This window comes from Babylonia areolata, chromosome 18 (assembly GCF_041734735.1).
Source record: "Babylonia areolata isolate BAREFJ2019XMU chromosome 18, ASM4173473v1, whole genome shotgun sequence".
NCBI classification, from domain to species: domain Eukaryota; kingdom Metazoa; phylum Mollusca; class Gastropoda; order Neogastropoda; family Buccinidae; genus Babylonia; species Babylonia areolata.
The window spans coordinates 14,785,478-14,904,538 of record NC_134893.1 but is presented as its reverse complement, the minus strand read 5'-3'; the positions used below and the strand labels follow the sequence as shown (position 1 = coordinate 14,904,538).

General features: G+C 41.2%; 1 protein-coding gene across 1 annotated transcript; it reads left to right on the top strand.

Annotated features, from left to right (window-relative positions):
* Nucleotides 1-20,999: 20,999 nt before the first annotated feature.
* On the top strand, nucleotides 21,000-111,201 carry LOC143292005 (polycystin-1-like). The gene is made up of 43 exons (XM_076602161.1): nucleotides 21,000-21,226; nucleotides 36,798-36,964; nucleotides 44,596-44,721; nucleotides 48,804-49,060; nucleotides 51,357-51,765; nucleotides 52,260-52,436; nucleotides 52,922-53,107; nucleotides 54,924-55,107; nucleotides 57,152-57,210; nucleotides 59,035-59,166; nucleotides 59,644-64,694; nucleotides 66,942-67,149; nucleotides 70,128-70,396; nucleotides 71,586-71,679; nucleotides 72,299-72,365; nucleotides 72,786-73,086; nucleotides 73,681-74,217; nucleotides 74,974-75,273; nucleotides 75,716-75,942; nucleotides 76,468-76,723; nucleotides 77,567-77,762; nucleotides 78,259-78,404; nucleotides 79,750-79,912; nucleotides 81,756-82,090; nucleotides 83,000-83,161; nucleotides 84,276-84,402; nucleotides 85,287-85,358; nucleotides 87,592-87,989; nucleotides 90,146-90,444; nucleotides 90,912-91,084; nucleotides 91,629-91,849; nucleotides 92,837-92,947; nucleotides 93,466-93,725; nucleotides 95,200-95,330; nucleotides 96,987-97,134; nucleotides 97,917-98,042; nucleotides 99,225-99,316; nucleotides 100,313-100,398; nucleotides 100,721-101,011; nucleotides 105,535-105,669; nucleotides 106,173-106,490; nucleotides 107,560-107,763; nucleotides 110,385-111,201. The coding sequence occupies exons 1-43, from the start codon at nucleotides 21,000-21,002 to the stop codon at nucleotides 110,985-110,987; spliced, it is 14,031 nt and encodes a 4,676-aa protein (XP_076458276.1). The 3' UTR covers nucleotides 110,988-111,201.
* Nucleotides 111,202-119,061: the final 7,860 nt, after the last annotated feature.

The following is a 119,061-nucleotide window of genomic DNA, read 5'->3' as shown; positions in this document are numbered from 1 at the left end:
AAACCTAGGATAGGCTGTCACGGTCTGATCTATCTTGAATACGTTACGCAGCCTAGGATAGGCTGTCACGGTCTGATCTATGTTGCTTTTTCCTTTATTTCTTTTATTTTCATATTTGTTGATATCAGTTTTTGTTTAACAAATGTAGTGTAGACTATCTGTCTGCACCCTGTGACGCCTCCTGGAACTGCTGTACATGGAGTATATGTAGGGACGGACCAGAGAACATTGATCATTACAATGTGCAGATTCCTCAGTCACACCAGCAGCCTCTAACACTCCACCTCACAAAGACACTGAAAATACACCGGGTAGATCTGTAACAGGATAGCAAAACAGATATATCCTCGAGCTCAACTGCACGTAGACTGGTACGGACTTAGATTACATTGAAGGCAAAGCGAAAAAAAAGTAAACCATGTAAAATGCTTCGAGTATAATCAGATTGGACCCACCTTTTACGGTTGTCAAGTTGCAGAGGATTTTTTCCCTTCCATACAATAATATTGTGTAATCATTATATCAACTAAGTATACATTTTCCGAGCGAAAAAAAAGTAAACCATGTAAAATGCTTCGATTAATTATGATCAAATTATATATTGGACCCACGTTTTACGACTGTCAGGTTGCAGAGGATTTTTTGTTCTTCCATACAATAATGTTGTGTAATCACTATATCAACTAAGTATACATTTTCCGAGCGAAAAAAGTAAACAATGTAAAATGCTTCGAATAATCATAATCAAATTATATATTGGACCCACGTTATACGGTTGTCAAGTTGTCTTCCACACAATAATAGTGTGCAATCATTATATCAACTAAGTATACATTTTGAATGGCCGAGAGCTAGTCTGATGCCATCTGTTTTCCTTTCTTTTTAGCACAGACATTAATGCCACTTTTGTTGTTGTTCTTCTTTTTTGTTAAAGAATAATTTGAGAAAAAAACAAAGGAGTCATGATCGTATTCTGTTTCAGTCATATTCCTGGTAATATTCGACCCGGCTCAGCCTGAATCATTTTAAGATAGAACGCAGTAAAAAAAGCTAATCAGTCAGGTTTATTTTCTTTCGCTACAGAACACATGTTACTTCCACTCATCTTTCCCACAGTAATACATCTCCTTTGCTGATTATTTATTATCATTCTTCTTCTTCTTCTTCTTCTTCTTCTTCTTCTTCTTCTTATTATTATTATTATTATCATCATTTTTTTTGTACGCTTACAGTTGACTTCATCAAGTTTTTGCGCCTTATAAATATTATTATTATTAGTAGTAGTAGTTCTTTTTTATGTATCTATCTATTATTTATTATTTATTTACTTATTTATTTTTATTTATTTATGTATTTGTTTGTTTTGTTTTGTTATTTCATTTTATTTTATTTTATTATTTTATCTTATTTTTGTTTTTATTTTATTCTATTTATTTATTTTCATTTATTTTATTATTATTTTTATTTTTTATTATTTATTTTTTTTAATTGTTTTTTCACAAAGCATGAGCTAAGCGCGTTGGGTTACGCTGCTGGTCAGGCATCTGCTTGGCAGATGTAGTGTAGCGTATATGGATTTGACCGAACGCAGTGACGCCTCGGATCCTTGAGCCACTGATACTGATACTGATTACACTGTGGCTGACAGTTTAAAGCCGACACTTAAAAACATCTCGGCCCCGTAACTCGTATCCAGCGGCCGGTGACGATTAAACAGTTTACTGTGGCCTAAGGCGATTATTGGCTTTGACCTAACATGACCTGCCCGCTGCACTAAATTGGCGGGGGATTAAAGCAGTCTGCATGGGCTCGCCTTACCTGTCCTGTCAGACTATAGGACCCACTGTGACCCAATGTTACTCAGTCAGCCCAGCGTCACCACCCTATCATACTTTGTCGCTTTCCAACCTAACCACCCATGCAGTCTGATCTGACATGCTGGCAGAGAAGGCTGCATTCGAACGCTATAAAAAAAATATGTATAAATTATATAGATTAACGTGTCTTCGAACCAACAATAACTGCGTGAGTAATCCACGGATTTGTTCATAATTATGGTGATCGACAGGGACGATGACGACAATGTTGTGAATAGGCATTCATCACACACACACACACACACACACACACACACACACACACACACACACACACACACACACACACACACACACACACACACGTACACTCTCTCTCTCTCTCACACTCACACACACACACACACACACACACACACACACACACACACACACACACACACACACACACACACACACACGTACACTCTCTCTCTCTCTCTCTCTCTCTCACACACACACACACACACACACACACACACACACACAGAGAGAGAGAGAGAGAGAGAGAGAGAGAGACAGACAGACAGACAGACAGACAGAATACGTCATTATCTCCAAACAGAACAACAAAAATCCACACGAGATATGAGATAACAAATTTGAAGCAGCCATTACCTTATACTGAGCAATACCAAAATATAAAATTGTTAACACAAAAAAATAACATGTATATGTATGTATATACATATGTGTATGTATGTATGTATGTATATGTGTGTGTGTGTTGTAACTATATATATATATATATATATATATATATATATATATATATATATATATATATATATATATATATATATATGTGTGTGTGTGTGTGTGTGTGTAACTATAATTATATATATATATATATATATATATATGTGTGTGTGTGTGTGTGTGTGTGTGTGTGTGTGTAACTACACACACACACACACACACACACACACACACACACACACACACACACACACACACACACACACATTCTTCTTCTCTCCCCCACGCACCCTCCACTCTCCTCCTCCTTTTCCTTCGTCTTCTTCTTCTTCTCCTCCTCCTCTCATATTTCCAATAACACAAGGCGATTGTCAATATACTGAACATGAAAAGGACGCCTATTATAAAACTGCCTTTCTGCGACAATGCAGCGACAGTTTCGATAGTTATAATCGATCAGCAGCCTTGGGCTACACGTGAAAAGCGGTCTGACCAAACATAATACCATTAATATTGAAACGCGTGGAGGGAAAAGTTCGATCCTTAACATAAATTCGTGTGATGTTCTGTCTCTCAGATTTTCCATGTCCTTGTCTTTGACCACGTTTTCGTACACGTGTAAAAGAAACAAACCAAAAAAAACCCCGTCAAGACATTAAAAAGAATAGGAGAGAAAGAGAGATGGAGAGAGGGGGTGGGAGAGGAGGAGGAGTAGGAGGAGGAGGAAGAAGAAGAAGAAGAAGAAGACGAAAACAACCACAACAATGACGACAACGACAAGGAAAACAACAAGACGAGAACGAAAGGTAGTGAGGGATGGAGGGAAAATATGTTCAAACACAGGGAAAAATAACAGACAGGAGTGACGAAAAAGAAAGGAAGGCAGTAAGGGAAAAAAACAACAACAGACAGACAAATAAATAGACAGACACAAAGAAAGAAAGGGAACGAAAGAAGGAAAGAAAACAAAGAACGAGTGAATGAATGAACGAAAGAATGAATGAATGGCGTTAACAAATCAGTGTCAATCAAACTACTACCTAATGTACTTCTGACGTACCATATCAAACACTGCACATTATACGCATATAGTAAAACAAAACAAACACTTTAACAGGACGGACCGAGTCGCAGTGGTTGGTCTACGATTCTTAATTACAGTTCACCGCGGTGTTGTAATGTATAACAATTAGTTGCCGTCTTCACACATACGACGGAATGGCCTATACTTTGAACTGGCACTCGACGGCTGATTGCGTTAAAACAAAACGGCTTTCCAATCACTCTTGGCTGACATAACACCACCGGTGTGATTTTCCTGCAGACCTCCCACAAAATGGTTACCCACGAGTCGTTTTGGGTTATACCCTAGAAGTATTCTTAGACTCTTTCTGTGGGTAATTGGAAATGTTGCAGAATGACCTTGGGGATGAATCTGAATGCCGGATCCAGAGGAAATCCATCTTTGACCTCCTTGATGATGTGCCACTTATCAATGGTGATATACCACCAGTACACATGCACGAGCGCGCACGTGACACACGCACTCATGCACATACAGGAGATAGCACAATATAACACAACACAACACAACACAAAACAACACCGCACAGCACAGCACAGCACAACACAACACAGCTCAAAACAACAAACGCACGCGCGCGCACACACACACACACACACACACACACACACACACACACACACACACACACACACACACACACACACACACCACAACACCACACCACCCCACCCCACCCCACAACACACCACCCCTCTACACAACACAGCACAGCACCGTCAACACAACACGACACAACGCAACACAACACAATCTTACCATCACCCCACAACCCGAAATTATATTTTATATCCGGCGCGCAAACTTTGAGTGCGGTGCATCGGAACGAGCTCGATCTGTTGCACCGTTTTCATCCATGCCAGCGGGTGCTGTGTGCAACGTATTGATCACAGCAAAGGGGTGCGTGTTTGGCTGCAGTGCCTCTGTGCAACCAAGTGCATCAGTCTGTCACCCATTTAACCGTGAACGGGGTTTCTCGCGTTGAAATGCTGGTTCACAGAGGATGTTCATTCTATCATTTCAGCAGATGTTTCTGTTCAACAGAAAGATAAAGACAAGGTAAGTGTTGTTATTGTTTATCTTCTTTTTAGTTAGTTAGTTATCGAATTTGTAATTAGATTTAACTATTTACACACATACACACAATCGCACTCACTCACTCACACGCACGCACACACACACACACACACACACACACACACACACAATTCAGTATATGACAACATTCACAACCAACATCAGTCACATTTGAATGGGAAAGTGTTAACCACTGTATCGCTTGCTTTAGATAAGCTCGAAGTTAATTAACTAATTCCTGTTCTCTTTCTTTGGGATAAAATCTGACCTACACAGTTCCAAACCAATGGTATATGGATGAACACTGAAAGAACGTATAAGTGTAAAGAAAACTTTGCAAAATAATTGTTTTAAAACAGGACATAAACCCCGAATGTGCTTCGAGCATGCACCACACCGCCATATTTTAGCATGATAGGATATTGAAAAATACACAATGTCAAATCATTTTCATAGTAGATGTTGCAAATAAAATGAATTAAATAAGATAGGTAGGTATATACACTAAAGAACTGAATAAATAAAAAGGTTAAAAAAAAAGATATAAAAAAAAGAAGAAGAAAGTTGTCCAAAATAGGCTACATGAGATCACCTGGGTACCGTGTCCGGAGGGGGGGTGGGGTTGGGGGTGGGGGTGGGGGTACCTAGCTTGACCCGAAGTGTACGTTTGATCTGACGCCCTGAACCAACACTACACTTTTCTCACGATTTTTTTGTTGTTGTTGTTGTTTTTTTGAGTGGTTCCATTCTTTTTTTTCTCTCTCTCTTTTCCCCCTTGCAATGAAGGTTATATTTTCTTATCAACATCATCACCATGACAATTTTCCTGTGACAAGTTGCATATTACACAAACATGGTAATAATTAGCACGGGAATTTTCATCACACACACACACACACACACACACACACACACACAACGCACACACACACACACAACAACAACAACAACCAACCAACCAACCAACCAAAAAGTCCACTTATAATGTGACACCCTGATTACCAACTAGCTGCACACGTTTGACAGTCAGATAACACAGTTCACAGTAGACATCACAGAGCAACAACAACCCCATTGCTACCAAGTTAACATATGGTGAATGACGAAAACTTTTATTCATTTTCTTTCTTTTTTTTTAATCCGAACTGAAGCGTAAATTGTAATTTCTTTCTTTGGATGGCGTGACTGGCTCTTTAGCCTTCCAGCTTTGACACTCGTGGGAAGGGCGTGGGGGTAACTGAGATTAATTCACGCCGGAGCGAGAGAAGCTGGTAATTTGCCTGTTGCGAGGACTTCAAGTGTAGTATTATGTGGGCTGTGAGACCCCGCACCATTGTCAGCTCCTTGCCAAAATGGTCGTGTGACGGGAAGGGGAGAAAGAAGGTTGTGTGTCGGTCATTCGTATTCAGTGGCAGAAAGCTCCCTCTATTCCCTGGCCAGGAACGATCAAGGGTGTATGATTTCTATATAAGCTACACACCTGAAAGGTGTTTCTGCTGTCACAACTGCAGCTTCTGATGGAATATGTGTGGTTGGGCTTTCCCCCCCTAGGATTAACGAGTGGCTTTGTGGTGGACCAAAGAGCTGGACATCATAATCATTAAGGATCCATTGTTTTAGGTAAGATTCATTTTCATTTGTTGCTGTTGTTCTTGTTTCTCTCTCTCTCTCTCTCTCTCTCTCTCTCTCTCTCTCACACACACACACACACACACACACACACACACACACACACACACACACACACACACACACACTCTCTCTCTCTCTCTACCTTCTCCTTTTCCCTTCTTCTTCTGTATCTGTTTCTTCTTCTTCTTCTTCTTCTTCTTCTTCTTCTCGATCTCTTCAGCATTCTTATGCTTTCTTCTTCTTCTCGATCTCTTCAGCATTCTTATGCTTTCTTCGTCTTCTTCTTCTTCTCGATCTCTTCAGCATTTTTATGCTTTCTTCTTCTTCTTCTTCTTCTTCTCGATCTCTTCAGCATTCTTATGCTTTCTTCTTCTTCTTCGTTTCCCCATTATCCTCTGTTACATCAACCTCCTCCTCCTCTTCCTTCTGTTTTTTTTCGTCTTCTTCTCCTCATCTCCTCATCACCACCATCACCCCTTTCCTCCTCCCCCTCATCCTCCATCTTGTACTGTCCTCCCCCATTCTATTGATGGTGGGTTACATTAATACAGTTCTCTTTGTAACACAAATATTGAGACTTCAACACGGCTGCTTGTTTCTTTGGCAATTTTATGAAGGTTTTCATTGTTGGTGATGACTGTAACTGGTGTTCAGCGGTTTATTCTGTTGCGGCAAACACGTGTGTGTATGTGTGTGTGTGTGTGTGTGTGTGTGTGTGTGTGTGTGTGTGTGTGTGTTGTGTGTGTGTGTGTGTGTGTGTTTAATTATTGTTTCTTTTCTACATTTCGTTTTATTTCTTTATCTATTGATTTACCCACCCACCACCTCCTTTTTTGTTTGTTTGTTTACTTTGTTTTTAGACTGATCTGTTTTTGCCTTTTGATTTATTTGTTCATTAATTTGATGACGTATCCATTTATTTGTTTGTGTATCCCTTTTTTTTCCGCCTCTAGGCCTGACTAAGCGCGTTGGGTTACGCTGCTGGTCAGGCTGTGATTCGCAGATGTGGTGTAACGTATATGGATTTTTCCGAACGCTGTGACGCCTCCTCGAGTAACTGAACACACACACACACACACACACACACACACATATATATATATATATATATATATATATATATATAGAGAGAGAGAGAGAGAGAGAGAGAGAGAGAGAGCGAGTCTCCTCCAGCACACAGTAAGAATCCCCCCCTCCCCACTCAACGCCTCCAACCCCCCCACCCCTCTCCCCCATAGCGCAGAATCACTTTCGTTTGTATAGTTGAGCAGTCCTATAGGCCTGGGCACCACGTGGTGAGAGAATGACTTTGAAAACAAAATGGGGCTGGTTATTGATCATGTCGATATGGGTCTGAGCTGGCTGAAAAGACTCGTGTTCATTTGTTGAAAGCTGGTGAAAAATCACCGAGATAATGATTACCATCATCATTGTCGTCATCAAGTTGTTGTTATTATTATTATTATTATTATTATTATTATTATTGTTGTTGTTGTTGTTATCATTATTATCATTATCATTATTATTATTATTATTACTATTCTTGTTGTTGTCATAATTTTAGTCGTAGTGGTAGTAACAGCAGTAGCAGCAACAGCAACAGCAGTAGCAGCAGCAGTAGTAGAAGTAGTAGTAGTTGTTGTCGTTGCCGATTTATTTATTGTTCATTCATCTATCAACCTATCTATCCATCTATCTTTTCATTGTGTTTCAGAGAAAAGTGAACGCCATGCCACTCTTCTGAACAGAGCGCAAAGTTGACAGTGACAGCCTGCCACAGGTCCTGACCCGTGCCCCCTTCCCTGTCCCCGTCAATCCTTCTCACCCTTACCCACCTTCCCGGAGCCATGCCAGCACAACGCACAAAACCCTCCCTTGGACCCCGCTCCCTCGAGCTCCTCTACAGCAAGTATGGCCCCGACAGCCTGCACGATGCATCCGCCTCCACCTCCTCCAAATCGCCCTCCACCACCAAACCCGTCCCCTCCCCTCTCACCTCCTCTCCCTCCTCCCCGCAGATCCAGAACTTCGGGAAGAGTCGCAACAGACGACCACTGCCGCCCGCCCTGAAAGGCTCGGAGCTGGGGGACCTGACGAAGCTGGGGAGCGGGCTGAGCAAGCTGGAGAGAGTGCACCTCCTGCTGGACATGCCTCACGCGAGATACAAGAACCAGCTGAAGAGCGGGAGCCAGCCCAGCTCAGATGGTCCCAACTCCTCCTCGTTGCCCAACGCCGTGTGTTCCGAGTGTTGTCAGGCAAGTGTTCGTCATCACTGTTTTGGACAGGGTCTTTGTGTCCTCTCCTACCCTTTTACAAGTGTTTGTGATCATTGTTCTTAACAACGTCTTATTGTGCCCAATCCTACCATTTTTGTTTTATCTATTTACTTTTAAATCACAATACCTATTCAAACATGAAAATCCATACTTAACAAAATGTCTACAAAATTAATGCAAGTATGTGTGACGAGACAATAGAGAGATTTCTTTTTCTTTCAGGATCTTGTGGTTCCTTTTCTTCCATGTCTTCCGATTCTCTTTGAAGATCTCTTCCAAGATCTATACGTCTTTTTGTTTCGTTGGTCGCTTTTGTGTTGTGCGTTCGATGGGGGACTGTCACGAGGCATTTTTCTTGCAGTCTTAGAATGAATGAGTTCCCTTGTTTCCGGGAAGTTTGTAGCTTTTTGTCTCTGTTCCTCTTGCATACGAGATATGATAGGAAGCGTTGGAGTTTGTGTCCCTGTCTCTCTCGTATGTAATAGGATAGGAAGCACTGAGCAGCACTGGCGTGTAGTTATATACCTGCCTTTGTTGTCTTATATCTTCACTGTGACATCCTGTAATAAGAAAAAAGTCTTGAATTATATCATTTCAATAGGCCTCCAACATCTTTATTTAAAGAACTGTGATATGAAATTTGCATGGCAGCTTCTACGAAGATACTTTTCGAGATTTTTCATTTATTCTGTATGCAGAATCATAACTTATGCAAACGTTATGATGGATCTGGTTGTAATTTCGATTGCGTTGTTTTGTGAAGTCTATGTTCCAACAGGAGTCAGAGGAAATACAAATCTTGGACAATTTTGTGTTGAAACTGAACCTACAAATGAAAGGGGTAACAATGATGATATCAATGATGATATGATATATCCCCTATATCAAGCGCATTTCACGGAAACATATCCATATTCCACGCACTAAACAAAACATAAAGAAACGCAATTACACGCAATTAACAAAACACACACACACAAAACACAATTGAGAGATAACTTTGGTCTGTAGCTGCCGATGTCCACTCAATACCCAGCTGTGCACACCAAACACGTCATGTAACTCCGTCAATGTATTTCTTTTTTTTTTTTCTCGATGAATAAATCAACGTGTGCTGTGCTTTCTCTTTCCTTGGCACACGCCCACACACAGGCCCACGGGTCTCCGAAAAGCCCCTCCAGGCTGAAGGACCTGAAGAGCAAACTACGGCTGGTGGCCCCACGCAGCTTCCCTGACAGGCCAGCCCCCCAGAGCGGCAGTTCCTCAGCACAGCAGTCCAGCCACAGCCAAAACGTGGTGCCTCTGCCTCTGCTGCACATCCGCTTCCAGCGTCAGGACTCGGGGCCCGGGGCCCTGCCGGCTGTGTACGATGCCAGACAGGTGTTGCGGCGCATGCTGTTGCCCCACCACGACAGGTCCATCGCGGCTGACTGGAGCCTCAAGACCACGGGAAGCAGCCAGCCTGCTCCAAGTCGGGAACTGGCAGACTCCATGGACACCTCCTCCCGATTTCTGACGTCCGCTGGCATGCCTCCGTCTTCAGGTCTGGCTGAGCGGCAAGGCACGGCCACCATCAGCACCTACGACGCGGATCGTGTGGACAGTGAACAGTTCGACTACGTGTTTGAACGCTTCAGCACTTTGTCCACGGAATCAGACTCTTCCACGGCGACAGCAACTCCAGAATCCGACACGGCCACGTTCTCTGCACGTGCGCAGCGGCCGTCCACCACGGATACCGTGGTCACGCACCAACGCTTGACTCACAGCCGGTCGTCCAGAAGCCGACCTCTGGCCCCTCTCAGTGCTAGACTTAGAGCCCCGACAAGCAGAGGGTCGTCTCCCCTGTCGCCCCTCACCCCGCAGCGCAGAGCACGTGCGAGCCTGGAGTCGTGGCCTCCCCGCTTCACCGTCATCCCCTCCTGGCCCGCCCTGGACGACCCCTTCCGCTTCCAGTACCTGGGCCACGGCGTGCAGCGGGACATCGTGCGCCGGCTGCACAGGTCCCGGGGCGGCAAGAAGCACGTCCAACACAGCCGCCACGAAGACCCCCCTAAAGCGGAGCTGCCTCCACCTCAGCAAGAGGCGGTGCCTCTGCTGCCCCAGAAGCTGGAGATCGTGGTGCCCACGCACACGGAATGCCACCTATGCAGAACGCACGACTGTGGACACACCACGCCCCGACAGGCCCACACCACGGCACGGTCCACCAGGCCCCCCTCCCTGTCTGCCCTCAGCGGACTGAGCGAGGGCGGGCCAGAACCCCGGAACTGCCTGCCTCCCAAGGGTCCCGTGCCTGCAGACCCTGAGGTCTCCTGGTGCTTAGAGAAGAGGTGTGTGTCTCAGGGTAACGACGTGACGTTCCATGGAACAGGCCACTACACGGCTCAGAGTGTGATGAACTAGTGGAAACAGCGTCGACTGGCAATCAAGAGGTATACAGGGACCTTCGATGTTAACATGGCAAAGTCAAACAATGCTGAATGATCTGAATGATCAGGCCATACGTGATTCGTACCGTGATTCGTACCACTTACGCAGGCATACAATCCCGAGACCTCAAGTGCTCCTGTTTTGATCCGGCGTTTGAGCGCTGTGATAGGATCAGCGCGTTGGGTTTTCGCGAAGGTCAGGCATGATGTGATGTGATCTGTCAGCACGCTCTGACACCTCCATGAAATGAAACTAGTGCTTTGCGCGACCCACCAGATTGCACGCAGATGAATACTTGGGGTAGGCCGAAATGAATTACGATGAGTGTGTTTTTTTGTCTACATTTCTTTCAGTACTATCTCAGTGACATTACCCACGCGAGGCTCAATCTAAATCCTAATCCACACACACACACACACACACACACACACACACACATCTAAAGCCAGGTCCGTCCTATCGCAGTCCCAGCACCAAGCCGTCCATCACGATTTATCATCAGGATACAGCTATTGCTGGGCGAAATCAACTGTATTTTCTCTGTTCACGTCCATGTCTGTGCCGCAGTTCCCTTCTTCTTCTTCGAATGCCCCATGGTCTGATCACCTGAGACTGTTTCTCTCAACCTTCTTCGTTCAGTTTCACTGTCATATTCATGGGCAATGGTTCGGCAATTTCATTCCGCATAGTCACAGCTTTATAACTTTCTGGGCACTGAGCCACCAGGTTACGCTTTGCCAAGGTGGGAAATCCTTTTATGTAAATAAGGGATTGTCGGTAATCTTTGTCAGTGTAATGGTCAGAATCCTGGCAATGGTTTGCCGATACTGTCGAGTTTATCAGCGGTACTTTTCAGCTGAGTCGATTTTATGACGTTCATTACCGTTTGAGTTGCAGGTTCAGATAATTTTCGCTGAGCTACTTGGAGTGAGAAAAAGTTGGATGGTGTAAGTGTCCAATGTAAAGTCCCTTATTTTTGTTGGGGATGTTAATATGTTTCAATGATATCATACAGTATACAGGCTGCATTATTATTCTGATGTTTCAGAGTCCAGCGTAGAAATTTGTATCATCAGTCTATATGTGCGCATCTTGGATTATTTAAATATTTTCTATAACGACAGATTTAATATCTATAGGTCTTAAATGTTAGGCGATGTAACACACACACACACACACACACGATTTTCTTGGAGAAAGAAAAAAAAGAGAAAAAAAAAAGAAAGAAGAATGTGTGCTCCAGTCTTCAGTAACTATCGCAGGTTGTTTGTTTGTATGTTCCTGTAGAACTGTTCTTTTTTGTGTGTATATGTATCCATGAAGGTTCTGGTGGAATAAATCATGATGAATTCTGTTGTTCCCAGTCGGATTACAGCAGACCTGTAGAATATGCATGCGTTCTTGTGAGGGTTTTTCTCCTTTTTTTCTTCCGTTCACGCGCACATCCGGGTGTATGTCAGTGGAGGGATGGGGGGGGGGGGGGGGGGAGAGAGGAGGAGAAGAGGGGATGGCCATCATAATATTGTGTGTGTGTATGTGTGTGTGCGAGTTGTATCAGACAATTTTTAATAGAAACAGGGTATGACTGTGTTTGGGATGCTGAATTCTTCTTAGAGAGGGAATCTTTCTGCAAGAATGTCAACATTGCTTTGAGAGATAGTTTTCAAAATCTATGGAGACATGCTCTAGAGGCGAGTAGTAAATGTTTGCTTTATAGAAATTTCAAAAGTGGATTTGGTAGAGAAAAAATACATGTCAAATGCCTGATAATTACGTTATCAGCTTCTTCAGATTTCGAAGTAGTAATCATAAGCTGGAAATAGAAACAGGGAGACAGACAGGCATACCACGAGAGTTACGACTTTGTAAGGTTTGTAACATGTGTGATTGGGGATGAGTTTCATTTTTATAATGGAATGTCCCAATTATGATCAGTTACGAAATAGATATGTTCCTAATATATAATATTTGTCTCCAAAATCGGTTTATAATTTTTGTAATATGCTCAAAGGGGGCAAAAAAGTAATGTTAGCTGTAAGATGATAATATTTGCAAAGTTGCCGAGCTACACTTTCGGAGTGAAAGACATTTGTGTTTTCTCAACTTTTATGTGAAATTGTTGTGTATTTTATAAATATTTGTTCTGGGCATTAAAAGATTATTTTGCAGTAATCCTCCATACTCCAATAAGAGTGAAAGGATAATTAAAACTTGAAACTTGAAACTTGTGGGTACATGCGCGGGTGTGTCTAATTTTATGTCTTTAGTTTCTGTCTGCGTATATGTGTGTGCGCATGTGCGCTTTGTTACGCTTGAGTGAGTGTGTATATTCATCAGTGTGTGTTCTGTGTTTGTGTGCTCTCGCGCGCGAGTTCATGCAGCATGTTGAACACCGAGGACCCTCTCGTTCCAGCGTTACTGTCACCGTGTTCAGCATGATCGTCACCAGGATGAACTTCACCTCCCTGTCTCAAATCAGTCTCCTAAAAGCCAGATGAACACGGTGTGAAGTCTTGAGCTTGCTGATAGTCCTCGATTTTATTAGCGACTCTCCCAGGGGAGCCACGCGTGACTGTCGGCCACATTCGGTGCCCCACCCCCATCTGATCTCGCTTCCCTTCCTCTCCTGCTTGGCGTCTCCGACGAAAACCCATTTCATGGTGGGAGGTAGACTAAAAGAATCTTGGTAAAAGTCGACACGTGGGATAAAAGAGGCGACGTATCGAGCCACAGGCTCTTCTTCAGGCAAATGAAATGAGTGAGTGACAGACAGAAAGAAACAGAGAGGGAGAGAGTAAAGTTCAGGAAAGAAAAGTGATGAGAAGTCACAGGAAATGACACAAAAAACAAAGAAGGGTGAGTAGAACTGTCAGTGTGAGTGTGTGAAGGAAAGAAAGGACTCTGAAAGGGAAGGGTGAGGGGAAAGGGGAAAAAGTGGGCGGGGAGTGAGAGGGCAGGAGTGAGGGAAGGGGGTGGAAGAGACTGTTAGTGTTTGGGACATATGAGCAGGAAAGTAAAATAATAAAAAGTGGAATTTTTTTAATTTATTAAATTAATTAATTTAAAAAAAAAACCCAACCCATTTCATGATTAGCCACATAAAACCGGAAAAGATAGCTGTCTGACAGACTTGACATGATAGAGAAAGATGATGAATAAGAAGGCCACTGTCTTAATGAATAGAACCCAAACAGACGAATTAATCAGGAAAAATATCAATGCCATTTCAAGCACTACCACGGTACAGAAAGCCAGAACTGCCGTCTGCGATGTCTCAGAGGTCAAACAAAGGTAGGTATAAGTGAATCAAGCCATTCCTGCTTGCTCTAACATTCAACTAGCATACACCACGGACTTACAAGAAAGAAAAAACCCGTGGCATATACAGGTATGCCTAAGTAAGGGGCCGGGAACAGAGAAGGAAATCCAGACTCTCACCCCCACGCCCCTCATAAATAGGGAAGCTATAAGTCCATTTATACCTTCATTCTGAGAACGAGCATTGGATCTACATGCTTGTTATCTTTTATATATGCACACGGCAACAGCGACAGAAATGAAGCAAAACAACAAAATATAGCATTTAATGAAGACTTGACAAGGCCCTTCACAAAACACAGTCTGGAATATTATAATGCACGCAGAACAGACACACGGACGAAAAAGCAAAATCAGACCTCGGTATATAGAATGCACAGAGAGAGAGAGAGAGAGAGAGAGAGAGAGAGAGAGAGAGAGAGAGAGAGAGAGACAGAGAGAGAGACAGAGAGACAGAGAGAGAAATGGATCTCGAATGTTTTATTGACCGTAAAACTAAAAGGAAAAACAACGAGCTTATTTTCACCATGCCCTCATACCCGGCCAACAAATGATAATAGTTTGTTTTTAAGTCACGAAAAACAAAACAATGCAGAAAGACAAACATGAAAAAAAAAAAAAAAAAAAAAAAAGGAGGAGGAGGAGGAGAAGGAAAAAGACAATAGTAAACTAGGGAAAGAAGGATAAAGGAACGAAGAACAAACACCTAGGTCTTTCTGAAATAACAATCCTAACACTTGATAAAAAGGCTGAGAAACAAATCAAGTGATCATTTCAAAAGAACAATTTAGACCAAGATACACACACACACACACACACACACACACACACACACACACACACAATATATATATATATATATAAACTTGAAGAACTGGTAACGAGAGAGAGAGAGAGAGAGAGAGAGAGAGAGAGAGAGAGAGAACAAGAAATAGGTACCGTTACACTTAGTGAGACAAATTCACATACATAATTCGAAACATTGCTGCTTGCGCATCCCCTCCACTGGCTATGGTAAACAACGTGGCACAAACACCAAAGTCGATATCTTTTTTCTATCTAAAGCAATTAACGTGACATAACCACTCTTTATTTTAGAACAATGTTTGGTGCTCTAGCATTTATGTATTTTGTCACAAGTTTTCTTTAGTTTTCATCTCAGTAATCTAGTATTTGAAAATTCAGACTTGGCTGGATTCAAACTCAATGTTTCAGAGTGAGGCATACTTTCGGCCCATTATTTGCCGCAGCGACGTCTTTTACTATGGACTGGAGTCTTCCACGAACTTATACAGAATATATAATTCCGTGGAGTCTTCTCGTCATTAAAGAAATATGTAGAGACAAAACAACTTCATTTTTCAGTCCAACAACAAACACGCATTACAAAATCATTGCCACAAGATATTGTTTCCGCAGGAACAGTGAATACTTTAAAACAATTTTCTTGCCAGGCACTTACAGAATAAAAAAAAAAAAATCAAAAAAAAATCATCTAGATATTTTTTGATTACGTTACTGACAAGCAATGCGCATTCAATGTTGGAAAATGATTATATGTGGGGACTCTCCTTTTCTTCCCCACTTCAAGCGGGCAAAAGGCCTTATCGGGCCTACACGCCTTGATATTAATATGTTACGAAATGATACCTATATGCCAACATTTCATTTACACAGTGTATACTGAGAAATTTCCACCCCGTGTGCGCGGCATAATGATAAAACGAATTCACTTTGTGGTTCCATCCCATGCGAACAAGATTTAACAGTTTTATTAGCAGAATTTCATCCATGCAAAAGAGTGACAGGGAATTCACTGATGACTTTTTAAAACTGGGAGTTTTCAAAGGAAGACAATACTCCAAGAAAGATGCTACAAAGCGAACAAATGAAAAATTGCAGCTGTTTTATTTAGTCTGTGTTCGGCGTGTTCATGGCTGATGCGGCGTGTGAACCTTGTATAAATTAAATCTGGCGGAGTCCATACGTTCCCAGATCAGATTTTCTTCTTGGGATCATTCTCAACATGCGACAGGTAGTACTGGGTTACTAGTTGGTTCTCAGAAGCAGTTAACCTCTCATCTGAACATGAGATGGACTGACAACATTAAACAATGGACACCAGGAAAATCATCTGCAGAGACCCAAGCTTTGACACACAAACGACTAGAATAAGTTCTTCTTTTAGAGGCAGAAGAAGACGCAATGTTGACATACCAATTTTTGCGTAATTTCTCATTAGTAACTTTAACTCTGCTGACATCGTATTGAGTAGCAATGTAAGAGTTATTCCTCTTGTAGCGAATGACCGCTCATACCAGTCCACTTTAGTGATCATGTGATTTATTTCGTTTGCAAGATCTCTATTTAATAGGCATTGATATCAATACGCGCGCGCGCACACACACACACTCACACACACGGTCGTACATATAGACACCAGTCTCCTGGAGCGCACACCCAGTGTTCCGTTGTCACTGTGGATTCAAGTTCACTGAACCGGCTCAGTTGAAGTTGTGGCCCCGCCGGCTGTACAGGGATTACCACAGGATTGTAGACAAGACAAGACACACACACACACATATGCACACGACACACACACACACACACACACACACACACACACACACACACACACACACACACACACACACACACACCTGACACACTGGCACACTCACACTCACACACACACACACACACACACACACACACACACACACACACACACACACCTGGCACACACACGACACTCCGACAGTGGCACACTGGGACGCACGCACACACACACACACACACACACACACACACACACACACACACACACACACACACACACACACACACACACACCGTGACAAACACACACACACACCGTCAGTTGTGACACACTAGTACACCGCACATTTTCTCAGTATACTGTGATACAATACACTCACACAGTCGCATTGCGTGCACACATGCGCACACACTGCCTGCCATGGCACTGGCACGCACGCACCGGCACACAGCATTCACGTATACTCCCATGCATACACAGTAATCAGTTTCTTTTCCCTCCCTCGATTTTTTTTCCTACCCTCATCTTGTATCACTTTTAGTGAAAGGGCTTTAAACTAAAGAAAACACGCGCGCGCGCGCACTGACACACACACACACACACACACACACACACACACACACACACACACACACACCGACACACACACACACACACACACACACACACACACACACACACACACACACACACACACACACTGACACACAGAGACAGACAGACACAATCACTCACACACATAAACGCCTCCCTCCCTACCCACAAAAAAACAATACAAAGTGTTTAAATGATCCCGTTCAAGATCTGGCAGACTGAGGAACATCACTGGAAAATTGATTCAGGATCAGGATCAGGATCAGGATTTGGGGCGTTGTTTTACTCAGGATACAACTTAGCCATTTTTGGCTTTTTATGCCCCTTCAAATTTACTCCTTTACATTGTTGGTCAGGTCGTTGACTGGCTCAGTCATTTTATCCATCAAAGTCATATTTCGCTTTTGTCAATAACTCGTGTTTGTCTATGAGGTTCTTAAAAGTATTTATACAAGGTGCACGTTTGATATTATTTGTTAATTTGTTCCAATAATTTGTTACTCTGTTACTCAAGTGTAAACTTTCTGAGATTTGTTCTGGAATACTGTTTAAATATTTTGTCTGTACTGTTTCTTGTAGTGTCTACCTTTGGAGTACAAAAAAAGCATGCTTTGTTTACATCGTCAAACCCATTCAATATTTTGTACGTCTGTATCAAATCCCCTCTTACTCTTCTTGCTTTAAGTGATGGTAGTTGTAAGTACTTTGATCTTTCTTGATATGAATAATCTTTTATGCTATAGACCAGCTTTGTTGCTCTTCTTTGAGCCCTTTCTATGGCTTGTGACTGCTTTATTTGCGTTGGGTACCATACAGTGTTCCCGGCCTCAGTTTCATATTCTAGGATAGGTCTAACTATAAATGTTTTTTTATAACCGTAAGAAAGTAATCTTATCTATAAATGTAAATGCTCATTTTATTATTCCAATCATTCTGTTCGCTTTGTTTATACTATTTGTTATATGTTTGTCAAATGATAAATTTTTGTCAAATGTGACACATAAGTCTTTTTCCTCATCACATTTTGATTAATCTTATTAAAATTGAATTAATATCAAAGGAAACAGCAATCAAAGCACCTTAAACTGGTGTAAAAACAGATGCATAGACGATCATATTAGCTTGTAACCTTTGCCATTGTGATAAATATCCCCACTTTCAAACACTCCTCACACACTGACAGAGCCAAAGACGTGTGAAAACTCAACGAGATTGAGAGTCTAGCAACTAGTTGGCAATGGGCCAATCCATGGGCCGAAGACAAAAGCGTCTGTAGTTACAGTTAGTTCGTCACTCATTGGCTTGTTCACATTCTCGTCCGAATCACAAGAGTTCCGGAGTGTAAGAACGGCACGAAGGAGTTGTGAAAATGAATTTTGTCACATACTCTTGATGCAAAATACCGTCGATGTTCGGTAATTAAAGCGAGTGTGTGACTGGGGAACGGATATGGAGCCTCACAAAGGCTCGCAGTGCCAAAATGCACCGCGGTGCTGGTGGAATAGAGAGGGCTGCGCGGCACTGCACTTTCGGTACTAGTAGTCAGTGGAGGGTGTTGGGGCCAGTGGGATTATTACATTTCTACAACTCCGGGCTGTCCTGCCAAACCCGCCTTACCTATGGCTCCACGGTCATGGGGGGTGAGCCACTTTTGTTCGTTTGATTCGTGTTCCTGCTTTTGTGTGGTTTTAACCTGTCTCCTGTTGTCATTAGTTGTTTGTTTGTTTTTTAGGGCTAGGGTGGTAGTCTTCTGCGTGTTTGTGTAAGTTCCTGTCTTACAATTTTTACGTATTTTCGTAACCGATCATGTGTAATGTTATTTGCTAATGTAATACCGTTACAAATACGTAAATGGAAATTCATGAACTCTGCATGTTTACAACCGTAAATCATTCAACAATATATCATGTAAATGGCTAGTTCTTAAAGCAAAAATATATGTGAGTTACTGAGTCAAATAATGTTTTAGTGATAATTAGGCCAAAGTACAGGGCTCAAGAGGTCTCTGGATTTTCAGTGATATATATATATTCAAAAATATATGAATAATAGATAGGTAGATAGACAGATAGATAATATATTTTCAATAATTTCCAATACCAATAATATATCATTGTTGTTTATCTGCACTTGTTTTTCTTCACAGTCTAAGATGCAATTCTGCATGGATGATTACACTGGCATTTCCATCTGCACTCCTTATATATATATATATATATATATATATATATATATATAGAGAGAGAGAGAGAGAGAGAGATATATATAAGTTTGTCTTACAATAATAATTGGTTAAGGTGAATTCATGCATGCATCCTTGCAGTAGATTGATAGGTATGCATGAACACTGTGGCTGTAAGGTGGCTGATCAGATTTGATAGCACATATCAGTATGGCAGCTGATCGTAAGTTTGCGGGTTGTCACTTGTGCACTTTATAATTTGACGGATATATATTGCATGTATGTATTTTTAATTGACAGTATAGCTGGCATTGAGTTTACAAAGATCCTTTACACATCTCATTGTGCGCGCGCACACACACACACACACACACACACACACACACACAGATTTATACACATGTACTGCAAAGTTTGTTCAAGATTTCTATACATGTCTCATTTCATTTTTGTTTTGTTTTTTCTTCTTTTATTGATAAAAGTCATAAAGTAATACTTGAAAATATAACTCATGAACTTATATTAAATTGGAACTATTACTTTGTGTTCAGAATATAACTCATGAAAATATTTGAAATTAGAACTAACTATTAGTATTACTGTGTATCTGTTTGACTAGAAATATTCAATTATGTACTGTATAAAGATCTGCTGATAGCAGACATATATAAATGCACTCCTCTCTCCTTCCACATCCCCCCACCCCAAACACACACAGAGGAAAAATATGGTGAGAGAGAGAGAGAGTGGGGGGAGGGTGGTTGAGAGGGGGTCGGGGGAAGGGGTGGGGGTGGGGGGGCACTATGGTTTTAAAGATGTGATTTTATAATAACAGATTAAAAAAAAAACTGTTTCAGACACCATTGGTCCAGCAGTAACGATTCCAACTTGAGAACATGGCACTGTGGACAAAGCCAGACTGAGGAAAGGAAAGGAAGAAAAGAAAAAAACAACAACATCAAAATGAAGAATGTGCAAAGTACAGTGTAACAAGTAAAAGTCCGGTTCCAGAAAATCAGGCTCTGTTTTTAGGAGTGTTTTTTTTTTTTTTTTTTTTTTTTTTTACTTTGGTGATAATTTTTGGTGTGTGTTTTAAAAAAAAAAAACATTTGTGCATTCTTCTCAAGCACATACTAAGGTTTACAGAGAGTGTTGTTATCAAGTATTATCAAGTATTTGCAGCACTGAACAACAGTTGAAGAACAGAGGAGGTGAATGAAACAGGGCAAGAGAGGGGGTGCTAGGCTGCAAGAGTGCTGAGCGGCGCTGTGTTTGAGGAGTCAACTTGATGGCTTCTGCATTTTGCTGTCGTGCCTTACTCCTGCTTCAGCTGCTGCAGTTGTGTTTGGGCCAATACTCATACAACTACTACAACTATGACTATGGGGACTACGGAAACAGCTGGTGCCCTTTCGGCGTCAACGGCTTGTGCGTGTGTGAAAATGACATTGTTGACTGCACGGGGCAGGGGCTGCCATCCATACCCCTGGATCTGCCAGCGACTACAAAACAGCTGTGAGTGGAATTATGGTTTGTTTTTAATGTATGAACAGACCTGATAGAATGTTATAGCATGGAGCATGTATATGCAAAAGCACACACATACACTAATGCGTGCACGCGCACACACATACACACTCACGCACACGCACACACACCGAGAAATACACACACACACACACACACACACACACACACACACACACACACACACACACACACACACACACACACACACACACACACACACATTTGGCTCCATTTACGGCATGGAGAATAACATCAACATAACTCGAAATGTAAAGACATCACACTGTCTCAACAAGATCTGTTGAAAACAACTTGAAAATAGAAAAATTAAACAAACAAAAAGCAAATCCACAACAAAACAAACAACAAAAATTGGACACAAACAAATTAGACACCATCTTTCTTACTTTTTTTCTGTCTGTCTGACTGTTTCATTTTCTCCTCTGTGTGTGTATGTCCCTCTGTGTATGTGTGTGTGTGTGTGTGTGTGTGTATTCCATTCTCTTGGTTTATAAAAATTACCTTAGATGTTATTATTTGGATATAAAAATGATAAACTTATACTGCAGCATGATTTTAAACACACCATAGAAGTGTTTGTTAGTAACTGTGAGATGACTCTTGGTACTGTTGTCACATGACAAAAGCCTCCCTGCCATCAAAATGTATCAGTAACACTAACAGCGTTCTTGTAAGTACTGTCATTGTTGTTGTTTTCACTCAATGATATTAGTGTACAGTATTATGTTTGCTATGGATCTGATGTTGAATTGATACATGTTCGATACAATATCTAATTGAATCATTTTCTTTGTTTCAGCATTCTTAAGAATAACAAGATTACCACCATAAACTTCCAGCCATTGGTTTCCTATAGTTCTCTTGAAGTTCTGTAAGTACTGGTGATACTGACGGGTATACCTTTTTGTTTAGTTTGGTGTCTGTCATTTTGTACACCGCTACATTACAATGCATTACATTGCATTCCACTGCACTGCACTGGGTTGCATGGGATTATCAGAGCTACCTCTCACTTGCTGGTGATGCAGGTGGCTCTGCCAGCTATCAGTAGTTATAGTTGGTATTTTCATCCTCACTTTGAGAGTCTTTCTTTCAGGCACTCCGGGAAACTTAAAGCTGTCTATTATAACATAAATCTATTGACTTTCCAAACAAACAAACAAGGCCTCAGAGTTCTTTAGTTTTAACTACTTGTGGAATAAAAATACCAATTTTAAAGGCAGGTCTCTAAAACAAATGGATTCTCTTTGGCTAACTGAAGAAAGCAGTTTGAGAGAATTTGAGTGATCAAAATTGGATTCCTAAATCATGGTGACAAAGTGAAGCTTTTTTTATTTTTATTTTTTTTTTTTAGAATGGACAGTTTGGAACTTGACTTGCAGTTCAAATGGTTAGAAACATTTCAGAAACAGATATGCTCGACAGAATTTCAGAAAGTGAATTGTGATTCTGGTTTTTAGTTCAAAGGGTGAAGTGTATGCAAAAAAATACAATTCTAGGGAGTAAAATCATGTTTCAGAGCCCTGATCATACTGTGTTTTGGTGTGGTGTGTTGTGGTGTATTGTTTTATTGTGCTGTGTTCTGTTGTGCTGTAATTCTGTATTGTATTGCACTGCATTGCATTATGTCTGTCATATTGTTTAATGCATTTTATTGTTCATAAAATATAATTTTCAATAATTTTTTTTCAACTGAATTTGTACGATTTATATGCGTACATATATATTTTGTTTGTTGTCTTTAGTTTGCTGGTAATGATTAGTTCAGTATCTTTATTTATGTATTTTGTTTTCCTTTATGTACTTTATATATTCATTCATTTATACATGTACATTATTGAAATTTGTTGCAGAGATCTTAGTTCAAACAGTATATCAACGCTTCCAGATGGGATACTGGAGTACCTCCCAGCATTAACCTCAATGTGAGTAGTATTCAGTATTCAGCTCTGTTGAAATGTTTGCCTATAAATCATTGTTCAATTGAACATCTGGCAAAGCTTTTATGTCCCCAATCCACCTCACCCTTCACCCCATTACCCTCCATCTCTCTCCTTTTCTACTGACATGCTTTTGGTGTTCTACACTGCATCATTGCACTATACCTGATCATTTCATGACATGTCTGTGTCACATTGTTTCATAAACTGTCTTGCATCTGTCCCAGTCTCGTTCCTTTTATTTCACATCATCTATCTGTACATTTCAGTTTCATTCTCTATCGCTTGAAATTGTATATGTTCTAGATACTCAACAGTTTTGTTTCACATTTAATGTTTCTGTTATTGTTACTTGTCTTTCTCACACTGTATTTATCTATCTATCTATCTATCTATCTATCTGTCTATCTGTCCGTCTGTCCGTCCATCTGTCTGTCTGTCTATCAGTCAATCTAGCTATGTCACAACATATGTCTATCTCTATCTGTCTATCAGCATATGTCTATCTATAGCTGTCTATCTCTCTGTCTCATGTCAGTTTCTTTCTCTCTGGCTCTCTCACTCTTATTGCTTATGATCATATATATTTATTTTATTTGACATTCATATTTCTGTCATCTTTACGCTTTCTTGCTTGATGTAGTCCACTCATTCATTTCATTTTGATCAGCCATCCATGTTGTCTGTGTGTGTGTGTGTGTGTGTGTGTGTGTGTGTGTGTGTGTGTGTGTGTGTCTGTGTGTCTGTGTGTCTGTGTGAGTGTGTGTGTGTCTGTGTGTGTGTATGTGTTTCTTTGTGTGCATGTGTGCAGAGGGAAGTAATGAGAGAGTTTGGAAGAGTGGGAGGGAGGAGATGGAGAGGGAGAAAGAGAACACTGAACACTGAACACTGAACACTTTAATGTCAATAGCTTTACAGCCCTAATGACATGGGGGTTCATAATACAAATAACAACATGCATCAATAGTAATAATATTGATGAAAACCAAAACCAAAACGAAATCAATCAATCTGTGCAACAAAGTGCAGTTCGACCATCCATTCAAAGTAATGGCATGTAGTGAGAAATAAAAACAAAAACATATATAAATGTATAACATAAATATTTTCCATATGAGAGTGACAACACAGATTTCACTTTTCACAATGAGCAACACCTGATACTATTTTATTATTGTTGAGTTTTTTTTCGTCGCATGTTATTCGCTTCTGCAATATATTTTGCAAGTGACTGTAGTGAAGTTTCCTGATTTAAATTAAGCACTCCAAAAATATCTTCATACTTTGCTGAATTTGTTTTAAATACAACACATTTTTCTCGAATATCGTCATAAGCTTTACAACTAAACAAAAAATGTAACTCATCCTCCCTTGAATGACTGCACATCGGACAAGGGGAGAGTAACGAGGGCTCAGTCTGAAACCACTTTTCATAAGCATTCAAACCAATCGTTCTCGTTCTAAATCTGGCGAGACTTGTTCGGTGCCACTTGTTTGTCACGACTGTGATATATTTTTCTGTTTGAAATATACTTTTAAAACTATAAAACCATCTATATTTCTCAGTGCTTTCCATTTTACAGTGCCAATTCTGTTTATATGAAGCAATTAGCCTATCTTTGAATTCTGAAACAAATCCTTCTACACATCCAACTCCCTGACACATCCACACAATCCCAAATCCATTTACAGTTAATGTCTTCTTTACAAAATATAGCCAGTTTTCCTTCCCTCTCTCATGTTCATTTACTAACATTTCATACGCCTGCTTACATAATCTCGATGTGGGTAGCCTTATTAATTTTAACCAATATTTTATACATTTCACACATGATTTAATGTATAATGGGTATCTACCACTTTCTCCATATAATACAGTATTTGAAGCATGTAATGGAACATTTAAAAAACGTTTAATAGCTAATGTATGTACTTTTTCTAAATCTTTGTTACCAGAAAGTCCCCAAATTTCGGCACTGTATGTTATCATTGGTTCTATTTGAGTATCAAAAAGTTTCCAAAATATATATGAATCTATCGAGCCTAACTTACGTAAACACCTTAAGATTTCTATAACCCCCTTCTTCCCCTTTCTATAAATTTCTGCTACTGTCCTTGTCAAACTCAGCTTAGTTGTAAAAATCATACCAAGATACTTATAAGCATTAGTTACCTTCACTTCATCAGTTCCATAGTGCCATTTTTCATATCTAGATAAGTAACCACCTTTTCTAAACACAACTACATTTGTTTGAGGGAGAAAGAGAGAAAGTGTGTGTGAATTTTATATGTTTGCCATTGTTGTAGAGAAAACGTTCAATTATTATTTGAACTTTTGTTTCGGAAAAGTGAAAGGCATTCAGAAGTAATCCAGTTTACATTTTAGACTACATCAGCCAATAACTTGATGATGATGGTTGCAGTCATGCAATTAAAGAATACATCAGGAAAGGAAATATTAAGGGAATATTATGCCTTCACGGTTTATTTATGGACAAGACAAATATATTTGATACAATATTGAATCATTTGTCAAATTGCAAAAGAAACTGAATACACAAGTCAACTGGACTAAGCAAGGGAAACAGATAAGAAATGTTAAAAAAACACAACATTGAATTTGAAGTGATTACAGCTGAGAAATGTGGCATAAAATGTTGGTTTCAAATAGTATTTTAATGAATATGATTTATAGAGAACAACAGATATAACTTTTGAGAGAATGATTCTAGTGAAAGAGATACCATGTTTGATTATACGTGGTGGTGTTCTTTTACACAAGCATTTTGATGAATTTTTAAAGATAATTTATAGATTCTAAAAGAACATTGTTACTGTGGAAGACTATCATTAGATATTCATTTGATTTTTTTTATGTTGAAGAAAAAACAAAACTATGAATTCTTTTAAGTTATAGAATTCATGTTCAGTGTCTTTTATTCTCAGATGCAGAACCAGTAATACTAATTGAAGACTACAAGCATTTACAAGTGAATTGAAACATTACATACTAACATAGGTACATTATTAGATAATAAATACAAATAAAAGGAAAATGTTATTTCATGACACTTTAGAGAAAATTTAATGGTCTCTTTGTAATGCATTATGCACAGACTACATAACACTTGAATCAATTTACGTTTATACACTCTGCGACTTGATTAACAAATAAGTTTTAACAGCCTGTACAGGAAAAAGCAGCTTGATCCTACGGTTCAATGCTCCAGTCATTATTTGGATCTGATTCAGTTAATTACTTTTCAAAGACCAGTTTCAGCTACAGATGCCATAGAGAAAGGTCAAGGAAACATGTTAAAATATATCTTTCACAAAAAAACAAAACAAAACAACAACAACAACAACAACAACAAAAGAAAAAAAAAAGAAATGAAGCATCTCACTGTTTCTAAAGGCAATGCATAAGATTGATGCACTTCATTAAGATATTGGATCTTGGACAAAGATTCTGCTGTGGTAAACTTGATGTGACCCCTTTGTTTATGGCATACATGTTCCAGTGAAGTTGCAGCAATGACAGCATAATGGATGATGTTTACTGCCAGTGAAATTAATCATTTATTAGGATATTGATGTTTCTTTTCCTCAATTTTTAATACAACATAGACAATTTGAACGAGAAAGTATATATGAAAGGAAAAGGTACAGCATAAATAAAACATAGAAAAAGCGAACAAAAAGGGAAAATGCATATTGACATTAAAATGTAGTATTCTGAGGCAAACTATTGCAAATAGGTAAATGAATCATTTTTAATAAGACACAGAATATAAAAGAAAACATTTAATGTTTATCATGATCAGTTCCACTCAAAATGTGTCAGTTGTATAATGTTTGAAGATTTTGATGTAAAATAATTTACATAAATAAAAATCATTTATTCATTGCAAAAATATATGATAATAATAATAATAATAATGATAATAATAATGAAATTTTAAAGAAAGAAAAATGGTTCATCATGAAGAAGAAAAAAATGATACTATTGATGATGATAACGGTGATGATAATGACAGTGAATAATGATCATCAAAAGTTTTGTGTGACTGTCCCTGTCAGTGCCATTGTCATTTTCTTATTGTTGCATTAAAAATTAATTGAAAACAAATTAGCTCTGTAAATAAGTCCCATGTCAATTTACTTTGTTCTGATCAAGGCTTAATGTGCTGGATGGGTTGCTAGCAGTGCTCAGTAACCCTTTTACTTATGCAAGTGCCAGAAACTGACCGCAGCATAGGCCTGTCGTGCTGGTCTGGAACTTGAAAGCATGCACAGTGTTTTCCAGCCAGCCTTAGTTAATCAAAGATAAACAGAGGAGAGGTCGCACACTGTGTACAGTAAGAAATAACTGTAGTCAATAACTGCCCACCAAGGATTGCTGTGTGACTTGTTCATGAGAGGCAGTGTAAGATGGTTGGCAGGAGACTTTAACCCTTTGAGTACCAGTGTAGCATTTACGCATTGGTCCGGAGTTTTTAGATAAATGCATCATACAGTTCAAGGAGGTCTAAAGTGAAAACAAGATACTAGACACAAGAGTACTTTATTGTCACAGAAACAAATTGTTGACATTTGTTTTTGTTTGTTTTTTAAAGGTGTTTAATCCACAAAACAATTTTGTTTGTTAGCTAGCAAGAATGTGATCTTTTGGTCATGTGACCGGGATTCCATGTCATTGTTTGGTGCCATTTCTGTGTCTGACATTGGTCTTTCATGCCAGAAGGCATGTCATTCATCTGCTATCCAGAAAAAAAAGAACAGCTGGCTCTTGGGGCTGCTGCTGTTAAAAACAGCTGGCAATGTAAAGGTTGACAGGTTTATCAGACACATCATCTTCTAAATCAAAAACAAAAACTTTTGCAAAAAGATTGGTGACAAACAATGGTTGAGTATAATGGAGTATTTATGAATCAGGATGTGACCGCTTCTTCTGGCTCTCATGAAAACTGTGATGTTTGATACTAGAAAATAATGGTAAACATTACCTGTAATTTGTTTGCCCATGAATATTTAGCAAGATAATTTGTTTTGTCCTCATAACCGCACTGTTTGGTGCCTTGAACCATGATGTCATGGTAAGCTATTCTCATTTCTGTCTCCCCATGAATGTTTGGCAAGATAATTCCTGTTGTCCTCAAATACCACATTATCTGGTGCCTTGAACCATGGCAATATGATAAAGTATTCTGTATTCTGTCTCCTTTTGAATGTTGAGCAAGATGATTCCTGTTGTTCCCAGTACAACATTTTTTCATGCCTTGAACCATGGCAATATGATATTCTGTATTCTGTCTCCTTGTGAACATGGAGCAAGGTGAATCCTGTTAACCCCAGTAATTCATTATTTGGTGCCTTGAACCATGGTGATAGAAAGTATTCTTTATTCTGTGTCCTTGTGAACATTGAGCAAGGTGATTCTTGTTGTCCCTAAAACAACACTGTTTGATGGTTGAACCATGGGGATATAAAGTATTCTGTATTCTGTCTCTTTGTGAATGTTGAGCAAGATAATTCCTGTTGTCTCCAATACAACGTTGTTTGGTGCTTTAATGATGGAGTAGTGCTATGTACCCCATTTGTGCATGAATATTTCAGCAAGGTAATTTTTGTTGTTTAAAATACCACACTTTGTAGTTTAAAATACCTCACTGTTTGGTTCCTTGATGATTGTAAAGTATTTGGTGCTGTGTCTGTCCATGAGTATTGAGCGAAATCATTCTTGTTGTCTTATAAACCACCCATTGTGAATTTGTCTCTCTGTGAATATTCAGTGAGATAATCCTTGTTGCCTCAGATAATTTGGTGCTCACTCCCTCCATGAAAAGTGAGTGAAATACTGTTTAGTACCTTGAACCATAATGATAAAGTTATATTCAGTATTCTGTCTCTCACCACAACATTGTGATTGAGCAAGATAATAGTTATTGTCTAAAATAAGACTTTGTTTTATACCTTGATAATGAAGTATTCTGTATTTTATTTCTCCATGGACATTTGGATAGTTTTATATTAATTTTTAGAATTTGTTTTTCATTTCATTACAGTTAGATTAGACGCAAGTAAAATACATACAACATGACAGCAACAGATAGACAAAAGCATAAAAAAGAAAAAAATAGAGAAGCAGTTAACCCTAGAAACATTGTCCTCATTTAACATAAAAAAGTGGATAATTCTTATCTTTTTTAACATCATTCATGTCTGGTACCTTGTCTTCCTAAATAAAGGCATGTCTGTCTCATAAATATACTTGGAAGCAGTTTTGTCTTATTTGTTCAAATTACCTCCAGCAGTGCAAGGGTATGAATGAATAATGCACAGTTTGTGTTCACATGCTTACTTCTAGGGGTATTTCTCTTCCTCTGTCTCTTTTTAATATTTAAGACACACACACACACACACACACACACACACACACACACACACACACACACACACATGCACACATGCACACACACACACAAAGAGAGAGAGAGAGAGAGAGAAATAAAACAAATGAATAACATGGAAATGATGAAGCTGTCCTTTCTCTGCATAAAGTTATCAATAAATAACATTTACTAATGACGTATTTAAGTGGTTCTTGCCATTATCATTTTTTTTTTTTTATGACTGGAAATCTCCCATGAAATACATAGAATACTCTTTTCAAACTGCATTTATACACATCCCCAGGGGAGGAAGGGGGTGGGGTGGGAGGACCTAAATGCCTTAAAGGTCACACAACAGAAATCGGTGAATGGCTGAATTATTACCACTGATCTCTACAGTGAGTGGGGGGGATTTCAAGAGGTTTTTTTTTTTCTTTGAGAGAAATGTTGATACACAGTGACTGGTTTTGTGTTGTTTGCTATTCACACTTCCTGGCTCAGAGCAAGATCTCTGAATTCACTTTCCCCAAGTGTGTTCAGGTTATTCCTCTTGCCAACGAAAGAAGAAATGGAGAACACAATCCAGTCTTAAGAAAAATAAATTCTGTTGATCCCAGTCTCGAACAAGCATTTTTCTTCTTGTCATTGTTGACGATGTTGTTTCTTTGTTTGAAAGCAAATTGTTGAATGATAAAATAACTGACTGCAACCAAAGAATGACTATTTCAAAATATGTACTGTGTGCAGAAAATGAATCCAGGGAGAGAAAAACTGAGGATGAGAACTAATGAGTTTGTTTGATGAGAGAAATGGAATAAGTGCACTTGCTTCTTTACATCTGAGAGAAAGAGAGACAGAGTAGATGTTGGGAAATACAATTTTTTTTAAACATACTAAAAATATGAAGAAATATAGGATAATCATACATATAACTGTGTCATATCGCCCCCATTTATTTCATATGATATGTAGGTTGGTGTCACTGAAGCACTGTTTTTGTCATTGTTAGTTAATTGGAATGTTTTAGGATCTTACTTTGATAAGATTAACCCCCTCACCCCAATTTCCCAATTTCCTGTCATTACTTTGAATGATAATAATAATAATAATAATAGTAATAATACATAGTTTTTCTGTGGCACGATATCCAGCACCAATGCTGCTCAAAGCGCCTTACATCATCCAGTTGACTATAAACATGCCTTAAAAAATATATAAACCGCTATCTGACAATGGAAAACATCCAGTGTGTTCATGTGAATAAAAAAGCACACTTAAGAGATGAATCAGATTATAAAAGCTATGAAGTAAATAATGCTTAGATTAAAACAAAATGCATTTCATAGAACACACACACACACACACACACGCACACGCACACGCACACACACATAGATGTCCCTCCATTACACACACACACACACACACACACACACACACACACACACTGACATTAAATATCAACTGCACTGAAAACAGAATGGCATAAGCATTAAAATATTTATTATTATCTAACATAGAATTCTGCTTGGACATACTAACATGCCTACACACTTACACACGCATACCAGAGCACTGTACCCTCACAAACACATGCACACATGCCCGCATGCATGCACGCATGCACACACACACACACACCCATTAAAAATAACCAGATAGAAAAAATGACCAAAACTACATAAAATACACAATGCATTATAACAGGACAACAAAAATACTAGTACAAAGATACTTGCTAACAAGCATACCTTGGTTTAACCGTTCCACCCAGAACAAAAATGCTTTCGGAAAAAGTAAGTTTTGAGATCTGACTTAAAGGAATGTAGATCAGAGGCATTAAGAGATGAAGGTAGAGAGTTCCACACTTGGGGAACCTGAGCTCTGAAAGACCTATTTCCAGTGCATTTCAGATTAGTCCTTGGAACTTTAAGCAGCTTTTCAGAACTGGATCTTAATGTTCTGTGCGGTTCATAAGTTTCCAGTACAGAGGAGAGATGCAATGGAAGAGACTTGTCAAAATGTTTGAAGGCGAGCGTTGCTAACTTATAGTGAATGCGGGACTCAATTGGAAGCCAGTGTAACCGATTCAGCAGAGGTGTAACATGATCAGATTTCTTTTTGGCGAGAACCAGTCGTGCAGCATTGTTCTGAATTTTCTGTAATCTGTTCATGGAGGAAGATGGTAAACCTGCAAGAGTGGAATTGCAGTAATCGAGTATATCATTCCCCACTCAACTAAGCCCCCTTCTGCCTTTTTTGTCACTATTTTTTTTTTAATTCAGTGTACAAACTATGGTTTGTATTGAATGATTTGTGTGAGTTTTGAGTGAAAAAAGCAAAAGAAACATGTACAAGTTCCTCTGATGTGTGTATGTGTGCATTATGTGTGTATCTGTATACATATTACATGTATATATATATATATATATTACGTGTGTGTGTGTGTGTGTGCGTGTGTGTGTGTTTGTGTGTGTGTGTGTGTGTTTGGAAAGGAGGAAGTTAAAAATAAAATAAAAAAACAACAGCAGCAAAGACACTCAAGTTCTTGGAGTAATTTAGCTGCTGTTCACTTTTGGAAAACAGGGGGGTGGGGGGGAAGAGTGCTATTTGTAAGGCTTTCAGCACATTTACAACAGGAATAGCAGCCTCTTGACAGAGCTTTGGCCATTCCAGCCCTTTCCATTGCTTATGCAAACATTGAGAGGTCTGGCCTGGCCACCACCAGCAGTAAGAAACGACCATGCAGCCCCTGGGGTGCCCGTACAACGCCTGCTTCTCTTATCATGTTGGTATAGCCAGCGCTGGGCACCGCTCCAGCTCAAAGGAAATTGAAAACAGTTTGAATGCCCCCACACATGGGGCATATCTAGGACGGCTGATTTTCACTCCCCTGGCTTGCCAGCCCTTCAATATCTGCCCGTGCGTCATCGCCTGCCTTGCACTGCCAGAGTGTCCATTGTCGGGTAGGAGTGGTACCTGCCAGGGTGGAGGGTGGAAGGCGAGGGGGTGGGTGGTTGGGTGGGTCTCTGACAGTTGGCTGGCCGACGACCAGCTCTGCCGGCTCTCTCTTTGCCCTTTCCTTTTTGTCTTTTCTTTTCTTTTCTTTCTATCCCAGCCCCCTTTGAGGTGGGTGGACTGAGTGCTGTAATCTTATCAAGGTCTTACCAGAGAGATGAATGGCTGTTCAATAGCCGTTATCTGGGAAATGCCTGTCGCACCAAACAGCATGGTCAGATTGCATGGTGATTTTTTTTTTTTTTTTTTTTTTTTTTTTGAATGTCAAAGTCTCTCACACGAACCCTGCCTGACTGACTTTTTTTCTTCTTTTTTGCAAAAGATTTTTTTGTGTGTGTGGTCCTTTGTCTCTTTTCTCAAAGATTTTCTTTTTACCTTTTGTGTGTCTTGCAATATTCCAGTGATTTGCATGAGAGATTCTTGTGTGTGTGTGTGTGTGTGTGTGTGCGCACGCGCGTGTGTGTTTGTGTGTGTGTGTGTGTGTGTGTGTGTGAACTGTTGCACTTAAACTGCTTTCATACATTTTGAACATGATATGATGGATGGTCATGTTGATGGTGGAAGGGAGAGGGGGAGGAGGGAGGTGTGCATGTGTGTGCGTGTGTGTGTGTGTGTGTGTGTGTGAGGGTAGGTAGGTTAGGTTGTCAAAGAATTTGGTGTTAGATTTATCTTCAATGTATAGTTTAATTGCTGTTTAAACATCTTGTAAAATTAATCTGGTATTTGGAAGGATTTCTTTACAGTTGATATGAAATATCTTTGTACTGTACAAGTCCCAAGTTGAAATCTCACTTTTTGCCAATGTATTGAACAGCAGTGGTGAATGCAAATGCAGTTATTTCGCTAATCCTCACCAGTCAGTGCTATGGAAAACAAGCCAGTACAAATTCTTATAATTCTGGTATACAACTGAACATTATAGTACTGCAGCATTTTTGCCTCCAAATGAACGTCAGATGGAGCCAAGTCAATTTTGTCGCCCCCCCCCAAAGAGAAATTCACAATAGGATCATGCGCACATGTTTGGTGGTGGTGGTGGTGGTGGTGGTGATGTGTGTGTGAGAGTGTGTGTGTGTCTGTATGGGTGTTGGTGGGTGTGCATATTTAAAAGGAGAATGAAAGAAACATACATGCTTGATACATATACACACTTAGTATACATATACACACATGCATTTAACATCCATACTTTTAATAGTGACACCTAACCTTTTTTTTCAATCCTGCTCTGGAATGTAAAGAAAAGTCAGAAAAACAAAGAACTGTAACTGTGTAAAAAAAAAAAAAAAAAAAAAAGTATGCACTTTTGTCAAAAACTTGTAATTCAAAGCCAGAGAGACTGAGAGAGAGAGAGAGAGAGAGAGAGAGAGAGAGAGAGGATGAACAAAAGTCTTGTATTTGCTTCAGTACAGCAACGAGTATCACAGAGTAACAAATGTGACTGGTTGTCGTGATCTCAACTGGAACCCAAAGAAACAAAAAAGTGTTTGTGGCTTTTTGTTTGCCCCACCCACCCGCAGTGTAAGTTATAAAGTGCACCTCATGTGGCCCCTTCTGTCCATATGTATTGCTGGGGCTCTTTCAGTGTAAATACCCATATGTGCAGTAATTATCTTTGACATTTTTTTTTGCATCTGACTCAATATGAATTAACTCTCATTGATCCTTACCACCATTTTATAAAAGAATGATTTGTATAATTTTGTTATGTCATTTATTTGCATTCTATTTATTTCATCTATTTTATTTTACTATTATTCTTTAAATTTTTGTTTGTATATTGTAATGAAGTCTGTCAACCAGTTTTTCATACAAGCTTTCAGAAAGAAGAAAAATGTCTTTTCCTTTTTCAGGAACAACAACTTATTTTGATTTGATTTTTTCATTTTTGTTTTTCATTATCCGAGGCAAGATTTTTTTTTTTTTTTTTTTTATGGCAGAAAACAGAGCAAGGCACAAACAACACAGCAGGGGGCAAAGATCAATATATTTTATGCAAAAAAAAAAAAAAAAAAAAAAAAAAAAGGTTTGAGCAGCAGCGCAGGCCAGCTTTAACCAGCCTGGCGTAGTACACACTCTGAGTGTGAATGAATAGAGAGCTGTGAATAGAATGTGTCCTGTTCCAACATAGGCGGTCAGCTCCTGAAAGCCTGCACAAGCATGAAATTGACTGATTGTGTCCCCTGTATGGAGATCATTGACGTCACTGTGAATGGGAACTGTGTCAGTGTGTGCATGCATGGCTGTTGTGTGCAGTCTGGGAGTGGGATGTGTTTTTGTTTTTTTAAATTTTGTTTTGTTTTCTGTTTGTTTGTTGTTTTTGTTTTTGTTTTTGTTTTTATATCTTATATGCTGTCTGTGAGAATGAAAGTTGCAATTGTCTGTTCTCATTTTGTTATGTGTTCTTATGTTTGTTGTTGATTTTGTTATTGTTGTTGGCATTGTTGATTTTTAAGTGTTGCTGGGGTTTGGTTTTGTGTGTGTGTGTGTGAGAAAGAGAGAGAGAGAGAGAGAGAGAGAGAGAGAGAGAGAGAGAGAGAGAGAGAGAGAGTGCCAGCAGCTTCAATCAGACGAAAATGTAGGTCATGCATAAAATCCAACACAGTATTGTATTTGATCAATGTAAAATGAAAGACTAGATTATTGTTCCTGACCAGTCTTTCGTTACTTTAGATTGCTGTCTTTCTTTTCTGTGTTCATTGGCTGCAAGTGCAACTCCCACGTTCACTCATATTTGAGTGGACTTTTACGTGTACGACCATTGATTTAAAAAAAAAAAAAAAATTATCATGCCATATAGGCTACCGTATTCAATTTTCTGGAATGTGCATGCTGTCCACCAGACACTGATATGGATCACATGCTTTTTAGTGTGTGTATTTCATCTCTTGTATGTGTATGCACACAAAGTAGACAAGGCACTGGTAGGTTTGCACATTATCAGACTGAGCTGGTAGACCAGAAAAATCACCACCCGTAATCCACAAGGCATTGATACCAGGAATGAACCCAAGACCCTCAAAGTCCAACAACTAATTTAACTATTTGGCTGATCCATAGATACACTGTCTGGTAATCTCTTAGACCAAGTGGGCCCCACACATTTGGCAACCAGCCTCCTCCACCCCTAGCAGTTGTCTGTTCTTCTGACTGTCTCGTTCAGGGTTAGACTTGTTTTCTCTGACATGTTGTCAGCCCATCTCTTCTTCTATTAATGATATTATGCTTGTTATTTTAGATGTTAAAAATATATTATCTAACAAAACGTCTTGAGTATCGGTTAGTAAATTAATGAGGATGTTATGATAATGAGTATGAGAAATATGTAGTTAGAAATAAAACAAAACAAAAAACAACATCAAAAAACATTCTTCATAGCTGGAAAAATATACTTAGTTCACACATTAAACAATTTTAAGCAAAGCAGATATCTGACAGTGACGTAGCATGCATCAGGGCAGACCATATTAGGCAGGTCCTCGAGGTCTGACCAAAATGCCTTGAGTTTTTGGCGTCCCTGCATGGTCCTTTTCTTGTTGAAAAAAAGAGTATATTCTCTACTCTTTTTACCCTCCTTGATTAGTCAAAAGATTTAATGTAGTGTATATATATATATATATTTCATACTCGTTCACTCACAATTACTAACACATTAGAAACTTTTTGTTGTTGTTGTTGTCATTTTTATTTTGAGGTTTTTACATCATTTAGTCTTTCTCTGTATTTCAGTCTTGTGTGTTACGAGTCATGAAATGGTCCTCATTGTCAGCTGGACTACAAACAACATGAATTGAGTTTTTTTTTTTTTTTTTTTCCAATACACCTATGCTTATTGTCTACTACAGGTGTATTTCTCTGTTCACTCTCAGGTCACCTTTCCAGTGGCCATTGCCTTCTGGTATTGCTGCTGAGAGTAATTTAAAGATTTGTTTTTCCTTGCAACATTTTGGATGATATATTTTTTTCTGTGTGTTTTTCCCCATAGCCACAGCTACTTGCAAGTCTACAACACACATATTGTCTTTCTTCTGTTTTTTCTTCGGTTTTCTTTTTCTTTTTTTTATAATATTTTTTATACCCTTTTTTGTTGTTGTTGTGTATGTGGTTTTTTCTTCATTGGGTCAATTGTTTTTTTTTTTTTTTTTTTTTTAAAGACTAACTTGTGTATGTTTACTGATGTTGCAGAAATCTGGCCAACAACCCCTGGACCTGTGACTGCAACCTGAAATGGCTGAGTATCTGGATGCTGACCACTGCGGCAGACAACAATGTCCAGTTTGTAGATGCCGCCTCCACCAACTGTGTGGAGTGGCCTTCTGTCTCCATGCTCAGTCTGCTGCCTGCCAGCTTCTGTGAGTGGTCTCCCTTTGAGTGTCCACCCCTCTGGAACTGAGATTACTGTAGTTTTTGTAGCTCTGTCTGGGTCTCAGGGGCCACCTGTGGCATGCGTGTGCATGGAAATAGACTCATAGAATAGACTTTCCTAAATGATGATATGTTGGTCTAAATCTGGAAGTAAAAATTCTTTTCCCGACTGGAGAACAGTTTGAAATCAAAACACAGATCAGTTTCTTTCTGTGTGTTGTAAAATATTATGTCAACAGTTTGTAAACTAAAACACACATCTGTGCTTTCTGTTTTTGATAGAATAATGTTAGAGTTTCTTACCTCTCTGTGTGTTCCATGAGTGAGTTGAAAATTTAAACAACCAAATTGTGTGTGTTTCTGTTCTCATATTCTGTCAAAACCAGTGTGAAATTCCTGTAGTTCTGTGTGTGTTAAAACAAGATTGAAACCTATACAAAGTAGAGTAGTTTTAGTTTGATTAAACATGTTTGGAGTGGATAATCAACATTCTCATACACTGTTAATACCAAGTTGAAATTGCTGTAGTTTCTGTTGTGTGTTAAAAAAAAAAAATGTCTGATACCTACACACAGTAGAATAGTTTGTTTGCGAATCTGTTTGATTGAACATGTCTGAAGTTGATAATCAACATGAAACAGTTCAAGAGTTTTCAACTTTAAAATAACACATAGAAGACCCTGCTGTAGGTATACATGTAATCTTTTCTTTTCCCCCACTTTTGTTGGACTCATGACTCACAAAAGCATCAACAATTGTCAAAAGATGACCCTGGAGGAAGGTGGAAGGAGGAAGGTGGCAGAATGGTTAAGACGCTCAGCTGCCAATACAGAGAGTCCGTGAGGGTGTGGGTTCGAATCCCGCTCTCGCCCTTTCTCCTAAGTTTGACTGGAAAATCAAACTGAGCGTCTAGTCTTTCGGATGAGACGACAAACCGAGGTCCCGTGTGCAGCACGCACTTGGCGCACTGAAAAAGAACCCATGGCAACGAGAGTGTTGTCCTCTGGCGAAATTACGTAAAATGAAATCCACTTTCATAGGTACACAAATATGTAAGCATGCACTCAAGGCCTGACTAAGCGCGTTGGGTTATGCTGCTGGTTAGGCATCTGCTCAACAGATGTGGTGTAGCGTGTATGGATTTGTCCGAACGCAGTGACGCCTCCTTGAGAAAGTGAAACTGAAACTGAAACTGAAACTGACCCTGGATGTTGAGGGAGAAAAAAAATCTCTTCCAAAAATCTACACACTCATAAATGTATGTTGTTTAACCTCTTGACTGCTGGATCTTTGGTGAAATGATTGAGATCAATATGGTATGAGTTAGAAGTGCAGTTGATACTTTTTGTGTTCTTATCAATGGTGTCATTGATTGTACTGAAGAAAGGTGGTGTGATCCCTAAAGGAAGAAGTCCAAATATAGGGGTGAGTAACATCTTGACCTGTAGGCTCTGTCTTACCTCAATGACGTGATGGTCCTACGTTGACAAACATACTCGTCTGTAGCAGTCAAGGGATTAAGCACATAGATATACACACAGCTGATTGAATGGAACAAAAAATGTCATGCATTTTCATACAATTATTTCATACACAGTTGAAGTGAAAACTGAAGATAATTTCTAAAGTAAGAAAAAGTTATTCATTGCTGTTCAGATGTATTTGAAGTAAAACAGCAGGGTCAGCTGCAGTGTCTTGAACTTGTTGCTGATATGTACTATAATATTTATAAAAACCCACTTCTTTATGCATTCATGATGTTGTTTTTATTGTAATGTTTAACAGTTACTTGTTATTGATGTGTACGTCTAGACTTTTAACATAGTGAGTGGTTCATTAAATTGCTGTTTTATTCATTGTTATTCATTCAACTAAGTTGTCTCATTTGTCAGTCTGCCATGTTTCATTAGAATCATTGTGTGTGCATGCGTGCGTGCATGTGTGCATGCAAGCATGTGTATGTGCATGTGCGCGTGCGTGTGCGCGTGAGCGTGTGTGTGTGTGTGTGTGGTTTGAGTATTGTTTAATCATACAGGCTACTATTAATTTACGTGACTAAAAACTCATTCACTTTGTTTATTACAATCATTTACTATTTTGTTTTACACAGTTAAAAGATGTTTTGCTGTTGATCATCTTGCTTGAGATTTTCAATTGTGCCATCTAATCTTTCTCCATTTAGGGATTTTGCTGATATGCTAATCCTGTAATTTTTTTTTCCATCTCATTTATATTATAATTCATCACCCATATACTTTTTGATCTTATCATCTAAAAAGCATATCTCTTACTCATTGTGTTAATCAGTCATTTGTTGTTGTTGTTTTATCTAATTTACCCTAATCCTCAAGTAAATTGCCCATCTGTTTTGTTTTTAACATTATATTTAGATACTTTAATAATCAAACTTATTATATATCGATCATTTGTAATTTTTGTTGTTGCTTAATTCATGAGTTGTGATGTTTCTCATGTCATTAGAACAACTCTTCATGCTAACTATCCTAATTCTCCATTGTCTAAGTGTTAAACAGATCAGACCATACTGTGATAAACTCTCCTTTCAAACTGTCCTGTGATGAATATTCTCATAAATATTCTCCTAAACAAATGCAAATTCATGTACATACATTCAGTAAGAAAAAAATAGAAGAGTGTTTTGCATTAAAATGATGATAGCATATTTTGTGGTATGATTTGCCAAGTGAAAGTAATCTTTCATCCAGTCTGTCCAACCCATTTCCCTGTCCTGTTTCACTTCGCTCTCTGTCAGCTTCAGTTTCAGTTCCAGTTTCTCAAGGAGGTGTCACTGAATTCAGACTAAGGGATGCACCACATCTGCTAGGCAGATGCCTGACAGCAGCATGACCCAACGTGCTAGTCAGGCTTTGAGTGCATACATGTATATTTGTGTTCATATCTGAGTGGATTTTTTTTCTGCCAGAGGACAACACTTTTGTTGCCATGGGTTCTTTTTTAGTACGCCGTGTGCATGCTGCATACAGGACCTTGGTTTATCATCTCATCCGAATGACAAGATGCACAATTTAATTTTCCAGTCAAACGTGGGGGAAAGGGCGAAAGCAGGACTTGAACCCAGACCCTCACGGACACTGAATTGGAAGTTGAGGATCTTAACCATTCTGCCACCATCCTTCTCAGCTCTGTCATAGACCTGATTTATCCAAAAGCAGAAGGGATCAACACAGCTGCATTGAAGTAGAGCGGTTGGCCTAGTGGTAACACGCCCAGGTGGAAGGGAAGTGGTCATGGGCTCGAATCCCATATGGGACTGTATATACAGTCTGGGATTTTTACTCCCACTCCACTACACACCTTGAGTGATGGTCTGGGATGAGGTGATGAATTGAGGTCCCAAGTACATCATGCACTTAACATGCATAAAGAAAAGATTTGTGGTGCTGCACTATGGTGCCATGCTCTCCCTTGGGAGAACAGCCAGAACTTCACACTGAGAAATCTGTTGTGACAAAAAACTGCAATTGAGTCCAGTCCAATCCAATCCAATGTAATACAAAACAATGCGCTCGTTATGTGAGCTTCTTACAAGTGATTTATCTGATTTGTAGTGAACTTAGATGCCCAGCAAATTACCATGTGTTCAGCATGGGTTACCAAAATGGTCGACAATTTGTCATGTGACAACCATGATGTCTCATCCAATAGCTCTCACTATTAGACCATTGGGTCAAACAGCAAATAAATTTTGGGTTCAATTCTTGTAACTGAAATTGTCAGGCTACCAGTTTTCTGTTTCAAATAGTTTCAGTGGTATTGTCTTGATTAGTCAGAATTTACTGCTAATTTCGCTTGTAGCTACAAACCATTACTCTTGTCCAAAATAATTTCCTGAGCAAATCTTATCACCACATCTTTTGTTAGTTCAGTGATTCTAATGCCAAAAACACAGTGACAAAAAGACTCCTCTTTATATGGACATGTCATGGTCATCTCCCATAATTTATTATCAATTCATCACTGCCATAATTTTTTTCCTCTCATATTATGTTTCAAAGCATAAACACCACATTAACCTTTTCTGATTTTTTTATATCATGTTTTAATTTTTAATGGATGTGTTGTGTGGCTAAAACTACATGCAGTATTGACTTGAATTAGTGTGTGTGTGATGCTGTGTAGTTTTAGTTTTGGTAGTTTTGTAGTTGATAAAAACAATAATTGTGTACCTCAGATCTTCCTCTACAACAGGAGTACTGATCCAGTGGTGTGGACCTGACTTTTCTCAGTTATAGATGCATAGCTGTTCTTCTATTTCTCATTCATTCTCTTTCTCGGTTTTGTGTGTGTATGTCACATTCTGTGTATTTGTTTGAACATCACAATGTGTGTAATTGTTTAGGTGTATGTGCGCATGTGTCACTGACTTCATGTGTGTTTGCATGTCTGTGTGTGTATTCACGATGTGTGGAAAGGGGAAGACAATCTACACAACAGTAAACAACACCCTCAGATAGGAAAACCAACCAAGAAAAAAGAAAAAAAAAAAAGTTAGAAGTTAAAAGATGCATGGAGTTCAATGAATAGAATTTCAATCATTCAGATTTATTTCATTTTTATTTTATTTTATTTTATTTTTTTTTTGGAATGATATTGTCAAGTTAAAGTGTATTCACCACAACATAAAGAGGAAGAGCAGTTCGGAAGGACACCCCTATCCCACCCCTGTCTTTTGAATTGTACCCACACATAACGGCCACAGCGCTGTTCCTGTTTACTGTCTGCATGCTTGCCCCCTATGAATGGCCATGTGACGACGACCTTTTAATCTCTCCTACATAAGGAGCCTGAGTCTCTTCTGCTTACTTGCCTTTTACAGGATTAGCCCCGGCGGGGGAAGGGATGGTGAACAAATATTAATGTGGGGCGCAGCAGGGAAAAGCGGCTTGAGCTGCACCATGATAAAGGATGAAAGTAATGTGATTGAGATTAAAACCAGGACAAGTGGGGATTAGTACCGGGGATAATGGTTAATGTAATAGGCTAATGGTATGCATTTATGTGCAGGCAGGTACGTTGTTCAGAGAGAGAGAGAGTGTGTGTGTGAGTGTGTAGAGGTGTGTGTCAGTGTGTATGTCTGTGTCTTTGTCTCAGTGTGTATGTGCTGTGTGCTTTTTGCATGTGTGTGTGTGTGTGTGTGAGTAGATTCTGTGTGTGTGAGAGAGAGAGAGAGAGAGAGAGAGAGAGAGAGAGAGAGAGAGAGTAGACTGTGTTTGAGAGTAGACTCTGTGTGTGTGTGTGTGTGTGTATGTGTGTGTGTGTGTGCATGCACGTGTATGTGTGTGCATGTGTGCATATTCAGCAAAGGATTTAAAGAAGAAAGAGAAATTATGAGAAAGACCAACAATAAAAGAAAAGAAAAAGAAAAAGTGGACAGAAAGAGAATAGAAAGACAAAATTGAAAGAAAAGAAAGGCAGGGACAAGTTGGTGCTGTTTGGAGTCAAGAAAAACACAAAGTACCAGCAGGCAGAGAGAAGTACTGAGGGGGGTGGGGGGGAGGGGGGGGGGGGAGTTGGCCAACCAACAGGAATGACAACTCTGCAATATTCACCACACAGAAACTCCAGTGCATCCTGTCATGGCTTTACTTTTCTTTTTCCCGCTGACAGACACAGATATACACACAGACACAGTTCTGTTTGTTTCATTCATATTCTAATTTTCTTTAAGTAGAGATTTGCACATTCTAGGAAAGGAGTTATGTATTGCAGAATCTGGGAGAGGTGTTAACTGTATCAAATCAAATCAAAAATCAAATCAAAAACACTTTATTAATCCACATGGAAATTAAGTTGTGCAATCACAGGCTCATTGTAAACACTGGCATAAAATCATGCGCAACATAAGAAGAGATTAAAACTAGTCAAATAAGAATTCCCAATAGCTGACGGTATACTAACCCCCCCACCCCACCCCCCTCCCCCCCCACACACATACTCATGTTAAGACAATAGGGTATTGCACAACAATATTTACATTAAGACCATAAGGTATTGTACAACAATACATAAATAAAAACATCAAGGGAATAAATCGTATACATAATTAAAATGCACACACACACACACACACACACACACACACACAGAGTATGAAAGCGATGCCCAGAATGCCTTGTTGCAGGAAGACTGTCTAATTCGAGTAAAAGAAGGGTTTGTCCTTAATTGGGTTAGAATGCATCCAGTTGCTTTGGCAGGGTAGCTTGGTCTGGATTTACACAGAGAAATTTACATTTTTATTCTACATAATTCCTACATTAATTGCTTCATCATAAAGACTCAGGGGAACAGGTACAACAGTGGGAAGTAAAACACACACACACACACACACACACACACACACACACATGTCCACATCAAGAGTTGTACGAATAAAATAAAAAGATATCTTTTGATCTAATTTTTTTTTAACTCTGAAATTTCTGTTATGGTATAAAAAAAATTTTTTTTAAAGTATGATAATTATTGACAAATAAATCAGCTTTTTCTATTTAAAAAAAAGACAAAAAAAGACTGAAAACAAAAACATAAAAAAACACACAAGAAATTCTTTGCCAACACCCTTTACATAGATGAAAGCAGCGAATCCCCAATTCTTGTGATTTCATAGTACAGTTGTTGGTGATGATGATGATGATGATCACCATCATCATCACCAAATCATCCAAGTCACTTTCAGTTATACTGGGTTGCTTTAAAAATGTCAAAAAGCATTTCATGTACCTCTAGCTTCAAGATCTTTATGTATATTTAGTTATGTTTATTTGTTTTGTAAATAATAAATGGAAATATAATAACATGTATGAAACAATCAAGCATGGTTCATGTGTTGTTTGATCTTGATAAACTGGCAATTTCCTAGCTGTTTTTTATTTTTATTTTTTAAAAGACAGATTAATGTGGAGCTGCAAACATGGCACTGCTTTTTATTTATTATTATTATCATTATTTTGTTGTTGCTGTTCTCCATACACCCCTCCCAGTGCTTTGGTGCCCAAACCCACACCTCCTCTCTCCCAGTCTCCAGACACCAAAAAGAAAAGCAACAACAAAGGGTTGGGTTGGAGAGTGGGGGTGGGGGTGGCATTATCAGCACATTATTGTCATGTCTGAATGTGAGTGCATTTTCTTGTTTGTTTGTTGTTGTTGTGTTTGTTTGTTGGTTTTTTTTGTTTTTTTTTTGTTTGTTTGTTTGTTTTTTTGTGCATGTTGCTTATATTTGTGTGGATCTTTTTCCCAGAGTTGTTCCCGTTCCTTTTTCCTGTAACCTGTGTGTGTGTGTGTGTGTGTGTGTGTGTGTGTGTGTGTGTGTGTGTGTGTGAGGGCAGTCCAACCCTTCCATATTTAATCTCCTCTTTCATTTGATTAACTCACTTTTACTGAGCAGAATTTCAGAAATCCTGGAACTCGTTGGAGAGAACTCCTCAAAGGATGAAGCCGTTCTCCCTGCTGAAATGGCGACTTTGCAGTGTACTCGTCTAACATGTCAAGACTAATGTGTGTGCCTCTTTTTCCCCTCTGTCTCTCTCTCTCTCTCTCTTCGCCTCCTTGGACCGGCACTTTTGCCGGGGTCTTGTAGTGCCGTGCGCTGCTCCTGTGCGTACCCTGCGCTCTGTGGCCCATACCAGACCCAAGCCCATCCACACCTTCCCTAACTGGAACAGTGTCTGCTCTTTTTGGTTCAATGCTACCGACTGTAGCCAGGGTGAGTGCTCTCCCTTTGTCCTTGTTTAACATGTCTCTCATTGATTTTGTTCAGCTGCAGGCATATGTGGTTAACGTAGTGGTATGGTGTAGAATCACTCACCTGGAGAACTTTTCCACTTCGACAGTGTATGTAGTTTGTAGAGGATAGTTGTTTGGTGATGGGATATTGCCTGTTTCCATCATTATATGAGCTGTGGATTACATCCACTCTAAAGAATTGTTTTTGATATGTGATTAATATAGATTTGTTGTACCATAGTGTTTAAAAGTGGGAAACCATGTCCTTAAATTTGATATTTTAGATCTGGATGTGTGTGTGTGTGTGTCTTAGAAAGGATGTTCAACATTAGCAACAAGAAGAAAACATTCATAAATATATGAATGCTATAATTTTTGTTTCAAAGCAGGATCACGATTATCAAACAAACAGAAGACACCATATGTGTTACTGTTCAAGTAAGTTAAGTTTATTTGCAGTTAGCTCCAGTACATTATGTTTTGACAATAATGTATTCATAAGTTGTCTAACCAAAGAAAATGGGTACAGATACTGTAAGTTTATAGGATAAGTGTTATGTTCTTATAATTGTGATGATTATTATTACATTTTTCTTGTTGTTGAGAAACTGTTTCAGTTTAATATATATATATATATATATATATATATATGTGTGTGTGTGTGTGTGTGTGTGTGTGTGTGTGTGTGTGTGTGTGTGTGTGTGTGTGTACATATATATTTTATTTTAAATAGACAGACAGACAGATGTAGATAAATATATAAAGGCTATGTGATCAGCATATGGTGAGTAAAAAGTTGATGTTGTACTGGAAAATCAGAATGAAGCGCAATTCAGAATCTTTGCTCATAGAGTCACAATACGTTCATTGATATTGACAGTTCTGAGATGTAAAGTCTGTAAGTATTCATACTCACAGTAAATATTTGCTTTTCTTGTTGTTACCCATGCTTTGCATGTGCGCACACGTGTGTGTGTGTGTGTGTGTGTGTGTGTGTGTGTGTGTGTGTGTGTGTGTGTGTGTGTGTGTGTGTGTGACATCAATTGTATTTAAAGTCATTTGCCATGATAACATCCATTTTTCCTCCTCACTTTAAAAAAAAAAGAAAAAAAGTTTTTAGTTGTTGTCTGTTGTATGATGATTATTTTTCCACCCTTTTTTTTTTCTTCCTCAATTGTTGTCTGGAAGTCCATTGTATCAAAGGAAAGTGAGTGGCCTGTGAAGGAGGTGGCTTCGTGCCTAATTCAGGTTGTATAGAGGTCATAGACGGGTGGTGTTGAACTGGCAGATCAAAATCGTTGGATATATCTGCTGGGTGTTGATGAATAGGTGTGAATGTTTGAGAGGGTGTGTGAGGGGGTATATGTCTGTGTGAGGTGGGGTTGGGGGGTTAGACAAAAAGAGAGTATCTGCACCCATGAAGGTGGGTGTATATACACATATGCCACTTTCTCTCGCCTTTCTCACGCAAACATGCATGTATGCACGCATGTGCACAGACACACCACAAATTGATACACACAGACTCAGACACAGACACAGACACACACATGCACACACACACACACACACACACACACACACACACAGAATTGCACACACACACAGAATTGCACACACACACACACACACACACACACACACACACACACACACACACACACACAGCGAGTCTATAATCACTCTATGTGTATAGACATTAAATTGAACTGTGTGCAAATACACACTTTCCCTCATCCTTTATGAGATTTGTCCAGTGCATGTGTAAGTTGTTCTGTGCATTTACAGTATTTATTTCCTATCCAGCAGAATGGATGCAAAAAAAGCAATAATGGCTATGCCATCTCCCTCATAAAATAAAAATTTATTTCTTTTTCTTGTCAGTTCACACACACACACACACACACACACACACACACACACACACACACACAGAGAGAGCTACAGCACACCCCTCAGCCTCACACCCCCACACATTCCTGCACCCACACACATAATGCTTCCAACACCCTCCTCCCCACTGCCCCTCCCCTCCCCCCACACACTCACAAAAACACCCATGCACTCCACAATTACCAGTAAAAGATAGAACTTCAACCTCAGGCTTCAGACCTTCAGGTGACCACAGGGCTCAGCAGAAGGAGGTAGTGGTGTGTGTTATCAGAGCCAGTACTGGGTTTCCTCTGCCAGTTTACTTCTCCCACACCCCCACACCCCCTCTTTTCCTCTCCTTCTTCTTCTCCTTTTCTTTCCCCCTTTCTTTCCAAACCAGATCAATTAGGGCTGTGAAAACACTGTGCCCATATCTGGGGGCTTAGGTTCTGTTTACTCACTGCCACACCAAGATTGGCGGGATTTTTTTTTGGAATGTGACCAAACTGAGTTAGATAAGGTGATTTGGTGGGGATGGTTGGTCTGAGAGGGGACAGGAGACAGGGGAGGGAGGGACCACAGGGTCAGTTCTGGCTCGATCTAGGTTCCGTAGACATTTTTGTCTCAGCTTGGTCATTTTGCCTGTTTCTTCTCGTTTTTTGTCATGGTCATTTATTAATATCCTTTGGTGTTTTTTTTGTTTTTTTTTCATGTTCATTAAGAGCTTTTTCTCTCTTTTTTTTTCTAAAGAATTATTTTCTCCAGTGTCTCAAAAACTCCTACGTCTTCCTTAAGGTCTCAGAGTGTTAAACAGTCCAAGCAATGTGTACTTAATCTATCTGGGTTTATTTGTAATGATTTATAGAAACCACTTTTTTTTATGCAAACAAATGCAGTCATGCACATACACACACGCACATTTACAGACGCACAAACACACACACACACACACACACACACACACACTGGTAAACGTTTATGTTATTGTGGTGTTATGTGCTCCCTTTGGAAGAATATCCTTTATTTATGTGTAATGCTTAAATGATTAACCAATAACTGTGATAATGTGAAACTTATCAATGATTCAGATATTTGTTAAAATGGCACAGATGATGCTTTTGTCTTTAGCCAGTGTATTTAATGATACTGTTGTGTTCCGATACAAATTATGTAATATGAATGTGTACCATTGAGGAAAAAAAAATAGAGCAATGAAATTATTGAATAATTTCTTGAGGAAGAAATGAGGTGTGTGTGTGTGTGTGTGTGTGTGTGTGGAGAGAGAGAGAGAGAGAGAGAGAGAGAGAGATGTTAAAAAATGTGAAATGCAGTCTACAAATCTAGTCAGTACATAAAAAAGTAAAATACAGTCACAAATCCAGTGAGTACATGTTTTCAGAAATTGTGAGAAAACATGCTGAAATCTTATTCTGTGCATTTGTTTTTGAGATGTGGTTTTGTATTAAATGAATTTTCTTGATTTTGTGTGATAGTCATAAAATTTTGAGAAGACATGCTCCCAAAAATTATTATGTGTATTTGATTTTTAGTCTGAATAATTTTGTATTGCAAATATCTTTCTTGTTTTAGAAATAGACTGCACTGGATTGTGCTATATTTTTAATGGGCTATATTCTCTGCGCTGTGAAGGCACTTAAAAAAATAAATAACTTGGAGGATTTTTTCCCTTTAAGATATCTTACATTTATTGTCATAACTTGTCTGCACGTGGAAAAAAAAACAACAGCAATTTTGTTTCCTTGTTTTGTTTATTTAACTGTGTGATGAGTTGATGGTTTTTCTGTTGTTGTTTTTCTGAATTCTGCTTCATTTTTTTGTCTCAAAATGTTTAATTTTGAGTATGGCTTTTGTAATAGTTGTTTAATGTTGTGTTAAAAGTTTTTTCATGATTTGTTTGATTTTCATATTTTTAAAAAGTGCACTGCATTTTTTTATATACACTGGAATTGCTATGGTTTTATTTTGTGCTCACTTTTTTCCCCATGATTTGTTTTGATTTTCACATTCTTTAGGCATATTTCCAAGTTTTTAAGCAATCCTTTTATAATGGATTTGCAGCGGTTAAAATCAGCTGTTTTTTTATATTCTTTAGACATATTTCACAGTTTTTAATCACTTTTTTACATATTAGATTTGCAGCAGTTAAAACAGCTGTTCTGTTACACGTAGGTCCCTCCGAAGCAGGGGCTTGTGTGCTGAGCGTGGACACGCTGGATGTATCGGTGGTCCAATTCTCCACCTTCACCACTCAGACGGACGCCTTGACCTGTCGGGACTACTGTTTCTCCCTCAACTCCAGCTACCATGCCTTTGAGAACACCACCTTCCATTGCCTGTGCGGGGAGAGCCTGGGTTCAAACACATGCTCCGACTGCAACAGTGCTACCCTGTCTTCCACTGTTGTTACAATGTGCCAGTTTATGCGGGTCAGTTACAGACAGAGTCATGGAGTGCTTTTCGCTTATGCTGTGTCTTACTCTTCTAAGAATAGCTCTCATTTTAAATTGGCAGACAGTTTGTTTGATTTTTGTTGTTTGTCTTCATGTACATCTTGAAATGAAAAAGTGTTGTTCTTTTTTACCTTTTCAAAATATGTACCACACTTCAGACCTATGCATATCACATTTTTTCACAGAGAAAATACAGATAATCAGGGTGAACGTGCAATACTGGTTTTAATCTTCTTATGCAATATTGATTTTCTAAACATGTACAATTTGACATGTAAATATGTGTGTCATTGTATTGAATAGTAAACATGTCATCAAAGTATTATTCAAGGCATATGTTGGAAGCATAACGTTTAGCCAAGACACAGTGGCTGAAAACGAGCCTCAACATTAATAAACAAATATTTCAGGCTGCTAACAAAGCTGTGAACAATTAAGTACATGCTGCTAAAACTGCATATTATAATGCCAAAATTGCTGCATGTGCCACCTCCAAAATGTTGTATTCAATCACCAACAAACTCCTTTGCAAATCCGACCCCTCTCCCCTTCCCCACCCTCCCAGCTTCCACAAGCACTTTCAGATTTCTTCACCAGTAAGATCCTGGACCTCTGTTAGACTCTTGACTCTCATTCTGTCGCCTCCTCAGTCTTTCCTGACCCACCTTTCTTTGGCATCCCCCCTCACTTCCTTCCAGCCTGTCTCTGTTGACACTGTCAAGAGAATTATCGGACAGTCAAGCATTAACACATGCGAAGTTGACCCTCTTCCCGCTTCCTTCCTCATCCACTGCCTTGACACACTTCTTCCACACATCACTGCTGTTATCAACAACTCTCCAGTAACAGTAACTTAAATTACCCATTTCAGTCTGCTTACCACACTGGTCATAGCACTTAGACAGCCCTTCTCCAAATTGCCAACAATTTATTAACTTGTCTTGACAACAACGAAATCTCCATTCTCTCCCTCCTTGATCTTTCAGCTGCCTTTGATACTGTTGATCATCAGATTTTCCTCAACCGTCTGAATCGCACTTTTGGAATCTGTGATCTTGCTCTCTCATGGTTCCATTCTTATCTGTCTGACCAGTCCAAAGTTGTTTCTGTTTGCGGTCTTTCATCCTCCCCTTCCGATGTACAGTTTGGTGTGCCACAAGGCTCCATGCTTGGGCCCATTCTGTTTGTTCTCTATACACAACTTATTTCCACCATTGTGAATCATCATTAGTTGTCCCATCATAGCTTTTCTGATGACAACCAGCTGTATCTGTTGGGACCTCTGTCTCTCCTTCCCTCTCTCATTGACTCTACTCAGGCCTGCATCTCCGATCTGAAGACATGGATGACTGAAAACAAGCTTAAATTAATTGAGGATAAAACTGAAATCATGATTATCACCCCAGAAAGACTTTGCCACTCAGTCTCTCTTCCTTCCTCAGTCTCCCTCAGTGGCACCAACATTCCTCTTCCCTCTTCCGTGTGTAATTTTGGTGTCATACTTGATCAGTCTCTTTCCTATCAGCAGCATGTTGCAAATATATGCAAACTGTGTTACTTTGAAATTCGCAGAATTGCATCCATTCATCATCTCCTGACTGAAGATGCAACCAAAACTCTCCTCTGTGTCTTTGTGCTGTCCCACCTGGATTATTGTAATTCCCTACTTGTTGGTTCACCCAGCTACCTCATTGCTAGGCTTCAGAAAGTCCAGAACTATGCTGCTTGTCTTGTCTTTCATTCCTTTAATTTGATCACGTCTCTCCTTTTTAATGATGATTGATGTCTTGTGTTCAGTTTTTCCATTTGATACATATGTGTTCTATTTGTAAATGCCTAGGGCTTATTTTCAGGGCGTAAATGCTCATAATGATAATAATAATAATAATAATAATAATAATAACTATGTTTTTCAGATTAAGTCTCAATACTTATTGTGTCACTCATCTTGCACAAACTATTTTCAAATAAAAAGCAGGACTTTCAGATATAGTTTTTAAGGAACTTGATAACTTATAGATGAACTAACATTGAATATTCAATATTGGCAAATTCTTTTTTGTTGTTGTTGTTTAAATTGAATATATGGTTAATCATTACAAACAGAAAGAGTTCCCCTATTAAATGAAAGACAGAAATCAATCCTTAAGAAATATATTGGAGTACTTGTTATTGACTCAACATCTCGTTCATTTTTTTTTTTTCAGCTCAAGAACAACCACTTTCATCTCCTTTTTCTTTTCTTCTTCATATCTTTTTGGTCTGATTTCAGGTACCTGACGTTTCTCACATTTTATCGGATGTGGCTGTTACGTTCACCTCCCCCATCATCACCCATTCTCCAGTCACTTTCACAGTGTCCGGTGTGCCCAGTCTAGTCACCTCTCTCTCATGGACGTTTGGTGACGGTGCTCAGCAAAGCAACAACTCTGCAGTCACCGTCAGCCACACATACCTTTACGCCGGGTCCTTTCTAGTCCGTGTGGAGCTGTGCGGCCTCGGGGTGTGTCGGATGGTGCAGGTGCGTGTGTGGGTGGACACGCAGAATGTGCAGACCACCCTGACCTGCCCCAGCGTCTCGGAGGTCGAGGAGAAGATTGACCTGAACGTCTCTCTGTCCAACGTCTACTCATCCACTGTCAAGTGGACCAGGAGCTCCTCCACTGGTGGTACTGTTCCTGGTAAGGCTTTTTGTTGTTGTTTTTCCCCCTATGATGTTGTGCTAAAAGGATGCATTGACTGGGAGAGGTGGTGTGTGTGCGTGTGTGTGTGTGTGTTTATGTCTGTTTTGAACCTGTGTTAAAAGTGTACATGCGTGTGTGTCCATGTGTAAGTGTGTTTCAATCGAACCTTAAAAAAACCCCAGCTTATTTCAACCGCAATTTATTCATACCCGTTTGTTCAACAACTAAAAAAATTCATTCATTATTTGATTTGATTTGATTTGATATGATATGGATACTAAAATAGTGCCTATCCCCAGTCGGAGACAAGCTCTAAGCGCTTTACAAACTCAGGGTCATTTGCACAACAGGCTGCCTACCTGTGTAGAGCCGATGGACGGCTGCCATTGGGCACTCATCATTCGTTTCCTGTGTCATTCAGTCAGATTTCAGGCACGCACACATACACACTCACACAGACATGTAACATTTTATCCTCTCTCCCTGGCCAGTGGGTGGCTGCAGCAGTGGATGGACTGCCTTCAGCGGCCGGTGCATCAAGAGCCTGTCGCGGAGCAAGGGACTGTCGCAGGCCGAGAGCTCCTGCAACTCCAAGGGCGGCACTCTCCTGAGACTGAACAGTCTGGAGGAGGAGCAGCAGATACCTTCCCTGCTGTCACTCTCTGCTTGTGAGTGTGTGTGTGAGTGTGTTTGTGTGTGTGTGTGTGATGTCACTCAGTATTCTGATATGATTGTATTAGTGACTTTGGTACTGTTAAACCATTCTTGTACAGGAGTGTTGTTGACAAAGAGTTGAATCTCTTTTTTTTTCTTTTTTTTTTTTTTTGCCCTGGGTAAAAAGATGATGATGATATAGATTATGATAATGTTGATAATGATAATTGAAAAATAACTTATCATTGTTATCTTCTTCTTTTTTTTAATTTACTATCATGCAGCTTACAAGCCCACCAAAAACAAAACAGACATACACACTCATGCACATATTCACACACACACACACACAGACAGACACACACACACACACACACACACACACACACACACACACACACAAACACTTTCTTTTTCTCCCCTTCAAAACAGAAGCCACATCCCCCACACACAGTGTCCACTGCAAACTGTGCAGTGCAAATATTTCTCCTGTGCACAGCCTCCACAGCATGGGTAGGGGCAAGGTACAATGGGTCCGTGTATAAGTGGGAAGCCACATCAGAGGCAGCATACTTTCTGCGAGCTCTGTCCATCGATCGGAGCAGTGGAGACTGTTTGGTGATGACCTTCACTGGGCTTGTGGCTGCTGACTGCTCCAGCCAACACCCTTTCCTCTGTCAGCAAGGTAAGGTTCAGACGTCATTATAATGATAACTATTAGAATGATGATGATATAATAATACTAATACCAATACAACTACAACTACTATTAATGATGATAGTTATAATAATTGTAACAATGATAATAGTAATAATGCTAATTGACAATCACACCTGCCGAGCAGGGATCTTGTGTCATTTACAATAAGCAACTATGCCTGCATAAACATGCATGCATCAGGCACATCAAAAACAAACAAATGTGTGCACTCCCAAACATGCAGACAAACACACCTGCCAATGCACACACACGATCAGCAGAAGTTCAAGAAATTAAAGAAGAGGTTTCTTTGGTTATTTAGATGCTCTAAAGAAGAGGTTTCTTTGGTTATTTAGATGCTCTAAAGAAGAGGTTTCTTTGGTTATTTAGATGCTGTAAAGAAGAGGTTTCTTTGGTTATTTAGATGCTGTAAAGAAGAGGTTTCTTTGGTTATTTAGATGCTGTAAAGAAGAGGTTTCTTTTGTTATTTAGATACTGTAAAGAAGAGGTTTCTTTGGTTATTTAGAAGCTCTAAAGAAGAGGTTTCTTTGGTTATTTAGATACTGTAAAGAAGAGGTTTCTTTGGTTATTTAGATGCTGTAAAGAAGAGGTTTCTTTGGTTATTTAGATGCTGTAAAGAAGAGGTTTCTTTGGTTATTTAGATGCTGTAAAGAAGAGGTTTCTTTGGTTATTTAGATGCTGTAAAGAAGAGGTTTCTTTGGTTATTTAGATGCTGTAAAGAAGAGGTTTCTTTGGTTATTTAGATACTGTAAAGAAGAGGTTTCTTTGGTTATTTAGATGCTGTAAAGAAGAGGTTTCTTTGGTTATTTAGATACTGTAAAGAAGAGGTTTCTTTGGTTATTTAGATGCTGTAAAGAAGAGGTTTCTTTGGTTATTTAGATGCTGTAAAGAAGAGGTTTCTTTGGTTATTTAGATACTGTAAAGAAAGAGGTTTCTTTGGTTATTTAGATACTGTAAAGAAGAGGTTTCTTTGGTTATTTAGATGCTGAAAATTCATGATTCTGTCTGTGTACAGCTCAAATCTCTACTCACTCTCCTTCAGTGTAGTACTGAGGTATTGTCTGTTCTCCATGCCGAAAGCAACAGTCTTTGCCTGTCGAAGAATAAAACAGAAGATTGTGAAAGAAGTTAGAAACTTACTGTACCAAGGGAGCTTACAAGGGCAGAAATGTCCTCCTTTAAGTCTTTAACAATCATGGTTCACTTTATTCAGCTGTACAGAATAATGCATAGTATTAGCTTTGGTAGGTTTGTTTATATATTTTATTTTTACCATCTCACATTCAGTATTATTACAAGGCTGATTAGATTGATTTTGATGATGGATCCTCTTACAACAGGAAATTTTGTGCACATCATTAAAAAGAGCCACAAAGAGGGAACAGTTACAGGCTGCAAGCCGCCTGCAGTTACTACTGGTTTTTGTATTTTTCAATGTCATGGTGTAATTGATGTTGCTAAACAAAAGCACTGCAATCCCAGAAAGAAATTAAAACACAGAGAGGTGACTGACAACCTGATCTGTGAGTTCTGTCTTATCTCAGTGTGGTGACAGTCCTTCACTGACAAGTATTCTTGTTGGCAGCAGTCAAGGGGTTAATTTTATGGATGTTTTATGAGGTAAAAACTTTTCTTTTAAAGAATCATATGCAGATCATGTGACCATCTCAATTTCTAATACTGTGGATGTCTCAAAATGGGGAAACTAATGTGGCGATGAAGATGCAAACACAATTCACTATCAAACTTCAACAGAGGGTAAATCACTCTCTGTGGACAGAGGCAGAACCGTGCCCTTTGGGACAGCAGCTGGCATCCAGTGGACTGTGCTATTATGTGGAGACGACTGCAAGCAGTTGGGAGCAGGCACGCAAGATGTGTCAAGGGTATAACAATGGAGACCTGGCCACCCTGACAGATCAGACCATCAGCACTGACGTGATCACCTCTTTGAACATTGCCAGGTGAGCTCTGAGTTGGTTTGGTTTGGTGTTGGGGTGTGGATGATTGTGTGTTTCTGGGGGAGAGGGGAGTGAGTGCACTTGTGTGTGTGGTGTTTGTGTTCATGTGTGTGAGGGTGGGGGGTGAGTGAGAGAGAGTGTGTGTGTGTGTGTGTGTGGCGTATCTGTGAGTGTGTGTTTGTGAGGTACACTTGTGTGTGTGTGTGTGTGTGTGTGTGTGTATTCTTTTGTTCAACATCTGTCCACAATTGTTATTTTAGATGAAAATTCCCCCATTCTTCTACCTCACGCCTGCCTCGTCTAATCACTCCTCTCTCCTTCAGTTTGCATTAAAAGAAAAAGAAGAAAAATAAAACAGCAAACTAACTAGTCAAATGGCACATTTACAACAGAGAGGCAGTGGAGCTCTTAATTGAACTTTGAACTATTTCAGTTGTGTGTTTGTGTGAGTGTGTATGTGTTTATTTGTATGTTTGTGTGAGAGTATTTGTGTATGTATGTTTGTGTGTGTGTGTGCCTGTGTGTGTGTGTGTGTGTGTGTGTGTGTGTGTGTGTATAACCATCTGCCATAAGTGGTTAGCGTCACAGACTGACGGCTGGGAGGACGCTGGTTCGAATCCCAGTGGAGGTGGGTTTTTCGGCCCGTGGTTGGCTCCTACCCAGAGCTGAGTCTGCTGTGGGCTTAAATGGGGAGACTGGGACCACACAGTCGAGTGTCATCCACTTCAAGGATGCATCTTTGGGTGTGTTGTTCTAATTACCTGACCAACACTGCAAGTGTCTGTATCTCTCGGGCCTGGTTAACGCCGGGCTATCATTATGACAGGAAGCGTAGAGTACAGCCTTGTCACTTAGTCCCAAACCAAAATGGACCTCCATAGCAACAAAATCATCGTCATCGTCATCCTCCTCCTCCTTCATCATCATCAACATAAACAAAACAGTCTCAAAGTCTGTGGCCTTTCATGCCCTGCTGTCATGGTGACCTCAGCTTTGATACCCCTCCACTTCTGTGCTGGGGGTGAGTCCTGTCAATGTCTTCAGTGTTGGCAGATTCATGGGGGGGTGTTGTTTTAGGGACTCCACTCTGGGAGGGACGCTCACTCAGTCTGGGTCCGTGACTAAGCCATTATTGTCGTTAGTAGGGGTTTAGTAGGTGGTGTCCTAAGTACATTAAATCAGAACAGGCACCACTGAACACCACCGAAGTGACTCAGCAGCAGTGCAGGGTCTCCTCTGGTGTGTGGCCACCTGGCGACCTAACATTGATGGTTCCCTGCAGACTGTCGACGGTAGAACTGTGACGGACGAACCCGGGTGTGGCCATATATGGGGGAATCTAAATGAGCAGTGTGGGAGTAATGCCACTGAAATGGTGCAGATGATGGGGCAGCAAAAAAAAAAAAAAAAAAATATATATATATATATGTAGCCGGGTTGGCTACAGTCTTTGTTGGGCCAGCTTAGCAGTATTATTTTGTACAGTGACAGTTGTGTTATGAGGTCTGGGAAATGTTGAGGGTTTTATTCCTTCACTTTGGTTTGGGTCACAATGGCAGTGGTAAAGGTTCTCACCCTCCCTGCCTAGACCTGCGTTGTGTCACTGTGCACACTGACGCCATAATTGATTTTCACATCATCATGCATGATTCTGTCCTTACTTCAATCCAGACCACAAAATCGCATGTAACACTTTGTACCCCATCAATAAAACAGCCGAGTGCACTGTCAGAGCCACACTTCATACATGAAACACACGCAGTGTCATCAGAAACACACTTTATCCCATTGAATGAAAACACTGATGAACAAGGTAAAGCCAGCAAGCTAAGACGGCCTTGTGAGAATACAACTGATTGAGAAAGTTAAAGTGAACATGCCCACTGCAGCACAGAAATATTTGTACTCTGTCCAAGGGAAGCAACCGGTTGTTATGGATAAATCAGAAACATCAGTAAATTCAGTCAGTGATAAGAAGCATTGTTTGGATTGTGAAATATGTAGGCTGTGTCTTTATGGGTGAATTTTATTTTTTTCATGATGCCAGTGCCACCTGGATAGGCTTGACTGCCCCGAACCTGCTGGGTCACTACACTTGGGTGGACGGCATGTCACTCATCTGGAGCAACTGGATGGGTGGAGGGGGTCCGGTGGGACTGCCCTGGCCCTGTGTCAGTGTCAAGTCCAGCGGTCAGTGGGAACCCACTGCCTGCGATGAGACCTTGCCATTCATCTGCCAGTACTCTCTCAATGGTAAATTCTGGGAATGCGGGCAGGGATGTTCTGTATGTATCTATTTAGTCTGTGATCTTTCTGTCTCTTCGTCTCTCTTTTTCTAAGGAGGAAGGTGACAGAATGGTAAGACTCTTATCTCTGCCAATACAGTGTCCATGACGGTCTGGGTTCAAATTTCAGCTTCACCGTTTTTCCCAAGTTTGACTGGAAAATGAAACTGAGCATCTGGTCATTCAGATAAGATGATAAATTGAGGTCCCATGTGTGGCGCACCAGCACTTGGCACACTGAAAAATAACCCATGGCAACATAAGTTGTGTCCTCTGGCAAAATTCTTAGAAGAAATCCACAGGGATAGGTACACATATGTATATCCATGCACTCAAGGCCTAAACGCGTTGAGTTATGCTGATGTCAGGCATCTGCCTAGCAGATGTGGTGTTGTGTATGTGGATTTGTCCAAATGCATTGACACCTTCTGGAGAAACTGAAACTGAAACCGGACTAGAAACACATAATACAAAATATGGTGGGCATCCAGATGTTTACTTACTGTAGCATTCCCAGGAGTGTGATCAGAAGGACGTGTTCAGTATTGCCTGCTAACATTTACTAGGTTCCTTACTAAGTGCAGTGATCACACAATTGTGGAGCTAGACTGACACTGAGTGCTTCATGTGCAGAACTGGTGACCTCCGGCCTGCACGTGGCAGGAACGGTGGATCTGAAGAGCAACTCCACCTTCCAGACGCTGAGCGCCTACACCCAGACTGTGCCTTCCAACGCTGACGAGACCATTGTGATGCCAGGTCAGTTCACTCCTTTTGCCCATGTGTCTCTCCTGATACTCTTTTTCAGCTTCTGAAGGAAATCTGTGTTCTAAACTTGATTTCAGTTTTATGTAGACTGAAAAAGATTTGGGTGATTTTGTCATTTTATGTTGCTTTCAATATTTCCTACTTGATTAGTTTTATGTTAACTTAAGCTGACTTGAGTAAACTTGTCATTTTACATTTTACATATTTTCAATATTTCTTACTTGATTAAAATTTTTTTACATGGACTGAGCGAAACATGGGTGAATTGGTCTTTTATGTTGTTTTGATCAACAATCTAGCATTATTTTGGGTTATCTTCAACTGGTTTGAATAACTGCCGGGTGCCCAGCCCTGGATTTCACTGTCTTCTTCATTCCTTTACAGTCCCTCCCTCACATCATTTGAAACAAATCTAAAAACATTCCTTTTCAAGCAATCTCTACATAATCAAGGCATTCCATTCCATTCAGTGGATCTGTATCTATTTCTTCCATTTGTATTTGTGTGTGTATGTGTGTGTGTGTGTATGCATGCATGTATGTGTGTTAATGTGTGTACGAGTTCTTGTGTGCTTTTTCTGACTGGCATGTTATTGTAAAGCACTTTGAGAGGTTTGAAAGCTCCATAAAAATATATTATTATCATTACGTCAGACAAGGCCCAAAGCATGTAGCTGAAGTCATGTAACAGCCATATTTCTTCTTCCATAAGACCTCCAGTGATGGTGATTGGTCTGAGTAGCTAGTTTGTCCCTTGTGCAGCAAACATTTTATGCATGCAAAAGAACCCATGGCAGCAAAACAGTATGTATGAATTCACTTAAACATGTCTTTACTTTATTTTGGCTCCTTAATCAAGCTTTTTATGATGTTTTCAGGAGTATGGTTTGCTCAAGATGGACTTCTGCTAGAAATCAACTTCAATGTAGAGGCGCGGTCTGACAGCAATATTGTGGGCATCCAGGTACTCAGGCCTACCTGTCCATCAAGCAAAGTGGTCATCCGACCAGGTGAGAACAGCTGGCTGATGTCTCTGCTGTCATTCATGTTGTTGGTGAGGTTAACAACTTTGTTGTTGATATGTGGGCATCATCTTCTTATTCTTTGTTCCAGTTGTTTGATATTTTGGATGTGTTCTGTTGGGGCCAGCTAGCTTTGATGATTTTTAGTTTTGACAGTTTGCCATTGTTTTTTTTTCTTTGAAAGTAAATTCACCATCTGAAATGACTTTATCTGAACACTCTAGAAACATGGGTAGAATTTCAGAGTCCTTAGCGGTGAAAAAAACTGGAGGAAAAATTTGTTTCACACCACAACCTTTTCCACCTCAGCGTGGGAAAGTGTACCATGTCACTTGAGAAACCAGTGAGACGAAAGCTGGCCTGAATATTAGCATGATAGTTGAGGACATTTAAAATGCCTCTCATTCACTCATTGGAATGCTGGCAACACACTGACATGTGGCATGTTTTGTTTGTGTTGCGCAGGCTGTCAACAGAAAGCATTTACTCATTGCGGAAATGCAGCAGATGCATCCTCTTGTCCAAGCCTTCCTGCGTGCAGCATTGAGAGCGAGCACCCTTGCCCACTGACCAGCACCTGCATCTCCAGCTCTACTGTTTGCAGCTGTGCTTCCTCCACAGTGTCCACCAACATCGACTGTTCCAACACAACCCCCGACTCTGAGCTGAAGTACACCATGATTGGGGAAGCGGTGTATGAGATTCCTGCAGCAGGGGGCTCCTTTGTGGCCAGAGTCCAGGACAGGATTGAGGTCCAGGCCAATGATATTCTAGCATTGCAGAGCAAAAATTCAGACTTTGGCTTCTGTGAGGTGGACCCCTACTCGCCCTGGCAGCAGGTGGGTTTCATCCGTGTGGGTGACAAGTGGGCCACGGTGAACAAAGAACTGTCTCTGTCTTACTACACTGAGCAGAAGAACTACGTTTGTAAAGTCAACGCTGTGTATGGCAGTCCAAAGCTTGTAGCTGTTCCAGACATTCTGGCTTATGCACCAGACTCTGGGACCTACAGCTTTTCAGTGGAAGTGGAGGGGTCTGCTGGCATGCCTGATTCCTGCAACGTGGAAGTGGTCCAAGAGGTAGGGGATCTGATGTGGCTGTACCCTGCCCTCATCACAGTGTCTGGTAGCTCAGTGGTGTATGTGGAGGCGGGGGTAAAGCAATACCTGGTGGCCATGGTGACCAAAGGCTCCCTGCTCCAGATGGTGTGGGAGGCCAGCTCTGGTGTGTCCAGAAACGGGGCCTGGGTAGCAGCCTGTCCTGGCGTTGTGCCGGCTGGAGTGGCGGAGTGTCACAACACCACCAGTGAACTGGCAAACCCCTTCATGGTGTTTGATGACACCTTTTCCACCTCCACCTCTGTGTCCTTGACCCTGAACGTGTCCAACAGTCTGGGCTGGAAGAGTGAGACTGTGGTGGTGTATGCGGTGGACCCCATCCACAACTTGGCATTGACCCACTCCGGCTGTTTGTCTACCACAACATGCTTTCCGCTGGTGGAAGTGGGTGTCATTCAGAAATTTCAGACCACCAAATCCAGTGGCAGCGTAGATTTATACGAGTTCCAGAAGAACGGGACAGTCATTCAATCTGGTCGAAAAGCCAGCCTGTCCCATACTTTTTCAATGCCTGGTGTGTATGAGATCAGCGTGAATGCATCCAATGGCTTGAACTCCATGACGGCTTCAATGCAGGTGACAGCCAAAGTGAGGGCACAGCTGGCAGGTGTTGTCCTGGGACCCACCAGTCCTATGATAGTAAGAGATGGTTCTGATCTGACAGTGACTCTCAACATGTCTGTTGCCCAGTCAGCTGAAGTGACGGTCACCTGGGACTTTGGAGATGGTCATTCAAATTCCAGTGTGGAGCAGGCTGCTGGGGAAGCTCTTAGCCTCCAGAAGACCCATGCTTACACTGCACCGGGGTCTTACATTCTGAAGGTGACCCTGCTGGATGCCTTTGGAGAAGAGGTGAATGTGACCTCTCAGGTGAATGTCCTGTCTGTCATTGGGTCACTGACGACTCTTGTTTCTCCCACGACCATCGCTGCTGGTAACTCCACTGCAGTCACAGTCTCTGTCGGGTCAGGTTCCAACAGCCCTAACTTTGGTACCATCTCCTACACCTTTGACTTTCAAGATGGCCATGTGAACAAGCACAACAGCACTAACAACAGCAAAACAGTTCATCATGTTTTTCATACCAGCGGAACATACAATGTCACCATTACAGTTAGTAACCAAGTAAGCTCTCGGTCAACTACCACTGACATTATTGTGCATGTGTGTCCCACTGCAGTAAACTTAACTTATGATGGTCCTAAGAATGTGTCAGAACAACTGACATTCACAGCCCTAGTGGACCAAGGCTCAGATCTGAAATATGAATTTGACTTTGGAGATGGGTCTTCAATCAGTAAATTGTACAACGGTGTTGTTGTCCACACCTACAGTACGCCCAACAGTTACAATGCCTCAGTGACCGTCAGGAATGCTGTGTGCTCTGTGTCTGACATACAGACTGTGATTGTAATGAATGCCAACACACTGGTGGTAGGCATGATCAGCCATGATTCTTATGTTGCGATTAATCAGTCAGTGAAAGCTGCTGTGGATGTTGTCACCTTGGACCTGCAAAAGGTGTCTTTGGTCTGGATGGCTCAGAATACAAAGTCTTCCAAATATGTGTACAACTTGACACTTCGTGGATTCACCTCCATCCAGTTTACGTTTTCAGAAGCAGTGCCGTATAGAATATCAGTGACAGTGAAGTTGGACAATGGACCTTCCCGTGTGGCTTCCTCCACCATCATTGTCCAAGAACCAGTGACCAATGTCACCCTAACTGCACCTGATCTGGTCAGCATGGTACACAGCCAGCCCACCATGGTTACCTTCCTGGCCAACTCACCAGATGGTACAGACATTGACTTCCGCTGGTACAACAATGGGGCTCTTCTGTCCAGTCAAGGACCCAACATTACAGTGGCCATGAGCACAGCCGGCTTGTCCAACATCTCTGTGGTTGCCTTCAATGAAGTGAGCCAGGTTGGCACCTGGTCTCTGGTGGATGTGCAGCACACCATAGAGAATGTCACGCTGGCTTGTCTGACATGTATCAACACCAAATTTGTTGCCACAAATACTTTGTCTCAGTTCAACTGCACTTTTGTAGGTTCATCAGCCACTGTTGTATGGACTGTGGGGACCACCCAAAACAAAGGAACACTCTTCCAGCACACTTTCAGTGTCACAGGACTGCAGTCAATTCAAGTGACAGTGTCCAATCGTGTCAGTTCACAGAATGCTACTTTCGATGTGGTCATAGAGGAGGCAGTGAGTGCATTGACCCTGACAGCTGACAAGCCGGTGACCAGTGAGGGGTCATCTGTCCGTCTGACTGCTGACCACTCGCAGGGCACAGACGTCATCTACACCTGGCAGTGTGGCTTCCAGCCTCCCTACAACACCTCCTCCCCCACCACACACATCGCCTTCACCTCTTGGGGTTTGCACAACTGCAGTGTGGTGGCGGCCAACAACGTATCTTCCCAGCAGGCCACACTGGATATCCAGGTGCTGGAGAACATCACATCGCTGGGTGTCAAGAACCTGACAGCGGGCAGCATGCTGTACATCCCCATCAACAGGTCAGCAGGTGTGGAGGTGGAGTGCAACACCTACTTCAAGGTCAACTTCACCTGGAGTGTCATGAAGGCTGGAGCAGTGATCCGCACAGAGAACGGCCCTCTCCTCACCTACACCTTCACCACCCCTGATTACTATAACCTGACGCTGGTAGCCATCAACGCCATCAGCTCTCTAACCGTGAACATCAGAGTGGAGGCTCTGGAAGAGATCAGCAATCTGCGTCTGACATCCAATGACACGACAGTGCTAGTGGGAGATGGTGTACAGCTCACAGCCACCACTGACTCGGGATCTTACCCCAAGTTTGAGTGGTTTGTAGATGGCGTTCTTCAACAGAATGTCAGTGGCTGGCAGTCTTTCCCTATCTCTTTCAACTCTGCAGGCAGTTATGTGATTGAGGTCAGTGCTACCAACCCACTGAGCTCTCTGTCAGCCAACTTCAGCATCTTGGTGCAGTACCCAGTACAGAACATCCATCTGAACACATCATTGGACATGGGCCACCCCTTTGTCAGTCAGTACAGCACTCTGACCTTTCAGAGCAGCATCTCCCAGGGGTCGGATCCTGTGTTCCACTGGACTGTGGACTCCCCATCTTCTAAACAGACCCACATAGGCAGAACGCTGAAGCAAATATTCAGCGAGACTGGGGACTACAGCATCCTCCTTGTGGTGTCCAATACAGTCAGTCAGGAAAACAGGACATTTGAGGTCCACGTGGAAAAGGCCATCACCAGTCTTAATCTGTCAGTGTCACCCAGCACTGCTGTTGCCACAGGAACTCAGCTGTCATTTGTAGGAACCTCCAATTCTGATGCCTTCCCAGTCAGCTATGACTGGACAATCCATGGGCAGAATTACACGGGATCCAGCCAGTCCCAGTCCTTCAGTGCTCCTGGGTTCTACTCCATCAAACTGTTGGCTTTCAACAACATCAGCTTGCTGGAAGAAAAAGAGACGATTGAGGTGCAGGACCCTGTGACAGGATTACAGATGTCGGACTGCAATATGACTCGTCAGGTGGCTGTCACCTCCACCCTGTCTGCCACTGCACAAGGCACCAACATCTCTTTTTCTTGGATTGTCCAGCTGCCAACTCAGAACCGTACCTCTCTGGGTCCTACACTGACCCTGGTCTTCCCGACAGCAGGAAGCTACCCTGTGCACGTGTTGGCTGGGAACAAGGTGAGACAAGAAACTCTCACCTGCACGGTGCTGGTTCAGGAACCCGTTGCCAATGTGGCTGTCCACGTTGATGATCCTACCATTGACTACATCTTCACCAACCAGAACGTCACCTTCAGAATCACAGGGGATTACCTGACTGATGCTGTCTACACTTGGGACTTTGTGGGTCTGCACATGGACACCACCAACACCTCCACCTACCTGAAAACCTTCACTGTGGCCCAGCCGGTGACACTGGTGGTCACTGTGGCCAACGATATCAGCATGTCACAGGTATCTGTCAACTTCACGGTGCAGGACCTCCGCTGTAACCTGCCAGTGGTGACTCCAGTAGGCAGCGATTCACGCACCACCCTGCGCTCCAAGACCACCCAGTTTGATGTCTACATCGACAACAAAGGATGCAGTGAGTACGTCGTCACACACACCTGGAAGATCTACGACGCCAAGGACTGTACACAGGCATTGTCCACCAGCTCCCTCAGCCTGTCGTCCGTGGAAATGAATACACCTACGTTGATCTTACCTGCAGCTGTCCTCCCAGCCACAAAACAGTACTTCTGTGTGCACTACACTCTGGGCTATCAGAAGACGCCGGTGGCAGAGGAGGTGTTCTATAACCTGACCGTAGAAGCCACTCCCCTGGTGGCCATCATCAGCGGTGGTGGGTGGCAACAGGTGGACGGATCAGGGCAGGTGTGTCTGGACGGCAGTCTGTCCTACAACCCTGACCAGCCGGGCAGAGGGTCCACTGGCATGATCTTCGCCTGGATGTGTAAGGTAAGGTTCTCAGTGATCAGGAAACGGTTGTAGTAACACATATCATTTACTGAAAGTGATAACAGAAAAGAACTCTGATTTCCTTGTTGAAAAATGTGTGTGTTGGGTTTGTGTGTTCATACATGTGCACATTTGTGTTAACATTTGAGTTGTGTATTTGTGTAGTGTACATGTTTTATATGTATGTGCATACACCCAAGCATGAAAGAAGAAGAAAACTTTTTGTACACACATGCACACACACATACACACACATGCACACACACACACACACACACACACACACACACACACACACAGAGGTTCATAGAGAGAGACATAAACACATACACACACACACACACACACACACACACACACACAGGTTTATAGAGAGAGACATAAACACACACACACACACACACACACACACACATCTATGCATATACTTTCATATACACATATACCCACGTCTTTATGAGTTGCTTGCCATGACTGGGTTCCTGCTGGCTCACAGGCGCTGAGCAGTGCCACTTGTTTCAAGCCTGTGACCAACTCCAGCAGCTCCCTCTGCCTCCCCTCCTTGGCCGTAGGAACCTACAATGTCACACTGACTGTTGTGCTCTCTGGCTCCTCCCAGACTGCCCAATCCACCAACCAGATGGTCAGTATAAATCATAATGCCCTGTTCTTACTTTTTTCGACCAGCGTTGTTGTCATCATCATTGTACAACTGTTGTTGTTGGCATGGAGTTGTTCATTGACTGGCGCAGTAGCCGAGTGGTTAAAGCATTGGACTTTCAATCTAAGGGACCTGGGTTCGAATCACAGTGACAGCACCTGGTGGGTAAAGGGTGGAGATTTTTACGATCTCCCAGGTCAACATATGTGCAGATCTGCTAGTGCCTGAACCCTCTTCGTGTGTAAACGCATGCAGAAGATCAAATACGCACGTTAAAGATCCTGTAATCCATGTCAGTGTTCGGTGGGTTATGGAAGCAAGAACATACCCAGCATGCACACCCCCGAAAGCGGAGTATGACTGCCTACATGGCGGGGTAAAAACGGTCATGCACGTAAAAGCCCACTCGTGTACATGCGAGTGAACGTGGGAGTTGCAGCCCACGAACGCAGAAGAAGAAGAAGAGTTGTTCATTGCTCAGTATTCACTGATGTTGCCAATATTCACAGCTATCTCCTTGTGATTATTCACTTCATTCATCATCATTCTGTCAGAGGTTCTATAGGGGGCAGGTGGCAGAATGGTTAAGATGCTCATCTGCTAATACATTGTCCGTGAGGGTCTGGGTTTGAATCCCACTCTCGCCTTTTCTCCCAATCGAACTGAGCTTGTAGTCATTCAGATGAGATGTTAAACCGAGGTCCCATGTGCACTGAAAAAGAACCCATGGCAACGAGAGTGTTGTTCTCTGGCAAAATTGTATCGAAGAAATCCATTCTGATAAGTACACAAATATATATATGCATGCACTCAAGGCCTAAGCGCGTTTGGTTATGCTGCTGGTCAGGCATCTACCTTGCAGATGTGGTGTAGCATATATGGATTTGCCCGAACGCAGTTACGCCTTCTTGAGAAACTGAAACTGTTCTGTTGTTACTGTTCTCTTGCTGTTATTTTTGTCATTGTTCTCTGCTGGTTTTTTTTTCTGCTCATGTATTTCTTGCCTTTTTGTCAGCAAATCAGCAGATGTGTCAGCAAAAATTTCTCTTTCAGAGATGATAAAGTATGCTTGTATTTTGTGTCTTTTTTTGTCATTGTTTTCAGTTGTTCTTTTGTCACTGTGTTCTTCCGAGTTTTTATCACCATTTTCTTTGCTTATCTTTTGTCCTCATCTTCTGTTGACCTTTCATCACTCTTCTCTGCTGTTATTTTGTCGCCATTCCATTCTGGTCTTTTGTCATTGTTCTCTTTTGTTGTTTGGTCACTTTTCTGTTCTTTTCTCATCGTTCTGCTCTTTTGTCATCACTCTTTGCTGTTCCTTAATCATAAGTGAGCTGATTTTTTTTTTTTTGTCAACTAGACCAGCTGTCTACTCAACATTTGTAACTATGGTCATTCTGCTGCTCGAGTGCTTTTGTGAGTGGGTGTGTGTTGCTTTGGCTTATGCCCTTGGACTGAACAAAAGAACGGCATGATGGTTACAGCTGGAAGTGGTGATCGCCACACCGCCGCTCCTGTCAGTGGGGGTGGAATGTGTGTCCTGCGAAGCCACTGGGGATTACCGCATCAGCTCTAGCCATCACGGGGCTCTGGCTGCATCCTGTGAGAGCTGCGGTCCTGTCACCTACACCTGGACTGTCATGCGTGACGGGGTTACGCCTGTGTCCGTGGGCGCTGGTGACACATCAACAGGTAAGTCACTGGAAACCAACTGACCACATCAACAGGTAAGTCACTGGAAACCAACTGACCACATCAACAGGTAAGTCATTGGAAACCAACCGACCACATCAACAGGTAAGTCATTGGAAACCAACCGACCGCATCAACAGGTAAGCCATTGGAAACCAACTGACCACATCAACAGGTAAGTCATTGGAAACTAACCGACCACATCAACAGGTAAGTCATTGGAAACTAACTGACCACATCAACAGGTAAGTCATTGGAAACCAACCGACCACATCAACAGGTAAGTCATTGGAAACCAACCGACCACATCAACAGGTAAGTCATTGGAAACTAACCGACCACATCAACAGGTAAGTCATTGGAAACCAACCGACCACATCAACAGGTAAGTCATTGGAAACCAACCGACCACATCAACAGGTTAGTCATTGGAAACTAACCGACCACATCAACAGGTAAGCCATTGGAAACTAACCGACCACATCAACAGGTAAGTCATTGGAAACCAACCGACCACATCAACAGGTTAGTCATTGGAAACTAACCGACCACATCAACAGGTAAGTCATTGGAAAGTAACCGACCACATCAACAGGTTAGTCATTGGAAACTAACCGACCACATCAACAGGTTAGTCATTGGAAACTAACCGACCACATCAACAGGTAAGTCATTGGAAAGTAACCGACCACATCAACAGGTAAGTCATTGGAAACCAACCGACCACATCAACAGGTAAGTCATTGGAAACCAACCGACCACACCAGCAGGTAAATCACTTGCAACCAACAGATCTCATAAACAGGTAAGTCACTGGAAACCAACCGACCACACCAACAGGTAAGTCACTGGAAACCAACCGACCACACCAACAGGTAAGTCACTGGAAACCAACTGACCACATCAACAGGTAAGTCACTGGAAACCAACCGACCACACCAACAGGTAAGTCAGTGGAAACCAACAACCACACCAACAGGTAAGTCAGTGGAAACCAACAACCACATCAACAGGTAAGCCAGTGGAAACCAACCGACCACACCAACAGGTAAGTCACTGGAAACCAACTGACCACACCAACAGGTAAGTCAGTGGAAACCAACCGACCACACCAACAGGTAAGTCAGTGGAAACCAACCGACCACACCAACAGGTAAGTCACTGGAAACCAACCGACCACACCAACAGGTAAGTCACTGGAAACCAACAGATCTCATAAACAGGTAAGTCACTGGAAACCAACCGACCACACCAACAGGTAAGTCAGTGGAAACCAACAACCACATCAACAGGTAAGTCAGTGGAAACCAACAACCACATCAACAGGTAAGTCAGTGGAAACCAACCGACCACACCAACAGGTAAGTCACTGGAAACCAACTGACCACATCAACAGGTAAGTCATTGGAAACCAACCGACCACACCAACAGGTAAGTCATTGGAAACCAACCGACCACATCAACAGGTAAGTCATTGGAAACCAACCGACCACACCAACAGGTAAGTCACTGGAAACCAACCGACCACACCAACAGGTAAGTCACTGGAAACCAACCGACCACACCAACAGGTAAGTCACTGGAAACCAACAGATCTCATAAACAGGTAAGTCATTGGAAACTAACAGACCTCATGAGCAGATAAGTCACTGGAAAGCAACCCTCCACACATCAGCAGATAAGTCATTAGAAACCAACCATCATGGCGAGTGGTTAGCATCGCTGACTGATGACTGAGAAGACATTGGTTAACTCACTCCAGACGAATAGTTTTCTTCCTTGCTTTCCCTTGCAGATGATCCACAAACATAAAGTAACTGAATGAAACTCCCTGTACTTGACCCACTGACCCCTCTTCTAACGTCGTGTGTACGCCCACCCCTCTCCCTCTCTTCACAGCCCTCAGAAGCTGAGACACTGTCAGTACCTTTTTGCAGGTAGCTTTCTTCACTGCAGATACTTTATTCAACATTTTCATCATCCTCATTGATGTCGAAACCTTCAGTTTGAAGCATTTCAATCACTTCAGCAGCAGTAAAAAGCCACTGTCGTGATCTAGTTTGCTCCAAAAATTTCCACTTGTATCGCCTGTGATGCCATTTTCGATACGTATGCAGATTAGCTTGTCATACGGGGTACCATGGTCAACAGTTGGTGATCAAGTGTATAGTCATGGAAACTTCATGAAGAAACTTTCTCATTCGACCCTTGACATGTTCACAATGCCCGGTGTAGCAGCGATTTTTATGCTACCCTATGAGGAAAATGTGGACAAATTTTTAATTGTTGAAACCGCTATAACGTTCCGTCGTCCAGAATGCTACCTTACGTCAGGAACGCTATAGCGTTCCATTGCCCGGAGTAAGTTAAAGCGCCATCAGAAGTATATCATCTTGGTGATTTTTCAAGTCTTTAGCTGAATCCAGGGTGAGAATTGAGTGTACTACAGGCTGAAATGGGAGGACTGGGACCATACACTTGAGTGCCAGCCACTTCATGTATGCATCATGGGAGTGTTGCTCAAATTTCCTGACCAACACTGCAGTTGTCCGTATCTCCTGGTCATTAAAAAGTATTTTTTATGATGATAGAAGGTCTGTTTACCTGCTTTTGATTTTTTCCTCCCCTCTTGTTAGGTATATCTGTCTATCTATCCGCATGCACATGTGTGTGTGTGTTTGTGTATGTGTGTGTGTGTGTGTGTGTGTGTGTGTGTGTGTGTGTGTGTGTGTGTGTGCATACATGAATACACATGCAAGCACATATGGACACATGCATACATGCACCCCCCAGACCCCACCCCCACCCCCACCCCACCCACACACACACAAACACAAACACACACTTGCACTCATTCACAATCATTCACATGCACTCTGTGTCTCTCTCTTTCTGTCTGTCTTTAAGATCACAAAACAGTTGCCTACTTTTCCATCTACGATGCGATGCTTTCCCCTTCCTTGCCCCCCAAAAAACAGGCACCACAGCCCCCAACCTAGTGATCCTACGCAACACCCTGCTGCAAGACAGCTCCTACTACACCTTCACTGTCACCGTGGACTCCGTGGACGGGAGCCGGTCGCAGGGCAAGGCCAGCATCACGCTCTCCCCCAACCAGCCCCCTAGCGGGGGGACGTGTACTGCCACGCCGGACTCCATCGTGGCTCTGCAGGAGTTTGTCACCGTCAGCTGTCAGGGCTGGCAGGACAGCGACGACCCAGGTTCACAGCTCATGTACGAGATCAAGGTGAGACACTGAGAAAGGGGGGTTGTTGTGATGGGGTGGGGAAGGGGGAACCGATGTGTGCATGTGCATGCGTGTGGTACGTACCATGCGCGTATGTGCACATATGCATGCGCATGATACATGCACGCTCACCGCATACAGACATGAACACATGCACATACACACTTGTGCCCACGCGCGCGTGTGCGTGCACACACACACACACTCTATCTCTCTCTCTCTCACACACACACACACACACATGCTTGCACGCACACACACACACACACACACACACACACACTCTCTCTCTCTCTCTCTCTCTCTCTCTTTCTCTCTCTCTCTCACTTTAATTTTATGTCTTTTCACTTTTAGTGATTTTTTAAAACACACACTCACAGTCATATACGTAGCTGTGCTTCTCCATGCATACACACATATTCACGTATACAGACATCCATGCAGACATTCACGTATGCTCTTGTGTATAAGGATATAAATGCACATAATTTTTATGATTACACAGGTGATTGTTACTTTTTCTACCTCTTTTTCTGTCTGATGTAAACAGCTGCACACACACACACACACACACACACACACACACACACACACACACACACACACACACACAACTTGTCACTCACATATGTAAACGCACATGCATACATTCACAGAGGCACATACACACTTATGCATGGTTTTAACTAGTATTATTGTTATTATTATTATTATCATCATCATCATCATCACTGCTGCTACTGCTGCTGCTACTACTACTACTACTACTACTACTACTACAGTAGTAATGATTGTTTTTATTGTTTCTGTTGTTGTTACTGTTCATGTTGTTGGCTTCATTCAGTGATCATACTTGTCTTTAGGCCTGACCAGTGTGCTGAGCCTGTGTGGAGGTCATGAATCGTGCTTCCTTCCAATTTTTGTTTTTTAAAGAGCAGATATAGTTTTAAAGATCAGTCCACCTGCTTCATGACACATCCTTGATACTGATTAACTGAAGAACAAAGTTAGAGACCCTCCCTACAGCCTTCCCCACAACCCAGCTTCCTCAGGTTTTCTCAGACTTTTGCTATGGAAAGATCGGAAATATCGACCATATGATAGATTCTAAAGCACCAACATTTCTCAGTCAGGCACTATTCGGAGTGGTGAAAAACCCTTCTCGGTTAATCTGCTTTCTACTTTTCAGACTGTTACAAAGCAAGAAGTTCATGATGTTTTGCGACAGATTGCTCCCAATACATGTGAATTTGATCCCATTCCCACGCCCCTTCTTGTAGAGAGTACTGATAAATTGAACCACCGCTCACAAATGTCATCATCTCCTCATGGTCACCTGGAACTTTCTCCACTGTCTTTAAGCAAACTACCATTAAACCTTGTATCAGAAAACCCTCACTTGATCCTAATGATGAAAGAAACTGCAGACCAGTCTCCAATATTCTTTTTTTTTCTTCTCCAAATTACTTGAGAAGATCATCATGTCTCAATGTTTGGTCCATAAGGATGCTCACAACCTACCAGTCTGCTTACCATACTTATCATTGCACTGATACTGCTCTCTTTTGTGCGATATATATGATATTCTTAATGCACTGGATGATAATCAAATGTCTTTCCCTACTTTGCTTGAACTCAGTGCTATGTTCGATATGATAAATAACAATATTTGTCTCCATCGACTTGAACACACTTTCAGCATGAAAGGCTCAGCTATTATTATCATCATTATGAGTATACTGAAACTGAATCCTTGATGTGTGTGTGTGTGTGTGTGTGTGTGTGTGTGTGTGTGTGTGTGTGTGTGTGTGCAGGTGGAGGGACAGTCTCACAGCTATGTGCTGTACTACGGGGCACGCAGCACGCAGTCAGTTTACCTGGTCCCCTGGCCTGGCTCCACAGGCAGTTCCGCACAGCTGCTGGTGACTGTGCTGGATGAGTATGGGGCCCGCACTGAGGCTCTCCAAAAGTGAGTGGTGTCACAGAAAGGGAGGAGGTGGTGCAGCACTCTTGGGAAATGACACTTTGTAGGGTAAAGAGAACTGTTCAGGGGTGCAAATTTTGAGGGAATACAGAAGCATAAAAAAAATGAACAAAAATGAATTCTAAACTGTGTTAATGAATACAGTCATTCTACAGGTAGGTTCATGGAAACATAAAGATAAATAAATAATGTTAAATCATATATATTGAAGCATACATCTACAGGTAGGTTCATGGAAACATGAAAAGAAATTAAATAACAGCAAATTATATATATTGATACAGTAAATCTACCGACAGGTTCATGGAAACATGAAAACAAATGACTAAATCACAAATAATGTGAATGGATACAGTAAGTCCGCATTTAGGCTTTTCCATTCTATCCACGATGATTTTTGTCCAGGACCATTTCCTTCACGACTACCACCAGACCCCCAGGGGTGAGCGTGTCCCAGGCCCTGTACCTGGCGGCCAACACCACCCTGACCATGCTGATGCAGCAAGGGGACCCGGTGCCCCTCCTCCAGTACTCCCTGGCCCTCACCCTCTCCCTCAACTCAGCCTCCATGGGTGCACTGACCCCTGCCGACCTGACCACGCAGGCCATGGTGCGGGCAGCCATCACGCTGTGCGTGTCCAGCAACGTCACCGTGGAAACCATGCAGCAAGCCCAGCAGATGGCCTTCCTGCTGCAGCAGCTGACTGTGAGTCTTCTGTTTGTGTGGTTGAAAGTGTAACGCAGAATGGAGATGAGGAAGAACTTCTGAAGAAAACATGAATTTTGGCTGTTTGTATGAAATACATGTGAGTGTGTGTGCACATGCACCACAAGTGACTGTGTACTTGCGAGCATGTGCAATCATGTATGCACATACAAACACACACACACACACACACACACGCAAGTACATCATCTTAAATAGCAGGACCACTAAATAGCTACACAACAGTGAAGATATAGATGTGCAAGACAAATGCATGTAGATTGTGGAAACGAGTGCAACTAATTTCTCAAGCGGCCCTCACTGGGCTGATTTCATGTGACAGTTAAGACTCCCTCTCACCTGCTGATCCAGGTCAGTCCCGTACAGCACACTCACTTCAAAAGTAGCTGAATACAGTTTGTATAATTATGTTATATAGATATTATCTAAAATGTTAATTGTTCATCATTTTCCACACTGAAGTTCACCACACCTCTCGTGAATGCTTTGAATAAGTCTGTTTGGGTAACATTGCATCATGCTGAAGCCAGCTTGCTGAAGCTGAGTAAAGTGGAATGATGTGACTGTTGACAGGCGTACTCGGCAGAGTACCAGGTGAGCGGCTGCCAGACGCTGATCCTTCAGTCCCTGGAGACCATCACCAACGTCCTGCAGAGGAGCGTGCGTGCGGGCCTGGACCGTGACGACTTTGCCTTCCCCAACCTCTACACCACTGTCTACAACCTCATGGAGGCCCTCAGCTCTTCCTCCTCCTCCTCCTCCACCTCCTCCTCCACCACTTCTCTGGCTGACTATTTCCCGCAGTTTGCCAGCATTTCGTCCACGTCTTGGGGCACGAGCACACGGACACTGGACTTCTCCACAGCAGCAGTCAGCACAGTTCACACACAGGATGCGGTGACCACTGCCTTCTCCGTGGCAGAGACGGTGACAAGCACTGTGCTTCAGGCGGTGGTGCTGGACGAGGAAGGCATCAGTTACCAGGTGGGGGGGATGGAGGTGGATGGGCAGCGAACCTTGGTTGGGATGCTGGGGTCCTACTTGGAGCAGGGGAGCTGTCGTTTCCATCTGCCAAGTGGCATGTTCCCGGGTGTCAGCAGCACCGATGAGGTCAGCGCTATAAACCATGGTCGTGTTTGTTTGAAGGTGGTTTGAGGGTACAATTTCTGGATGTGTTATTCTGATGGACTGTGTGGGAGGGGTTGGGGAGGGGAGGGTGTGTGTGTGTGTGTGTGAAAATGTTCCATGTAAGTTCATGTTTATTCCTGCATAAACATTCCACATAAAGCAATACTTAATTGTACAGTTATTCTGTAAGTATTTATGTGTTTTGCTTATGCATATTTTCCTGCAAGGCATTGAACAACTTAAGTCTGAAAACACACATACATACACTCGCACAAACAAAATGCAAACTCTTCCTTTTACACACACACACACACACACACATGTGCGCACACGCACACACACAAGCACGCGTGCGCGCACACACACACATGCGCGCGCATGCATGCACACACGCATGTGCACACACACACACATACACACACACATTAACATGCACACACACACACATTCTTTTTCGTTCGTTCCTGAATTTTGATAAGCAAATTCGAAAATGTAATGCTGGAAACCACAATTTTAGGTTCCATTTTGTTGTTGTAGTCATTGTTCTTTTAAGCACCTCAAGCAAATGCTTTCAGTAAAGCTTGAATTCAGATTCAGTCATCAAGACAAACACATGAGTATGTAATCCTTCCTTTCCTTCTGATTTTATTGTGAGTTGAAATGTTTGAAAATTGTACATAACTTGGGTCATCATTGTTACACACAGCAGCACGTAATCCTTTCGACCATTCCCTACAGATTCTGAAGATAATGATCATGCTGGACCCGAACCCATTCACCTGGGGATACATTGATGAGCATGTGGTGGACACACGGGTGCCGACCTTGTCCTTCAAATATGCTGACGGCACGGACCTGCCAGTGAGGGACCTGAGCTCGACCATTGAGATCCTGATGTTCGACAGCGATGGCAACAGCTACACAGTGACCAACAGCAGCCTGTTGCAGAACCCACACTACAACCCTCTGGCCAAGACCACCTTTGACACCTGGACCCTGGAGAAAGGCCTGTCCAAGAAACTGGAGGTTGATGCTCAGGTATGGGTAGAGGGAGAATACGGAATTTAGAATACTTCATCATCTCCAATAAGAGAAAACTGATTTGTGCTATGAAACACATAAACAATGCATGAGAATCAGTCACTTGATAAGTTTACATAAAAGACATACAAGCTTAAATGTTATCTTGAAGTAAAATTAGTATCCATCCATACACTTGCAGTAATCTCAGAGGACAGGTATAAACTATCATACTGTAATTGAACATAAGCATATGATAACAACATACTATTTAACAGTACATTGAGGTGTCACATGACACACGTATATACATACACTTGCATACATTTTGTGAGTCGCATCATAAGTTACAATTGTTTAGAAGCCAGACTGATCGGAACAAAGTTGCATTTAGCTCTGGCTGTTTTTGTGCTCTGTGCTCCTGTATCAGCACAGTTTTCTGCGGTTTCCTCTGTCCCAGGTGGGCACGTCACAGGTCTCTGCCCTGCACGTGATGGTGAGGGTGGAAGCCTTACCCAACCAAACCGACCTGCAGAGTGGCACCGTCCCCACGGCTGCCATCAAGGCTTACCTGGGGGCTGGCTTTGAGGCCTCTGCAGACAGCTATACTGCCTACAAGGAAATCACCACGGCCCTCATGGCATCTGGTGTGGACCATCGCCTTTACACCTTCTTTGTGGCTCCCAAGTGAGTTGTGTGTGCTGTGTCAGTGCTGTGACAAGGGGGGCTGTAGAAAGATGATGGAAATCACAGGATGATTAGAGTAAAGGTAAAGGTCAAATAATTTCAACAGGTGAACTGATCCTCACTTGTTAATTAACTAGTTACTCAAAGAGTTAAACACTATGCACATACCCTATCGCCTTCTGAGATAGATGAAGGTGGATGGTATTATTTATTATCAAAAATGAAAGATAGTGATTGTTCAGTGGTCAAATTTATACAAAATACTGACATATATATGTGTATGGATATATCATGGAAAAGAAAATGAAACCTACCTTTTGTTGCACTGATGAGGGTTTTTTATTATTAAAAAAAAAAAATAAATTAGAAAAAAAATTTTTGATTATTTTCTTCTGGTACTTCAGTGACAGCACAGAATAAAGCATTGTGCTGGTCATTGAGCATTAACAGAATCATTTCTGACAACAACAAAAAAGATAAAAACAACAACAAAAAACTACCATCTATTTCATTTTATTTTTCTAGGCAATTCAGCGACAGCACAGAGTACAGCATCACACTGGTTAATGAGGACATGGATCACGACGTCAACATCTCCTCCACCTTCTACCTGTCCAGCTGCCAGTACTACGATGAGAGCAACCGTGTGTGGTCAGCAGCCGGCTGCTCCGTGTCAGAGGAGTCCATCCCCTTGGCAACCGTTTGCCACTGCAACCATCTGACGGCCTTCGGTGGCAGCAGTCTGCTGCCCATCTCCAGCATCCAGTTCTCTGACCTGGCTGTGAGTCTGCTTTGTCTTTGGCATATCGTCTGTCTGTTCATCTTTCTGAGGCAGTTCTAATGGGTGTATTGTTAATCTCAGTCTTTTCTGTGGCAGGTATAGTGTATTGTCGGCAGGTATAGTGTGTTCTTGGTCTGTTTTCTGAGCAATTAGTGTATTGTCAGTCTGTTTTCTAAGACAGTTATCATATTGTAAGTCTTTTTTTTCTAAGGCAGTTAGTGTATTGTCAGTCTTGAGTTTGCTGATCGTTCAGAACTTTTCAAAGTGTATGGATTTGATGCAGACTTGGAAAATTTCTTAGCGCTGAGCACAGTTTGTGCTGCCGTGTTTGTTCCTGCAACCCAGCCCAGACATGCAGTGCTGATCTATAGACATAGGTTTATGATTGGTGCTTCTGTTGATTGATGTTTGTGCAGTGCACAGCTCTTGCCGATTCATGGAAGTCTGGAAAGATCTTGGAAAAAATGAGAGAATCATTTCCACAGCTGGAAAAGTCTTGGTAAAAATATACTTTGCCCTTCAGGCTTTGAAAAGTATTGGAACTGTTATAACCCTTGACGAGTATCATTCAAAAAATAGCAAACAACCAATCAAAAGAAAAAGAAAAAAAAAGCGATGAAAATTAAACTTTGATTCTAGGATATCTATTGATCTCTTCTATTAGTGGTGTAGCAACAGAATTTTTGTTTTCATTCAGTTTCGCTTCATGATATAATATGAAAAACATCCAGTCTTCTAACATCCATCTGGAAAGAGTCTGAGAAAAGTAAGGAATTGTTTGGTACCATCTGTGTGAACCCTAACGTCATTTGATGTCTGATGGGTGGCTTCTGTGTGGCACAGGCATTGGAGTTGGGGCTCAACCCTGTGACACTGATAGCGGTGTGCACCATCCTGGCTCTATACATCGTCGGGGTCATCGTGTGTCGTCACCTGGACCGTGCAGACCTGCGGCGTATCTCCCTGGTGCCATTGTGTGGGCGTGACGGGGTCTTCAAGTACCACATCACCGTCATCACTGGCAGGCAGATTGGAGCAGGTCTGGCAGTGGATTGGTGTGTGTGTGTGTGTGTGTGTGTGTGTGTGTGTCTTTTATGGTGTCTGTGTGTGTGTATTTGTACATGTGTGCGTGTTTTTTGTGCTTTATGTGTTTGTGTCTCAAGGCCTGATTAAGCGCGTTGGGTTACGCTGCTGGTCAGGCATCTGCTTGGCAGATGTGGTGAAGCATATATGGATTTGTCCAAACGCAGTGACGCTTCCTTGAGCTACTAAAACTGAAACTGAAACTGTGTTTGTGTGTGCGTGAGTTTGCTTGTGTATTTGTGTGTATGTGTGTGTGTTGTTTGTTTGTGTGTTTGTTTGTATGCTTGAAATATGTATATATCTGTGTGGCCTATGTGGTGTGCCCAAGTCTGTGGGTATGTGTAGTGTTACAAACTTCTGTATTTTGGACTGGAAACTCACAACTGCAGTTCTGCAGATGAAAACATGTGGGTTTTTTTTCTTCTTCTGAAGTTATGAGCGTGTGTTTGCAGGCACCTCTGCCCACATTGGAATCAAGCTGTATGGAGATCACGGAAAAAGCGAAGCACGCCACCTCACTAAGCGCTCGGCGTTTCAGCGCAATTCTCGAGACACCTTTCTCATAGCCACTGACAACGATCTTGGGACTCTGCACAAGGTGAAACACTATTGAGTTAGATATATATATGCATTTCCATTTCTGTTCTTTTTAACTTTCAGACATTGTGGAAGTGTGTGTTGTGTCAGTGTAACACATTACATGTTACCAAAAATTATTATTGAAAATTTTCTGCCTTGAAAGTGGTTGGTCAGGTGTCTGTTGCTTGATCTTGTTTCTTGACAACAAGCCTTGTGTCCCTGCCTCTCTCTTTCCCTCTCAGTCAGTCTGTGTCTTTCTCTGTCTGTCTCCTTTTCTCTCTGTCGTGTGTGTTTGTTTCTTTGTTTCTTTGATTTTGTTCCTTTTTTTTTTTTTTTTTTTTTACCTGTGCATTTTACTAACACCATGCTAGTGCCTGTATGTCATGTGTGTGTGTGTGTGTGTGTGTGTGTGTGTGTGTGCTTGTGTGTGTGTGTGTGTGTGTGTGGTTGTTGTTTTGTTTTGATTTATGCATTTTTTTTTTTCCTCTGTTGTGTATCTCTACTAACACCATGCTTTCATTTTATTAAATATTGTGTAGTGTAGACCCTATTCAGGGCAGGGACTGGATGTAAAAAAAGCACACCAGTACTTATCTATTATCCTCGAAATAAAGAATTTGTCTTGTCTTGTCTGCCGTATATATGCACACACATACACACACAAACACACACACACACACACACACACACACACACACACACACACACACACACACACACACACACACACACACACACACACACACACTCACATCTTTTCAATGTTTTAAACTGTTTAGGAATTACAGGCACACAAACAATGTGCTTAGAATAAAAAAAGCACCTAGGATAAAACACGGAAACTGAAAGGAGACATGGTGTATGCCATGATGTACCTAGGGTAAGACAGCTAATTGCTGCAGTAACCAATTCTATATTATTCTCACACCTCTTAAAACACTGAGCAGTCACATACAGTGCAACGTTTTATACTTTTATTTACTAATGTAAGTGGTAACAGTTCTCTTTTATATGAAAAAAATGTAAACATTTCATCCTGAACTTTTTTTTTTATGGATTGTGATGATTTTCCTCTTATGAAGAAAAAAGTGTGATGTTTTAGAATTCTTTTTTTATGATTGCAGCAGAGGTGACCAAAAGACAATTTTCTCGATTCAACTGGTAAAGAAAAAAAAAACACTAAAAAAAACAACAAAAAAACAGACCTGCTGTTATTGTTATGTTTGGCCCCAGAAAAGTTGTTTTTTGTGGTTTTTTTAACAGACAAAAAGATATGTAGTTATTATGTACCCACTTCCCAGGTTAGCGTTTGGCTGGACAAAAAAAAAATGACATGTTGATATTGTTATGTTTCCACTGCCCAGGTGTGCGTGTGGCACGACAATACAGGGTCCTCACCTGCCTGGTACCTGACCCAAGTGCAGGTGCAGGACTTCCAGAGCGGGGAGCGCTACATCTTCCCTGCCAACACCTGGCTGTCCTTGGAGCAGGAGGACGGCACACTGAAGACGGAGCTCCGTGTCGCAGGTAACGTTCCTTCAGCATCACAAGGGTCCTGGGAATGATGATAACGATAAAAAATTTGTTTAATGAGGGACGTGGAATTAGCAGGTACGATTCCTTACATCCAGTCCTAAGGGCTAAAAGGAAAAGATGAGTTCAAAGTAATCAGAAAAAAATCATGGATAAGATTATAGAAACAAAGCAGGGAATACATGAACTCATAAACATGCATAAACATATGCATGCACGCATACATCCTTTGCACTGTTCACCTTCACCTATCCCTTGACGTCTGCTGATGTTGTTGGGGCACCAGTGAAGACAAAATCCACCTCTCTCATCTGTCTCTGTCCTCCGCCGCTCTCTGGGATTCTGCCAGGTTCATGCCTGTCTGTTCTTGGATATCATCTTCCTACATCTTCCTGTGTCTTCCTCTTCTGCAGCTTCCTCTGACCGTCCCTTGAAAGATGGTGTTTGCAAGTCCTGTTGAGTGGGAAATATGTCAACGCCACTTCATTTTTTAGATGGTTTGCAGTCTTGCTGTTGCAGCTATTGTTTGTGCAATTCTTGCCATGATCTCAGGTTTTGAACCTCCATTTGATACGATAGAGGCAGTTTCTAAACTTGTTCTGCTGACTTTGATGTTTGAATGTAGACCTCCGTGCAGGTTTTATTGCATGTATCCACAGTAGCACAGTGGGTCATCAGCTGGTCAACTAACAATAATTACTCACACCAGCTGCTGTGGTGAAGTGGTTAGCGTCGTGGACTGACAGCTGGGAGGATGTGGGTTCGATTCCCAGCGGAGGTAGGTTTTCGGCCTGCAGCCAGCTCCTACCCAGAGTTGAGTGTGCTATGGGCTTAAATGGGGAGACTGGGATAACACAGTTGAGTATCGTCCACTTTACGGATGCATCTTTGGGTGTGTTGCTCTAATTATCTGACCAACACTGCAAGTGTCTGTATCTCCTGGGCCTGGTTGACGCCGGGATATCATTATGAAAGGAAGCGTAGAGTGCAGCCTTGTCACTTAGTCCCAAACCAAAATGGACCTCCATAGCAACATCATGATCATCATCATCGTCCCCCTGCTCCTCCTCCTTCATCATTACCAATATGAACAAAAAAAGTCCAAAGTCTGTGGCCTTTCATGCCCTGCTGTCATGATGACCTCAGTTTCGATACCCTTCCACGTCCATGCTTGGGGTGAGTCTTGTCAAGGTCTTCACTGTTGGTGGATTCTTAGGGTGCTATTGTTGGAGGGACGTGGTGGCAGTCTCCACACAGGGAGGAATGCTCACTCAGTCTGGCTCTACGACTAAGACATTATTGTTGTCAGTAGGGGGCTTAGTAGGTGGTGTGCTAAGAACAGGCACCACTGAACACCACCAGAGTGACTCAGCAGCAGTGCAGGGTTTCCTCTGGTGTGTGGCCTCCTGGTGACCTAACATCGATGGTTCCCTGTGGACTGCCAATGCTGGGAATGTGATGGACAAACCCGAGTGTGGCTGTGTATGGGTGACCTGGGAGTAATGCCACTGAACTGGGGCAGATGACAGGGCAGCAAAAAACAAAGCAAAAACAAAAACAAAAACAAAAAAACAACAATAACAACTTCAAGTAAAATCTAGTTTGTTTACTAGAGAGCATGTGAGCTCAACAAAAAGCTGACCAGTGTGGTGCTTTTGTCAGTGAGTGAACAAAACTTGCCTTCTGTGAACACTTGGTAATTTGATGTTTATTTATCATATTGTTTGCACACTTCGCTGTTGCTGTTATTTGTAGATTTGTTTACTGAATGCTGATAGTGTTTACCTGTGTGCTGTTTCAAAGTCCACCATACAGCTGACTAATTGATGTGTTGCAGACCATGAAGAGCTACACAGCTTTTCCCGAGTCTTCCAGTCAGCCCTGGCCAACAGCATGGCAGAGCGACACATGTGGATTTCCGTCTTCAACCGGCCCGATCACAGCCGTTTCACACGAGTTCAGCGCATCACCTGCTGCGTCACGCTGGTTTACCTCTACATGTTCCTCAACGCCATGTGGTACGGCCTGATCAAGGACCAATCGGATAAGACAGACTCCATTTCATGGGCTGTGATTGGCTGGGAGGAGGTGCTCATAGCACTGGTGTCCATGGGCTGCATATTCCCTTTGGCGCTGGTCCTCATCTGCATCTTCAAGAGGAGTAGATCCAAGGTAGGCTTGCGATTTTTTGGCTTTGTTTTTCTCAGTTTCACAGTTTTGATCAGTTATTTTGGGGGTGCTGCCTTGTGAAAAGAATTTATTTTATCCTGGAAACTATTTATTTATTCATTTATTTATTCATTTCCTGTATCTGTCAAGCATTTTCAAAGTTGTCAAATAAAAATGTAAACAGCAAATTTTTAAACCGTTTTCAGTCAAAAAATTTTTAGTGTGTGCAGAAAGTAGGCATCATCATAATACCTTGGAATCTTTACACACATACTGTATAGAATTTGAGCCATTGCTAAAGAAAATTACAAATATAATTTTTAATCTACAAGATGTTCCTATACTTAAGATGCACTTCCAGAATTTTGAAAAAAAAATTATGAAAAATTACAGAATGACAAGCACAACAGTTTGCCATCACACAGTACACATTGTGCTGATAGAATGTCACAGTTCTACTTATTTACTTTTTTAATTATGCTGTCTTGTAGATGATACATATTTGCATTCCACCATTTAGTCAAGGAATGCTAAACATGGATATGTTTACATACAATGTGTCCATGACATATCGCAGGCAAATGTTAGATACATTAAACAAATGACATGTTGTATGCCAGCGTGTTTATACTTTGTGTGGATGGGATGTTGCACATCTGTCTATACCCACCTGATATGAATGACATGTTGCAAACAGGTATATTTATGATTTGAAATGGGTTAGATGTCATTCTTCCTATGTCTTTTTTTTTTTTCAAGTTATGTCATTCACCCTTGAAAAAGGTCAAAAGTAATGTGAAAGAAATGATATTTCTTTCATTATTTTTCTTTGTGCTTCTTGTTCAGACATAAAGGGTGATATGTAGCAGAGATGTGTACAGATCTTCACTTGATGCAAACAACATGTTGCAGGCTGATGTGTTCATGCAAGCCATGCGCCCACAGTCGGCTCAGACGCTGGAGATTGACGCCATGTGTGACGTATCACAGTATGGAGGGTCGCTGCGCACCATGACACCCAACGAGGACTGGACCACCATCTTGGAGCGGGAGAGCACCACTGAATCGATTCCGGTGAGCCTGACACTTTGTGGCAACCTGCAATGTTAACAAGCAGTCTTGAAGCTTTTGTCCTGGTTTCTGCAGGTTTTTTTGCCTTTGTTCTCTTCTGAAGCAAGTAGTCATAAGACTTCTTACCTATGTTTTTGTATCAAGCTGTCATGAGGCTCATGTTTCTGTACCAAGTAGTCGTAAGGATTTTACCCTTGTTTCTGTACCACACAGTCTCGAGGATTTTACCTTTATTTCTGTTCCAAATAGTCATTAAGATTTTACCTCTATTTCCGTGCCAAGTAGTACTAAGAATTTTATCATTGTTTTTGTACCAAGTACCCTTGAGGATTTTACCTTTATTTCTGTGCTAAGCAGTCATAATGCTTTTACCTTGTTTCTGTATCAAGTAGCTGGAAGGATTTGATCTTTATTTCAGTACCAAGTTGTCATGAAAATTTTACCCTCATTTCTGTACCAAGTAATTTGTTAAGATTTTACCATTTATTCTGCAGCAAAATTGTCTTGAGGTGTTACTCTTATTTCTGCACCAAGTGGTGTTGAGGCTTTCACCTTTATTTCAGTACCAAGTGGTGTTGAGGCTTTCACCTTTATTTCAGTACCAAGCAGTCGTAAGGATTTTATTCCAGTTTCATCAGTCTTTCACTGACTTTGCTCTTTTTTTGTCTCCAAACTGCTGGAGGAGAGGTATCAGCCAGTTCAGAAGTGTTTTGTGATTTTGTTCATACCATGACTGCTGTAAACAAAGGACTTTGGTTTGTAATCATAAATCTGTGCATTCAATAGTTAAGATTGTTATAAGCAAAAAAGGAGCTTCATTCTACAATCAGGTATCTTGTGTTTCTGGAATAATGAAATGGCAAAAGTTGGTCAAACAACAGCATCGTAACAAAGCCCTTGCCAAGATGAGAATGATAATTTTCTAATGAAGCTCATTTCTCTGTATGCAGAGAGATGGTGTAAAACTGTGAAAGACAACATTTTTAAGACATTTCTCTGTATGCAGACAGATGGTGTGAAACCGTGAAAGACAACATTATCAAGTCGTTTCTATATATGCCGAGAGATGGTGTAAAATCCCCAAGCTTCTTTGCAGAACTCCCCCCGTCTGCTTCAGAGCCCCCGTACCCCCCGAACCCCACGCACACCACGTAGTCCTCGTAACTCCCCTGAAGAGGTAACCGCACAGCTTGTGCAGAGGGAGAGGGAGGAGACAGGGTTGAGGCTGGCTAACAACATGCACGGTGAACAATGAGTCACACAGCACCTAAGATGTGAAACTAATCCACATGATGTTGACGTGGCTGACAGAGTTTGCACATGGAATGGGCCAGCACTTGTCTGTGGAGAAAGTGTAGACACTAATCTTGTTACAGCTTTAACAGTGAGCGTTGGGAACACCGTCAATCAGAAATATTGTGTTGTAACTTTCAGTTGTGACAGGACAGTACACCACTATGCAAATTTTCATGTTTCAGCTTTCCAGTTTTGAAATATTGTTGATAGCTTGTAGTTTGGTACTTGCACAAGAACCAGCAACAAAAAAAATTACAGTATTTATTGTTTGTCCCAGGGCATGCATTTGGATTCTTTGTGTTCATTTTTGTATACATTTCTTTTTTTTTTTCTTTTTTCTTCCCCAGTAATGCCTATTTCACTACTTTCATGAAATGTAATTTGTTCTTTCATTTGTTCATTCTTTCATGCATGCACACACACACACACACACACACACACACACACACACACACACACACACACACACACACACACACACACACACACACATCCCGCATCAAACTTTGTTTAAAGTCAATTGACATGTTTAGTAATATCCCATTGAATCATTCTTGAAGGTAGACCTGTCACAACTGGCACAGATTGTGGTGTTTTTCTCATCCACACATCACTGCACTCTCGCAGACCCTTCACCGAGCATTTTGATCAAGAAGAGGATGGGTGCAGTAGGCACATTGTCACACCATTTCATTGAGGGTCAATGGTTTGAATCCCAAATGTGGCACCTGGTGATTTTAGGGTGTGTGGGTTTTTTTCCAGTCTTCTATGTCAACATATGTTAAGACCTGCAAATGCTTTACGCTCTTTCACATGTGTATATGTATGACAGACAGACAATCAGAAATGCATAATAAAGATCCTGAAATCCATTTCAGCATTGGCAAGTTATTGAAACGAAAACATATGCTGCACTCTCTTGAAAACAGATGAACAGATGATGGTTGACATGGTAGCTGTGTAAAAATAAAGGTTATACGCATAAAAGCCTGCCCCTATATACATATAGATAGATAGATAGGTAGATAAGCAAACAGATAAATAGATATGAGTCATTGTGGGAGCTGCATTTCATGAAAGAAGGAGAAGAATGAACGAGTGGAAATGTAGCTCATCTTGTGATCTGTGTGGTTGTAGATCTTTGAGACAAGAGACATTAAGCAGTTCAAGATATGAAAACACTTTGCTGTGGAGTGCTTCAACTCATTCTTTTCTTGGCATTAAAGGAAAGGGTGATGGGGCATGAGTTATTTCATTGCATTTTGGGCAGTGAGAGGACAGATGGAAGTTATGATTTTGTGCAAAAGTGTATGTGCATATTGTGTGTATGTGCATGTGTTTGATGGTATGTCTTAAAAGGCATGCATATGTTATGCTGTATATATTGTTGAATTTAAACACTTTTGAAGAAATATTATTTCATGCTAACATTCTGCATTACTGTGCATCTGAGATAAGAGTTATGGGAATCAAGAATCCTGCTTTTATTTTTAATTGCACTCTAGCTTTGTAAGATAGCTGTTTAATCTAGCTGTTTTTTGATGTAGATAATGATTCTTAAAGCAAACCAAACATGACTTGAGATTCCTTTTCTTATGGTCATAATGATATATGATTATTCCCATTGTTATTATCAGAAAAGTGAGTGTTTCATATAAAGTGACATGTTTTACAAGAATAGATGTTGTTCATCTAATTCAGTTACACTTCTTGAAATATAATTTGTTCTGTTTCACTTCATTTTTCACCTTTGAAGGAGCTACAGTGAGTTATTGTTAAATTTGATGTGAATACAAAATTGTAGTTCGTGCCTGTTGCTATTTTTTATGGGTCCAGTTCTGCTGTCTCTATCTGTTATACTTTCCATGTATCATTCTTTTCATACTCTTTGTTCTTCCAGTTACAAACACCTAAGATTTCCAAACTGTAAAGTGAAGAAAGTTGTGGAACATGGATTTAGTTTCACTGCCACTAAAACTTGGAGCTGGCTGCCATTCAGTCTTTGTAATACTCCAAAACAATCCTACAACACATATATTTTGTCAAGCATTCCCTTATTGGTGTTATAGGTTGTGTGTGTGTGGATGACTGGCTGTTCGCAGTTGTGTGTGATGCCAGTGTGTTGTGAATGAACTGTGTGAATGGAGAGTGTATATCACAGCTATTTGCATTACGCAAGATGATGCACTGTTTATAAATGATTCATTATTATTATTATTATTTCATCACTTCCTGCTTTTCTAATACAGCCAATCAGCAGCCAGCTGAGACGTACCACGGCGGTGAATCGATCTGGCCGAGACAGCTTCTCCTCTCAGGGCGGTTTCCCTGGCAGCGGCAAGAAGGTAGGGCTTGACGAAGGATGTAAACATTTGAGTTTCCTTGTGCAGGGGAGAGAACATTGTATTGTTTCCTCATTTCTAGACATGAATGAACGTTAGAGTTGTGGACTATGAAGACAGAAGAAGAATGGACACAAGCAGTGTATGGAGGAAGGTGACTGTTGGCTTTGTAATCAGAGGTGAGGAATGGATGAACAGTGTTCTTTGAAGGATCACAACATGATTACATGATTTAAGGGAAAAGGCAGTATATATATATATATATATATATATAGAGAGAGAGAGAGAGAGGTCTAGATATAGATAGATAGATAGATATAGATAGATAGATAGATGGATAGATAGATATCTATATCTGTATCTATATCTAGATATATATATATATATATGTAAGAAATGAAGTGCTGATGGTTTGAGACATGTGCACTAGACCATGAGCAGATTAATGAAGTGCTGATGGTTTGAGACATGTGCACTAGACCATGATCTGATAATGAGAGCCTTTAATTGACTTCAGGAGGTTGACACCAAAGAATTTCTAAAGGTAAAACAATTTCCAGTTTGTCCTAAAGTTTGGTTTTCATTCAGGACATTTCATAGATACTGAAGAATTTGCTAAGGTAAAACAGTCATCAATTTGTCATAAAGTTTGGTTTGCATTTAGAACATTTTTATCTGTTTCAGAGAGCCATAATGCTCTCATTTTTCTTTTTTCTTTTCTATTTCACTTTTCTCTGTGTTTCATTTGTGGCTTGCAGTCAGCTGTGCAAGTTATTCGACGCACACAGGAACTGATGTGGAACCAGGAAAACATCCTGAAGTCCTGGCCGGAGAAACTTCCATCATTTGCTGAAGAAGAGAAAGAGAAAGAAAAACCAACCGGCAAACCCGCAGCCTCCAAACCAGCATCAGGCGGAACATCAACAGCGGACGATTCTGTGCCTGTGGCATCAACATCAGGGTCTGCTGCCAAAGCTCGATCAGCTGGCAACAGCATCTCTGGCACAGCCGCCACCAAAATCAGCAAAAGTATGTCCATGACCACCAAAACCTCTGCTGCCTCGTCGCTGAAGAAGACGAATTCCATGCCGGGCAAGGCGAGTGGACAGTTTGTCAAAGGCAGCAAGGCCGCCACCCAGCCTCCTCCCAGACCTCCACCCCCTGTCACCACACGCAAGACAGCGTCCTTCAAGGTGAGCTGACTTGGGGGGGATAAGTGCTCCTTTTTGTGCCTTTCATTAGACGGGCATGATAGCTGTGTGGATAGAGCAAGTTTAAGGCCCTGGGTCCTGATAGTAAAACAAATGCACTTGCAGACCAAAAAAAAAAGGAGTAGTGGTTCACTGTGGTAACATGCTCTCCCCAAGGAGAGCAGCTCAAATTTTACACAGAGAAATCTGTTATCACAAAAAAAAGTAACATAATAAAGTACAATATAATACAATACAATATACAATACCATTCAAATCCTGGTTACATCTGATGGGTTAAGGGTGTAGAGTTTTCTGATCTCCCAAGCCAACAGAAGTGCAGACCTGCTAGTTCCTGAACCCCCTTCATGTGAACACACATGCAAAAGATCGAATGCACAATTTGAAAGATCCCATAATCCATGTTGGAGTTTGATGGGTTTTGGAAACAGAAACAGAATGCAGCTACCTACATGGTTAGGTAAAAATGGTCATGCATGTAAAAGCCCACTTATAGATACAAGTGAATGTGAATATTGCAGCCCATGAACAGAAACCCCAAAATGCTTTCCTCTCTCTTTTTTATTTTCTTCTCTTTTTAACCCTTTCGCTGCCAGGAGAATAAGATATAAGTGAAATCTATTTGCCAGGGTTTTTTCACAAAAAACGGGTATAAATTTTCCAAAAATTCTGTGCTCTTTGTTATTGGAGAAAGACCCATAAAAGTATATATTTTCTGAAAGGTAAATGAATAAAGAACACAAAACACATGCTATTTTCCCATTTTATATATTTTTAGTGACATGTTGTTGTTTTGAAATCAGTGTTTTGTTTTTTGTCACATTTTCAACTTGTTCATTACAAACATTAGTCAGGTAATTTGCACAAAAACATCATATTTTCTGGACAAATGGATATCTGCAAACACAAAATCATACTAGAACAACCACAATATATATATATATATATATATATATATATATATATATATATATATATATATATTTAAGAGATAGATACACAATACATTGTGACTTCTCCAAGTGATAAGATGGATGTGAGGCCACGCCCCCTCAGTCTCCACCCCTCCTCCTCCTCACCCCTCTCACACGGTCACTCGATTCAGTTCTCATCAGACCGCGTTGGCTGCGTGCCAAGAATATCGCTCTGCTGCCAATTCGGTCATCTGTCGTCTGCTGACAGCTGTACAGCTGACATCACTCACTGACAGTTGCATCTTGGCCACTCTCTTGATTGCTCCCTTTATTTTCTATCATATCGTCCTATAAATGTTCATCTCTATCTTCTCCTTCGAATTTACGCTTAAGTTCTTTCTGAGCATCAGCTAAAGAAAGAAATCGTTTTTGATTTAGTTCGTCACGATCGCATGTCTTGAGCACGGCGTCAGTCCGACATTTTGTTGAGCGAGCGAGGAGAGAAGTCAGGCAAACACTTGGACAGTGACCCAACCAAAACGTTCAAATAAAGGACTGCTTCATGACGTAGATGGGGTTTCTAGCTATGAATAGAATCTAGAGAGATTCCCCAGGCTAAAGCTACCACTATTTTTGCCAAGGAAGTGAATGCAAACCAGGGAAAAGTCAGAATATTTCGATGACGAGTTATCTCGTCATGCAGGCAGCGAAGCATACATGCTTGCCATGACGAGTTATCTCGTCATGCAGGCAGCCTAGGGGTTAAAAAAAAACAAAAACAACAAAGGCCTTCACTATGAATTTGATCATTCTTTGTATTTAGAATGCACTAAAAACTGAATGGTTATTTCATTCCATGTGTTTCCAAACCCTCTCATTGGTAAATGGAGAAAGTGTGTTTAACATTACTTATCAAAGTGAGTCTTTATTTCACAACCCACTGTTGTTGCTCTTGTTGTTTTTGTTGTTTGTTTTTTACAGACTTCTCCATTTGTCAGTTTTAGAGACTCAGCAGTATATCTGTAGTTCTACTGCTGTTCATTCTCCCCTTGGCATTCATTGTTTTTCAGATGGACATGGAGAATGTCTTATTTCACAACCCACAGTCTTTTTCATAAGACTTTCTCCATTTTTCAGTTTTACATACATAGCCATACATCTTTAGTTTGATGACCGTGCCTTTTTCCCCATTGGCTCATTTTTTGTTGTATTTTTGTCTTTCAGACGGACACAGAGAACGACAGCGATGACCATGAGGAGTTCCTGCAGAAGCTGGACCAGATCGACCGAGAGCTGAAGAAATCGTCGTCCATCCGCAGCCGAGCGTCCCTGAAGAGCAGCCTGCCCCGAGGCCTGGTAAAGAAGCACTCATCCCACTCGTCCCAGAGCGCCATCGAGGACCTCTTTGAGTCGGACGACGAGTGGGTCTCCGAGGGTATAGAGGGTGGCGGCCCTAGAGGAGGCAGGAGGGCAGAGGGGGCGGCGGCGACCTTTAACCCCCGTCAGGATCCCAGCCTGGACAGGTGAGCGCTGCTGCTGCTGCTGCCTCTGCAGCCGTGCCTGTCTGTCTGTTGGTTTCTTTAAGTAGTGCAATGCAGTGCAGCACAGTACAATACAGTACAATACAGTACAATACAATACAATACAGTATAATACAATATAATACAGTGCAATGTAATGCAATGCAACGGCAGTATTAACAGTGCAATACAATACAGTATAGTACAGTATAATACAACATAATACAATACAGCACAATACAACTTCAATACAACTGGAATATTAACAATACAATACAATGCAATACAATACAGTACAATACAATACATTATTAGCACAATACAATACAGTACAATACAATACATTATTAGCACAATACAATACATTACATTACATTACATTACATTGCAATGCAACACTCAACCATCACTACAAACGCCTATTCCACACTTCCCTGCAGCTTCACTCTCTGTTGCCCTCCTCCCTGCAGGCGAGCCAGCGTCACAAGCCTGAAGAAGCTACGCATGGCATCCATGCACATGCCAGGCAGTGCCGGGAGTTCTCTGCTGCGTCGTGACAGCACTTTCATGAGGAGGGACAGCACCTTCAACAGCTTCCTGATGTCTGAGAAGTCGCGCACCACTCTCTCCACACTGCTGAAAAGTGAGTTGTGTGTAAAACGGTTGTGTTTGTTTGTGCATCAAACACTAGCACACACAGACACACACACACACACACACACACAACACACACACACAGAGCAGTACATGTGGGTACACTAGTACACATCTGTATATTCTAGCACTCACACACAGACACAGACACACACACACACACACACACACACCAGCACATGTTGGCACACTTGTACACATCTATGTATGCTTGCACACACATGCACTCATTTCTGCTCACACACATGCACACATGCATGCACTCATGCACACATGCATGCACATGCACACATGCACGCGCACACACACACACACACACACACACACACACACACACCTGCCTTTCCATGATAGTCTGATGTATAGCAACAATGACTTCAACAGCAAGTGGAAAACAACTGAACACAATTCAGAAAACAGCGCACTGCAAAACCAAAGTACTGTCCCAACTCAGCTATCTTTCAGCTTGAAGCACACACAATCCACTCACAAGATAAACCATACCTCCCATCGGTACATCTCCCTGTCCACAGACCGCATGCAGTTGCTGGGCAACCCATCGGAGGACCGAGGGTGCCGCCTGCCGTGGTTCTGTGTGTACGTGGGGTACGGCATCTGTCTGGCCCTGTCCCTGGTGTCCATTCTGATGGTCCTGCTCTACGGATACAACTTTGGTCCCGCCATCGCACTGCAGTGGCTGCTGTCCGTTCTCCTCGCCTTTCTCTGCTCCGTGCTTGTCCTGGAACCGCTCAAGGTATGACAGTGGTTTACGTGTAGAACTGCTCATGGTATGACAGTGGTTTACGTGTAGAACTGCTCATGGTATGACAGTGGTTTAAGTGTAGAACTGCTCAAGGTATGACAGTGGTTTACGTCTAGAACTGCTCCAGGTGTGACAAGGGTTTACATTTAGAACCACTCAAGGTGTGACAGTGGTTTACGTCCAGAACTGATCCAGGTATGACAAAGGTTTATGTCTAGAACTGCCCCAGGTATAACAGTGGTTAACGTGTAGAACCGCTCATGGTATGACAGTGGTTTGGGTCTAGAACTGCTCATGGTATGACATAGGTTTACTTCTGGAATTGTTCCAGGTATGGCAGTGGTTTATGTCTAGAACCGCCCAAGGTATGACAGTGGTTTGCATCAACAATTGCTCGTGGTATGACAGAGGTTTATGTCTAGAACCACTTAAATTATGATGGGGTTTGACAGACTTACTTCTGGAATGACTTGAATAATGATGGGGTTACTTCCAGAATGACTTAACTTTTGACAGTGTTGCAATAGTGATGATTGTTAACTCAGGTAATGCACACTGTTTTGCCATGACCAGTATTGACAGTAAGACAGTTGTTAATTGAGGTAATACACTCTGTGTTGAGTAAGGTAATGAGACACCATGGAAGTAACGGTTAGGTGTAGGACCTCTGAACCAGTGTTCAACACCGGTCAGGATTTGAGGCCCCATTTCAGCATGGCATTGCATCTTTGGTAAAGGAAATGGAAAAGCGTTTACTCCAGTTTTCCTCCCACCACCCAGGTGTGAATAGGTGTAATCTGACTCAGGTCGGGGAAAGTTTAAACAGCGGAAGGAGAGGATTGGGCACCACCCTTCCAGGCCAAGCCCTGGACCTCGGTGGATGTGAATTGACTGCCCTGGTGGCTCTAAAAGGCTATGGGACCTGTGGCCTTTAACTCTGTGTGAATTTACTATTGAGCTGTGTGTTGGTGTGATCAGGTGGTGGTGCTGGCACTGTACGTGGCCCTGGTGGTGAGGGACGCAGAGAAAGACGTGGAGGCCGATTCCATCGACGTCATGCCCTCCATTGAGGCCAACGAACAGCTCAAGGTGCGGGGGGGCCTCTTTCTTTCTTTGTAACTTTTTTACTTTCTGTCTTTCTGTGTTTGTCAGCTAAAACTCTTCCACATTCACTCAAAGTCAAGATTGTAAACTGAGTAAGCAACAACTCCTTTTTTACATCAAGCCAATCAAAAACAAAAAAAAAATATATATATATATAAATAATAAAAAGAAAAGAGATACAAGAACAGTGTGGTAATGAAATGGGAGGCATTCTCTCTTTGTATCAACACATGAGGGCTCAACCTCTTGCTATGTAACTCAGTAAACAAGCACTGTTCTAATTTTTTCTTTTAAAAATGACGGTGATTGTGGTTCAGGAGGTGAAGTTCTGTCCTGGGAGGTGAGGGCTCAGCCTCTTGTTTTGGGGTTTTTGTTGTTGTTTTTTTAATGACTGTGATTGTGGTTCAGGAGGTGAAGTTCCGTCCCCTGGGAGGTGAGGGTCAACCTCTTGTTTCTTTTGGTTTTTTGTCGTTGTTTTTCTAATGACTGTGATTGTGGTTCAGGAGGTGAAGTTCCGTCCCCTGGGAGGCTTTGCCTTGCTGCAGGCCCACAAGGAGGGCCGCAAGAAGATCCGCCTGCACAACATGATCCGACAGACCTTGGCCTACCTGCTGCTGACGGCCACTGTGCTGGCTGTAGCCAACGTTTACTTTGGGCCGGACCTGTTCCGTGCCACAGGCCACCTGGAGAATTCTGTCGTCTTCACTGGTTCTGTGTCATCGTCGTCATCTTCTGGATCAGTCAATTTCTATAACATCAGCAGGTGTGGGGTTCAGGGGGTGTTGCTCTCTCTCTCTGTGTGGAGGGGAAGGTGGGGAGAGGGTTGGGTTTTAGGGTACGTGTGTGTAGTGGTTTTTAGTTTTACATCTTTCCACTCTTAACTCACTTCAGACAAATGGTTTTCTCCTTTGCTTTTTCCTGCAGATGATCCATTTGTTAGGGTTAGTAAAAAATCACAAAATATACAAAACACAAAGTAACTTAATGAAACTGGCTGTACTTGACCCACTGACCCCTCTCCTCACATCGTATGTACGACCACACCCCTCCCTCTCTTCACAGCCCTCAGAAGCTGAGTCAGTGTCAGTACCTTCTTGCTGGTAGCTTTCTTCACCTCAGATACTTTATTCAACGTCTTTATCATCCTCGTCGATGTCAAAACCTTTAGTTTGAAGCATTTCAATCACTTCAGCAGCAGTAAAAAGCTGCTGTTGTGATCTAGTTTGCTCAAAAAATTTCCTCTTGAATCGCCTGCAATGCCATTTTCGATACGTATGCAGATTAGCCGGTCATGTGGGATACCAAGGTCAACGGCTCGCCAGCAAGCATATAGTTATGGAGCCTCATGAAGAAAGTTTGCATTCAGTTGACACATTCGCAGTGCCTGGTGTAACTGCGATTTTTATGCTACCCCATGAGGAAAACATGGAAAAATTTATAATTGTCGAAGCGCTATAGCATTCCGTCATCCGGAGCGCTGCCTTATGTCAGGAACGCTATAGCATTCCATCATCTGAAGTGAGTTAAGTGATTTTAGAAGGAAACATTTTTTTTTAACTGGAGGGGCATACAGGGAGAAGGGGTTGGGGTGTGGGAGTAATGGGGAAAGGTGTGACTGTGTATACATATTTGTTTATACATGTTTGTGTGTGTGTGCTTGTATGTTTGTATGAGTGAGTGTGGATGTGAATGTCTATGAGTGTGTGTCTGTGTGTACATATGTGTTTGTGTGTATGTGTTTGCATGTAATTTGTCTGTATGTATGTTTGTTTGTGTGTGTGTGTTCCTAAATGTGTGTGTGTGTGTGTGTGTGTGTGTGTGTGTGTGTGTGTGTGTGTGCATGTGTGTGCGTGCGTGTGTGTGCATGTGTGTGTGTGTGTGTGTGTGTGTGCGTGATTTTTAGCGACCATGTGTGTTCATGAGCAGAATGCATCAGATTTGCATTTTACAAATTGATCCTGATTTCTCCTCACACGTGGTGCAAATCTGTTTTAATACATGTTCGCGTGATTGATTATTCAAATCAATATACATGTGTTCTTTTTTCTTGTTTTCAGTTCATTGTGAACGTTTGAACTGTGCATTGATCAGTTTTGGGACTGGGCAAAGGATATGTAAATCTGTAGAGATATGTGTTTGTGTGTTTTGTAATTCAAATCAGGCATTTGTCTTTCATATTTTTCTTTTTGTCTTCTTTCCAGTTGAAAGTGAATGTTTGAACTGTTGTTACTTGACAGCACGGATGAGTTCTGGGACTGGGCGAGGGGTGTGTGGGTGCCCGCACTGTACCGGCCCAGCCTGGTCCCCAGTGAGGAAAACCCTGTGCTGCTGGGCCCTGCACGCTTGAGACAAGTCCGGAGCACCACGGGTAAGTGACAACACAGACAAGAAAGACTATCGTACAAGTTGTTGTTGACAGTTATGCTTAACTGTCACTGAAAGAATATATTACAAGTCATTGTTGACAGTTATATCTCAGCTGTCACTGAAAGAATATGTCACTGAAAGAATATATTACAAGTCATTGCTGACAGTTATATCTCAGCTGTCACTGAAAGAATATATTACAAGTCATTGTTGACAGTTATGCTCAGCTGTCACTGAAAGAATATATTACAAGTCATTGTTGACAGTTATGCTCAGCTGTCACTGAAATAATATATTACAAGTCATTGTTGACAGTTATGCTCAGCTGTCACTGAAAGAATATATTACAAGTCATTGTTGACAGCTATGCTCAGCTGTCACTGAAAGAATATATTACAAGTCATTGTTGACAGCTATGCTCAGCTGTCACTGAAAGAATATATTACAAGTCATTATTGACAGTTATGCTTAGCTGTCACCTCATTTTCTTTTATCAGTGTTATAGTTCTATAATTGACCATCTACGTATCTTTCACTTTACTGTATTTTATTGGAATTCTTTTTTTTTTCTATGTAGATATTCTGTAGGCTCTCAAGGCATTGTCAGTGCATTGGGTTTACGTGAAGATCAGGCATCTGATTTTTTTTCTTCTTCTTCTTTTTCAGCAGATGTGGTGTAGCGTATATTGATCAGTCCACACTCATTGACACCTCCTTGACATGAAATGAAACTGTCACCTCAGCTGACAAAAAGCACCATCGATTGACTTATCCAAGAATCAGCCAAACAGTTCATCAAAATTCTTAACCATTTTTATCAGAAGTTATGAGGAGTAAAATCTTTGGCAAACTGGGCATAAATCTAGACCAAATTATACATTGCTATTATAATGAAACAAAGAAGGGACTATTAAAGAAAAGCTTCATGGTTTGTTTTGTCCCTACACTATTGCTACTATTACTAAGACAATACAAGAAGAATATATTGCAAGACAAGAAGGTTGTGTTAGAAGACGAGAATGTATCATAAGAGAAGAGAAGAAGAATATGAATTAATTCGATCTGGGAGCCAAATGTGCTGTTTTGATCAGATCGAGACCAATCTTTAGCATAACAAGTATGCAAAGTGTGCAAGTTCTTTGTTGTTTTTTATTCTAATAATGGCAAGCTGAGAAGAAGCTGTTGAGATTCTGGTAAACTGACAAATTTTGCTCCAAGATCACATTGAGCAATTGTTTTGTTTTGTTATATTAATAATGTTTTTATTCAAGATGTCATTGTAAGGAGAGAAATTAAAAGAGTTAAGCAATTCAAATGAAGGAAAAAGGTACATTTTATATCTTAATTTACAGATGATAAAGGCATACATGAACAATAAATAGATGAATAAAAGTGCATTTTGTGGGTATGATATATATCTTGATTTACAGATGATAAAAGACATGCATGAACAATAAAGATGGAATAAAAGTGCATTTTGCAGTGTTTGTATGTGCATGTGCATGTGTATTGATGTGTGGATATAATATATGTGTGTGTATGCACATGTTTACATATATGAATGTGTGTGTGTGTGTGTGTGTGTGTGTGTGTGTGTGTGTATTTTGATGTGTGTGTGTGTGTGTGTATGCATGTCTGTGTGTGTGTGTGTGTTCAGTGGACTGCCTGACGACCAAGGTGCAAGAGACACGATCGTGTGTGGGTCGACTGGAGTTCACTGAGGACACAGCGACCTACAGCCCTGGCTGGCTGTCCACCGGCACTAACGCCTCCTGGGTTCACTCCTCTGCCGATCACCTCGACACGTGAGTTTTTTCACCACCTTCCCCTCACCGGCTTCTGCCTGCCAAAAGAACCAGATGCAAGTCTTGTGTTTGCTGTCGAATCATTCTGCATCTTTTTTTTTTCACATCTTTTTGAAACAGCTGTTAAAAAAGATATGAAGAAAAACAAACCCTTTTCACTGTCCTCGCATATCAAATGGTAGAATTGCTGTTCTGTTTCGTTTTTCTTCCTTTCTCTGTTCTCCTTCTGGTAGTTTGTGTCCCCCTCTGTGTGTGTGTGTGTGTGTGTGTGTGTGTGTGTGTGTGTGTGTGTGTGTGCATCTGTGTGCGTGCATCTGTGTGTGTGTATCTGTGTTTTATTGTAAGTGCAATATGCTTCAAAATAGTGCAAGTACAAGAAAAGCATACAGTTGTTTTTATTTTTGTTGTTGTCATCATTGTTGTTATATCATTGTCATTATTATCAAAGCCCTCAGGGCTCAAATCAGGTGTAATAATGTACTCAGAATTTACCATGACTATTGTCATTTTATGGGTGTTTCTATTTTGGCATGTTTATGTTTGCTCTGTGTGTGTGGTGATGGTATATGTGTGTGAGTGGATAGGGATGGTGTGTGTGGGGGGGAGGATGCGGGGGGGGGTATATATATATATATTATATATATATGTGTGTGTGTGTGTGTGTGTGCATGTGTCTCTCTGTGTGTATATATGTATATGTACATATATATATATATATATATGTGTGTGTGTGTGTGTGCGTGCGTGATGGCGTTGATGTGGTTCATGTTGTCTGTGTGCAGGATGTCAAAGTTTGGCCAGGACATGCTGTACAGTGGAGGGGGGTACGTCCAGGAGCTGGGGACCTCCTACAACCTCACCCTGCACCTTCTGCAGCAGCTGGACAATGACAAATGGCTGGACCGCAGGTCTGTGCATGGTGTGGTCCCATCTTGACCCCGTACCTCAGCGGACGCAATAGCCGAGTGGTTAAAGCGTTGGACTTTAAAAATGAGGGTCCTGGGTTCGAATCTCGGTAACAGCGTCTGGTGGGTAAAGGGTGGAGATTTTCCCGATCTTCCCAGGTTAACGTATGTGCAGACCTGCTTGTGCCTGAATCCTCTTCGTATGTATATACAAGCAGAAGATCAAATACTCACATTAAAGATCCTGTAATCTATGTCAGCATTTGGTGGGTTATGGAAACAAGAACATACCCAGCATGCACACCCCCGAAAATGGAGCATTGCTGCCTACATGGCAGGGTAAAAATGGTCATACACGTAAAAGCCCAATCATGTACATACAAGTTTCAGTCCACGAACGAAGAAGAAGACCCATACCTCACTCTTATTGACCAAAATAATGTTGATACAATGAAGTGGTGAAGCATCCGTCTAGGAAATGAGAGAATCTGAGCACACAGGATCGAATCCCACATCACAGCCAGTATTTCTCTCCCTCATCCTAGACCTTAAGTACTGGTCTGGATTCTAGTCATTCAGATGCGATAAGAAACTTAGGTCTTGTGTGTAACATGCACTTAGTGCATGTAGAATAACCCTACACCGACATTAGGGTTGTTCTTACAAAATTCTGTTTAAAAAAAAAAAAAATCCTCTTTCATAGGAAAATATGCTTGTAGTCAGAAAAAGAAAAGAAAAGGTGCACTGTACCAATGTGGTCTCCCTGAAGAGAGCAGTCCTGAATTTTCACACAGAGAAATCTTTTGTAACAAAGAGTAATACAATAAAATACAGTATTATACAGTGCAATGCTGTGCATCACAATGCAACACACAACTGATTCTGTGGCTTTTCTCTTGCTTTGTACACATGAAAGGGCAGACAGCTGATGATAGAGTTTTCTCACCTTTCTCTCATTGGGTAATCTGACAAGTCAAAGGATGTCAGTGAACCTGAACTCCAAGAACTGACAGAGAACATATGTTGAATTTCCTGTTGAATGACGATAGTTGTCCACATTGATAGATAGGAAGGAAATCTTTTAGAGCAAACTTATATGCCTTTATAAAAACTTTATGCAGAGGTGAGTTTACGCATAAATATGTGTTCGTGCCTGGTGAGTGTTACCGCACATGTGTGTTGCAGATCTCGAGCATTGTTTCTGGAGTGGACATCATACAGTGCTGGAGAAGACTTGTTCCTGGCAGTGACACTGTTGCTGGAATTCCCTATCTCAGGTAGCGTGTGTGTGTGTGTGTGTGCTTGTGTGTGTGTGTGCGTGTGTGTGCGTGTGTGTGTGTGTGTGTGTGTGCATGTGTGCGCGCACACACTTGAAAATGTGCATGTGTATGTTTCACACGGCCACATATTCACCTAACATTAACGATGAAGGTGAACAACGACGGAGGACATAAGCAAACAGATGATGCAACAAAGAAAGTTCTGATGATGACGGTCATGGCTGGGCATCGATCGACCCATCAGCGCTCACCTTCTTGTTCATCACTTTTATGTGTGCCTCATCAATGCTGGGAGGTGCCTTGGCAGAACTGGTTAGGTGTTGGACTTGTGATCCAGTGTTCACCTGGGTTTGAGGCTCACTTCAGCATGCTGTTGTGTCCTTTGAAAAGGAACTTGACTCTGGTTTTCCTCACTCCATGTAGGTGTTTTTGGCTACCTGACTTTGGTTAGGGGAGGTTAAAACGGTGGAAGGAAAGGATTGGGCCTGACCTTTGTATGCGAGCCCTAGACAAAGTGAATAGAAATTCATTGCCCCAGTGGTGGTGAAAGTGTATGGGACCTTTTGAGCAGAATTCTGTTTAATGTCCCCTCACACATACTGGTGGAATCTCAAAGATGAATATTTAAAATGAACATTTAAGTACAATTAAGAAATATTACTTAATGGACTTCATAAAAGAGGAGTCATTAATTCAGCAAGAGAAACAACTGATAATGAATGTGAAAAGCCAAAAACCATCAACATTCCCAGTGACTTGTGCTGACACACCTTTTGTGCAGATAAGGCTTCATCAAAGCACAGTCAGAAATTATATGGAACTTAAAAATTTTTTTTTGTAATATACTGTGCATTTTGTATTATTAAAATCTTTTTCTTTTCTTTTTTTAAATTTGGAGAATGTGCCTCATAATTGGAAGTGCGTTGCAGTCAGTAAAACCGGGTGACCTGAGGTAAGTGACGGGATGCTGCAATGTTGTGTGTGCTGTTCCAGGTGGTGTGCTGGCCAGTCACAACATCCAGACACAGCGCCTCTACATCTTCAACCCTGACCGTGTGGAGCCGCTCTATGTGTGCCAGGTGAGGAGGGCTTGTGTTGTGTGTGTGTGTGTGTGTGTTGCGTTGTGGTGTGTGTGTTGTGGTGTGTGTGTGTGTGTTGCGTTGTGGTGTGTGTGTGTGTGTGAATGTATGTGTGTTTACATAGAGGTTATCATCTATATTTTCAGCTCTTCTCTTTCTTTTTGGAGTTTAACAAAAATCAGTCTGCCAACAACAAAATCAGTTTCTGCCAAGTTTCTTCTAATTCTTCACCTGGTAGTGAAATGAACAATCACAATGATCAAGAAAAGCAAGATTGTCAATCCACTGACATTTTCTGCTGGTCATTTCTCCCCCCTTCCAGGTATTGATGCTGCTGCCGGCCATCTACCTGCTGATCCACACCATCCTAACCCTCAAGGAGCAGAGGTCACAGTTCGTCCGCAGCCCCGGGAACTGGCTGGAGCTGGCTATCGCTCTCCTGTGTCTGGCCAGCGTGGGTCTGTACGTGGGCTGCGTCGTCACAGCCACGGACACACTGGATAGGTTCAGTAGTGGCAGCTCTGCATCGTTCACCAACTTTGAGCACGCCGTTCACCTGCATGCCGTGTTGCGTGTGTTGCATGCCTGCCTGCTGTTTCTGTTGTTCCTCAAGGTAGAGAGAGTGAGACGTGTTTGTGTTTGTGTACAGAGTGTTGTGTGGACGTGTGTGTGTGTGCCCACTTGTGTGTTTGTGTGTGTGTGTGTGTGTGTGTGTGCCTGCTTGTGTGTGGATGTGTGAGGGTGTGTGTGTGTGTATGTTTGTATCTGCTTGTGTGTGTGTGTGTGTGTGTGTGTGTGTGTGTGTGTGTGCCTGCTTTTGTGTGTGTGTGCCTGCCTGTGTGTGTGGAGGGGATGGGTGTGTGTGTGTGGGGGGGGGGGGTGCCTGCTTGTGTGTTGTGTGTGTGTATGCTTGTTGTGTGTGTGTGTGTATGTATGTGTGGGTGATTGTGTGTGTGTGCTTGCTTGTGTGTGTGTGTGCGCATGCGCGTGTACTTGCTTGTGAGTGTGAGTGAGTGAGTGAGTGTGTGTGTGTGTGTGTGTGTGTGTGTGTGTGTGTGCCTGCTTGTGTGTGTGTCTGTGTCTGTGTGCTCCAGGTTGTTATGTTTCTCTGTCCCTAAACAGTCTGTGTGTACAGCGTGTCTTGTCATCGTTTTGTTTGTGTGAGTATTCAGCTATTGTTTTATTTTTAACATTCTGTGTGGATTGTGTTGTTATTGTCTTTTTGTCCTAACAATATGTGTGGATTGTTTTGTCGTTGTCATGTACTGTGTGGAATGTCGACCAGTAATCATAATTTTGTTCTAATATTTTGTATTAGGTGTTGAAGAGCTGTCTCACACAATACACATCTTTTTTTGTCATTAGCTTCTGTTGTCAAAGAATGAATGAGTTATTGGTTCACTTTTGTTTTGTCACATGTATTGATTAATTAGATTTTTTTTTGTCAATGATATTTTTGTCATTGTTGTAATTTGTGTGCTACTTACATAGACAAAAATAATTAGCCTGACCATACAATGGTAATTCATGATGGAGAGAAACATGATGATGATGCATGCACTGGTTATTGCGCAGTACTTGTCAGCCCTGACATGTGCTTCCATATGTGGGCTTCTTCTTTTGCAGGCAGATCTAGTGCTGATAGAAGCACTGAATTAACACAAACACACTATGAAAATCAAATTATTATCCTGCAAGCTGTCACTCAAAAGGAGTTAAAGGAAACTGAATCTTGAATCTTGAATCTTGAATCTTCAAAATTGAACCTGTTCATGGTGTTTACATTAACATGATGTGCAATAAATGAATATAAATACACAAACATTTACCTCAAGTAGCAAACCACAAATCTTAGATCTTATACAATTAGTTATCTCTGTTTGACAAATGTGGTATGTTTACTGCCCATTTAGGTAATGCCACTTAATTGATTCAGCATTGCTGGGTCCAAGTTTTGACACACAAACAAAGTTGGGTTCAAGGTGGGGAAAAAAGCATTCTAACTTACCTTCTCAAACTTTGCTATCAGATGAATACTGCAACAGTGATGTAAAAATATAACTCATCCATTGTAAAACTGATTTATATACTACAGATTCAAATTCTACATAGTTCTGCTGAGTTTTTAGTTTGTTTTTCTCTTTATTGTTGAACATTTTCAGCCAGAAGCAGAAAGACTTGTGAATATTTGCAGTGGAGTGATACCTTTTTCTTACTTTGGAGCTCCTTAGAGGTATTTTTTAGGGATATACATTATGAGAAAACACAAGAATAGCAGCTGAAAGTAATTTCTCGAACAAAAACTATCTGACTTGAGAAAAGGAAACTCAGTAAGCACTCTCTGTCTTTCATATTGCTTTATTACTGTTGTGACTGCTCTAACTGTGGGTTGTCATAATCTTCACACAGTAATCTCCAGTTTCCTTTTCCACCCATTTCTGCTTGACTTTGGCTAATGGTCTGGGTGATAGTCTTTAAGATGCAGCATGCACTTATTGTATGGAAAATAACCAACAGTAATAAAAGAGTACCCCTGGCAAATTGCGGTAGAAAAATGTATTTGTATGAAACAAATGTATGCTTACAGATGGAAAATATTGGCTGGTGTCAGATTATTGCAATGCGCTATTTGTGAGGATAGTTGTTCAAATTTTACTCACAAGCAAACCCACTCTGACCTGAGAGTAATATAATAGAAAACATCACAGCACAATACTGCTAAGCAATTCAGTACAGTACATGTTTGCATGTGTTGAATGTTCCACTCTGTTGAAAGCTTGCTGACATAGGCACAAGATGTGCCCAAAACATTTATTTTGTGTACATGTATTCACATTAAATGTTGTCTCTTTCACTTGATAGTGCTAACAAATAAGTGGTTGTCAGCAGATCACATGTTACAAAAAATCAATCACACCTTTCATCAATTTCTTCCAGTTACTGAAACGTTTTATCAATTCAATTTCTTGTAATCACTGACAGATGTTTCATCACTTTTATTGCAGTCTGAGATGTTTCATCACCTTTATTCAATCTGAAATGTTTCATCTATTCAATTTCTTTGAATCGTATGTTTCATCGCTTTCTTCCAATCACTGACAGACATTTCATCACTCTTCCAATCACTGACAGATGTTTCATTAATTTTTCCCATTTACTGACAGATGTTTTTTCATCACTCCGCCAGTTACTGACATGTTTTTTCATCACTCCGCCAGTTACTGACAGATGTTTTTTCATCACTCCGCCAGTTACTGACATGTTTTTTCATCACTCCGCCAGTTACTGACAGATGTTTCATAAATTTCTTCTGATCACTGACAGATGTTTTTTCATCACTCTTCCAGTTACTGACATGTTTTTTTCATCACTCTTCCAGTTACTGACAGGTGCTTTTTCATCACTCCACCAATTACTGACAGATGTTTTTTCATCACTTTTCCAGTTACTGACAGATGTTTTTTCATCACTCCACCAATTACTGACAGATGTTTTTTCATCACTCCACCATTTACTGACAGATGTTTTTTCATCACTCTACCATTTACTGACAGATGATTTTTCATCACTCCACCAGCTGCTGACAGATGTTTTTTCATCACTCCTCCAATTACTGACATGATTTTTCATCACTCCACCAGTTACTGACAGATGCTTTTTCATCACTCCACCAGTTACTGACAGATGCTTTTTCATCACTCCACCAGTTACTGACAGATGCTTTTTCATCACTCCACCAGCTGCTGACAGATGTTTTTTCATCACTCCACCAGCTACTGACATGTTTTTTCATCACTCCTCCAATTACTGACAGATGTTTTTTCATCACTCCACCATTTACTGACAGATGTTTTTTCATCACTCCACCATTTACTGACAGATGTTTTTTCATCACTCCTCCAATTACTGACATGTTTTTTCATCACTCCTCCAATTACTGACAGATGTTTTTTCATCACTCCACCAGCTGCTGACAGATGTTTTTTCATCACTCCTCCAATTACTGACATGTTTTTTCATCACTCCTCCAATTACTGACAGATGTTTTTTCATCACTCCACCAGTTACTGACAGATGTTTTTTCATCACTCCTCCAATTACTGACAGATGTTTTTTCATCACTCCTCCAATTACTGACAGATGTTTTTTCATCACTCCTCCAATTACTGACAGATGTTTTTTCATCACTCCTCCAATTACTGACAGATGGGTTTTTTTATCACTCCTCCAATTACTGACAGATGTTTCATAAATTTCTTCTGATCACTGACAGATGTTTCGTCAGTTTATTTCAATCACTGACAGTTGTTTCATCAATTTCATCCAGTCAGTAATACACTCTCTCACAAAGCACCTATCAGACCTTTTGTCAATTTCTTCCTGTCATTGACAGATGTTTCATCAATCCATTTCAGTCACAGACAGGTGTTTCATCAGTTCCATCCAGTCACTGACAGCTGTTTCATCAAAACTTTCTTCCAATCACAGACACTTCCACATGGACAAAGGGTCCATCACTTTATTCCAGTCACTGACAGGTGTTCATTAGTTTCATCCAAGTGCTGACATATGTTTCATCACTTTCTTCATATCACTGACAGATGTTTCATCATTTTTTCCCAATTACTGGCAGCTATATCATCACATGTGGAGTGGTGGCCTAGAGGTAACGCGTCCGCCTAGGAAGCGAGAGAATCTGAGCGCGCTGGTTCGAATCACGGCACAGCCCCCGAAATTTTCTCCCCCTCCACTAGACCTTGAGTGGTGGTCTGGACGCTAGTCATTCGGATGAGACGATAAACCGAGGTACCGTGTGCAGCATGCACTTAGCGCACGTAAAAGAACCCACGGCAACAAAAGGGTTGTTCCTGACAAAATTCTGTAGAAAAATCCACTTCGATAGGAAAAACAAATAAAACTGCACACAGGAAAAAATACAAAAAAAATGGGTGGTGCTGTAGTATGGCGACGCGCTGTCCCTGGGGAGAGCAGCCCGAATTTCACACAGAGAAATCTGTTGTGATAAAAAGAAATACAAATACAAATACAAATACAAGTACTTTCTTCCAAATCACTGACACACACTCTTACAGAGACAGAGGGTCATGCATAGGAGGTGTGTGTTGTGTACGCCAGATTGCGGGCCAGGTTCGGTTCATCCGGCGGCTGAGTGTGTACCCCCGCACCCTGGCCGCTGCCAGCAGCCGACTGTTCGGAGCCACCTTCATCTTCTTCCTCCTGCTGCTCACCTACACCCAGCTTGGATATCTGGTCAGTTACCTGCGGGGATGGATGCTGGGATGGGGTAGAGGTGCAGGACTCTTCCAGTTGTAAACAGTTTCCCCAATGAGAGAAATCTGTGCTGGAAATTTTCCTCTGTCTTAATACTGTCACTGTCTTGCTTCTGTCTTTTGCTGTTGTTGTATTTTTGTGTGTGTGTTTGTTTTTTTTTAGACTTTTAATATCAGTCATAAATAGTATCCACATTTGAAAATGTGTGTTGGGAATTTCCTCTTTTTTGTTCCTCACTTTGTTTCTGTCTTATTCATTTTTTTGTTGTTGTTTTTTTTCTTTGTCATTTTCTTTCTTTTTTTCTTTTTTCCTTTTTTTTAATAATTAATTAATTAATTTTTTTTTTTTTTTTTTAGTTTTCTTTCTGTCGCCACTACCTAGAGTTGGGTTTTTTTTTGTTGTTGTTGGGTTTTTTTGTTGTTGTTTTTGTTGTCTTTTTGTCTTGTGCGTTGTTCACAGCCCAGACTTTGCTAATGTTGCAGTTCTACGGGAGTGCACTGCACGGGTACCGAAGTTTCCAGAACGCCTTAATGAGCATGTTTGGCGTGATGAAAGGCAGCGTGCACCTGACCTCAGAGCTGGAGCACCAGCAGGTCTTCACCCACTTCTTCTTCTACTCCTTCTACGCCTTCGTGTATGGCCTGTTCGTGGCGCTGGTCATTGCCATACTGCAGGATGCCTACAAGATGACGTGCTCACAGATGTTCTTCAAGTCGTCGCTGGAGCCCCAGGACTATGAGATGATCGAGTTCATTCTGAAGAGGTTCAAGCTGTGGGCCGGCATCACCAAACCCAAACCGGTCAGTGTCACTCCGCTGTGGTGTTTTGCGTTGTGTTGTGTTGTCGTGTTGTGTTTACTTTTTGATGCATGCACATTTCTCTGTGTGAAATTGGGACTGCTCTCCCTTCATCACAATGCAGAACCACACTTACACTTTTCAGATTGACATGCTTTCTCCCTGTCCTCTGCTTCTTTTTTTCTATTTTAAATACTTGTGATATCAACCAGTGCAATAGCGAAATGGTTAAAACATTTGACTTTCAATGTGAGGAGCCTGGGTTTCATCCTGGTAACAGTGCATGGTAGAATAAGGATGGGGACCCTCTGATGCCTTAGTCCCCCTCACGTGTTTGCATGTGCAAAAGATCAGATACGCTTGTCAAAGACCCTGTGTTTGGTGGTTATGAAAACCCCAAAGTAGCCAATATGCACATCCCAAAATGGAGTGATGCTGTCTATACGATGGGGCTAAAAACAGCCATGCATGTAAAAGAACATTCACTGATACAAATGAACATGCAAAGCACTTTGAGCTCTTATTTATATGCTGAAGAAGTGTTCATTATTGCTCTTCCTCTTCTTCTTTTTCTTCTCAGTATTATTATTATTATTATTGTTTTTATTATCATTATCAGTATTGTTGTTTTTATTTTATTTTTAAATCATTATTATTCTTATCGTTATCTAACGAACCTGGCATAGGCTCTCAAGGCTTGATCAGCACGTTGGGTTTATGTGAAGATCAGACATGATTCTGCTTATGCTTATCTGCCTTTTTTTTTCCTTTTTTTTCAGCAGATGTAGTGTAGTATATAAGGATCAGTTTGCACACTTTGAAACTGAAACTAATATGATATTGAGTTTGATGATAATGATTATTATTGTCATCATCATTATTGTCATTATCATTATATCGTTAATATTAACCGACAATTGTTAATATTAACTAAAACAATATGAAAGAAGAGAAAATTTAAAAAGTAAAAATGATGATGATAATAATGACAATTTGCAGACATCCCCCTGAAGCTGCGCGCTGCACCGATTCATGTCGCGCTGTGTGTTGTTGTTGCTCGGTGTGTGCACAGGCGTTCCGACGCGTGCAGTTTGAGGGCCAGCCCTCCCTGCCCAGCCGGGGTAGTAGCTCTGCAGCCTCCTCCCGGCGCTCCTCGAGCCAGAACTCCATGGAGGGCAGCACCCCAACCCCCGACCTCATCACCTCCGCCGGCAGCGGGGACGCCCTGGACAGACTCCTGCCGGCCTGGGAAAAGATGCTGTCTCTGCTCGGCACGGTGCGTCGCCAGTGTCCTGCGTGTGGTTGTGGAGCTGTGGTGCTGTTGCTGTGTTGTGCGTGGTGCTGTAACTGTGCTGTTGCTGTGTTGTGTTATGTTGTGCGTGGTGCTGTAACTGTGCTGTTGCTGTGTTGTGTTGTGCTGTGCGTGGTGCTGTAACTGTGCTGTTGCTGTGTTGTTGCTGTGTTGTGTTGTGCTGTGCTGTTTTGTGACTGTATTGTGCTGTTACTGTGCTGTGTTCTTCTGTCCTGGGCTGTGTTGTGCTGTGCTTTTCTTTGCTCTGTTGTGCTGTGCTGTACTGGGCTGTGTTGTGCTGTACTGGGCTGTACTGTGTTGTGCCATGCTGTGCTGTACTGTGATATGCTGTACTGTGTTGTGCCATGTTGTGCTGTACTGTGTTGTGCTGTGTTGTACTGTGTTATGGTGTACAGTATAATGCTGTACTGTGTTGTGCTGTACTGTACTGTGTTATGGTGTACAGCATAATGCTGTACTGTGTTGTGCTGTACTGTACTGTGTTATGGTGTACAGTATAATGCTGTACTGTGTTGTGCTGTACTGTACTGTGTTATGGTGTACAGTATAATGCTGTACTGTGTTGTGCTGTACTGCACTGCACTGTGCTGTGCTGTATTTTGCTGTACTGTGTTGTGTTGTGCTGTACTGTACTGTACTGTACTGTACTGTGTGTTGCTGTGCTGTGCTGTGCTGTGCTGTACTGTACTGTATTTGGCTGTACTATGCTGTGCTATGCTATACTGTACTGTACTACACTGTACCTCACAAAACAAAATGAAACTGATCTCAACACACTTCCATCGATGAAGTGACAGACACATCACACATCTTGCAAGTCTTAGATAATTATAACTGAATTACAAACTCCCAACACTTTGCATGTATCCAGAATGCTCTCTCCTCAATCATGCAAGTGGGCATGTCAGAATTTAACCCCTAGGCTGCCTATATGACGAGATAACTCGTCATGGCAAGCATGTACGCTTCGCTGCCACAATGACGAGATAACTCGTCATCGAAATATTCTGACTTTTCCCTGCTTTGCATTCAGTTCATTGACAAAAATGCTGGTAGCTTTAGCTTCGGGAATCTTTCTGGATTCTATTCATAGCTAGAAACCCCATCTACGTCATGAGGCAGTCCTTTATTTGAACGTTTTGGTTGGGTTGCTGTCCCAGTGTTTGCCTGGCTCCTCTCCTCGCTCACTTAACAAAATGTCGGACTGATGCTGTGCTCAAGACATGCGATCGTAGCGAACTAAATCAACCAAGATTACTTTCTTTCGCTGATGCTCAGAAAGAATTGAAGCGTAAACTCAAAGAAGACAGTGATGAACATTTATAGGATGATTTGATAGAAAATAAAGGGAGCAATCAAGAGAGTGGCCAAGATATGACTATCAGTGAGTGATGCTGGCTGTGCAAACCTTAGCAGATGACAGAAAGTGACTGAATTATTAGCAGGGCAGTGTGAGCGATTTTCTAGGCACTCAGCCAACGCGGTCTGATGAGAACTGGATAAAGTGACCGTGTGAGAGGGGTGAAGAGGAGGGGGGTGGAGACTGAGGGGTATGGCCTCTCATCCACATTATCACTTGGAGAAGTCACAATGCATTGTATATCTATCTCTTTTTATTTTATTTTATTTTTTTTATTGTGGTTGTTCTAGTATGATTTTGTGTATGCAGATATCCATTTGTCCAGAAAATATGATATTTTAGTGCAAATTACCTGACTAATGTAGTAATGAACAAGTTGAAAATGTGACAAAAAAACAAAACACTGATTTCAAAACAACAGCATGTCACTAAAAATATATAAAATGGGAAAACATCATGTGTTTTGTGTTCTTTATTCATTTACTTTTCAGAAAATATATACTTTTATGGGTCTTTCTCCAATAACAAAGAGCACAGAAATTTTTGAAAATTTATACCCGTTTTTTGCGAAAAAAAACCCTGGCAAATAGATTTCACTTAAATCTTATTTTCCTGGCAGCAAAAGGGTTAATAAGGTAGCAAGCACAAGTCTGCCAACTCCCTGCTCCCCATTATATCACCTCTGACTGGTGATGTGCTTTGTTCCTAGGCGGAGTTTGTCACCTCTGACAGGTGATGTGCTTTGTTCCCAGGTGGAGTTTGTCACCATTGACAGGTGATGTGCTTTGTTCCTAGGTGGAGTTTGTCACCTCTGACAGGTGATGTGTTTTGTTCCCAGGTGGAGTTTGTCACCATTGACAGGTGATGTGCTTTGTTCCTAGGTGGAGTTTGTCACCTCTGACAGGTGATGTGTTTTGTTTCCAGGTGGAGTTTGTCACCTCTGACAGGTGATGTGCTTTGTTCACAGGTGGAGTTTGTCACCATTGACAGGTGATGTGCTTTGTTCCCAGGTGGAGTTTGTCACCATTGACAGGTGATGTGCTTTGTTCCCAGGTGGAGTTTGTCACCATTGACAGGTGATGTGCTTTGTTCCCAGGTGGAGTTTGTCACCTCTGACAGGTGATGTGCTTTGTTCCCAGGTGAGGTTTGTCACCATTGACAGGTGATGTGCTTTGTTCCCAGGTGAAGTTTGTCACCATTGACAGGTGATGTGCTTTGTTCCCAGGTGGAGGGCCTGGACAAAGAGGAGCAGCGGCAGGTTGGGCGCGTTCAGATCGCCTGCAACCGCATGTCCAGTAAGCAGGGCAGGAAGGCCGGGGCCAAGAAGGACCCTCAGGGCAAGCCCCCCGTCAACCCCAAGAGCAAGCTGTCCCGCTTCCGCCTCAACTTCCAGAACAGCCACAAGGACCAGAGCTCGGAGGTGGGGGGGGCACGTCAGGTGTTCACCCCCCCTCCCACCTCCAGCCGGGATGTGGAGGGGCCCAGCAACATCATGATGCGCACCTTCAGCGACCAGGGTGCCCGGTCCTTCGGCCTGCCAGAACGCCCTGCCAGTGAGAGTCAGAAGGTCCGCCCCTCCGCCCCGGGGTCACAGGCGGGAGTCAAAGACACGTTCCCGGGGAGTGCCTCCCAGCGAAGTCAGCCGAGCGGCAGCAATGCCAGGACTCGAGCAGGTGTGAGTGCCGGCTCCTCTGCTGGTCAGAAAGGGGCTGTGTCGTCGGCCTCCACCTCTGGGACAGTGCGGAGAGGACCTGGCATCCCTGCCAAAGGGTCTGCCTCTCAATCCGCCGCTGCTGACAACAGTAAGAAGAAAGCCTGGGAGGGGTGACTCTGACGTGTCAGTCAACTAACCCCGTCACCAACAGACATGGCTTGCTCATTCCACAACCACAGTGTACAGACCTTTGGTGGAGAGAAACCAGGCACTTGTTTTCTTGATCACAAGGACATGTGATATAAAAACACAACGAAATGAACAGGAAGTCTGTCTGTGTGCGTGTGTGTGTGTGTGTGTGTGTGTGTGTGCACTGTGTGTGTGTGTGTGTGTGTGCCTCTTCATGTTTATGTTGAGTGTATGTGTTCAGGAATTTAAAACAGTATTTAAAGTGTTTACTAAATATGCACAGTGAGTTTCTGACCTTTTTAATGTTTATTGGGGTGATGTTGTTCAGTAAGTTGGGTTTGAAGTGCAGTGACTTCTAAAAGTGTATAACTTCTGGCCAAGGATTTCCAACATGTGAAATGATTTACTGACTAGCTAGAATGCAAAACCCATCGATTGCTTGTGTGTTACATTTGTTCACTATGATTAGAACAAGGCTGTGTTAACTCAAAATGGCATTATGGTCCCATCTTTACAGTATTGTAGTTATATAGTGTTTCTCTTTAAGAATCCACAATGTTCAAACTGTTCACCCATGAGCAGTTTTCCAGTTACATGCATGTGGTGTCTCTTCTTTAGTTGTTCACTTGAATACTGTATTCTTGGACTTAAACATTGCTTAGCACCCTTTCAAGACTGACATTATGGCATATTAGGACATTCACCTTTAACTTAAGAATGCTCTTCTTTATGAATCATAGCTATTACAAGTGCAAAACAACAGCAAAAAACATCATCAAGGATTTGTAACTGTAGGGTGCTTTTCTGTAGAGCTTCAATGCTGTTGTGTATCAAGCTGTTAAACACAGAGCATTTTCTCTAGGATTTCATCAGTGTACATCATTTCTCGAGAGGGATTGGTATCAGCAGTGGTGATGTTCAGGACTTCACAATGACGTGTTGTTATTGAACAGACTTCGTACAACGCAGTTTTGATCTTCACAGCTGTACAGCATTCTGCAGTGGATTTTTATTACTGCAGTAGTGTTAATCTTAGGGCTTCATAGTTATGCAGTATTCTTCAATAGATTGTATTACTACTGTTTCAATAGATTGTATTACAACCATTTCAGTAGACTGTATTACTGCTGTTTGAATAGATTGTATTGCTACTGTTTTGGTAGATTGTATTACTGTCATTGATACATTTATCTTGCAGTCCATCCATTTTATGTCCTTTCCCTTGCAGTTCTGGTCCAAGCAACAAATACGTCTGTGATATATGCTGCTGTGAATATTGGTAGTTTGTTGGTTTTGTTTACTTGTTTTTTTTGTTTTGTTTTTGTGTGTGTGTTGTTTGCTTGTGATCTGTCTGTGGGTATCTTGTGTGTGTGTATGTGTGCGTGTGACACTGTTGCTTGCATAGACTGATAGAGCCGTTCAGGTTCTGGGGAAAGGTGTGTCGTTTTTTTTCTTTTCTTTATTTTTGCATTTTTTTCATTGTCTGTCTTCCTGTGACAGTTTTTTTTTTTTTTTTTTTTTTGCCAGTTAGTAAGAAGATTTTACTGCATTACAAACAATTACATTTTCTCTGAGTTTGGTCAGCAGTTGTGATCATTGGTTATGTTGAATGTGCATGCCACCACTAAGTAAACATCAGTCTCCGTCCAGATTTTTTTTCTTTTCCAGAGAATGTTATCATTGAAGTTACATCCCCTCACAGTGAGAAGAGGATATGATCTCTGTGAAATTTTGTGGCCTTGATGATTTGTAGGGGAAGAGGGGTGGTGTGTGTGAGTGAGAATGTGTGTGTGTGTGTGTGTGTGTGTGATAGTGTATATAAATGTATGTGTGTGCATGCGCATGTGTGTGTGTGTGTGTGATAGTGTATATAAATGTGTGTGTCTGTCTGTCTTGAGTGTATGTATATGTGTGTGAGACTGATGGCTGATCTTAGGCTTCGAGCTATGTACAGTATTGAACATTGTCTTTTTTCTTTCTTTCATTCTTTTTTTTAATTATTTTTTTTTAGTAATCCGTCACTTTTTATACTTGTTTGTTTTCTCATGGGTTTGATTTTCATTGGCTTTTGGGGGGGGGACAGGGGAGGGAGGGTGTTGTTCAATGAGTAGTGCACAAGTTTTTATTTTGTTGGGGTGTTTTTTTGTTTGCTTTTTGTTGTTTTTTTTCCTTTGTTGTTGATAAATTACCTTGTGGCTTGCTTTGATACCAAAGACTTTGGCGTTGATTAGCTACATTCTCTAAATCATTGGATGTTGTTGATTAGCACCTCTACCTCTATCTCTCTGTGTCTGTTTCTTGGTTTTGAATGCATGTTTATTATATAATTTGGAGTATTATGTATAATTATGTTTATGTTTAAATTACCGGTAGTTTTTGTTTGGTCTTTTTTTTTCCTCTGTTGAGAAACATGAAATAGCCTCATGAATAACACAGAATCTTGTCTTCTTTATCTTTTTTGTTGTTGTTGTTGTTTTGGTTTGTTGTGTTGTTTTTTTTGTTTAGTACAAAGAAATTTAGAGTAAGTGCATGTTGTTACTGTTAGTACAGCAGGGGATTTTTTTAATTTTGTTTAGTTTTTTAGTTGTTGAACACTTGTTGTTTGGTGAGGAAACTGTTTTTAAGGTGTGTGATATTGTCTCAAACCTCCTGTACTTCACGTTTTATATTTCATGTTGTTTTTTTTCTTCACTGTGTTTTCCCTTTGATCACTTCTAAGTTTGGTTTGTTTCCATGACTGGGTTGCTGCTGGTTGGTTAGCAGAGTTGGTTGTTTGGGTGGATGATATGATATGTTGGTTTGTGTCACTGGTGTCGTGATCTGTTGAAATCTGTACAAGAGTGCTTCCAACATGATCTTCTTATGGCATTGAACACATCCTGGCTCAGATGGAAAAAGAAAGAAAGAAGAAAAAAAAAAACCCACACATCTCCACACACTTTCTTCAAGTGGTAGTTTTTGTTGTGTTTCGATATGTTAAGAACCAAGAGGGCTTTATTTTTTTCTCTCTCTCTTTTTTTTTTTTTTCTCCTTGTTTTTTTTTTTTTCTTTTTCTTTTCTTTTTATTCAGAGTTCTTGTTTTGTTTTGTGGGGATTTTTCGTTTGTTTGTTTATGGGTGGGGGTGGGGGGTTTCCTGGTTTTTGTACTTTTCAGTTAATTTTTTTTTATAAATATGTTGTTTCAGCAACTTACATATGGCAAGTTGCTGTTCGAAAAAATACTTTCCACAGCATCTCCTTACCGTTTTTCCTTGTTTTCTCTTTTTTTTTTCTGTAGAATCTGAAAGAGAGTCAGTTCCACTGGTGCAAATTCCTGTTGTTGTTTTGTTTTTCGATTGCATTTGTGCTTCAGCACTATCCCTCTGCTGATTTTAAACCACCACTGTTATTTAGATGACTGTGTTAACGACTACCTTAATGAATGCTGATGTTAAGTGAACAGTCCCTCTTCAAGTGGGAAGAGGAACGGATAAAGGGTGAGGTGTGTGTGGGGGGGGGTAGGGGGGGTGGAGGGAGATGATATGTAAGCAGCAATATTAGAGGAGGCATCTATGTCCCTTGAATATGCATGCTAAACTGATTTATTTTGCAAACAAAATTGAACCCTTTTCCCTCTTTTTTTATTATTTTTATTTTTTTTTTTTTTTAGCTATTCATTCTGTACTGTAATTTGAACCCTTGCCCTCTTTTTTTAATTTTAATTTTTTATTTTATTTTTTTTTTCTTTCAGCTATTCATTCTGTACCATAACCATTTCTTGTTTTTGTGAACATCTGATCCACATCTTATCCCTTCTTTTCCTGTTCTTGGTAATACCTGTTTTGTATCTGAACCCTTCTATTCATTCTTGTTGATAATAATTTGATATGTTTGTTTCCTTGCACATGCATTATCTTCCTGTAATCATGTACATAGCAGTAAAACACATAACAAACTGATATCCATGATCATCTCAACTCAGAGACGCATTTCTGTCCAGCGGTTTGGTCCGGTGACTATCTTTTTTATCTTTTTCTTATTATCGCAGTGATGTTTTATGTGTTTTGTTTACAGCTTGGTGGCTAACAAATCCCTCATAGATAAACTAAATCTGTCCACACCCTGAAAAGAACTGGCTGAGGAAAATCTTTGTGCTCTTTGTTCAGCACTCGTGCAGGAAAGCCAACAAGCTGTCAGAGAATTGGACAGGATTCCTTCAGGGCTGAGACAGGCAGGAACTAAGTGTGGAGGGAGGTGGGGGGAGGGGGGGGGGTAAGAGTTTTGTTGCACACACTGTGTGTAAAATAACAGAGGCCAGTAATAACATTTCTTTCCACTGCCAAGAGCAGATAACATCGGTGACATTTGATGATAATAGGGCTGAGACAGGCAGGAACTGGAGTATGGAGGGAGGTGGGGGGATGGGGGGGTAAGGGTATTGTTGCACACCCTGTGTATACAATAACAGAGATCAGTAATAACATTTCTTTCCACTGCCAAGAGTAGATAGTATCGGTGACATCTGGTGATAATATATGATACACATCAAAACTTTTTTCTGCACTGTTTCCAAAGCTGGATGGCTGACAGTCATAGTCATTTTACTGACTGAAGGTCTGAACATTTGAAGGACATGAGTGATAGAATGAAGACATGCCACAGTAACAACAGCATTTGTGCTGACTCGAGTTGTTACACCGATTTTCCTATTTCACCAGACTTGAATGCTGAACTGGCACATCAAGTTGATTTAAAACTGATAGTCTGTAGTCCATTTTCAATCAAACAAGCTTGTCACTCACAAATTAACTGATTGCCACTTATTGGGTGACTTCTGCCCTGGGTTTTCTTAGCTGCTGTTAGAAATAAAGCATTTTAATCATTTTTCATGGCTTGGAAATATGATAGTATCTTTTTCTTAGTAAAACCAAAAAAAAAGTCAGTAGATATTTTCTCCAAAATTATGCGGAGGAGCAACATTGAACATTACAGTCCCTTAAGTCATGGCCACTTACATATTACGTATTATGGTGTATTTCAGTTTGCACTGAAAATTATGTTTTGTAGATCTTGTCACAGTCTGTTGTAATCCACTTCTTCAACATATCAGGTCAGTACTATTGGTGTACTACCTGTCCTGTATAAATAGCTCAGTAATTAAAATCTACAAACTCATCAACCCTCGTCTAACAACATCTTTGATTTTCTGCCAAATGCCAGTATGCTTTTCATTTTTTCTGACTTGTAACTGGCAGTCAAGAAACATTCTAAGTCCAGATGTCTATATTGTTCTTCTTGTCCTGTCCCCGTGGTAAGTATATAATCTCTCTGACAAAGGCAGTCCATGCCTGAAAAACAGCAGCGTGCCAAATCTTCACGTTCAGATCTTTCTGTCCCTCCCAGTTTGCTGTCTTAGCACAATAACTGTATTTTGTTTATGCAGTTCCCTTTTCCCTCTTCATGTGATCCCACCCCACCCCCACCACCATAACCATGTGTTTGTAGACTGTTACAGCATTGTTGAATGATACCAATGTGATGGGTGGATATATGACTTGATATGTCATCTGCTGCTTTATGATTGATTCTTCTGTAGCATTGATCTCAAATCAGTGATTCCTTTTTCAGCTAAGATATTGTTTATGATGAACTTTTTTGATGCCTTTTATTTGAAATGGATTTACAGAAATTTGTTGATGTCATGTTTCCCCGGCCTTCAGTTTTACTTTGTGTGTTTGGTTGTTTTTCTATGCCTGTTTCTCACACATACCATGTTTTTTTATTCCGGTTTCTCGCACATACCATGATTTTTTATGCCTGTTTCTCGCACATACCAGTCAGATATAAAATGGAAGATTGGGGAGTAGGAGACGTGTATATCACTGGTCAGCAAACAAGTAGTGACTTCGCTCTTTGAAGCTGGTGGTGTTATTTCTCTGCACATCTTCACAGGGTTCTCATGATGTGACCACACAAAACTCCATACCAGCATCCAAACAATTTATATATGAAAAATTAATCATTAAATGAAAAAAAGTAGTGTAAGTGTATTCCCCTTTGTTGATGCAAGATCACAGTTTGGAAAGAAAGGACTGATTATGTTGAAAATGGAAACAATCAACAGTTAGGTGACTCTTGAGCATTCTGTCATTTTTTTAATATCCTTTTTGAATTGTATATTTCATGGAAGATATATTAAAAAAAAAAAAAAAAAAGAAAGAAAGAAAGAAAAAGCCCTTGTACAAGCATCCTTGTGTGCCTTTTTGATTACTGCCTTTCTGATGATGGTCTATTTTTGTAATGTCGAGTCAGCTTTTGTTCAGTATGTAGAAGCACTAGTCATCAGTCTTACCATTGAAATCCCAATTGATTGAAGGTGTGAGCTGTGAATATTTTACCATTCAATACTTGGCCTTAGGTTTGAGGTAATGTTGTGATATACACCACATGTATGTTAGACTGTGTGACATGTTTTGGGTTTTTTTTCTCTGCTGATGTGACGACAGTCAAAGGCACTGATGTGTGTTGGTCTGACTGACAGAATAAAACAGAAGCAAAACTTGTGACACATCTTTTATTTGTCTTGACAAATGCATTCATGTCAAAACCAGGAAGCATTGAAGGCTTAAGATTGCAGCATCAAAACGAAGCGATTATGAGATAGAAAACTTCACCATTTCATCAAAGCAGAAAAAAAGAAGTTTTTTTTATATTGATTTGTTTCAGTAACTTTTCAAAGTTTTTGCATCAAACTGGAAATAACACACAAGCATACACACATGCAGACTCACAGACTAATGTACACACACACACACACACACACACATGCGTCTGTGTCTAAATGCAGCCCTCCACAAACATCCTCTGTGTTCGTGATGTTCACACAATGGGGTACACCACATATGTTACACAGGCTTCTGGTTCTGCTGACACTTCTGACCTAGTGAAGATTTACAGTCCACCCTGCCCTGGCCTTTGTGTGCAGGCCGACATACAAGATTGAGATCACAGTTCATAGTTTGTGAACATTTTCACTGTGTAGGCCTATGTGTGAGTGCGTATCTGTGTGTGCTTGTGCACACACACACACACACACACACACTTTTATAATTTTGTATGCATACATACTCATTCTCACACATGTACTACACAACGCACAGATCAGTTTTCTCAGCATTGTGTCTTTTAATTCAACACTGATCAGTATCATGCAGACACAGCCAACCGAATGCAAGAACACACACATTCACCCGCACACATTCTCACACACTGCGCTCACACACACACACACACACACACACTTTTCCCATTTAGAAGAAAACACAAAATCTAAAGTGAATGTGTCATGGATCGCCTCCATTATAAGCAAACAGAATAAATACTGGACACATTCATTCCTGTGGTGTATGAAAAAACATTAAAGACCCAAAACATGCACTCTGTAATACCAGCAGACTTTGGCACAGACAACCAGTTTTTACCCATTAAAGCCTAGACCACCTTTTTTTTTTTCTTTTTTTTTTTACCACTGGACTTTGTCACAGACAGCCATTTTTTTATCCATGGGCTGGGGCACAATCATTTTACTCACTGATTTTAACACAGACATTTTCTTTTTTATCCATTCAGTTTGGCACAGACAACCATTTTTAATCCATGGACTTTGGCACGGACAACCATTAAAGGTGTTTCTTTACCCATGGATTTAGGCACTCTCTCTCTCTCTCTCTCCTTACAGTGGACATAAACTAATGAAAACAAATAGTAAAGAGTGGTAACTCTCTCCATTACACAAGGTATACAACTTCAAGTCAGTGATGCTTACGCTACCGATTCAGCTAGCACACAGGTAAATAAAAAAAAAAAGGTACATTGGAAGCACCTGGCCTGTCCTTATACCAGTCATTTGACATGTGCACACAGCAGCAAAGACAGAAGAAATGTGCAAACACAAATTAGCTTTTATTCAAGACTGGCATAGCCTCTTTAATCCTGAATAAGCCACACAGAACACATGGACAATACAGAACAAATACATGGACAAAGGACAGGCCCGGTGCTTCCTTTTTTGAGGAAGTGT

What these genes read in the sequence shown, in the direction of transcription:
- LOC143292005 (XM_076602161.1), top strand. Translation starts at nt 21,000, where the DNA reads ATGGCTTCTGCATTTTGCTGTCGTGCCTTACTCCTGCTTCAGCTGCTG. An exon ending in GCGGTGGTGGGTGGCAACAG is followed by an intron (nt 64,695 to 66,941) that starts GTGGACGGATCA and finishes TGATGGTTACAG; the next exon opens with CTGGAAGTGGTGATCGCCAC. An exon ending in GCACCACTGAATCGATTCCG is followed by an intron (nt 83,162 to 84,275) that starts GTGAGCCTGACA and finishes CGTCTGCTTCAG; the next exon opens with AGCCCCCGTACCCCCCGAAC.